Below are 144,179 nucleotides of genomic sequence, written 5' to 3'. Positions count from 1 at the left end.
CCAAGTGCTTTATTGACATTAATTAAAGATGTTTATAGTATCCTTTCGGGTAAGTCTGTATACATCCCCTTTTTAAAAGTAAGAAAACCAAGATTCAGGGGCTAGTTACTTGCTCCAAGTCTTTTTCATGTTTAACATGAATTATAATATATGTGGGGGTCTGTATCCTGAAAACATTATCAACCTTTATTTCTAACACTTCTCATCTAGTGAATTGGAATGAGAATTCCTAGCTCAGGAAAGCGATGCACTTGGAGGCAGTCACTTGGGATATTTGACTCTTCTAAAGAGGCTTGACTTTACTCTTGTGGATCTGGCAACTGTACCTTTGCTTCCGACAGTGTAACTCTTAGTCCCACTTTAATGATAAAGGCATGGTACCGTTTTACAACACCTCACTGAATAAGACAACTAAATTTTTGTATTTTTTAAAAAAATTATGCACAGAATATATTTTGGTTTAATTATGTGCATTTAAAAAATAATCACTCAGTATTATACAATTGAAAATAATGTTGAAAGAGTATAGGAAATGTAATATAAACTAGATGAATGAGAAGCTTGGAGAGAAAAAACAGATCACAAGTAGAAAGACAGTGAGCATTTTTTTAAAATTAATTTTTTTTTTTAAATTTATGTAGAGATGGAGTTTCACTCTGTTGCCTAGGCTGGTCTCAAATTCCTGGGCTCAAGTGACCTTCCTGCCTCAGCCTCCCAAAGTGCTGGGATTATAGGTGTGAGCCACTGTGCCCAGCCAGTCAGCATGCTATTAATTTTATATTTAGTTGATCAGCAATGTGCATGTTGGTTCCCATTTTATAAAGCACTGTCCTCTATATACTTCATTTGCCTTCACAACAGTTGGTATATTAGCTGGAAATGCTTTCATCTACAAGTAACAGAAAACCTGGTTTAAACAGATGGAGGTTGTTTTCCTCATTCAAAAGAGGCCTGGAGGTGGCATTCTGGGACTGGTGCGGGAGGACCAACAGTGTCTTCAAGGATCCAGGCCTCTTAGACCTTCCATGTCACCTCTCTTACCATGTTAGCCACTTACCCTCATGAATGTCACCTCATGGTTGCAGGACAGCTGCTCCAGGTGTTACACTTGTGTTCACGACTGAAAGAAGGAGGAAGGGAAGGAGCAGGCACCAGGGCATCTTTTATTAGAAGGCAAAAGCTTTCCCAACAGACTTTGTTTTTTTAATTTTTTTTTTTTAGAGACGGCTTCACTCTGTCACCCAGGCTGGTGTGGAGTGGTGTGATCATAGCTCACTGCAGCCTCGGACTCCTGAGCTCAAGTGATCCTCCCACCTCAGCCTCCTGAGTAGCTGGGACTTTAGAAACATGCCACCATGCCCAGCTAAATTAAAAAAAATTTGTTTTGTAGAGATGGGGTCTTGCTATATTGCCAAGGCTGGTCTCAAACTACTGGGCTCACGCAATCCTACTGCCTTGGCTTCCCAAAGTCCTGGGATTACAGGCATGAGCCACCACACCTGGCCCTCTCAACAGACCTTTCATTGGCCAGAACTGTGTCACCCGGCCATCCTTACTTTAAAGGAGAATGATAAAGCAATTATTTAGCATTTACAGCCCGTCTGTAGTGGAGGTAGGCAAGAGAGAAGCTCACCAATTTACAGATGAGAAAGCTAGTGTGCTTTCTCATTACTCAGCACAAACCCAAGTCCTAGGATTCCGGCACCTGTGTTATTTCACTATACTACTCAGCCTCTCTAAATTCTGCCACAGGAAAGTATATGTCAAAAAGAGGACAACTCTCAAAAATATATAGTAATGGGGGCTGGGGGCAGTGGTTCATGTGCCTGTAGTTCCAGCTACATGGGAGGCTGAGGCAGGAGGATCATTTGAGCCCAGGAGTTCAAGTTCGATGCTGCAGTGAGCTATGATCCGGCCACTGCACTCTAACTTGGGTTACAAAGTAAGACCCTGTCTCTGAAAAAAAAAAAAAAAAAAAGTATAGCAATGGGATACATTCTATTAAGAAATGGATCACTTTTTAAATTAATAATTTTATATTAATATATATCTCTATTGTTTAACAAAAATAATGATTCCATTTTTATAGATTAACACCTAAGTTTTAAAGAGATTGATTGAAGCATTATTATTGCAAAACACTGCAGGGAAACCCACAGGTGTTTGTTTGTTTGTTTGTTTGAGACAGAGTCTCACTCTGTCGCCTAGGCTGGAGTGCAGTGGTGGGATCATGGCTCATTGCAGCCTCGACATCCTGAGCTCAAGTGATCCTCCCACTTTAGCCTCTCAAGTAGTTGGGACTACAGGTGTGTGCCACCATACCCGGCTGATTTTGTTTTTTAAATTTTTAGTAGGGACAAGGTCTCTCTCTGTTGCCCAAACTGGTCTTGAACTCCTGAGCTCAAGCAATTCTTCCGCCTTTGCTTCCCAAAGTGCTGGGATTACAGATGTGACCCACTGAACCTAGCAACCCACAGTTTTCAACAACAGGGCATTGGTTGAAGAAACTGTAGCATACCCATATCCTATGAAATAAATAGATGTAAAATTTCAGAATAATATTGTTATTTACAATATTTTGTTAAATGAAATAAGTAAATTAAAAACTAGATATACAATGTCACCCTACACTTTTAAATATATATTATCTATATAAAAGCTAGATATAAATATAGCAAAATATTCATAGTGATTATATTTAGGTAATGAGAATATATGATATTTTGGCTTCCATCTTTGTATTTTTTGTAATATAATTTTTAGGAGTCAGGTTTATTGAAGGGTTATTTATGTGTAGTAAAATTCACCCATTTTAGGTGTATGTGTTTTGACCAATATCTACAATAATGTATCCACTACCATAATCAAAATACAGAATATTTCCTTTGCCCCTAAAAGTTCCTTTGTGCCTTTTCATAGCCAATTCCTTCCCCCTAGTTACTGGCCCTTGGCAACCACTGATCTTATTTTAGTCTTGACAGTTTTGCCTTTTCTGGAATGTCATATAAATAAAAACATATATAGACTGTAGCCTTTTGTTTCTGGCTTATATCAATTGGCATGAGTGCTTTTGAGAGTCAGCCAGCCATGTTGTTGCATTTACAAGTAGTTCGTTTCTTTGTATTAATGAGCCGTATTTCACAGCATGGATGTACCATAATATGTTATCCTTTCATCGGTTAGTGGATGGGTTGTCTTCAATTTTGGACTAATTATATCAGCTTGCTAGTGCTGCCATAACTAAGTACCACAAACTGGGTAGCTTAAACAACAGAAATATACTGTCAACAGTTCTAAAGGCTACAAGTCCAAAATCAAGGTTCCAGCAAGGTTTGTTCCTTTTTTTTTTTTTGTAGAATCTTTTTTATTCAGAAAAAATAAAACAATCCCCCCAAAAAACTTTTCCAACCACACAGAGGAGGAGTATGGGTAGGGGGAGGTGTCTGGCCATCAGCCCTGTACCGCAGCCCACGTGGTTCTGGCAGCAATAAGGGGTGTGGGGTAATGGCCCCCAAAATAAAATGGTGTATGGGGAGGGAAGGGGTACAAAGCTGTGGGAAGCGGTGAAGGGCAAGGGACAGACGAGGTCAGTACTGGGAACGCCAAAGGTGGGAGGCCATTTCATAACATTTCTTGTTGATCAAACCACCTTGGACACCTTCTTTGCGCATCAGCAGGAGTCTTGTCGGTCTTGGTGACAGTGACATTGGGTACTCTTGGTATACAAAGATCTATGCAAAATTCCCCATCCTGAAGCAGTGAGTCCTGGATCACCGAACGTTTCTGGCCCCCAAGTGTCAGCCCATTCACAAAAAAACTTGACCTGTCTTTGCCAACCAGGACACCAACCTCAGCTGGCGTGATGTTGGCAAAGGTTTTCCCGGGGACGGCGGCCCAGATGGAGGGCGAGTCCTTGTAGTCCACGATGGCCGCATCCTGACAGGTCCTGTCCGCCAGAAGGTTGTCGATGTCGGTGTCCACCCGGCCATGGTCATGACGTTGTCAATGTTGGCGTCCACCCGGCCATGGCGCTGCTGCTGGGGGGCCGCGGGCTGGGCTTGGCCTGCCTGGACTGGCGGGTGGTGGGAAGCGGAGAGCTCAAGGCACGCGCTGCCGTCCGGACCGCGGCTCTGCTCGCTGGGCAGTAGCCTTCCTACCACTACCGGTTTGTTCCTTTTGAGGGTCATGAGGGAAGGATCTCTTCCCGTTTTCTCTCTTTGGCTATCTTTATGTTTACATGGCATGCTCCCTGTATCTGTGCCTGTGTTCACATTTCTCCTCTTAAAAAAACTCCAGTTGCCGGGCACGGTGGCTCACGCCTGTAATCCCAGCACTTTGGGAGGCCGAGGCGGGCGGATTATGAGGTCAGGAGATCGAGACCATCCTGGCTAACACGGTGAAACCCCGTCTCTACTAAAAATACAAAAAATTAGCTGGGCGTGGTGGCAGACGCCTGTATCCCAGCTACTCGGGAGGCTGAATTAGGAGAATGGTGTGAACCCGGGAGGCGGAGCTTGCAGTGAGCAGAGATCGTGCCACTGCACTCCAGCCTGGGGGACAGAGCGAGACTCCTTCTCAAAAATAAAAAATAAAAACTAAAAAAAAAAGACTCCAGTCATACTGGATTAAAGGCCCACTCTACTCCAGTATGATTTCGTGTTAATTAATTATATCTGTAACCACCTTATTTCCAAATAAGGTCACATTCTGAGGTACTGGGGTTAGGACTTCAACATATTAATTGGGGGACAGGGGGCAATAAAACCCATAACAAATAGTAAAGCTGCTATAAGCATTTGTGTATAAGTCTTCGTATAGTCATATATTTTCATTTCTCTTGGGTAAATACATAGGAATAGAATTGCTGGATCATATGGTAATTGTATGTTTAACTTTATAAGAAACTGCCAAACTGTTTTCCAGGATGGCTGTACTATTTCATATTCCTACCAGAGGTCTATAAGAGTTCCTGTTGCTCTACATCCTTGTCAACATTTGGTGTTGTCAGGTTTTAAAAAATTGTAGTCATTCTGACAAGTGTGTGGTAGTATCTCCTTAAGGCTTTGATTTCACATCCTTAAAGACTAATGATGTTATTTATCATCCATATATTTTCACTGACAAAGTGAAACTTTCAACAAAGTGATACTGTACACATCTGTGCCCATTTTAAAAATTAGATTACTTTTTTTTTAGTGAGTCATGAGACTCACTACATATATATGTCTTATATATATTGTATATTCTGGATACGAGTCCTTTGGCAGACATGTGATTTGTAAATATTTTCACTCAGTCTGTAGCTTGTCTTTTCATTTTCTTTTTTTTCCTTTCTAAGAAAAATAGAGAAGAATCTTTTCATTTTCTTAAGAATGTCTTGAAAAGCAGAAAATTTTCATTTTGATAAAGTCCATTTTATCTTCTTTTAAAATTTTTTTTCATGCTTTTTGTGTCTTATCTAAGAAATTTGCCTAAGTCAACATCACAGAGATTTTTCTCCTGTCTTCTTCTAAACATTTTATGATTTTATGTTTTCACATTTAGACCTACGGTTCATTTTGTGTTAAGTTTTATATGTGGTATGGAGTATTTTTTCTTAAAATTTCAACAATATAACATTTTTGGTTCTGGAAAGATGACATGATATGATTTATCATCTGTATCTTTCTTTTCATAAAATGTCTGTACACATCCTTTGTATGTGTAGCACCAGATATACTAGATAAAATAAAACAAAAACTACTTTTAATGCAAAGCTTGGTTTATAAGAAAAACAAGGAAATTTCATGTGAAAAAAATGAGAAGGGATCTGAAAGCAGAATGTTGAGTATATGGACCAATACAGGTAGCTGCTGCCTGTATTTTTTCATGCGGGCAAGGATCGGGGTATAAAGTTTCTACTGACCTAAGGACTTGGGGTAAACAACCATGTGAGAACAGGAGAGGAGTCTTGGGTTCGCTTACGGTTGCTGGTTGTGGCTGAGACTCAATATAAAGTAGGAACCCCTGAGGGGGTACGCTTTCAGTGAAAGAGTGGCAGAAGGAAAACAATCATTTACCAACTTAAGAAAATGAAATGGAAGCTTGAGTCTCTCCTGAGAAGTCTCTTGAAAAACTGAAACTGCCTTGCACCTTGCACAGATTTGAGGATTGAGTTGATAATATCTGAGGGGTCCAGAAACCTCCATTGTTTAAAAGAAATAATCATTTAAAAACTGATACCTGGCCCAGGCATGGTGGCTCATGCCTGTAATCCCAGCCCTTTGGGAGGCCAAGGCGGGTGGATCACCTGAGGTGAGGAGTTCGAGACCAGCCTGGCCAACATGGTGAAACCCCATCTCTACTAAAAATACAAAATTAGAAGGGTGTGGTGGCAGATGCCTGTAGTCCCAGTTACTCAGGAGGCTGAGACAGGAGAATCACTTGAACCCCGGATGTGGAAACTGCAGTGAGCTGAGATTCGCACCACTGCACTCCAGCCTAGGCCAGACAGAGTGAGACTCTAGCTTAAAAAAAGTAAATAAATAAAAATTGATACCTGATAATCCCCTTTGAATGCTTGGCAGAATTTATGTAAAACAGGAGAACAATTTCTATTGAGATTCCCACAGGAAAAAACACTCCTGTTAAAGATAAGTTACTGATAAAAATGTATAAAACAAGGCAGAACCCATTAGGCACACCATAGATGTCTTCTTAGCTTGCGTGTTTCATGCAGCAAGGGCACATGGAGGATGATGAGAACAGAGCCCTTGCAGTGTGTATATGTTGTGGTGGCCCCAGAAACCATTTACCATCAGCAAGAACCAGCAGGCATTGCAACAGGGGGATTAGAGCCCAAGAACTTCATAATATTGCTGCAACAACAATATCAAAGAGAACTCAAAACAGACATTGAAAAATAATTGAAGACTTGACATAAATACTCGAAATCCTAAGAAAATAATATGACATTATATAAAAGAACAGGCAGATTTGAAATTTTTGAAAAAGATAAAATATGTTGTCAAGATTGCACCACAGAGAACTAAAGAGAGAAAATATGACAGAAAAGAAGGTGCTTGGGGGATGATTGACATGCTCTTTTAAGATGTGGCTCTTTAGCAGTTTTGTTTTTTCAATAGACTGAGGCTATTACAGGGCAAGAAGTTCTTTAGCTTTCTCTATTTTCTGAGCTAAAAAAGAAAATTGCACAAAGAAAAATCTTAAGGGATCTGGACTTTAGATATTATATATCAAGATAAAACCCCAAGAAAGGGTCTTTTATTGGATAATTAGAATTAATAGCAAGGTGACAAACTGCAGAATATAATTGTTAGGAAGGCAGACATGGTTGGAACAGACAGAACTGTTTAGGCATCTGATAAACTCCAAGTGGAAGAAGTTTTTAAACATCTTTATGGAAAAATGTGGGAAATAAGAATTAAATGGTGATACTTAATGCTTGAGTTTCATGGAAAAGGAGAGCCTAGATTGTATCTGGGGTGAATATATTTCTTCAAGTCTTTCTGAAAGTATTTATTTATATTAAGCAAAGTAGTTGTGGGGAAAGTTACATTCATATTTAAACTTCATTGTTAGATCATACTTCAGATTATTTCAATCACATCTGGAGTAAGTTTACAATTGGGGGCTGTTGCCAAATGCAGGGATCCAATATTTACTTGGTAATGTCATCTACAATCAAAAAGCAGAACGCCAAGAAGGAAATCATCAGTCTCTTCAGAGCTGACTTATACTTCCAATTAATACAGTACAGCAAGTATCTCATCAAAATTTCCTTTCAAATATAATATGAACTACTGGTGAATGGACAAAAGCAGGAAGCACTAAAGACTAGAGAGAGGAGAATGCCTTCAGCAAGAGACAATGTGTTTACAAAAACAGGCCTGGACTGCTTTAGAAAGTCATCACCAATGGCCTTCAGCCTTTCTTGTAATAAAATAAGGAAGGAAGAAATCACTTCAAATTTTAAAAGTAGATTAGTTAGAATTTTAGCTGCATACTTCTGGGAAAGTGATTTTTCTCTCCTTCTACCCTCTTCCATTAAGTAGGGCATACTGTTCAGAATTCAAAACCTGCTGGCCAAGTTTCTAGGGTAAACAAGACTTTGTGGCTCTAGAATGAGCCCTGTTTTGAAAGCTGAATGATTTTTTGGGAGAAGAGAGGGGAAGAGGAGTTCTTAAATAAAAGGAATATGGACTTTAAAAATAAACAGTGAAGTTAGAAATGCCTGAAGTTTGTTCCTGGCACCAGTATGTCTCCAGGCAACTTTAGGCACATATAATACTGAGCCAACTTGGCTGAGCCTAGAGCTGGCGGCGGACCTGAAAACAGCTCAGTGTGAAAGCCATCAAGAACTGGGATTTGGGCTGTGTTTACAGAGATTGGTCTTAGAAGACAACATAAGCTTTTGGGGAAAGCAGCATAACATAAACTTTTGGGGACAACAAGCTTTTTAGGAACGCTAGGAGGCAATGGACACTACTTGAAGGAAACACATAGTATGGGGAAAATGCTCCACTGAATAAATTAGATAGAAGAATATAAGGTTAAGTGTCAGAAACGAAAGAAAACTAAGTAAATGGTTGGCTTTTCATTGTTGTTGGCTGATCTTTGTCTGAAATAGAGGATTTTAAACTTTTGTTTTAAATCTACCTTGACAATGTTGAAGAAACCCCTTGACTCAAGACAGGAAATAAAAGTTTCACCTTACAGGATGATAAACAGGTTTAGTTTAAGGATCGCCAGCAAGATTGAAAGTTAAAGGGAAAAAGTTGCAAAACAATGACATTTTCCCAGTTTCCTTATAAAAGAAGCCATTGTTCACTGAGCTAGTAACATTTTTTTCATTAAGAAAATTATATTTTTATAAAGCTAACAGCCCTACTTTTTTGCTCTTCACTTTATGGAGATAAAAAGTGCTTTGACTTGTAGTTGTTTTATGTTTTTTGTTTGTTTGTTTGTTTGTTTTTTGAGACAGAGTTTCATTCTTTTGCCCAGGCTGGATTAAAGTGGCGCGATCTCAGCTCACTGCAACCTCTGTCCCCTGGGTTCAAGTGATTCTCCTGCCTTAGCCTCCCGAGTAGCTGGGATTACAGGCGTGAGCTACCATGCCTAGCCAGTAGACATGGTGGCAGTCTCTATAATCCCAGCACTTTGGGAGGCCGAGGTGGGCAGATCGCCTGAGGTCAGGAGTTCAAGAACAGCCTGGCAAACATGGTGAAACACCATCTCTACTAAAAATACAAAGAAGAGCCAGGTGTGGTGGTGCATGCCTGTGATCCCAGCTGCTCGGGAGGCTGAGGCAGCAGAATTGTTTAAACCCAGGAGGCGGAGGCCGCAGTGAGTTGAGACTGTGCCACTTCACCCTAGCCTGGGCAACAGAGTGAGACTTCTCAAAAAAAAAAAAAAAAGAAAGAAAAAAAAGAAATACAGTTCTCATGACTGCAGCAAGGTATGAAAATTGTTTTAAAAATTGTATTATTTGATGTAAAAGAGTTAATGGCAACCTAAGTTTTTCTTAGTAGTGCATTTTTTTCTAATCCCTATAAAAATTAGTTTATCTCAGGGTTTATCACCCTCAGCACTCTTAACATTTTGGGCCAGATATTTCTTTGAAGTCGGTGGCTGTTCTGTGCACTGAAGGATGTTTAGGGCCTCCCCTAACTAGAGCATCCCCTCTAGCTATGAGAACCAAAAATGTCTCCAGATAGTGACAGATGCTCTCTAAAGGGCAAAATCATCTCCAGTTGTGAACCACTGGTTTATTTTAATAGTGTTAAGATATGCTACTTAGGATTCACTTTCTAATTACAGTAGCAATAAATTAAGCTTGTTTAGTTAATATCCTCAACAATAGTGTGCTTGTGACAAAGTAATTGGAGTTGAGATAATGCATATAAAGAACCTAGACTGTGCCTGGCACCACTTCAGTACTTAAAAATATTGGTGATGATAATGATGGCTCTGAAGGCGATGGAAAGGGGGAAGGAAGGAGAGGAGGGACAGAGAAGAGGAGAAAGGAAATGAGTGAAAGGATGAGCACAGGCATATATTATACTCTCTTTGTTTGGAAATGTGTAACATCAGCTGATTCTGATTCTCACTTGGCACTAGGTCAGAGCTGGTGAGCAGGGAGGAGGCAGAGGAGAGGGGAGCAGTCAGGTGTCGGGGGTAAAAGAATTGGATGGGTTTGGCCAGGCACGGTGGCTCACTCCTGTAATTCCAGTACTTTGGGAGGCTGAGGCGGGTGGATCACCTGAGGTCAGGAGTTCAAGACCAGCCTGGCCAACATGGTGAAACTCCGTCTCTACTAAAAATACAAAAATTAGCCAGGCAAGGTAGCACATGCCTGTAATCTCAGGTACTTGGGAGGCTGAGGCAGGAGAATTGCTTGAACCTGGGAGGTGGAGGTTGCAGTGAGTCAAGATCACGCCACTGTAGTCCAGCCTGGGTGACAGAGCAAGACTCTGTCTCAAAAAAAAAAAAAAAAAAAAATTATAATTGGATGGGTTTTTCATTCAAAATACTGTTTTTTCTTGTTATAATTATCTCTAAGACTTAACTTCCTTACATACAAGGCATTTCCTAGTACAAATTAATATCAACTTGGCTTTAGAAAAATACACACCTTTTGGCCGGGCTCAGTGGCTCACGCCTGTAATCCCAGCACTTTGGGAGGCTGGGACGGGTGGATCACGAGGTCAGGAGATCGAGACCATCCTGGCTAACATGGTGAAACCCCGTCTGTAGTAAAAATACAAAAAATTAGCCGGGTGTGGTGGCAGGCACCTGTAGTCCCAGCTACTCGGGAGGCTGAGGCAGGAGAATGGCGTGAACCCGGGAGGCGGAGCTTGCAGTGAGCCGAGATCACACCATTGCACTCCAGCCTGGGCGACAGAGCAAGGCTCCGTCTCAAAAAAAAAAAAAAAAGAAAAATGCACACCCATGAAACAAGTAGGATTTATTTCCAGGGCAGATTAGAGAAAGTAGATGTTACATTACTTGATTCATTAAGGTGTTAAACTTCCTCATATTACATTTATATTTACTTAAGTTCACATTCATTTTGTGTATAGATCCCATAAATATTTAATGCCTGTGATGCACTAATAAATGCTAATTGCATGCACTGGTATTAACTTTACTGCAGTGAATACTAGCAAGGGTCTTGGGAGGTAGATGTTCTACACATTTGAAGGGAGGATACGAGACTCAGCAAAGATAAGTGGTCGCCCAGGATAACTCTCAAGTTATTCTGACACGTGAGCACAGGTCTTTCTTCCCTCAGGCCGTGGCCCTTTCTGCCATCCCACAGCTGCTCTTCACAAACTCATATGCCTACAACTGAACGCAGGCAAACCATGCCGCTCCTGAGAAATGGCAGATGGCTTATTTTCTTCTCCTCATACCTTTTTTCTCTTTCTTGTCTCTTTTCCTCCATCTCCCTCTTCCATTCCTTAGGCCTGTCAGTAACACCCTGCTGCTCGCTTATACTGCTAAAGGGAGCCAGAGTTAAAGACGTTGTTGTAGATGGCATTCCACTGGGGATCCGGCTGCTGCATTAAGAGGGACAACCATTCAGGTAGTTTGTTTGTTTGTTTTTGAGACAGAGTTTTGCTCTTGTCACCCAGGCTGGAGTGCAATGGCACAATCTCAGCTTACTGCAACCTCCGCCTCCTGGGTTCAAGCGATTCTCATGCCTCAGCCTCCTGAGTAACTGAGATTACAGGCACTCACAACCATACCCGGCTAAATTTTGTATTTTTGAAGTAGAGATGGGGTTTCACCATGTTGGTCAGGCTGGTCTTGAACTCCTGACCTCTGGTGATCCACCCACCTCGGCCTCCCAAAGTGCTGAGATTACAGGTGTGAGCCATCTTGTCCAGCCAAATAGTTCTAATAGAGATTTCTTATTGGTTTTGTACCATTGCAGAGAGCAAGAAGAACCCTCAGGGGTGTCAATAGAAGCCTGCTGTAGTGCCTGCCTGATATCAGACAGTGGGTATATGTGAGTACAGCTATACTAGTTTTGTTTGTTTGTTTGTTGAGACAGGGGTCTTGCTCTATTGCCCAAGCTAGAGTGCAGTGGTGTGATCGTGGCTCACTTCAGCCTTGACCTCCTATGCTCAAGTGATCCTCCTGCCTCAGCCTCCTGAGTAGTTGGGACTACAGGCGGGCTTTAGTGTCTGGCTAGTTATTTTTTGCACAGACAGGTCTCACTATGTTACCCAGGCTGGTCTTGAACTCCGGACTTCAAGTGATCCTCCTGCCTCAGCTTCTCAGAATTCTGGGATTATAGGAGTGAGCCACCATGCCCGGTCAGCTACACTAGTTTTAAATTATTGAACTACTTCTTTCTCTTTGGTAAACAGTTGCTTTCCTGAGCCCCTGAGTGCTCCTACCCCGAGCCCTGGGCCCAGCCCTCCCAACTCCTTGTTGTACAGTACCAATTTTAAAATATTTTGGGTATCACCCTGCTTTGGGCTAGTGCTTTTGATGCTTTTAGCTAATAACTAAGTTCTATAAAAAAACATATTTCATTGAGCTTGCAGGTCACACTAAGGAGGGTAGAATATTAAGAGGACAAATTTGCCAATCATAAGGAGTATATGGCTAGTAAAAATGGGAAGAAATTTAAGAGAAGTGGGATGAAAATATAGCAGCAATCTCTCTGCCCCTTGACATTGATGATAGTCATCAACATTCCTCATCTTTGATCTAAAGAGAAAGGTGAGAGAAATGAGAAAGAGGCCTGAAAGGGAAGGAGAGAGGGCCTGGCATGGTGTAGATGTACCAGAAATACTTGTAACTGAATAAATAATTGAATACATGACCGAATGACAGTAGAAGTGCCACCACAGAATATTTGCTTCTGAGCACTGAATAAGATAGTAAATGCAACAAGTGTAAAGCACCTGCTCTGTGTTAGGTTTGGGCTAGGATACAAAGTGGAATCCAACATGGGCTTACCAAAGACTATTAATTAATTTAGAAGAAAAATATAAGGTTAAGAAATGAGAAATGTATGCAGTAAGGAATTGATGAGCCAGAGAAAGTTCTGGTATTAAAAAGAAAAAGAAGTTAACATGATACTGGTATTAGCAGAAGTAAAATCACCAAGCTTTATGAGATCCTTCTCCCACTCTACCCAACCTTACTAAACTGACACTCAGTATGGGCCCCACCTTTTAAGACAATGTTGAGAATGTGTAAATGCTCCAAGAGAGTAGCCATAAGCAGGGCTGCCTTCATGGGCATACGACAAGTGCAGTCCCAGCAGGCCACTCTCAGAAGGGCACTGCACTTGGTGGTTAAAAGCTGTGTCATCTGAAATTCTGAACATTTTATCTTTGAACTTGTGTTCTGTGAGTGAAGTCCAATGGGACAGTGGAGCACGCGCGTGAGCAGAGGAAATATGTGCATGCTTGTTTCCCTCGTGCCTTGCGATCCATTTGCACATAACATTCATGATTGCTACCTAGCTTCCATGACACACAAGAAGTGTGTCTACTTGCTTGTACTTGCTTTGAGTCTTGCCCAACTCCTATGTATGTGGGTCCACCAGAATTCTGTGCTCATGTCTACACACCTCATATCAGCAGATGCTCATACTGGCATGTGCTCCACATGTATCAACATGTGCCCAGACCAACACGTCTACAATAGCAGAAGTGCTGATAGCCCCCAGAGGCCATCCTTTCCATTAGAACTAGAACTTATTTCCAATGCAGAAAGAAGGTAATGGTATTCAGAGAAATAAGAATGATCTAGGAACCCTATCATATATAGTTTTGTTTTTTTTTTTTTTGAGACAGAGTCTTGCTCTGTTACCCAGGCTTGAGTGCAGTGGCGTGATCTCGGATCACTGCAACCTCTGCCTTTCGGGTTTAAGCGATTCTCCCGCCTCAGCCTCCTGAGTAGCTGAGATTACAGGCATGTGCCACCATACCCAGCTAATTTTTGTATTTTTTAGTAGAGATGGGGTTTTGCCATGTTGGCCAGGCTGGTCTCGAACTCCTGGCCTCAGATGATCCACCCACCTCGGCCTCCCAAAGTGCTGGGGTTACAGGCATGAGCCACTGAGCCCGGCCTCTATCATATACATTTTTACTTGCATTATTTCCTGTATGACCCAATCACTTATGTTAAAAATGTTGACATAGAAGGAAAGGGGAAATAGGTCCATCCATAGTTGCCATATTATAAGGAATAAGTTATTTCTTTTTTTTTTTTTTTTTTCCCAGACAGAGTCTGTCTCTGTTGACCAGGCTGGAGTACAGTGGTATGATCTCGGCTCGCTGCAACCTCTGCCTCCCAGGTTCAAGCGATTCTCCTGCCTCAGCCTCACAAGTAGCTGGGACTACAGGTGTGTGCCACCAGGCCCAGCTAATTTTTGTATTTTTAGTAGAGATGGGGTTTTGCCATGTTGGCCAGGCTGGTCTCCAACTCCTGACCTCAGGTGATCTGCCCACCTTGACCTCTCAAAGTGCTGTGATTACAGGTGGGAGACACTGCACCCAGTCAGGAATAAGTTCTTTCTTATTCATCAGTGATCCAAAGGTAGAGAGTGTTGGTAGAATGTGAACATATCAAGAAATAAAATAAAAACAGTTTTATGCAGTATTGTTCTGATAAGAATGAAATAATTTATATTTATGAGTGGTAAAATGCAAATTGTGACATTTTAGTGATTTCACATATAAGATAAAAGCTTTTGTAATTTCTATTTAAAACTGGCATTGCATAAAATAAGATGAATGGTAAAATTCATTCTAATAATTAAATTTAAACTTTAAAATTTAGAATACTTCTATTACACTTAAAAAACATTATCTTTAAATGTGGTAAAATACATATAACATAAAGTTTACTATCTTAACCATTTTTAGGTGTACAGTTTGGTGACATTAAGTACATTCACACTGTTGTGCAATGATCACCACCATCTAACTCCAGAATTTTTTTATCTTGCAAAACTGAAATTCTGTACCTATTAAATATTAACTTCTCATTCTCCCCTCTCTCCAGCCCCTGCGAACCACCATTCTACTTTGACTACTGAATTTGACTACTCTAGATACCTCACAGAAGTGGAATCATAAAATATTTGTCCTTTTGTGACTGGCTTATTCTACTTTATATAATGTCCTCAAAATTCATCCATCTTGTAGCAAGTGTCAGAATTCCCTTCCTTTTTACAGCTGCATAATATTCCATTGTATATACATTCCAAATTTGGTTATCCATTCATCTGTCAGTGGACACTGGGTTGCTCCTACTCCCTGGTTATTGTGAATGATGCTGCTATGAACATGAGTATACAAATATCTGTTCGAGCCTCTGCTTTCAATTATTTTGGGTGTATACCCAGAAGTGGAATTGTGAGATCATTAGTTTTTTGAGGAACTGGCACACTGTTTTCCCTAAAGTCTATACCAATTTTCATTCCCAACAACAGTGCACAAGGGCTCCAATTTTCCCACATTCTCGCCAACACTTATGTTCCGTTTGTTTTTTTTTATAGTATCCATTCTAATAAGTGTGAGGTGGTCTTTCTTTTCTTTCTTTTCCAGAAGTTAGATGAATTGTATGGCACTTGGCATAAAGCTTCTTCCCCCAAGAGTAACTACAATCTTCCCATCCACAAGATGATCATTACAGATCTTAGCAAAATCTTAAAAAGCCCAGAGATCCAGAGAGCCCTTCGAGCTGGAAGGGCTGGAAAATTCTTTTCTTTCTTCCTCTCTCTCTCTCTGTCTTTCTTTTTTTTTTTTTTTTTTTCCTCAGTCTTACTCTGTTGCCAAGGCTGGAGTGCAGTGGCGTGATCTCGGCTCACTGCAACCTCTGCCTCCTGGGTTCAAGTGATTCTCCTGCCTCAGCCTCATGAGTAGCTGGGACTACAGGTGCGCACCCCTACACCTGGCTAATTTTTTGTATTTTTAGTAGAGATAGGGTTTCACCATGTTGGCAAGGCTGGTCTCCATCTCCTGACCTCAAGTGATCCACCCGCCTCAGCCTCCCAAAATGCTGGGATTACAGGCATGAGCCACCATGCCTGGCCTGAGGTAGTATTTCATTTTGATTTTGATTTTGATTTCCCTAATAATTATTGATGTTGACCCTATTAGGCTTTGTAATTAATAAAAATATTTTTAAAGGAAAATGTATTATATTTGGTACTTTAACATCATTTTTTCCGTGCTCTTTTTTTTCTCACTGCCTCTTTGATCAGGTCTTTATTCAAAAGAAGCTGTCCAAAATGATTTGACAATTATGGAATAATCAAATTTAAGAGTTTATGCAGCAGGCTTCTTTTCCTCTGTAGTAGGTTTCCTTTCTGCTGGCTTCTTTTCAGTGCCTGGTTTCTTGGTAGCTGCTGCCTTTTTTCCCACCAGAGGCTTCTTCTGCTTCTTAACACCAACAGCAGCCTTCTTTCCTTTCTTACCTACCACAGGCTTCTTGCCTGCAACCCCCTTCTCATCTGATTTGGCTTCTAGTGCTGCAGCTGCCGCTGCTGCCTTATCCACCTAGAGCTTGTGATTCCTGACCTGGCGAAGAATGGTGTTCCGACACATGGTCTTCGTGTATGGGTTTAGCTTCAACATGATTCTCAGGTTTCTCAGTGGGTTCTTCCTTAGGACTGTGTAATGAATCTTCTTACGTGGTGCTCAAAGGGCTTGCTGGATCTCTGGGCTTTTTAAGATTTTGCTAAGATCTGTATTGATCATCTTGTGGATGGGAAGATTGTAGTTACTCTTAGGGGAAGCAGCTTTATGCCAAGTGCCATGTAATTCATCTAACTTCTGGAAAGCACTTTTGGTCCAAATGCAGAAATGTCCCACATGCACACCAGGAGCAAGCTTCAAAATGTTCAGTTGGCTTACATTAAGGAGAGTAATTCCAGGGATGTTTCTGAAGGCCTTGATGATACCATTATCTTCATTATAGATGATGCAGGGGCCCCTGCACTGGATACGGTGACGGTTTCTCATTTTGCTGTTGCCAGGTCTCATTTGCTGAGAGGCGTAGTCCTTTCTGATGTCATTCCAGGCTTTAAATTTCTTAAGAAGCGAAACAGCCTCCTTGGTCTTCTTGTACCCTTCAACTTTATCTTCGACTACCAAAGGAAGTTCAGGAACTTCCTCAATACGATGACCTTTAGACATGACCAGTGCTGGTAAAGCTGAGGCAGCTAGAGCAGAACAGATGGCATATCGTTTTTGGGTTGTGTACTCTCTATGATCCTAACGGCATCAGGTTTTGGTTGGTGCAAACATTCAGCCTCCACAACACACGTTTCCAGAAGCACCCTGACCAGAACGGTGAGTCCCATAACACCTCGAACTCTGGGAATTTGAGCCACAGCTCTGCCAGTACCCCAAGACTCAACACTGGTCTGATGACCTGCTAATTCACTGACAGCATAGGGCTGTCTGTTGTTTTTGCGCAAGTTGGTGTGAACAAAGTTCACAATACCTGGTCAAATAGGAGCCTTGAATACAGCATGCAAAGTGACATTTTTGCCGGATGACTCCCCCTTTCAGAGTACGCTGATACTAGTGGGCGAGCACACGCCATGGTGGAGAGGAGACAGCCACGCTCCTCTCACCACCGCTGTTGCCACAGTAAAAGTTCTCTGTACTTTTAAAAATGTGCCCCACATTTTAATTTTGCACTGGGTCCTGGAAATTACGTAGCCAGCCTTACATATGGGAAAGAAGGTTAATGAAAAAAATGGACTAGGTAGTAACTTAATAATCTGAGTGTATGATACTTGTTTATCACCTGTTTCCCATCTCTATTGACTCAGTGAAAGTCTGAGAGATTTATTTAGAAAGGAAAACTGCCTTAGTGCCTGCAGCTTGCTGTAAAGAATCTGATCCTAGTTCTACTTTGGATTACAGCCTCGCCTCTGTCACACATCACCTGTGTAAGTGCTAGGCAAATCATTAAACCTCTCTCTTGAGCCTTGATTCCAGAGGGGTTATGGGTCTGGTGGCCAGGCAGGTAGTAGAGGGCAGATCCTGAGATGGGCCAGCATCCTCCTGGAAGTTACTTGTCTTGTTTTGAGGCTACTGAATAGCTTTCAAGCAAGCAAGAGTGAAGGGGGAAATGGGGTTTTATCTTTCAACAAGGGGGACTGGGCCACTTGTACAGGCCCAGGGAGTTCTGGGGAATCTGAGCATTCAAGATCCTCAAGTGGGCTGAGTGCAGTGACTCATGTCTGTAATCTCAGCACTTTGGGAAGCCAAGGCAGAAGGACTGTTTGAGCCCAGGAGTTTGAGATCAGCCTAAGTAACATAGCGAGACCTCATCTCAATAAATAACAAAACAATTAGCCGGGCATGGTGGCATGTGCCTGTAGACCTGACTACTCAGGAGGCTGAGGCAGGAGGATTGCTTGAGCACAGGATGTTGAGGCTGCAGTGAGCTGTGATTGTGCCACTGCATTCCAGCCTAGGCAACAGAGTGAAATCCTGTCTCAAAAAAAAAGATAAAAAAGACCCTCAGGGGCAAGTAACCCAGATATCCCATCCCAAGTCTCTAGGCCGTGTTCTTTCCCTAACAAGATCCTGACTTTGGCATAGGAAACTTGCTGAGGCTGAAAATTCATCCTTCTTTGAAATTCTGCCACCTTAAAATTAATTCTCGGCCTGGTCTTTAACTCTCTCTGCTCTTCAGCTTCAGGAAGTAAAGGTCTCTTTAAATACTTTCAATAGAGAATTAGAGATCTCTGATTCTCGTATCTTGCTTTAAATTCACAATGGATTGCCCTGCATCTGTCTCATCTGTCATTTTCTTTTTTCCAAGCTAAGAATGGAGTTTAGCAGCAGCTGCTCCATTTCAAAATCCTTAAAATGACTGTATCTCCTGTTCCTCTCAAATGCCAAGAGATGGCATGACTTTCACATTCCCCTCTACTTGTAACCCTCTCACTTCACCAGAGGTGAACATTTTAGCAATGAATGGCACTGCTGCTGCATGTCAGAGACTACTGATATCAGTACTTACCCCACCTACCACCAGTGATGTGATCCTTATTGCTCTCTCTTCAGTGGGTGATCTAATTCTAGAATCCCATCCTTAGAACCTGTTTTCTGGGACCAATACTGGGACTAACCCTCTTCAGTTGGGCTCTTTAGAAACAGTTGGCTACAGGGATTCAGGTGCATGTGATTTATTGAAGGAGTGTTCAACTATCTAAGAGACTAGAAGATGCAAGACAATGAAGGGAAAAGGCCAAGCAAAAATGGTCTCAGGTAAAGTCTAGCCTTGGCCAGATTCAAGGGTGTGTGTGGCATCTGAAGCATATATCACAACATGGAGTTGTCCCACCTTGAGATAAGGGGGTCAGCCTTTTGGACCCCAATATCAGTCTACCATTGGCTCCAAGGTACCCCCAGGAATGGGACATAATTCAGAGGTGAAGTGGCTCCCAATGGCTGACAGCAGTTCTCTAGAGAAGGGGGCAAATGTGAGCCATTGGCAGCCAACGTTAACAACATCCACAATAGCTGGGGAATGGAATCTGGGCATCAGATGCACTTTCTACCCTCCTTTCAGGATGGTGACTGGTGTGGCTTACACCGCTAGGATTCCTTGCCCTTTGTTTTTCAATGGGGTTCAAAAATAGGGGAGTCTGGCTGGGTGTGGTGGCTCATGCCTGTAATCCCAGCACTTTGGGAGGCCGAGGTGGGATCACTTGAGGTCAAGAGTTCGAGACCGGCCTGGACAACCAATATGGTGAAACCCCATCTCTACTAAAAATACAAAAATTAGCCTGGTGTGGTGGCACGTGCCTGTAATTCCAGCTACTCAGGAGGCTGAGGCAGGAGAATCGCTTGAACCTGGGAGGCGGAGTTTGCAGTGAGCCGAGATTGCACCACTGCACTCCAGCCTGAGCAACAGAGTGAGAAAAAAAAAAAAAAAAAAGAGTCCTAGCATCAGATCACAGGGAATAAAACAACAACTAGGCCAGGGTATTTATTCCCCTGGCATCCTCCCTGTAAGATCACCTTAGGCTGGCTGCATCCCTTGGCCAAAAGTCAAGGTAGCCCTCTCCATGTGACTTTGTTCTTCCAGGTTTTGGTAACCTCTGCCTTCCCTCAACCCTTCAAGGTGTACTATCCTTTGTAGCTTCTTTAAGCCCTACTACCTTTATAAATTTACCTTTATTAAATTCTCCTTGAATTGAGTGTGCTGTGACGTAAAACAGAATGCTACCCTGGCAGCAACTGATGAGATCAAGGAAGGTAAGCAGTTCAGTTTTCACTGTAAGTGCAATGAGACTTCATCAAAGGGTTTCAAGTGGAAGAATTATCTGTTTTTGAACTCTCAATTTTGATTTCTCTCTTAACTGCCTGTATAACATAAATTTTCCAGTAATTTTTTATCAAGAAAAGAGACAAGGATGTTCTGTTTTCTGAACTCTCACATTTTCAAGAATATTGTGTTTGTGGTTTGCATTTTTTTTCTTTTTAAAGACAGGGTCTTGCTCTGTCACCCAGGCTGGAATGCAGTGGTGCCATCATGGCTTACTGCAGCCTTGACCTCCAGAGCTCAAATGATTCTCCCACCTCAGCCTCCTGAGTAGCTGGGACTCCAGGCATGCGCCACCATGCTTGGCTAATTTTTTTAATTTTTGTAGAGACAGGGTCTCACTGTGTTGCCCAGGCTGATCTCAAACTCCTGGGCTCAAGTGATCCTCCTGCTTCAGCCTCCTAAAGTGTTGGAATTACAGGTGAGAGCCACTGAGCCCAGGCTGGTTTGAATTCTTTTTAAAAAATTTTCCAGTGGTCCATAGAATCCTCAATGGTTTTCATTCTTTTATTTTTTATTTTTGAGATGGAGTCTGGCTCTGTCGCCCAGGCTGGAGTGCAGTGGCACGATCTCGGCTCACTGCAAGCTCCGCCTCCCGGGTTCATGCCATTCTCCTGCCTCAGCCTCCTGAGTAGCTGGGACTACAGGCGCCCGCCACCACACCTGGCTAATTTTTTTTTTTTTGTATTTTTAGTAGAGATGGGGTTTCACCGTGTTAGCCAGGATGGTCTCGATCTCCTGACCTCGTGATCCGCCTGCCTCGGCCTCCCAAAGTGCTGGGATTACAGGCTTGAGTCACCGTGCCTGGCCTGGTTTTCATTCTTAAGTGACAACTGGTTTGGTATAAAAATCCTTGAGTCACAGCTGTATCCTCTCAAAAATCTACAGATGCTGTTTTAGTATTCTATAATTCAGTGGCAGAAAAGACGGAGGCAAGCTTAATTTTTGCTTCCTTGTAGGTAACACATTTTTCAGGTCTGAATGCTTATAGAATTTACCCCTTTAATCTTATTATTCATATACTCTACTACAAGGTAACTTACTGTGTCTTTTGATAATTTTTTTTTTCTCCTGAAGGGCTTTATTAAAGCTGAAGTATTCATCAAAGAATACATCAAAGAATAATGTTTCTGACGATTGCTCTGTTCCACTCTTTTTGGATTTCTTCCACAGGAACACTGTGTAATTCTTAGTAGTCTTTTTTTTTTTGGTCTCCTAGATCTAACATCACACTATCCATTTACAGTTTTGATGTTTTTCCTCCGTGTTCAGTGGCAGCTTCTTGAACCTCTCTTCTGCATTACTGATTTTCTTCAATCAATTCTACTCCTCACTGCTTCAGTGAAGGGCTTACTGTTTGTGTTGCAATTTGTTTCCTGGCAAATTATTTTAACTTGCTTCTCTTTTGGCTGACCTAATTGTCTACATAACACATTTAATTGAACATCTTTTCTTGCCTTTTCTCTCTTTATGACTTTCTGAAATCCAGAAGCAATGGTTTCATCCCGTTGCAGATGCTAGGTGCTCAAAATCAATTTAGTTCTTGTGGTACATCATTTTCAAAACTACCATCTTCCTTCACATCTTCAACATAATTAATACATTCAGTAATTATGTGAGCACTCACTATGACAATTGCTGTTGTAGTGAGTGGTTTGGGATATATCAGAGAAAATTCTGGAATGTTAGAATGTTCTGGAAAAACAGAGGGTAAAGGGATTGGATGGTGTACTCAGGGAGATTTTGAGAAAGTCATTCAAGAGAATGACTTTCATGCAGTAGTTGAGGAGGAAGGGCTTTTCTGGCAGGAGAAACAGCAAGTCCAAGGCCTATGGCAGGAGCACACCTGGTGTGTCTGAGGAACAGCAAAGAGGCTGGTGTAGCTGTAGCACAGCAAGGAAGGCAAAGACAAGGGCAGAGGTCAGCAAGGTGACTTGGGGATGCATCACGAGACCCTGTAGGCCACTGAAAGAATTTTGGCTTTCACTCCGAGGAAGATGGGATGCCACTGAAGAGTTTTGAGCAAAGTAATGGCATGATATGATTACATTTTGAAAGAGTTTTTCACCATTCTGTTGAGAACAGACTCTGGGGAGAGGGGGAATGGTAGAAGCCTGAGACCAGTTAGAAAGCTACTGCAGTATTCCAGGTGAGAGATGATGGTAGGAAAGGACCAGGTGGTCACGATGGCGGCAGTGTGAACCGGTCAGATTCTAAAGATATTTTAAAGGTAGCACCAGAGGATTTCCTGATGAATTAGAGGTGAGTTGAGAGAGAAGTTACGGAGTCAGTATGACTCCACAGTTTTTGGCCTAATTGGAAGGATTCAGTTGCCATCAACTGAGATGGGACAGAATGCATGTGGAGGAGGTCTGTGAAAGCAGACTGGAATGCGTTTGGGACTTGCTTAACTTGAAATAATGAAGATGTCAAAAAGAGAACCGGATGACTCCAAATTCAAGGGAAGTCAAGTGGGAGACAACAACTTGAGATTTGTTAGCACGAAGATGTGATTTCAAATGACAAGATTAGGTAAGATTTCTAAGGGAGTGTGTGTAAAGACTGGACCAAGAGCTGAATCCTGGATACTCCAATATTAAGAGTTGAGGAGAACAGGAGGAACAACCATAAGGGCAAGAAGAAACAAAGCCCTGGAAGCATGTATGAGAGAGAAGAGAGTAATCAACTGCATCAAATGCTGCTGTTGCACAGAGATCAGGACTGACAATGGACCACTGGATCTAGCAATACAGAGGTCACTGGTCCCCTCCCAAGATTAAGTCTGGTGGAGTGTGGAGGCAAAATCTTGACTGAAGTGTTGAGGAGAATAAACAAACAAACAAAAAAAACTGGAAATAGCAAGTATAGTGAAATCTTTCAAGGACTATTACTATAAAGAGAAGTAAAGATATGGAGTGGACCAGACGTGGTGGCATGCACCTGTAATCCTAGCTACAAGTGAGAGTGAGACAGGAGGATTGCTTGAGCCCAGGAGTTCAAGGCTGCAGTGAGCTATGATTGTGCCACTGTACTCCAGCTTGGGTGACAGAGTGAGACACTGTCTCAAAAACAAAACAAAAAATTCCCTGCAGCCAGGCATGGTAGTTTAATCCTGTAATCCCAGCACTTTGGGAGGCCAAGGTGGGAGGACCACTTGAGCCCAAGAGTTCAAGACCAGCCTGGGCAACATAGCGAGAACCCATCTCTAAAAACAAACAAAAACCCAGAGCCCATGATTTCAGCACCCATGTTATTTTTATTTTTATTTTTTTTGAGGCGGAGTCTTGCCCTGTCTCCCATGCTGGAGTGCAGTGGCGCAATCTCAGCTTAATGCAAGCTCCACCTCCTGGGTTACATCATTCTCCTGCCTCAGCCTCCAGAGTAGCTGGGACTACAGGCGCCCGCCACCATGCCCGGCTAATTTTTTGTATTTTTTAGTAGAGACGGAGTTTCACCATGTTAGCCAGGATGGTCTCGATCCCCTGACCTCATGATCCACCCACCTTGGCCTCCCAAAGTGCTGGGATTACAGATGTGAGCCACCATGCCCGGCACATCCATGTTATTTCTACTATACTATTCCGCCTCTCTAAATTCTGCCACACGAAAGTATACGTCAGGAAGAGGACAATTATCAAAAATGTATAGCAACGAGGGCTGGTCGTGTTGGCTCATGCCTGTAATCCCATCTACTCGGGAGGCTGAGGCAGGAGGATTGCTTGGGAGTTCAAGGCTGCAGTGGGCTATGATTGTGCCACTGCACCCTAGCTTACATGATGGAGCCAGACCTTGCCTCTAAAAAAAAAAAAAAAAAGTATGGATGTGTAGATGTGTGTGTATATATATATATACACACACCTATATATATACACATATTTTATGTATATATATAGTGGAATTTGGCGGGGGGGAAGTGGAGAAATGAGATGGAGTTTTTTAAGGAAGACAGAGTTAGTATGTTGCTGGGAATGATCAGGAGGATGTTCTCTTTTCTGTGTTTTTACAATGTTACTCATATAGGTCCATGTGCATCTTTTTAGACATCCTCAGATGAGATCTGGCCCAATTACTCAATAAATAGGGTAAGTGCACTACCACTGACTGCTCAGTTGTACCTTTGCTTACTAGTCAGAATCCCTTCTTATACTAACAGCTGAAAAGCAGGCCAATAGTCACTGCTCCACAGCAGTTTTTAGTGTTCGATGGGCACACACTAAGTATGACTCTGCTGGATTTAGGTAGTATCTGATCTTCCTGCCCGGTTCTCTCATCTGTTGAATGGTGGATTGTATTAAACACCATCATTCTCAGAGTGCCCTTACCAGGCTGCTTCCTGTCTCCATTTCTGACTACAGCACTTAATTTGTGGAGACTATCTCGGGGTACAACATGCCTCCAATGTCGTCTCCCCTCCCATGCCTTTTTGTAGTATTAAGACAATAAAGGCCTGGTATGGTGGCTCACACCTGTAATCGTAGCACTTTGGGACACTGAGGCAGAAGGACGGCATGAGTCTAAGAATTTGAGACCAGTCTGGGTAACATAGTGAGACCCTGTCTATAAAAAAAATTTAAAAATTAGCTGGGCATGGTGGCACATGCCTGTAGTCCCAGCCACTTGGGAGAACTGAGGTGTGAGGATTGCTCGAGCCCAGGAGTTCGAGGCTGCAGTGAGTTGTGATCGTGCCATTGCACTTCAGCCTGGGAGACAGAACAAGATCCTGTCTCAAAAACAAAAACAAAAAGACACAGTTTAGTGTGTGGGTGGAGGGAGGCTAGAGAGAATGAACATTACTCTGGTTGCCTAAAGCACCAGGCAGCTGAGGGACAGGAGCAGGTTTTCTGATTGGGACATGTTAAGTTTAAGAGAAAACTGCCTGCCTTCCGCTCCTGCAGACACTGTGGACTGAGGTAAAGACATTGCTTTAGTGAGTTAAAAATCACTAAGAAATTCTTCTTAGATTTCATCAGTATCAGGCATAATTTTTGGTGAAAGAATGCCTTTTCTTTTTCTTATTTTTCCTTCATGCACTTTATTGGGAAAATAGGATAGATTAAATCGGGGTGATTATCCAGATGTTATTGTTAAATAAGCTACGCTTTGAAGTTAAGGCAACAGGTAACACATATTGAATAAGCCAAAGTGCTTAATTTTTGTTTTCTATGAAATAGTTTATTTCACTGTTCACTATGGAGGGGCTAGAAATACATTTCTGATATTAACACAAAGGTCTAAACTTTGCAACACTGGTAAAAATGGTTATGAGGAATTGAGAAGCTAGGGAACAGGGCACACGACATTTACATTTGCTCATCTCCCACTATACATTTCAAAACATCGAAGGCACTTACCAAAGTGATTAAATAAGGGAGTATGGAATTTAAAATAATGACATATACCCAAGACACAAAATAAAGGGCTTGAATTTTCTTATAGTTTGATTTCTAACATTTTACTGACTAAAATCTCTGCTAATTATGTAATCTACTTTGTGGCTTTAAAATATTGGATACTTTGATTTTAAGTCTACTTTAAATGAAAAGAACCTAATGGAATACCATAAAGCCAGAGTTTTTCCACGCCCAATTACAGTAGAAGAGCACCCCTATATCCAGGCAAAAGCGAAAGGCCCCACTCTTCAGTCACTCATATTGCTTCTCCAGGGAGCACTGTGGAGTCACCTCTCACTGATATACTAACATGTGGCATCTTTGTGGCTTCATAGGCACATTCATTCAACACACATTTATCTAGCATCTGCCAAGGTTCACAGCACTGTGCTGGGTGCTGGGTGCTGGGGAGACAGAAACATGGTGTGGTGCTTACTTTAACAAGCTTACATTTTATCCCCTGTAATTGGGTTGGTCATGCTTTCTTTTCAATTCCTACTGATTTGTTCCAAGAAGCTTCTTGGAATAAAACAGGAGCCAGAATAAATGCATTTGTGTTCCCATCCCTAATTCTACTTGGTTTCCAGAAGAAAAAAAATCAGAATAAGACTAACTCAAAGTATTAAAGAGGACCTAAACCCTACATCAATCTAAGGCATGATGTCATTTGTCTATAACATGGAAAAAACAAGTCAAGAAGTAGAGCACATTTCAGCCCTTAGAAACCAGTGTCTTTCTACTGCTTTGTGGCAATCTCCTGCACAAATATAAGCATTACACTACATTCGAAAACAAACTTGTAAATACTTTCAAACTGACTTATGCTCTTACTCTCAACTCACAGAAAAATGGAGTCCAATCACATTTCCATGTGAAAACACAAAATTAGGTTAACAGAACAGTCATCCTTGACATAGTAACACTCTGACAATACAATTAAGGGGACATCTTCTAATGGCATTTGTTCTTAACATGGAAAAACAATTTCTTGCATATTTTCTAATCATAGTGTATATACAGATGTAAATACAGAGTCAATGTGGGCAATGATGCTGACAAGGCATCAAGCATGCTTTAAGAGTATACCAGCAATGAGAGATTTCAATTTCTTTATATACCTGCCTTCTCAGTCTGTACACATATTATCATTTACAGGATAGCCACATACTATACAGAATTGAAAGATGCCAATTTTTGCTATCAAAAGTGCTGAAGTTATAATTTCCTAATACAGAGTATTGAAATGCACAGAAAGACTACACTAGGCAATCTATAGGAGGGCTAACAAAGTATTTCTGTATCTCATGTGTATTAATTACCCTTCCTCCATCTTATATAATATTCCATCTTCAATAGTGAACTTTCATCTAATTAAGAAATCCCCCAGTTTATAAAATCTGAGGGCAATTTCCAGTGAACTTTGTCAGGATAGAGGAACCAAACGACCACAGGTATTACTGAGTTATAATAAGAAGGAATAACCAATTAATCAGTATTATAACAACAAAATTGCTGCAAGGCAATAGGCTTCTGTAATTAAACATAAATCACAAGGGTATGGATTCAGGCATCAAAATAGTGACGTGATTTCACTGAGTATCAACTAGTATTTGCAAAGCTACTTGAATTTTTCTGCTGATCTTCACTTGTTGTTAAATAATGATAGTTTTGATGGTGGTAAAACTTCATTTTTCAAGTGCAGGATGATCTGAGTTGAATGAGAAAAAAAGTAATTAAGGGAGGGAATGAAGGTAGGCTTGGCATCAGTTTGAACAATATATTTTTTTCTTCTGTTTTTGATCGTAAGAGGGCTTACATCTCCAAGGTTACCATAATAAAGTCATAACCATGCCAGCCATTTTAAGGATTTCAGGATTAATCAAGACCAAGAAAGATGAAATGATAAACTACAAACCAAGCCATCACTACTACAAAGTTCCATGAGTGGTAAGTCTGTTACCCATATCCCAGGCAGCAATATGTTTAAATTACAAAGACAGTGACATATATATTGTCAAAAAATTTTACTGTTATTTAAATTTAAAAATTTTATAATTTTACTTTTTGTAATTATTTATTTAAAAGTGGCATACTTTATTAAAAGAAACACTGGAAATATGGATACTTTCTGAGAAGTAATCTTCATCTTCACTTGTAAATATTATGGAGAAACCAGATTTCTACATCAACTAATGGAAAATTAACCGCTTATGAGCCTAGTTCCAATTCAAATAAAGGACATACATACAAATGTTAGGACTGATTCTGTCCATTCAGTTAAAATATTTCCTTTCCTGAATTATTAGCTACTGAAATTCTAAAAATGCTCATTTTTCTGGGTATCTTAAAAGATTTATTAGCAGTTCAGATGCTCCTTACATTGACATTTAAAAAGAGCATAGAGACCAGAGACAATACACTATAGTATGTAAGATCTTTATCTCCTTGTAAATGCTCTAAGCAAACTATAAAATTTAGTAATTCTATCTAGATCTTCTTAGATAACTTGCAGGTGTCTTGAGTGTCTCAGTCTGCTTTCTTTCTTCAAATTTCTTTCCATTCTAAACAGCATTTTTTTGCCTTCTAGTAATAATCCTGTAGAATTTTAAAAACAGACAAAAAACAAAACACCAAACCCAGATTCTATGCTTTATTCATTTTGCATTAAGATGACCAAAGAAATAAAACCTAAATAAACATGAAATCATTTTTCCCTATTTAAATACTGGTAATTTCTATTAACCCTATCTTTAATTTAGGGAGTTTTATATTCATATTCTCAAGATATCCAGTGCACAAGTTTCTGCAGAATCACTAATTTTATTATAAAGCTTCCTCTCCCCACACCTTAGGGGACAATGTATTTTCACTCTGACTTGTTTAAAAGACACAAGGAGGTTGGCATATTTTAAAGTTAACACATTTTTTCATTATAAAAACAGGCTTAGGTTAATGGTCACTCTCTAGCATTTGGTTACCGACTGACTGATTATCTCATATATATATCAATCATATATATATAAAGTATATATGTCATATATATATCATATATATATCATATATATATATATACACACACACATATATACCTAGTTTCCTGACTTTCTACTACTCATTACTGTTGGCTGATGCAAAATTTGATTGTGCAACATACGTCTCCTCAAGGATGAACAGGAAATGCAAAGGTATAAAATTGAAGTATTTATAATAGATGGTTTTGCTACTTTTCGTACTTTTGGTAAATGAGATAGTTGGAAGTTAGAGGCTATTAACTAAAATAAAATTAATTAAGGAGTAAGTTACCTGTAAATTTCATTTACTCACATTAGGACTGACTGGTCTCTCTTTATTGGAGTTTAACTGAAAACAGACTGGACCATGACTGGCAGCTATATACTGGTCATTTTCAAATACTTCAATGACACTCTTCAATAACTTTATTATCTCCAGTTTTATGGTGCCATACCATGTTTTTTCACACTGTTTAAAAATTTCCATTTCCATAATCCAAATGCCAAAAAAATTACTACACATTCTCTTACACAGTTAAAAATTATTTACTGGAATGTTTTTAGTTGTTATAGCTGAAGGCAACAACATTTACAACATTTAGCTTTTGTTACACCTATAAATGTGGAAATTGCTTGCAAAACAACTGTAATATGAAAGGAACTATATTTCTGCAAATACTGACAGAATGGTTATGCATCTCTTTCAGCATATAATTTGGTAGTCTATACAGGCTTCCTGACCCCCAGCATGACCCACTCCCTAATGCAATAATGCAAGTCCTTATGCCATTAAAATATTTATTAGTATGAAATATTATAATCAGTGTTTAACTATATACACAAATAATGAACTGGCAAGTATCTAGTTTCAAATTAGATCCTTGAAATATGGAAAAATAGAGGCTAGTTCTCTTTGCCTTAAACGTAATTATTAAAAGAACATTTTGTTAGAAGGGGAGAAGATAATTGGACATTCTCAACGTTCCAATTTGAAGTGATACTTGCCTCTTAGTTTCTTGAAAAAGAAGTTTTGAAAGTTATATACACATAGGTTTCATTTAAATTATGCAGCAATCTTTTATTACTGTCCCAGATCTTGTTTAATGAAGATCTCTGTCATCAAATCAAGTACGGTATTTCATGACTATAAGAACTGTAAGAGAAAACATGAAAAAAGCAATGTATCAACATCAGATATATATGCTATGTTCAAAGCAATATTCCTAAATGTAGTTGTGTCTACTTTTAGAAATGGGTAATGAGGATAGACTGAACTTTTATCTGAGGTAATAAATAATCAATGGGAAAGGAGAAGCAAAAAATATCATAAAACAATCTAAATGTCTAACATTGGCATCTAAAATAAATAATGGCATAGCCATAGCTTGTATCTGCTGTTAAAATATTACTAAAAATTTTGATAACCTGGGAAAATATTCACAATATATTTACTAGAAAGTACATATAACATAGTCTTAGTTTTTTAAAAAACATGCTTGTATATTAATAGGAAAAGAGAAGTATATATATAATAGTTATATTAGTAGTAGCTATCTCTGTTGTAAGATTATAGTTGATTTTTTCTTCTTTTTGTTATTAATATTGCACATTTTCCAATTGCCCACCATATATACATGATTGATTCTTGGTTTCTGAGGTAACTATTTTCTATAAGGTCACTACAAACACTAAATTAGTGAATATTGAACCACTACTTCTAGGGAAAATATAGGGTTAAGTTCCTGTGAGTCTCTGGCTACTACATTTTTGTCAATCAATACATAACCTTGTTTTATATGTGTTTGTTTCTGTTTAAAGACACTTTATTTAATACGTATTATTGATTCAGTAACACTGTGCTCAAGGCCAACAGCACTATAACTCATGCCTGAACAAAGTTTGCCTAATGTGTATTTTCTCCCTGAAGACACATCACAGCTCTCTTGTACTGAGCAACACTAGAGAGCACTTCAGCACCATGTGTGGGGACCATTTTAAACAGTGAAATCACCAACGAAAAGCACAACAATGCAGAAAATGTGGTACTAAATAGACTACAAACAGAAAGTTTATGTTATGAGTGCTGAAATAAAAAGGCAGAAATGGCTTTGTTTAACCTCAGCTAGGGCTGTGTGGGTTGGGGGACTTACAATTTTTTGTTACTCTGAACATGTCTGTAATGACTCTGAAAGCACCATGAGTACTGATTTTGGGGTTACAAATAAATTTTACCTGGTAACTGGATTTGCAAACACAGAATCTATGAATAGTGAGGATTGACTGTATTTCTTTGTAACAAAGCATTTTTTTTCTGTTTAAAAAGATAACAGCATAATATAATTTTTCAAATGATTATTTTTAGATACTTTCCAAAGTGTCATAAAACCTCTGTAAACATAGGTAGAGAGGCCTTGAAGAAAAAGAGATACTTAAAATGATCTGATTTTTAAAAGAACACTAAGGGAAAAAGGAAGGGAAGGAATCATGCTTTAATGATGGAAATTATGCTCAACTATAGAACAAAACAAAAACCAAACAAAAAAAAATCATCTGAAGAATGTATTTGGATTTATCCTTCCAAAACAATATTACAAAATGCAAACTGCTATTCCTGAGAGTTAATAATAAATAGAAAATGAGTATTTTAGACCTTAGTGTAATAGGAACCAGATTTGGCCTTGAACAAATCACTTAGCCCTGGATTTGGGGGTGAGAGTTGGGGGCAGAACAGGAGTTCCCTTTGAGAATCTGACAAAAGATATAGACCCTCTCTCCCTAAAAATGTACATATACATATTCACATAAAATTTTACATATTACTTAAGAGCATTTTCAGAGATCTATAGATTCTAAGAGCTCCTGAGACAGGTCAGAAGTCATTATTCAATCCGGACTTCAGACATACTAGGTCAACTGAAAATAAAAGGGAACTAAAATGAACTCCAAAACAAATGATACCCTAGGAAGTAATAATCCAATAATACTTACTGATAATCACTAGCAAAAGGATAGCAGCAACCAAAGCCATGATGGCTTTTATCTACAACACACAAAAGGGCATATAAAGATATTAATATTTGACTCATTAATAAAGTCAAGACTATTTATTCTTCTATTTACTGCATCACACTAAATCATCTCATCACCTTAAGGTTTCTTAACTACAAAACTGACACAGAATGCTCTTAGGCAAAGTTGCTTATTAAATGAGGCTACTCATAAAGAATCTAAAATATATTCCTCAAAATGGAGATAAAAATGCAAAGAAGAAAGTAAGGGGAGAAAAAACTAACAGAATTCTCATATACTTTGGAAAAAAGTGCTATAAACTGCTACCTTCTATGTATTGAACCATTTGAATTGCATGGCCTATGTTATTCATCATATCTTGACACTTGAACAGAGTTGCTAAAATACTGTATATTTTCTCTGGTCTCACATTAGTAATAAGCCCATCAAATCATAGAGGTTCAGTTTATATGATAAACTAAAGTACTTTAAGCTTTTTTTTATTAATCTGAAACATTTCTAAAATAATTTGGAATTTCTACAGTAGTTTTTCAACTTTACCTAAAATGTACATTAATTTGCCCTGTTAAATGTGTGTTTGGCTTTACTTAAGATTTGAATGAAAACATCAATATCAATTTTAAAACACCTCAATGAATAGAGTTTTCTTCCTTGGGTTTCTAACACTGGGCAGAAAATGTTTACAACTCCAAATGGCAGTATTGTATTCATGCAAGTCCAAAGCTCTCTTATTCCAAATAACATGAACAAAAATCTGTTTGTCATTAAACATATAAGAGCTTCACAGCCCCCAGATATATTAAGAGAGGTGTTAGCGATTCTCTTTCCCCACCCATGGATAATTTTATTAACTCATTTATTTTTAAAGCCAGGTATACTGAGATACACTTTACACAGAATAAAACTTATCTTCTTAAAATACTTTTGATAGGTTTTGACAAATATATCCAGCTGTTAATAAACATGACCACAATCAAACATAGGACATTTCCACCATCACCCTTAACAAGCTTCCTCATGACCTGTTGTCAGTCTCCAACCGCACGACATCCCCCTTAGCCACTGGCAACTCCTGATCTGTGTTCTGCCCTTATATCCTTTTTCTTAAAACCCTTCTGAAATTACCATTATGGAAGTCAATCTAGAAAACGGCAGGCACAGGGAGGCTGCCCCAGATGAACAGTAGCACAATGAAGTATTAATGGGGTACAGTAGAACTGAAGGAAGCTAAGCATTAGAAAATAATAAATGAAGAATACTCGCTACTGTAAATGGTGTTTGTTACATTATGAACAATGATTTTCATTACATGGCCGATGCTATTCACGGTCCCCAGAGGTCCTCAAGGTGATGACTATTTAAAAATATAACTCAATGTTTTTCCTCCTTAAAAGCACACTATTCCTCTGACCCAAACCCCATAAAGTACAAAGCAAACATTTTTAGAAATGGTTAAAAAAAAAGCTAGGCAAAATGTACATTATGACCATCTTTTTGTGGATACATGAATAGGGTACAGGAGTTTGGGGGAGAGAAGGGGTGAGTGGCTCGTGGACCTTCTGTTTTTCTAAATTAGCCCACAGAACAGAAAATTTCTATAGATATAGAAGCTTTAGGCAAGGCGTGGTGGCTCACGCCTGTAATCCAGCACTTTGGGAGGCTGAGGTGGGCAGACTGCTTGAGGCCAGAAGTTCAAGACCAGCCTGGCCAACATAGTGAAACCCCGTCTCTACTAAAAATACAAAAATTAGCCAGGTGTGGTGGCACATGCCTGTAATTCCAGCTACTTGGGAGGCTAAGGCAGGAGAATCGTTTGAACCTGGTCTACTTAGGAGGCTGAGGCATGAGAATCACTTGAACCTAGGAGGCAGAGGTTGCAGTGAGCCAAGATTGTGCCACTGCACTCCAGCCTCAGAGATACAGCAAGAGTGCCTCAAAAAAAAAAAAAAAAAAAAAAGAATTTAAAGAAAATAAATTTATTCTTTAAAGAATAAATAACTTAAAATAGAATAGAAAATTTAAATTCTGAACAAGGGGAGAAATGAAACATATTTCTTCCCTCAGTTCCACTTCTGAAAGTAGGACAATTCAATAGGTAGACAAATAAAAATAAATAAATCCAAGGTAACTCTTGGAAAAAATCCTTAGCATATGGCTAAGTCAGGTTTAGAAAGTTATTGCTGGCTGGTGCAGTGGCTCATGCCTGTAATCCCAGCACTTTGGGAGGCCAAGGCAGGCGGATCACCTGAGGTCGGGAGTTCAAGACCAGCCTGACCAACATGGAGAAACCCCGTCTCTACTGAAAAAAATAAAAAAATAAATAAATACAAAATTAGCCGGGCATGGTGGCACATGCCTGTAATCCCAGCTATTTAGGAGGCTGAGGCAGAAGAATCGCTGGAACCCTGGGGGCAGAGGTTGCGGTAATGTTGTGGTGAGCCGAGATCAAGCCATTGCACTCCAGCCTGGGCAACAAGAGCAGAACTGCATCTCAAAAAAAAAGGAGAGTTATTGCTAAACTTGAAAATCAGAGACTAAAAACAGTGAGTTCATATCTAAATTTTTAACAAAGCCAAAAATTATACCTAGAATCAGGAGTAAAAAAGAAAAGATTTGCTCATATAACATGAAAAACATTTTCTGTTAATGATTAGTAGCCACAGTTGATTTAAGAAGTAAATGTATTTCTATACAATGTTCTGCAGGAGTATATATTAGTATGTAGTGACTCTCAATGTTTTCCTTATTAAAAATGTTAAAAATTTCTTTTACTTTTTATTTTTCTGGAATAATGAGGGAAGTGGAGTTTTTTCTTAACTCCATTTGCCTTAACAGATTCGGATATGTAAGCTTTTACTTTTTACCCTTTCAACCGAAAGTCATATTTTTCTCTAGCTCCTACTTTTGATATCTCTACATAATGCTATAGAGGTTGCTCCAAAAAAAGTATTAATAGTACATTTCAAGAAAAAAACATATATTTGTTATAAGTTAATAAGTCTAGAGGTAGTCAAATATTAATAAAATGTGGATTACTTTCATTAAAAAATCTATAAAAACATCCTTTTAGGCATACTGAGTTATTTAGTTATCCCTATCCCAAAAGCAATTAAGTTAACAAGTATTTACTGAATTTCTACCATGTCTCAGGACAGTTATAGGCCCTGTTCTCACAGAGATTATGCTCTAGAGGCCCTTTTTTCTTCATGTGTTTGAATACCACTTAAGATGCTGACCAGTCTATCCAGTAGCTTCTGATTTACTTACTTTGCATCCACGCCACCACATTTGCCTTCGAAGTTGTTTGGATCTGTTGCTAAAAGCTGTTGCATTATCCGATAAGCTTTCTATATCACATAGAGGATGGAGAGAAGGATTAAACGACATAACAGGATTCTTTTATCTAGTCACACAAAGATAAGAAAATATTAATTTCTACTTCTGCAAATTTATTCCCTTTTAAGCATGAAAACAGCATTCTCCCTTTTTTCCACCCACAAACTCTGGCATTCTACGTTATTAAAAAAACGAAAACAGAAAGCAAAAAACAGCTTGCAGATCAGTTTGCTCACTTCTTTTTTATTACAAAATTAAGAAAAGTCTTTTTAGGGCCTTAATGCTTATAAATAAACTTAGGAATTCTAGTAAGAAAATACTCTTTAAAAATTCAAATACTTGGCACACCTCTAGAAAAAAAATTACATGTTGAGAAGTTAGCTTCTTAGAAGATATCAAAAGTGACTGATTTTAAAGGAAAACAATATACATTTTAAATGCGACTAAGCAAGGTTTTTTTTTTTTAAAGGCTGTCAAAGATTAATCAGGTATTCAGCCATTCACCATTCAAACAATATTTGAGTGGCAAGTACGTGCCAGGTATAGGTATAGGTATAGGTATAGGTTATAGGTGTAATGACTGAAAGTAAAGAAAGGTGACTAAGTTACCAAATAAAACATAAAAATAGCAGATAAGTTTGAAACAAGTGTTGAAAAGTGAGTAGGTCTTTAGGCCCTGAGATGATGAGAAACACAAAGTTCATCAATATCACAGGGCAAAAGAAAAAACAGCTCTACTCTTCACTCTTCAATAATGAAAATTTAAATTCTTCATTCTCCACTGAACAATTAAAAAATAATGAAACAATAAGATGACTCAAAGTAAAGGAGCTAAAATTAAACCATTAAAATCATATACTTAAGAACCAAACGCCAATTTCCTAAGCCAAGATTTGTAAACGCTGGCTAGACAAGTAGAAAACAAAAACTAGCAAACAGATTAGTAATATCAAGAAATACATGAAGATCTGTACCTGATTTGTCCTGTAGTTCATCTAGTCTCTCCCCTCTCTCAATTACCTTTGTAATATTTTCTTGCATGACATCAATAACTTCATCCACTTGATTCTGAACACTAGTTTAAAAAAGATACACAATTATTTATCCTTCTTTTGAGAATGCTTACAATTTTTAAAACTTTCATTAGACATACAAAGAATAGCAAATTCTCGGAGAATTATTCAACTATAAAATTTAAACTTAAGACTTTGTAGCAATGTTCTTCCATTTGTGGGCTTCAGTACTCAGATAATGAAAGACAATATGATATAAATTAAAGTAATATTTAAAGATAGCTTACTTTTAGCCCTGCTTCTGACTTGTAACCCATAAGCAAGTTAACTGTACTGTCAGCATGCTCATTAAGTACAGAATTTAGTTAAACAGCTTCACTAAAAATAATCAGTTTTTCTTTTCAACAGGCTATTGAGGCAGCACATAGACACCGCTGTAGCCTACTTTTGCTATATATTTCATACATGAAGGCTATCAAAGGAGGTACGTTAACATACTTTTTAACATACCTTTTGCTCAGGTAAGGTAAAGGCTTATGAAACATATCTAGTTTCCAAAATGGAAATGTAGGGCATATTCTAAGAGATACTGATGCTCAATGGGAAGAATTCTTCACTGCTCATCAGATTTTTCTTAAACAGGGTATAAGACAACTGGGGACACCTGGGAATATTTTGAAGTACCCACCAGGAAGCAAAAAGGAAAAAATTGTTTTCTGTTTTTCGATTGTTTGTTCATCCTTTATATTAGATGATGGGGGCCTGTTTTAACCAAATTTCAGGCTGTTCAATAAAGACTTAACCTAAACTTAAAATTGTAATAACTGTCCTCAGCTATCTACTCTCATTCAGGAGTTACCTCCAGAGTACACAAACATGGACATGTTTAATTATTTTAAGTGTCTTATTCTCCTCTGTTGCTCTAACCACAAAAATTATTTTAAATTACTTTATGAAATAAGTCACAAGAATGAAATATTTAAAAGGAGAAATAAAGCAAATCCATGGTCCTCATACTAAACACTGTTTAAAGTGCATTGGATTACTAGCGACTGCAGACAGGTGCTGCATAACATTTTGGTTAATGACAAAGCACTTTTACAACACTGGTACCATAAGTTATAATACCATATTTTTACTGCATGTTTTCTACGTTTAAATATGTTTAGACATACAGATTTTTACCATTGTGTTATAATTACCTACAGTATTCAGTGCAGTCACATGCTGTATGGGTTTGTAGCTTAGGAACTAAAAGCCATACCATATAGCCTAGGTGTGTAGCAGACTACACCATGTAGGTTTGTGTAAGTATACTACTCTATGATGTTCACACAGTGAAACTGCCTAATGATGCATTTCTCCAAACATAGCCTGTCATTAAGGGTCCATGATGGTTATAAACATTAAATGTATATATATTTAAATAAATGTAGACATGCAATTGTGTTTCTAGTTGGAAAAGGAAGAAGTGTGTAGGGGGCTTTAACAATTTTTTACAATACACAAATATGGTCTCCGCCCTCTACCCCACACAAGTCCCCAAACTAATGTAGGAAGTGAGGGGTGAGGCACAGTCATGTTTAATTTTGAAAGAGTTCTATCCTTTCCGATCACTGAGCTAGTTCTTCAAAAAGTTTGCTATAAAAACAAAATGAAGTCCCACTTAGACATAGGTGGATTCAGAAGTACTCAGATTCAAGTAGCAATTACTAAGCTGGATGACAGTCACTTCCCTCCCATGTTAAAAGCATTATGTACACCTGCTGATTATCCACACACAAACTTCAAGATTTTTCACAGCATCCCAGAGTTCTGTGCTTCCCACACATTATTCCACTGGAGGATATAAGACTGAAGCTCAATGAAGTTGGGCATGCAGAATTCTCTTCTGCCCAAACAGATCTGAAAGAATCCCTAAATCTCTAAGACATCTTATTGCAACTCCCAATCCCCTAAGTAGAGAGTTCAAGGTGTTCATCCTATTTAAGAACAATGGCACAAATACACAACTAATCAATTTATTCAACAAATAATGAGGACCTACTATGTACTGTTTTAGGTACTGAGGAAATAACATTGAACAAAACAGACAATAATCCCAGCCCTTATGGAACATATGTTCGAATGTATGTTGAATGCACTGTATTAACCTTATAGCTGTGAAACAGCATGCTCTACCCCATTACTCTATTTTATTTATAGCATGTAAGCAAATATAAAGTAATGGTAATTGTACCTATTTACTTATTTACATGCTTATTTTCTACCTCTCCCCACTAGAAGGTAAGCTCAATGAATGCAGTGACCTTGCCTATTTTGTTCACTTTTGTAAGTCCAGTACCTATAGTGGTGCATGGGGCAGAGTGGCCATTCAATAAATAAATGAACAATTTGAGTATAACTCCTATAAAACATATCCAGCTACTTGAGGAGGAGATATAAAGCAGTGAGTGTAGAGCCCTCCATTTAACTACAAACAAAAGCAAAGCTACTGTTCATCAAGGATCAATTTTGAAATTCCCAGCCAGTTTTTTTTTGTCATATGCAAGTGACGATAATTAATGGCTTAAAGTAGGGTGCTATAGCAGGATGGGAATGAATGAAATATACTAAGGCTCCTACACACGATCAGATTATAGTTATTATGGATATTAATATATGTATACTATATGTACTTTTAGACAAGATCGGGTGCATTCAGGGTGGTATGGCCGTAGACATTATATATACTTTTAAAATGAAAACAAAAAGCTAATAAAATAGTTATGGTCCCAGAATCTCTTTAAAGGCCAGGCCTGGTGGTTCATGCCTGTAATCTCAACACTTTGGGAGGCCAAGGTGGAAGGATCCCCTGAGCCCGGAAGTTTGAGACCAGGCTAAGCAACAGAGTGAGCCCTTGTCTTTACAAAAAAATTTAAAAATAAGCTGGTTATGGTGGCATGTGCCTGTGGTCCCAGCCACTTGGGAGGCTGCGGTGGGAGATTTCCTTGAGCCCAGGAGGTTAAGGTGCCAGTCAACTGTGATTGCACCACTGCACTTCAGCCTGAGCAACAGAGATCTGTCTCAAAGGAAAAAAAGCAAAACCCTTTAAGGATAAGATTCCATGGATATAGGCAGATTAATTGGGATAGAACTGATAAAATTCTAGATTCTTACTAGAGTATTATAAACCTACAAGTATTCCCTCAACAACATGGCACACATGTAATAAATCACTATTGATAATGGAAACCGCAAATATTTTAATTTTTCTGCTAAACGATTAGTGAGTTATTGCTGCTTTGTCCTTCACATATTAATTATCTGCTGGTGTAACACTCTGAATCCAGCTACTGTGTAACCTTCACTCAGTGATGAAAAATCTCATGACTGTTTTTGTGTTTCAGGATGTTTCCCTACCCAGAACACAATTTTTGTAGAAGAAAGAAAATGATCTGCTTATTTACTTTAATATGGAGATAGTTTGGTTTACAAAGCAAGTGATAACATATTTCCCCATGATCTTTTACATTTTCACAATAGTTATAGTCCTTTGATTTCTATTTGTATTTCACATTGGTCTTGTCCCCATTGTTTTACTATAAATGCCTTAAAAACAGAGACTAACTCACTTATCCTTTTATTTCCCAGGTCATGTGAAATGTGGCTGGTACAAAGTAAGCATTTAACAAATATTTTCAAATCTGAATTAAATATTCATTCAAAAAACATTTATTAAAAAGTTATGGCTAGGTGTGGTGGCTCAGGGCCGTAATCCCAGCACTTGGGAGGCTGAGGCAGGAGGATCGCTTGAGCCCAGGAGTTTGAGACCAGCCTCGCCAACATGGCAAAACCCTGTCTCTACAAAAAATACAAAAATTAGCCGAGCATGATGGTGTGCACCTGTAGTCTCAGCTACTCAGGAGCTGAGGGGGAAGGATCCTCCTCCAGGAGGTGGAGGCTGCAGTGAGCCAAGATTGTACCACTGCACTCCAGCCTGGGTGACAAGAGTGAGAACCTGTGTCTAAGAAAAAAAAAAGTTATTATTATGCTATTCATCAAGGTTATCATCATGAAGGTTATGAGCCTGGTATTTAGAAAGATTATACTCCAGTGGGGAAAACTGATATCCATATACTACCATGTGTTAAGGGATATAACAGAAGGAAGCCCATAATATCAGTCATGTAGCCTAGATGAATTCAGCCTGGACCAGAGATGACATCAAGACCCCTATGCTGAGTTTTGAGGAGTCAAGAGTTAATTAAGCAGAGTAAAAGAGGCAGTGGATGGTGAGAAAGTTCTAGGATAAGGAAATATATGTAAGAGGAGGTAATATTTTAAGAACTAGGAGATTAACTGGATGTGGGTGAAGGAATTGGCAAAAGCGAAGAGTAGACAACTCCTAGATTTATAATTTGAGCAATTAAGTGGTAGTAGACGATGGCTATTAACTAAAATAAAAAATTAAGAATGCAAAGGAAAAGCTAGTTTGTGAAGGAAGGGTGGAGATTTTTATATCATGGCCAGTTAAAGGCAATTCATATAAGATAATAAAAGACATGAGAGAGAACACAGTGAGGAAAAGACATTTTCAAAACTGTTTTAAATCCTCTTAGAGTCTGAAGGCACCTGTGTTTCCGAAATGGCTCTATTCTAATTACCAACAGAGAAGCTGTATGGTATAGTGTAGAGCCCCTGGGTTCTGTATTCAGACAAACCTGGGTTTGCAATACAACTTTATCCCTTACTACGTATGTGACTTTGGAATTCATCTTGGAAGCCTGTTTTAGCCTAACATTTTCTCACCTTTAAAATGCAGCTGATAATCTCTACTTTATTTGTGAGAATTAAATGACATAGTGTTATTCAAACACTTAGCATAGTGCCTAACACATAGCACATACTTGATAAACGTCAGCGCTCTTCGATTAAGAAACTAATTCACGCTCTGCAATACGCACCCCTTATTTTATAAAGAAAACACTGGCCAGGTGCAGTGGCTCACGCCTGCAATCCCAGCATTCTGGGAGACTGAAGTGGGAGCATCCCTTGAGCCCAGGAGTTCGAGACCGGTCTAGGCAACATAGGGAAACCCCGTCTCTATAAAAAATTAGCCAAGCACAGTGGCACGTGCCTGAAGTTTCCAGTTACTCAGGAGCTGAGGTGGAAGGATCAACTGAGCCCAGGATTTTGAGGCTGCAGTGAGCTGTGACTGTGCCACTGCACTCTAGCCTGGGTGATGGAGCAAAATCCTGTTTCAAAAAACAAACAAAGCAAAAATCCCTGAAAGAAAATATTTATTTTCATAGTTAATATCCCCATCTTCTGGTCTTTTAAGGTACTGCTGACAAAAGAAGTTTTAAAGTTAAGCTGTATTTTTGCAACTACACATATATTGCTGTTACACCATGGAACACTCCCTGGGGTGTGGGGGAGGGAATCTTATAAAAGTTAAGCTGGTCTGACCAAGACTATAATTGGGAGATTCCCTACCCCTAACACAGAATGTCTAGAATAATGTCACAGAATTCACTAGAGTGGCATTTATAATGCTATTGTTTAATTTAAAGGCAAAGGAAATGTAATCCTGCTAAAAGTTCCTGTCTGCTTATATAAATGAAACCTTAACTTCTCTACTCTGGAATGCTGACTCCATTCCTTTGGAGCTGGTATTTCCAGGTGGTCCATCCTCATACTTTATGCTTGAACAAACTCTCTTTAAAAACAAAACAAAATTTAAAAAGCAAAGGAAACATTCCAAAGAGAAGCATAAATTTTATGTAGACATGTGAATATTTAAAAATTGTCCTCAAAAAGAGTCTTTCCTAAGAAGTGATGTCAAGTATTTTTTTGTAGGATTAATCTGTTATCAACACTAATAAATGTGGCTAATCAAGTTCAAAGAAAGCAACGATGTTGCTAATCTATGCAGTAGGAAACACTCTGTATTGAAATGTTATAAATTAAGTGGTCATAACAGCTTAAGTAAAGAAACTGACCAGTTCTAGCAATTTTGTGTACTAAAATAATGCCAGGGATTTGTCCTTGGGTAAGTTGTGTGGCAAGTTGTGCTCCTCCATCTTGGGCACACTGGTGAGTCATGCCCTGCTTAGATAAGCATTAATCAAGGTTTAATGCATGCTTGATGAATGACCGTATTCTAACTAAATCCAGCAAGTTTTCAGCTCTAGAGTAAAAAACACTATACTTAACAATCCCTTACTATTCTAAAATTCTGTGATCACCAAAGTTATTGTGATATTAATAGTGTAATACATAAATATACAAATTCATGTATGTATGTTTGGCATTTACTAACATAGAGATATATTCTTTAATGCCTACTCTATACAACTGGTGGTGGTTTGGGGATTCAGCTGGAAAATCATACTCAAAAGATCCCAATTGGCAACACTCCTTACTAGGTTCACTCTTCAGAAGGATATCAGACAGGAAACAGAGCATACTGGCAGGACAAAAAATAGGTGTGTCATCAGTGGAGCCCTCTTCTCCAGTGGCAGCTTAGGTAAAAGAGAACATGTGAGTGGATACAGAAGTCACTCTGGCTCAGTGCAGGAGGATGGCTCAGACATTACACATTGGCATCCACATATGCCATACAGGCTTGAACTACAGCTAATTTGAGTCCTGGTAGAATGCTTGTGATCTCCCTGGAACATGAGAGAATGAGTGGCTCATGAGGTCTTCTTCCATCCACCTCCCTGTTTCCCTTACGAGACTATCATAAGGCAGTTTCTTATCACCTCCCAGGTTCTGATGAGGTATAAACTTTCTGCAGGCTGTATGTGCAGACTATAAAAACCACAGTCTAGAAATAGCTCCTTTGCAATAGAGTATCTCACAATTTGTACTGCAGCCATTGACCCCCCCCCTTTTTTTTTTTTAAGAGAAGTGGGTTTCACTTTGTTGCTCAGGCTGGTCTCAAAACTTTTGGCTTCAAGCAATCCTCCTTTGAAGGAGAATCCCAAAGTGCTGGGATTACAGGCGTGAAACACTGCACCCAACTGTATCATTATTTTTGGTGTGCAGGACAATGACCCTGAGAGCTACTAACTTTGGCTACTCTTCCTTTTACTACATAAGTAATAAATTGCATCTAAAAGTGGCTTGTTGTATCTTTAGTCAAATCAGAGACTTGAAACAGTACCTATTCTCTCTTCTACTGGCCTCGAAGAAGCACCATGAAATCTACAGCTGCAGAAAATAAATTCTGATAACTACCTGAGTTGGTCATACCTGGTGATACCCTGATTGCCATCTTGTTAAACCTGAGCAAAAGGCTCACTGAAGAAGTGCCTGAACTCCTGACCCAAGGAAACTGTGAGATGATAAATGTGTGTTGTTTTAAGCTGCTAAATTTATGGTAATTTGTTACATGGCAATAGAAAACTAATACACCCAGTCTAGTACCTGTAATCATTTGTTGGTTCTTTGTTTCCATATCTCAAAATCCATTAGTTAGAATTAGGCTAAGTATGGAAATATTTCTTCACACCAACAGCTACCTGAGTAAAGCCCAAGTGTCTGACCAATAACTAGATACTCCATTATAGAACCCTTCCTACAATGTGCCATCTATACCCAGGCTTAGAGTAGTGACTATTATCCCTCCTTAGGTCTTGAACCTGGGCCATGCAGTTCACATTCCACAGTTAGTCTTTATAGCTTGGTCAGTTTCCAGAGCCTTCCCTCAAGTGACTCACTGCTCTGTCTGTTCCTTCTCCCCTCCAGTCAGGACTCATATCTTTCCAATATTAGACACATTGATTACAGCATATTATCCTCATCTATCACCAAATAATATATACCTCAAAGGTTTTAAACCACAAATTAGCCATAAAACTTAGTCCAATATATGGGTTACGATGAATAAGACATATGAAAAAATTCTGGAAGTAGATAAAAACATGCAGTACATCAACAAATTAAAGCTATTATATTACCTTTGTTATCATTCCGAAAATAGGAATCAAGCTATGGATTTAAAACCAAAATAGACCTTCAGACTATGCTAAATAAATGGATTTGACATAAGGTAATCAAGTAATAAAAAAACCAACAATCCTGCATTTCCTTAGCTATAATTCTGAGAAAATAAAATGAATTAGGTTTTTATAACCCAGCAGTTATATTTAGTCTTCATCAGGGGTCAACAACTTTTTCTGTAAAGGACCAGCCATTCAGCAGATATTTTAGATTTTGTGGGCCATAAACTTTGCCATTGTAGCTTGAAAGTACCTATCGATAATATGAAAACAAATGGGCATGGCTATGTTCCAACAAAACTTTATTTACAAAAACAGGCTGCAGCCAGATTTGGCTCACAGGCTGCAGTTTGCCAATCTCTAGTCTACACAGAAATATGATTATCATTTAAACAAATGAACAAAACTTACTGCTTAATTTTATCATTTCTAGGTCCAAATCTTGGTCCAGATGGTCCCCTTCTGAAAACAAGTACATACCAAGTACATATTAGTGGTGACAGGATTAAAACAAAACAAAGATAGAAAGTATACACAAATACAAACAATCAAGCTGAACTCTAAACATGGATCAGTTATTTATCATAAGGGACCACATTTTACTGATACTGGTGAAACTGAATAATAGGTAATCATGTCTTTACTTCATTGGAACTTACTAGCCACAATTAAGCTAATTCTTCTGTTAAAACTTTCAGAGAAATTAGGGTTTATGTTATCTTATATAACAAACTTACACAGAATTTGTTCTGATCATTAAACTCTGAAATATCCTAACTACTTAACTGCTAGTGAATATTAATATCTTTATGGTCAACTGTAGAACTAAAAGCGCAATTCATCTTGAATTTAGACTATAATGATGAGGAAACTACAAAGTGAAATGCTGATTGACAAAGATGGATATAGAGAAAAATTCACTGAAAACACTAACAATTTTAAGTATGTTTTTGATTACTCATCTTGAACTTATCAACATAGCAAAAGGGAAATGCAAGATATTAAGAAAATTTTAACATTACTCAGATTATTATCTCCTTATTGTAGTTGAGTGTATATCACGCCTTAACCAATCCATTTTAATATTCTTGAAAACATTCGGTTATTTAAAGTAATTATGATTCTTCTGGAGATAGAGAATAAATAAGACATAAACTACAAAACTCAAAAGAAACCAGGTTCTCAGATTTCTAGACATGGCAATTTCTAAAGGAGGTGAAAAAATACAGCAATTGATTAAAAATTTTTGAAAAAAAAACTGTGTACTGAAACTTATTTAACATAATGTATAAGTGTGAATATATCATCTTGCGTTAGTTCCTCTAAGCTTTTTTCTTAAAGTCTTTTAAGCTCCAACTAAACCTCAGAATACTGGAACAGTATTCCATTCCAAAATGATGTTAAACGTTGAATTTCATAGAGAAAACTAATATTCTGAACCAGAAGGCATTCCTAAAAACTAGGCAAGAACTTACAAGAGCTGGTCAACCGAAAAACAAAGAAAAGCAGTCATTAAATGAGTAAACTATAAAGTGAAATAGAATCTGAAAAGTATTGAATTAAAATTATCCCCACTACAGGTTAAAAAAAAAAGCAGCAGTATGTCTGCTTCATCTATCAAGTAACGTGAGACTTCAAAATACTTATAGAAAAACACAAAATCAAAAGCTGGTTCTTTGAAAATTAAAACTTGATAAACTTCTAGCCAGACTGATAGGAAAAAAAGAGAGAAGGCATAAATTAGTAACAGGAATGGAAGAGTGAACATCACTACAGACAAACGTACCATGGTTATATAAGATTTATTAACAGAAGCTAAGTGAAGGGTAGATAGGAACTCTCTATACTATCTATGCAACTCTTCTGTGGGTCTAAAATTATTTTTTAAAAATCCCCCAAAGAAAATTCCAGGACTAGATTTGTTCAGTCGTCAATTCTACCAAACATATAATGAAGAAAAAATAAGAATTCTATGCAAACTCTTCTGGAAAACTAAAAAAGACAGAACTTTCCTAACTCATTATCCAGGGCCAGTATGAATCTACCACAAAAACCAGATAAAGACACAACAAGAAAAAGACCTAACTATCAACCAACCAATACCTCTAATGAACATAGATGCAAATATTCTTAACAAACTCTTAACAAATTGATTCTAACAATGTTTTAAAAGAATAATACATGATGACCAAGTAGGGTTCATATCAGGAATGCAACGATGGTTTAAAATTTCAAAATCAACATAATTCACCACATTCACAGACAAAAATAAATGATCATCTCAATAGATACAAAATAAATGCTTGACAAAATCCAGCATCAGCTAATGATAAAAACTCTTCACAAACTGGGAATAGAAGGAAACTTCCTCAACCTGATAAATCTACAAACAATAACAACATGCAATGAAAATGAAACATAATATGAAAGATGAATGCTTCCCCTAAAGGAGATTAGGAACAAAGCAAGGATATTCCCTCTCACCACCTCTACTCAATATTGTGCTGGATGTTCTAATCAGAGCAATAAGGTAATGAAAAATAAAAGGCAAACATAGACGAGGAGGAAATAAAACTGTCTTTATTTGCAGAAAGCATAATTGTTCTATGTTGAAAATCCAAAAGGATCTACAAAAACACTACTAAAACTACTAAGTGGGTTTGGCAAGATTGTAGAATACAAGGTTAATTTACAAAAATGATATTTATACTAGCAATGAGTACGACATTTTAAAATTTTGAAACACCATCTGAAATGTCATTTTTAGTAGCATCAGAAATTATGAAAATCAATGTGCAAAAATCACCACCATTCCTATACACCAATAACAGACAAACAGAAAACCAAATCATGAGTGAACTCCCATTCACAATTGCTTCAAAGAGAATAAAATACCTAGGAATCCAACTTACAAGGGATGTGAAGGACCTCTTCAAGGACAACTACAAACCACTGCTCAACAAAATAAAAGAGGACATAAACAAATGGAAGAACATTCCATGCTCATGGATAGGAAGAATCAATATTGTGAAAATGGCCATACTGCCCAAGATAATTTACAGATTCAATGCCATCCCCATCAAACTACCAATGACTTTCTTCACAGAATTGGAAAAAACCACTTTAAAGTTCATATGGAACCAAAAAAGAGCCTGCATTGCCAAGACAATCCTAAGCCAAAAGAACAAAGCTGGAGGGATCACGCTACCTGACTTCAAACTATACTACAAGGCTACAGTAACCAAAACAGCATGGTACTGGTACCAAAACAGAGATATAGACCAATGGAACAGAATAATGCCCTCGAAAATAACACCAGACATCTACAACCATCTCATCTTTGACAAACCTGACAAAAACAAGAAATAGGGAAAGGATTCCCTATTTAATAAATGGTGCTGGGAAAACTGGCTAGCCATATCTAGAAAGCTGAAACTGGATCCCTTCCTTACACCTTATACAAAAATTAATTCGAGATGGATTAAAGACTTACATGTTAGACCTAAAACCATAAAAACCCTAGAAGAAAACCTAGGCAATACCATTCAGGACATAGGCATGGGCAAGGACTTCATGTCTAAAACACCAAAAGCAATGGCAACAAAAGCCAAAATTGACAAATGGGATCTAATTAAACTAAAGAGCTTCTGCACAGCAAAAGAAACTACCATCGGAGTGAACAAGCAACCTACAGAATGGGAGAAAATGTTTACAATCTACCCATCTGACAAAGGGCTAATATCCAGAGTCTACAAAGAACTTACACAAATTTACAAGAAAAAATCAAACAACCCCATCAAAAAGTGGGCAAAGGATATGAACAGACATTTCTCAAAAGAAGACATTTATGCAGCCAACAGACACACGAAAAAATGCTCATCATCACTGGCCATCAGAGAAATGCAAATCAAAACCACAATGAGATACCATCTCACACCAGTTAGAATGGCCATCATTCAAAAGTCAGGAAACAACAGGTGCTGGAGAGGATGTGGAGAAAGAGGAACGCTTTTACACTGTTGGTGGGAGTGTAAACTAGTTCAACCACTGTGGAAGTCAGTGTGGTGATTTCCTCAGGGATCTAGAACTAGAAATACCATTTGACTCAGCCATCCCATTACTGGGCATATACCCAAAGGATTATGTCAAGGGAACCACCCCCGATAATTCAACGTAGGACCTCTTCTATTTTCCCTAAGTGTTGGCCGGTCTAAGAAATAAAGGGAAAGAGTACAAAAGAGAGAAATTTTAAAGCTGTGTGTACAGGGGAGACATCACGTGTCAGCAGGTTCTGTGATGCCCCCCACGCCGCAAAACCAGCAAGTTTTTATTAGTGATTTTCAAAGGGGAGGGAGTGTATGAATAGGGTGTGGGTTACAGAGCTCACATGCTTCACAAGGCAATAAAATATCACAAGGCAAATGGGGGCAGAGCAAGATCACATGACCGGGGCAAAATTAAAATTGCTAATGAAGTTTCTGGCACGCATTGTCATTGATAACATCTTATCAGGAGACAGGGTTTGAGAGCAGACAACCGGTCTGACTAAAATTTACTGGGCGGGAATTTCCTCGTCCTAATAGGCCTGGGAGACCAGGGCTTATTTCATCCCTTATCTTCAACCGTGTAAGACAGACATTCCCAGAGCGGCCATTTTAGAAACCTCCCCCTAGGAACGCATTCTCTTTCTCAGGGCTGTTCCTTGCTGAGAAAAAGAATTCAGTGATATTTCTCCTATTTGCTTTTGTAAGAAGAGAAATATGGCTCTGTTCTGCCCATATCTCAGGCAGTCATACCTAATGGTTATCTCCCTTGTTCCCTGAACATCGCTGTTATCCTGTTCTTTTTTCAAGGTGCCCAGATTTCATATTGTTTAAACACACATGCTTTACAAACAATTTGTGCAGTTGACGCAATCATCACAGGGTCCTGAGGTGACATACATCCTCAGCTTATGAAGATGATGGGATTAAGAGATTAAAGTAAAGACAGGCACAGGAAATCACAAGAGTATTGATTGGGGAAGTGATAAATGTCCACGAAATCTTCACAATTTATGTTCAGAGATTGCAATAAAGACAGGCATAAGAAATTATAAAAGTATTAATTTGGGGAACTAATAAATGTCCATGAAATCTTCACAATTTATGTTCTTCTGCCATGGCTTCAGCCAGTCCCTCCATTCGGGGTCCCTGACTTCCTGCAACAGGATTATAAATCATGCTGCTATAAAGACACATGCACACATATGCTTATTGTGGCACTATTCACAATAGCAAAGACTTGGAACCAACCCAAATGTCCATCAATGATAGACTGGATTAAGCAAATGTGGTTCATATACACCATGGAATACTATGCAGCCATAAAAAAGGATGAGTTCATGTCCTTTGTAAGGACATGGATGAAGCTGGAAACCATCATTCTGAGCAAACTATCACCAGGACAGAAAACCAAACACCACATGTTCTCACTCATAGGTAGGAACTGAACAATGAGAACACTTGGACACGGTTGGGGAACATCACACACCGGGTCCTGTCAAGGGGTGGGGGGAGGGGGGAGGGATAGCATTAGGAGATATACCTAATGCTAAATGACGAGTTAATGGGTGCAGTACACCAACATGGCACATGTATACATACGTAACAAACTTGCATATTGTGCACATGTACCCTAGAACTTAAAGTATAATAATAAAAACTAAAAAAGAAAATATTTAAGGATCAATTTGACAAAGAAAAAAACACAACATCTGGACACTGAAAACTACAAAACACTGCTGAGAGAAATTAAGTACCCAAATAAATAAAAAGATATACCATGTTCATGGGTCAGAAAACCAAATATTGTTAAGATGTTAATTATCCCCAAATTGATCTATAGGTTCAATACAATCTCAACCAAAATTCCAGCAGGCTTGCTGGAAACTGACAAGATGATTCTAAAATTTATATGAAAATGCTTAGAGCCTCCACTAGCCAAAAGAACTCTGAAAAGGCAGTGCAAAGTTGAAGGATATACACTACACTACCTCACAACTTACTATAAAATCGTAGTACTCAGGATAGTGATTACTATGGTATTGATGTAAGAAAGACATATAGAGTCCAGAAATAGAGCCACACATATATGGTCAATAAATTTTTATTGTGGTAAATATATATAACATATATTTACTATTTTAACCATTTTTAAGCATACAGTTCTGTGGCATTAAGTAATTCACTTAATGAACTATCATCACCATTCATCTCTAGAACCTTTTCATCTTGCAAAACTGAAACTCTGTCCCCTAACTTGCCATGCCCTTCTCCTCAAAGGTCCTGGCAAACACCATTCTATTTTGTGTTTCTATGAAAGTGACTACTCTAGGTACCTCATATAAGTGGAATCATGCAATATTTTTCCTTTTATGACTGGCTTCTTTTACTTACCATAAAGTCTTCAAGGTTCATCCATGTTTTAGCATATGTCAGAATTTCCTTCCAAACTTTTTAAGGCTGAATAAATTCCATTTATGTATTCAATATTGAGTTCCTGGGTGTAGAGGCTTGTGCTATTAATTCTAGCTACTCTGGTAGGGGACCTGAGGCAGGAGAATCACTTGAGGTCAGGAGTTCAAGACCATCCTGGCCAACATAATGAGACCCTGTCTCAGTCAGTCAATCAATCAATCAGCAAACAATTTAAAAAACTAAGTTCCTTTTTGAGGGGTAGCTATTGCTCTAGTCTAAGGCTTTTCACCACAAGTAGCATTGTAGGCAATTCGCTTTGTGACTCTATAGAAATCTTGTCACCCATAGAAAATTATCTCCCCACATTATCTGACATTCTGCCAAAAATGATACTATTTTCTGTTACTGGGTTTGCTGCTATCTATCCTGTAAGCTCTTTCTTCACTGCTTCTCGGGTTTCCATTAATTTTTTTTTTTTTTTTTTTTTTTTTAGATGGAGTCTTTCTCTGTCGCCCAGGCTGGAGTGCAGTGGCACGATCTTGGCTCACTGCAACCTCTGCCTCCCAGGTTCAAGCGATTCTCCTGCCTTAGCCCCCTGAGTTGCTGGGATTACAGGCACACACCACCAGGCCTGGCTAATTTTTATATTTTTAGCAGAGACGTTTCACTGTGTTGGCCAGGCTGGTCTCGAACTCCTGACCTCAGGTGATCCACCTGCCTCGGTCTCTCAAAGTGCTGGGATTACACGCATGAGCCACTGTGCCTGGCTAATTTCTATATTTTTAGCAGAGACGTTTCACTGTGTTGGCCAGGCTGGTCTTGAACTCCTGACCTCAGGTGATCCACCTGCCTCGGTCTCTCAAAGTGCTGGGATTACAGGCATGAGCCACTGTGCCTGGCCAGGTTTCCATTAATTTTTATAAAATGTTTTCACTTGGAAAAAAAACCCAGCCTCAACAAAAGAAAGTCACAATTTTTTTTTTTTTTTTTTTGAGATGAAGTATCACTCTGTTGCCCAAGCTGGAACGCAGTGGTGCAATCTCGGCTCACTGCAACCTCCAACTCCTGGGTTTAAGCAATTCTCCTGCCTCAGTCTCCCAATTAGCTGGGACTATAGGCACGTGCCACCATGCCTGGCTAATTTTTGTATTTTTAGTAGAGACGGGGTTTCACTATGTTGGCCAGGCTGGTCTAGAACTCCTGACCTTGTGATCCGCCCGCCTCGGCCTCCCAAAGAGGTGGGATTACAGGCATGAGCCACTGCGCCCAGCCAAGTCACAATATTTTAACAAGGTAAGAGGTAAATGTTTCCTCTCAGGCATATATCCCTCTACATCAATCCCCAGAGAAAACTCTCACAACAATGTTGTCCTTCCTGACTTGCCAAATATAAACCTAGACCTGTCTGAGAGCTCTTTCTAATCGTAACTAGAAAGGATTGATCAGGTCAACTAATTTTTTATGAGATACCAAGGTAATTCAGTGGGGAAAGGATGATCTTTTTATCAAATTACAATGAAACAGTTGGATGGCCATATTCCCCCAGTTTCATCCTTACCTCAAATATATACAAAAATTAACTTAAAAGGGATTGTAGGCCTAAATGTAAAAGTCAAAACTATAAAACTCTTAGAAGAAAGTACAGGTAAAAATCTTAGTGACCTTGAATTTGGGAAAGATTTCTTTTTTTTTTGAGACGGAGTCTCGCTCTGTCGCCCAGGTTGGGGTGCAGTGGCGCAATCTCGGCTCACTGCAAGCTCCGCCTCCCGGGTTCACGCCATTCTCCTGCCTCAGCCTCTCCGAGTAGCTGGGACTACAGGCGCCCGCCACCACGCCCGGCTAACTTTTTGTATTCTTAATAGAGACGGGGTTTCACCGTGGTCTCGATCTCCTGACCTCGTGATCTGCCCGCCTCGGCCTCCCAAAGTGCTGGGATTACAAGCGTGAGCCACCACGCCCGGCCAAGATTTCTTATATATGAAAAAAATAGCAAAAACAATAGGAAAAAAATTCAATAAACTGATGCCATCAAAATCAAAATTTTAATCTTCAAAAGATACTATTACAAAATGAAAGGGTTAAGTTACAGATTTGTAGTAATTATTTACAGAACACATATCTGACAGAAAACTTGTATCTTGAATATATAAAAACTCTTGGCCAGGCAGTGGCTCATCCCTGTAATCCCAGCACTTTGGGAGGCTGAGGTGGGAGGATCAGTTGAGGCCAGGAGTTTGAGACCAGCCTGGGAAACAAAGTGAGACCTCATCTCTGCAAAATATAAATAAATATAATAATTAGTTGGGTGTGATGGCACACATCCGTAGTCCCAGCTACTTGGGAGGCTGAGGTGAGAAGATCATTTGAGCCCAGGAGTTTGAAGCTGTGGTGAGCCAAGACTGCACCAGGACACTCTACCAACCTGCGCAAGAGTAATACCTTGTCTCGAAAAAAAAAAAAAGCAAAAAAAAACACAAATCAGTGAGAAAAATTTTAAAATGGGCAAGATTTGAACACATACTGCACCAAAGAAGGTATGAGGATGAAAAATAAGCACACTAATAGATGTTCAACATCATATGTCATTAAGGAAATGCAAATTAAAACCACAACAAGATACCACTACACATCCACTAGAATGGCTAGAACGAAAGAGGCTAAAAAAGACTGACCATATGTAGTGTTGATGAGGATATGGAGCAACTGGAATTCTCATACAATGCTGGTGACAATACAAAATGGTGCAACCAGTTTGGAAAACAATTGTAAACTTACATCAGCCATTCCACTCCTAGGTATTTTTATTTCCAAGAGAAATAATAGCATATATCCACACAAAAACCTGCACACAAATGTTTATAACAGCTTATATGTAAAAGCCAAAAAGTAGAAACAACCCAAAAATCCACACACAAGTGAATGCATAAACGAAGTGCAGCATCATACAATGGAATACTACTCAGAAAATTAAAAAACCCAACTATCAATACATGGATGAATCTCAAAATCCATGCTGAATAAAGCCAGGTTTTAAAAAGGGGGCATACTGCATGATTTCATTTATAAAAAATTTTAGAAATACAAACTACAGTGACAGAAAGCAGAGCACTGGTTGCCTAGGGACTGGGAGAGCAATGGATTATCAAGGGTTATGAGGAAACTTGCAGGGTGACAGATGGTTCATTACTTGATTTTGGTGATGATGTCACAGTTATACAGTATAGTAAGCTCTCTCTCATCCATGGTTTTGCTTTCCACAGTTTCAGTTACCCATGGTCAACTGCGGTCTAAAAATATTAAATGGAAAATTCCAGAAATAAACAATTGATAAGTTAAATTGTGCACCATTCTGAGTAGCATGATGAAACCTCACATTGCCCCGCTTTGTCCCACCTGAAATGTGAATCACCCCTTTGTCCTGCATATCCACATTGTATATACTACCCATTCCTTTAGTTATCAACATCTTCTTGGCTTTATGATCCAAGGTCACCTGAAATAGATGATTCTCCTTCTGACATATCATCAGAGGTCAATAGTACCTAACGTTATGTCACAATGTCTATATCCTTCACCTCACTTCATCTCATCATGTAGGCATTTTATTATTGTACATCATCACAAGAAGAAGGGTGAGTATAGTATGATATTTCGAGAGAGACAGGGAGAGACCATATTCACAAAAGTTTTTCATAGTATATTGTTATAAGTGTTCTATTATTAGCTATTGCTATTAATCTCTTACAGTGCCTAATTTATAAATTAAACTTTATGATAGGTATGTATGTATAGGAAAAAATCATATATATATATATATATATACGGTTTGCTACTCTCTGTGTTTTCACATATCCACTGGGGGATCTTGGAATGCATCTCTGCATCTCTCATGTATAAGGGAGACTACTGCATGTCTGTCAAAATGTACACAGTATATTTTAGATACATGCATGTATTGTATGTCAATTACACCCTAATAAAGCTGTAAAAAAAACTTACAGAAAAAAGTCCTCTTCTTCATCTGAATCATCTTCCAAAAGATTTCTCTGTCAAAAAAAGAAAAAGACTTGAGTTTTCAGATTCAGAGGGCTTATAAAATGTCACAGAGGAGTAATGAAATAAGTCCTATACTAGTGAAATTTCTTAACTCCAAGTGTCCATAAAGAGGGAAAAGTAATTACATATCCTTCACTGGAAGCTAAAAGATGTGGGACAACATTTATAGACATTGCAAAGAAAATGCTCATATTATAGAATCCTATAACTGACTAAAAAACGTAGAAAAGTCACTGAAGCTGGTATGGGAGTGAGGAACTGCAGGTAGTCAGGAGGGGGCAAGTCCCCTCTGCTTCCTTCTGACTGCCAGTGTCTGTCTATTGGCAGAACTTAGGGAGCCAGGTGGAAAGAAGAAATACAGTTTGTGGATTCCAACTGCAGCATCAGAGAAGACTATAGAGGGAGTTTGGAGCTGAGAACAAGGGCTTAAAAATGGGCATGTTCTACTTTTTAGCTACTCTACCCACAAACAGCCCCCTAAACAAATTTGAACTTCCAACAAAAGCAACCTTAGACTTTTATAACATACAACAATTTTCCTTAAAATGAGGACAGTCTCACCTTCTCCCCAAAAGGGGTGGGTATAAAGTCCAAAAGGTGACTAAAGAAGAGCAAAACCCAGACCTTTTCAGACACACAGGAACTCAAATAGTATACAAGTTAAGAATCCCTTATCCTAAATGCTTGGGACCAGAAGTATTTCAAATTTTGGATCTTAGAATATTTGCATATATATAAGGAAACATCTTGGGGATGGGACCGAAGTCTCAACACAAAATTCATTATGCTTCATAAGACCTTGAGTTTCAAATATAGCTTATATACATGGCCTAAGGGTAATTTCACACAATATTTTTTAATACCTTTGTGCATGAAACAATGTTTTGACTGCGTTTTGACTGCAACCCATCACATTAGGTTAGGTGTGGAATTTTCCATTGTGGCATCACGCTGGTACTTAAAAAGTTTCAGATTTGGGAGCATTTTGGATTTTCAGATTAGGGATGCTCAAACTGTTCCACTTGCTATAGGCAGAATAATAGCTCCCCAAAGATGTTCATTTCCTAATCATAAAAACCTGTTTTTTTGTTTTATTTTGTTTGGTTTGAGATGGAGTCTTGCTCTGTCACACAGGCTGGAATGCAGTGGCGCAATCTCGGCTCACTGCAACCTCCACCTCCCGGGTTCAAGTGATTCTCCTGCCTTAGCCTCCCAAGTAGCTGGGACTACAGGCGCATGCTACCATGCCTGGCTGATATAGTCACCAAAACCTGTGAATGTGTTACCTTGCATGGTAAAAGGGACTTTGCAGATGTGATTACGGATCTTGAGAAGAAAAGATCATTATGAATTATTCATATGGGCCCAATGCAGAGGGGGGAGAGACAGAGAGAGTGAGACAGACAGACAGACAGACAGACAGACATTACACTAATGGTTTTGAAGACACAGGAAGGGGCATGAGCCTAAAAAGGGAAACAGCCCCTAGAAGCTAGGAAAAGCAAGAAAACGGTTTCTTCCCTAAAGCCTCCAGAAAGAACACAGCCCTACTGGCACCTTGATTTTGGCCCTATAAGCTCATTTTAGACTTCTGGTCACCAGAACCATAAGACAATAAATTTGTGTTTTAAGTGTGTGGTAATTTGTAGCAGTAGCAATGGGAAACTAATACACTACCCATGTACTTTTTCTGAGGAAATTCCTCAAGGAATTACACCAGCCAAAAAGAAAATGAAATCAAAACAAAGACCTTAAGACTGAGATGGATGATACAATCAATGAATCTAATACAATGTGTGGTCAAATCCAAATAGTTGATGATAATGTGACTGTAAACGATAAGTTAAAGCTTTTGAAAAAAATACATATTATATAGAAAAGCTTAAAAAGAATCTAAAACTTTTCCAACAAAGCCCAGAAGCTGGGAGTGGGAGAGTGAAGTGAAGAAGTGAAAGCATTGCCAATATGCTCATCTCGATGAGGAGTGGAATGGAGGAAAGGGGAACAGGACTAGAATTAAAACGTAAAACAATGGAAGGGGCTTAGTTTTTGGTATGTTGACAGAGAACACAGATTAACACTACCATTAAAATATAAAGTTAGTAACAAAAGAGAGAGGGAAGGAGGGGGAAAGGGAATAAAGTATCTAAACTGTGGTTTAGCTATGGTGGTTCTGGGGGCAAGGAGGGAGATGAGTAAAAATAATCAATCTAGCATAAGGGAAGGCATAAGGGAATCTACCATAAGAAAAGGCATAACGGAAAAGGAAAATATAAGAAATACAATGATTATCACTATATCTATGTATAATATATGACATATACTAAGGAGTAAAAAAATGAAAGAAGGATGTATTTGGCCAGGCGTGGTGGCTCACACCTGTAATCCCAGCACTTTGGGAGGCCGAGTGGATCACGAGGTCAGGAGATTGAGACCATCTTGGCTACCATGGTGAAACTCTGTCTCTACTAAAAATGCAAAAAAAAAAAAAAGAAAGATGTATCCAATATTCATTTAACAAGTATTTTTGGGTATCTTTTACGTGCTTCTATGTGCACTGGTCTAAGTACTAAGCACCGGTTTTGAGCAAAACAAAGTCTGAGCTCTCATAGAAAAACAGGATTGCAATTGAACAATGAGAACACATGGACACAGGAAGGGGAACATCACACACCGGGGCCCATTGTGGAGTGAGGGGAAGGGGGAGGGATAGCATTAGGAGATATACCTAATGTTAAATGACGAGTTAATAGGTGCACCACACCAACATGGCACATGTAAACGTATGTAACTAACCTGCACGTTGTGCACATGTACCCTAAAACTTAAAGTATAATAAAAAACAAAACAAAACAGGATTGCGACAAATGCTATGCAGAGAATTAAAACAGTGATGGGACAGAAAGTGATGGGGTGACTACATGAGATTAGGCTGTCATAAAAAATCACTCTGAAGAGGTGAAATTTAAGCTGAGATCCAAATAACAAAAGAGCCAGCCAAAGATCAGGGTGAAGAGCATTCATTGCTGCAGGACTAGATGGCCGGCACAGAAAAAGTCCAAGTGTATTAGTTATTCACAATAAATGTGACTGGTTTGAACGTCCCTATTTAATAACAAAAACTATATGTGATTAGGGTTCAAAAAAATTCTAGCCAATATCTGTTTGCAAGAAATTCACCTAAAACAAATACCAAATAAAGGATGGGGAAAAGCAGGGGTAGAAAAGATACATCAGCAAATTCTAACAAAAAGAATGTTACAGTTAGCAATTTAAAGAGGAATTTTAGGACAAAGTACTAAACAATCAAATAAGATGATTTTACAATAATAAAATATACAATCCATCAAGAAGACTTAATAGCAACAAATGTTTAAATACCTAATAATATAGCTTAAAGTATCTAAAACAAAAGCTGCGCAAATTATGAGAAACAGTTACATCAAAATCACAGGGAGGATTTAACATACTCTTCAGAGATGGAGAAGCCAAACACACACAAAAAATCTAGAACTTTGAAACTAAACAGCAAATTTTATTTTATTTTCCTTTATGGGTAACCCATTAAGGACATTTAATAAATTCCAAAAAATAGAAATTACACGAGTCATATTCTCTGACCATAATGCGATAGAAAAAGGAAGTTTTAAAATACTCTTCTCAGCTGGGTGCAGTGGCTCACACCTGTAATCCCAGTACTTTGGGAGGCCAAAGTGGGGGGATCGCTTGAGCCCAGGAGTTCAAGACCAGCATGGGCAACATAGCAAGACTGTGTCTCTATGAAAAAAAAAAAAAAAAAAAAATTAGCCAGGCATGGTGGCTCATGCCTGTAGTCCTAGCTATTCAGTAGGCTGAGATGGGAGGATCTTTTAAGCCCAGGAATTTGAGGTTAGAGTGAGCTATGATTATGCCACTGCACTCCAACCTGGGTGACAAAAGGAGACCCTGTAGCAAAAAACCTCACAAAAAACAAAAAACACTCTCTCATGAACTCTTATGTTAAAATGTAAATAAAGGTGATTAGACTATTTTGAAATGAAAGACACTGGGAAGATCACAGGTCAAAATCTGCAGAGTATGGCCACAGCAGTACTTAAAGGAAAATGGGACCTTAGATATATTTTCTTATGAAATCACAAAGATAGAAAATATATAAAATAAATAGTTAACTCTTAAGATGGGTAAGTTATCCCTAAACAATACACAACTCCAGAAATCTGAAAGAAAAAGATTAACATATTTGATTATATAAAAATTTAAAACTTGAACATAAGACATCAAAAACAAGGTTAAAAAACAAGCAACAGACTGGGAAAAAACATCTGCAATATACTTTAAGACAAAAGACCTGATGTCTGTATTATATAAAAAGCTTTGACAAACTAGTAAGAAAAAGAGACATTACAGAAAAACAAAGAATAGAAATAGATAATTCCTAATAGAAGAAATGGCCAATGACCACATGAAATGTTCAAAACCAATTAATACTCAAGGAAATGCATTAGGTCATTTTTTAAATAAGTATTTCTTGAGTAATATTCTAGCTAACAAGTAACAGACAAGCATTACATTTATAATATAATGTATTTGGTTTATGGCCGGGCATGGTGGCTCACGCCTGTAATCCCAGCACTTTGGGAAGATGAGGAGGGAGTATCACTTGAGCCACGGAGTTCGAAACCAGCCTGGGCAATATGGTGAAACCCCATCTCTACAAAAAAAAAAAAAAAAATTAGGCATGGTGGTGTATGCCTGTAGTACCAGCTACTCTGGAGGCTACTTGGGGGGATTGCTTGAGCCCAGGAGGAGGCTGCAGTGAACCATGATCGTGCCACTGCATTCCAGCCTGGGTGACAGAGCCAGACCCTGTCTCAAAATAATAATGATAATAGTAATAATAATAATTTATTTGGTTTAGAGGATAATGATACTAAAGATATGTTTACTATAATTGTACACTGAGAAACACACATGAAAACCAATGCCTTTTCATACATTCATTGAATAAACACAAGTGCTAGGGATACAGTGTCAAAAAAGAATAATAGGACACAATGAGATAATATTTCATACCCACTAGGCAGATAATAATAAGTGTTGGTGAGGATGTGGAGAAATTGGAACCGTCATACATTGCTGGTGAGAATGTAAAAATTGTACAACCACTTTGGAAAACAGCTGGGCAGTTCTTCAGAAGGCTGAACAGAGAGTTACTACAATACTCAGCAATTCTACCTTTAGGTATATACCCAAGAGAAATAAACACATGCTCAAACAAAAACTTGTATGCTAATGTTCATAGCAGCAGTATTCAAAATAGCCAAAAGTAGGAAAAAACCCAAATATCTATGAACTGATAAATGGGCAAACCAAATGTGTTATATCAATATAAGGGAATATGATTTAGAAATAAAAAGGAATGAAGGCCTCCCAGCACTTTGGGAGGCCGAGGTGGGCGAATCACCTGAGGTCAGGAGTTCAAGACTAGCCTGGCCAACATGTTGGAACCCCATCTCTACTAAAAATACAAAAATTAGCTGGGTGTGGTGGTGCATGCCTGTAATCCCAGCTACTTGGGAGGCTGAGGCAGGAAAATCACTTGAACCCAGGAGGTGGAGGTTGCAGTGAGCCGAGATCGCACCATTGGACTCCAGCCTGGGCAACAGAGGGAGACTCCATCTCAAAAAAAAAGAATGAAGCGCTGATATGCACTACAACATTGATGACTCTTAAAAACATTATGCTAAGTCAAAGAAGCCAGTCACAAAAGGCTACATGTTATATGATTCCATTTATAGAAAACGTCCAGAATAGACAAATCTATAGGAGTGCAGTTGCTTAGAGGCTGAGGGGATAAAGAAAATGGGAGATGACTGCAAAAGGGCACAGCATTTCTTTTTGGGCTAATGAAAATATCCTAAAATTGATTGTGGGGATTGTTGCACAACTCTGTGAATATAATAAAACTCACTGAATTGTACACTTTAAGTGGGTGAATTGTATGGTATGTGACTTTTATCTCAATAAAGCTATTACCAAAGAAGTATAATAAGAAAGAGGAACAAAACTTTAAAAAGGTTTTAAAAGTAATTTATATATTATGCGAACCAATCAGTTATCAAACTTCATAATATAATAAACATCAAAAAGGAGTTCTCTTTAAACAGTCAATTTTATTCAGTTCTGGTGTCTAATATACTAGTAATCAACGAAGAATGTAAGGAGAAAGTGATACAATTACAGTCTCAGCAGTGGAATTTATTGAGACAGTACATTTTAAATTTAAAAATGTATTCATAAAGCTTATTTATATTATTTTTTAATTTACGGTTTACTATTGTTTTTCTTGAAGTAATTTTTCCTGGCCTTGTTATTAGGGTGGGCTTTACGTACTATTTAATATGATTTCCACACATATTATTAAACTGGTATTTAATATCTACAAATAATAATTTTGTCCATATTTTCTCAGGATTATGACCAACATGCCATGAGACTGTGATACTGGTATATCACGCGTGGACTTGATTTTTAAAAAGCAATCGTATTCAAGTGACTATGTCTTTAACAGTGATTCCATTAAGTGAACAACAAATTTACGTTCAGCAGTGATTGTGAGAAAAAAACACAGGGGAACTTAGGAAATATAAACAGTTTAAGTTCAAAATCATGTAAAAATAAAACTATAAAATTAATGAGATTTGCACCAATTAAAAATTATTAAATAATATACTCTTGCATACTATACATTGAATTTGGCTACAATCTTCACTGCTTTACATACATTTTTCAAAATTGACATAGATTGTATGAATTACAAAAAAGTTCCGAGAGGTGATTTTACTACATACATTTCCATACTTCAGTCTTCATTTTACACAAAGGCAGATGTGACTTAGGGGCTCTCTGTCCAGGACTGAGGTATTTACCTGACATATCTCAGATATCAGTCAATCAACTGTCAGCATTTATTGATCATCTTCCAGGATATTAATGCTTTGCAAGCATCTCTGGGTAAGTGACTAAAAATTTCCTCGGGGCAATAAGAAAGAGGCTCAGATTCTTCTAACCAATGATTTAAAAAATATTTCAACATGCTTTGTGCACGCTGATCACTGAATATTCATCAGGAGCTTTCAGTCAGCTTGTACTGGATGCACATCAAGTCTGTGTTGTTTTACACTGGGTTCCTTTACAGGTTCACAATTGGTATCATTTACTTAAACAAATTGACATTTATTCTCTGAACGGGTTTAGTATTTCTCCAAACCTTCTGCTTTGTAAAGACATGCTTTTTTTTTCTTTTTGCGGTGGAATTTCACTCTGTCGCCCAAGCTGGAGTGCAACGGCAGAATCTCGGCTCACTGCAACCTCTGCCTCCCAGATTCAAGCGATTCTCCTGCCTCAGCCTCCCGGGTAGCTGGGATTACAGGTGTGCACCACTGCACCCGGCTAATTTTTGTATTTTTGCTAGAGATGGGGTTTCACTATGTTGGCCAGACTGGTCTTGAACTCCTGACCTCAAGCGATCTGCCTGCCTTGGCCTCCCAAAGTGTTGGGATTACAGGTGTGAGCCACCATGCCCAGCCAAGACATGCTTTTGATAGTAAATCTTCAGAGTATGGAATTCCAGCACAGGTATTTCAAATTTTCTGAATCACTTTTTCTTGGAGGTTTATCTTGAAAGATATTACATTAAAGAAAGAGACCCTGGATTATCCCTGAGTGATTTCTCAATCCCTGATCATCCTCTGCCTTCTCTCGCCCAGAGCCTTTCCGGTTCACCCAGACTTGGTATATTTCCTCAAGCATTTCTCAATTCCCTGCATGGGGAAATAGCTCAAGCTGACACTGAGTTTCACCATGGCATGGAGGAAAAGATAGGTGACCAAAATTGTTGAAACTGCACCAAATGCTGGTAAGCAGTTGAAATTATGGCAAAGAAGGAATAATTGGATTTGGCAACATGGAAATCATTGGTGACTCCTTAAAGTTTATTAGTAAAAGCTTGCTAGCAGTTAGTCTATTGGTGGATTCTATTTCCCCATTAACAAAACAAAACAAAACAAAACAGGCCAAGCGCAGTGTCAAATGTCTGTAATCTCAGCACTTTGGGAGGCCAAGGCAGGTGGATTACTTGAGCTCAGGATTTTGAGACCAGCCTGGGCAACACGGCAAAACCCCATCTCTATGAGAAAAACAAAAACTAGCCAGGCATGGTATCATGCACCTGTAGTCCTTGCTACTCAGGAGGCTGGGGTGGAGGATAGCTTGAGCCCAAAAGGTGGAGGCTGCAGTGAGCTGTGATTGCACCACTGCACTTCAGCCTCAATGACAGAGTGAGACCCTGGTCTCAAAAAATAAAAACAAACCATCAGAAACACACAAAACCCCAAAAGCTGTACAAAGGGTTAGAATAAGGGGAGGAAAATGTTTCCTTTGTTGTACTAAAAGGAACTTATGACTAAAAGTCATAAGATAGTGGATAGAGTGGATAATATGAAGTTCTGAGGTTGTCCAAAAAGAGCATGTAAAACAAAGCAGACTAAAAGCTTTGCAAGGGCACAGACTATGTCTTCCAATTTTTAGCCCAGTGCCTAGCACGTAGTAGGTGGTCAATACATATTTGTTGAATGAAATGAATCAAGACAAGGAGGAAAGGAAGGAGGGCTTCAGAATGGTGCATTAAAAAAATAAGAATGTGAATTATTTCTCCCAATAAATGTGTTGAGTACTTATTCTAAAAGTAATCTGCCTACAGCGTTCATATAAAATGTTGTCTTTTAAACGCGGCATAATTTCTAGATTTATATATATTTGCATAGAATGTTCTGGAATAAACTAGAAATTCAAGCATTATATAAAAGATACTCTGGAACATAAGATAATTACAGGTCTGGAGACCTTTATTTGCAATTCCAAAATCTAAAAGCTTCTGAAAATCAAAAAGTTTTGGAGGAAAATTTGACCTGAACTGATGTTAGCTAGTTTATTTACACACTTTATTTACATAGTTAGTTAGATATAACTAAATACAGACTTCACTGAGAAATATTCATATTTTTGGAGGCACTGGTCCAGGCCCCAAAAATGCTGTTACATAATATGTTCTTAACTTTCTAAAATCTGAAAAATTCCAAATACATTCAAAGTTCTTAATAAGATATTGTGTATTTGTATAAAACTCCCTTTCAAAAACTAGAAAGAAGCTATGAGAATAATGATTTGATCAATAATGGAAGTAGAATTCAGTTGTCACCAATCTAAGTAACATGTTTTTAAATACATTTGCTACGAACAATTAGGATTAGAATATAGTCATAAGCTTTTGATTTTTCTGTTATTATTATTAATTAATTAATTTTTGAGACAGAATCTTGCTCTGTTGCTCAGGTTGGAGTGCAGATCACAGTTCACCACAGCCTTCATCTCCCAGGCTCAGGTGATCCTCCTGCCTTAGCCTCTTGAATAGCTGGAACCACAGGCATGTGCTACCATGCCCCACTAATTTTTTAAAAATTATTTGTAGAGACAGGGTCTCCTTAGGTTGTCCAAGATGGTCTTGAACTTCTGGGCTCAAGCTATTCTGCTTCAGCATCCCAAGTGCTGCAATTGCAGGCATGAGCAACCATGCCCGGATGATTTTTTTCTATTATTTACAAAGGGAATGAAAACATATTTTGAATCTTTTGTTTTTAAAGCTTAAGATTCCGAACTTACCCTTTCACTTTTCACAGAACCCGTGACATCATCATCATTGAGGTGGCGCTTAAACTTGGGAGGCATATTTTTTACTTGCGAAGTATTTTCTGCTTCTCAACAGGATAGTCACCGCCTTAAAGAGAAAATAAATTTCACCAGATTTGAGACTCTGGGGTATAAGCTAATGTATTTAAAACAGTATACACAAAACCCTGTATGACGGGGACTCCCTCATTTTTCTGATTTCAATTCCCGCCCTCTCACTTGTGAGCCACTCCAGTGACTGGGGCCTCCATGCTAGACCTCAACACCTACGAAATAGTTAAAATTATGAGAAAATGGATGTAATTGCCCTAAGAGAACATGTGTAGGATATAAGTGACTTAAGATTTTTATAAAATGAAAGAGCAGAGAGTAGAGGGAGGACATCTCACTAAGACATTAAATGCTTTACAATTTAAAGTTGGAGTCCGAAGACAGGAGAACATGTCTATTTCTCTCACTTTTAGTTGGTTGCTTAAGCAATGATTCAGTTTCCTCAGGTGTAAAATAGTGATTTTCGGGCTTCTGCAGAGTTGGGATGGTCAAATTGGATAATACATGTAAAAATATTCTGCAAACTATAATGTCCCATTGGTACTCCATGAAAAGGGGTAAGTTTGGTAAGTACTGGTGTGATATCGTGATTTATAAAATAGACACATTTGGTCTTAATCCCCATTTCCTGACATATCCTTGGAATCGCTGCAGTGATGTGTCTTGTGTATGCTAATAAGATGACTGGTAGCTTAGTCCCCAGATAGATTCCAGATGGAGACAGGTCACAGAAAAACCTAGGCATGATTAGAAGACTGGGACTTTTCAGCCCCACCCCCTAGCTTTCTGGGAGGGGAGGAGGGCTCAAGGTTGAACTGATTTCCAACGGCCAATGATGTAATCAGTCATGCCTACTAATGAAGACTCCATAAAACCCAAAAAGAACAGAGTTCAGAGAGCTTCCCGAAAGCTGAACAAGTAGAGGGTTCCTGGATGGTGGCACACCTGGAGAGGGCACAGAAGCTCTGTATCCCTTGCCCTATGCACCTCTTCCATCTGGCTGTTGATCTCTATCCTTTATAATAAACCAGTAAACAAAGTGTTTCTCTGAATTCTGTGAGCCACTCTAGCAAATAAATTGAACACAAGGAAGGGATTGTGGGAACTCTGATTTATAGCCAGTCAGTTGGAAGCACAGGTAAAACAACCTGGAACTTGTGATTGGCACCTGAAGTGGGGGGGAATCTTGTAGGATTAAGCCCTCAACCTACAGGATCTGGTGCTATCTCTAGGTATACAGTATCAGAATTGAATTAGAGGACACCCAGCTGGAGAATCTGCTGCAGAATTGCCTGCTTGCTAGTGAGGAGAAATCTTTTTGGGGTCACAGGAGTATTCTGTGTTGAGAGAGAATAGGAGAAACTCAAGTTTTTTTTCTATCAAAACAAGTGGATTAAACAAAGCTAGTTTTCTTTGCTACAGAATGACTCACATCCTGTTATATGCTAATATGCATTGTGACTTTCCAGGAAAATGCTTGTGTGTGCAACATATTAAAAAATTTTTTGAGAAAAAGTTCTTCTATGCAAATAATGAATTTTCAGTATTTTTGACTAGATGGTAGATGAATACCCAGCAATTCAGGATAGCTCAGAAATACTGAATGTTTTACTATGTGCTAGGCACTGTGCTCAGTGATACACATGCATTTTCTTTTACTCTTTACAACGCTTCTTTAAAGTAGGCACCAAGAAACTAGGAGAAAACTAAAGTTTAGTAACGATAAGTTAGTCACTACATTCATTGAAACAGCAGAGATACAGGCCTAAATTAATCAATGGCTGTGCATTATCAGTTTTAATTATTTGTTCAATTAGTTGCCCATCAGGTTTACAGAATTCTGTTCTAGAAAGACCCACTTCCTGGTAACAACCCAATAGTCCTGCTTCCTTTTCCACAAGAAGAAACACTTAGACCTTTAAATTAGGTATAGTTAGACATCAGTTTGTTGGTTAATGATATACACTTAAAAAAGAATAATCCCAGGATCTGGTTTCACGAACCAAATAAAAGTAATATTTTAAGTCAGCTGCTTGTTAAAACAAACGGACACACTTTTCTTTGATAAGAAATGTTTCCAAATCAGAAATTATTCACTTGTAACAAAAACTAAACTCTTGCTGCCTGAGTAACAACTCTTGAGTTCTTGGTTCCACAATATTTCTGTCACATACATCTGGCCCTTTTATTCCTCATACTTTGATTTCAGAATACTTCATTCATGCAGAAATGTAACAGAATGCATGGAAAAACAGATGACAAGGCAAATTACTGAAGAACTTGTGCTTTTAACTATTATCTGTATTTAGATTTTAACCCCTGCAAAGAGGCTGCCTCAACATCCCAAAGCAAACAACAGGCAGATTTATATACGCCTTTATGAGACATACAGTAAAACTACAATCTTAAGGATGAGCAAACCCCATATTCAGGTCTCTTAATCCCAAAAAACCATGTGCAACAAATAGAAAGCCCATCAGCAAAGCAGTAGGCAGATTAATTAGCTACCTTGATGAACTTTTATGTTATTTGCAACTGATGATTATTAGTAACTGATGATATGTGTATGAAACAACTAGTAGAAATAAATCATGCTCAGAAAGTAGACTAGGATATAGTCTGCCTAAGATTTCTCCAACAAAAAACGACATGTCAATTCAGTTGTTTGTGACTAGGTATACATGTAAATAAGAGAGCCATCATGTACTTCCACACTGAGGATAGACCACCACTATACAATTCACTTAAAAAAGTCACATCACCGTATGCTTCTTATACATCAGCATATACTTAAATGTCTGCGTATGCATTTTTGTCAGTACGTTATCTAGTCAATAGCTTTGAATCTGGGCAAATGCTCTCCTTTCCCCAGCCTCCATTCCCTTTCTGACTGTCTTGTCTGTCATTAGCCGTCTTGCTTGATGCAGTTTCACAGAAATAAAGTGACTTGGATGGACACAGACCGGAGATATTATTTGCAAAACCTGTCAAGTGTAACGATTCACACCCACCTTCCGGTCATTATAAACACAGCAGGGTTGGCGCTCTTTCTCCCGAGCCCTTTAAATGCACAATTCCAGGCAGCTCCGTTCACCCCCCCACACCCAATCTGTCGCACCAGGCCACGTCCCTCGATATATCTGCTCCTAACGCTGGCCCTTCCTGCCCCATGGTACCCCCGGCATTCCTCACTACATCCCACTCTTAACAAATCTTCCCCATCCACGGCACTGTTTTCTTCCCATCACCCCAGGGTACCCCTCAATTGCAATTCTTCTCTCCCTCAACTGCTCCCCGTCCGCACACCCCTGTCCTCGTCTTCCTTCCTCACCGCACCCCCGGCCCCAGCCTTTTCCCACTCCGGGGTCCCTTCCTAGATCCCCGAGGCCGGCCGACCAGCCTGGCTAGGACGTCGGGGGGCGGCAAGGCAGGGCGTCTTCTTCGTTTCCTTCCTCCTCACACCAGCCCCTCCCGCTGGGAACAGGCCAGCGCCAGTACCTGAGGCTCCCGGGGAACTCCCGGCAGCTCTCCCGGGCTGGCGGTGCTGGGCGGGCGGGGGAAGGAGTGGGAAGCCGAGGTAAAAAGCTGGGAGTGGGAGACAGCTGGTGCGAACCCGGCGTCGGCCGCAGCGCAGCAACAGCGCCTCCGCTCATCGAGCCGATCGGCGCTCGGCGGCCTGGCGCCAGGCGGAGGGGGCGGATCCAGGCCACGGAGATAATCGAGGAAGTCGATCCGCCGAGCGCTCTTCATCTAAAAGAGCCCGGACCCACACGCAGTTTAGATGCAGCTCTCCAAATTTATGCTGTGCTTTAGGGGAGGAACAACCACTGGTTCTCCACGTTCCGGTCGCGATCCGGCGTGCGTGGAGGGCGATTAGGGGAGGAGTGGGAAACTTCCGAGAACCGCTCGGGACGGGGCGCCGCGCCTGAGTGCGTGGCTGGGGTGATGAGGCGTTTAGAAAGAAGGTGGTTCTTTGTGCCACATCCGTCCCTCTGGCTGACTACGTTGAGTGGCAAGTGGAGGGTGGCTCGCAGCTCGAGGACCTGCTTCGGGTTCGTCCGGGGCCTTTTCTGAAGAAAGGAGATCTGTTTGATCCCCTGTTTACAGAATTAGAGCTAGACTTGGAAAGAGATGTTAAGGCCAGGCTCCTCCCTTTAGATAGGAGGAATATCTGGTTCAGAGAGGAGATTGACTTAAAGTTACACGGCTAGTTTAGATAGATACGGGACGAGGGCTCGGTGTTCTTTTCGCGGTATCCCTTAGTTGTAACCTGTAAGCCTTCAGGAAATCGCCCTCGCCAGGCCATTCCGCCACTCTGCCCATTCCTCCCTCACTCCCTCCCCCTCCGACCAATTTGGTATCATGTTTAGATCACGCCCTCAGTAGCTGGCTACCAGAAACAATTCCTAATTTTGTTTTTCCGTTCTCTTATTTGTTTTTATTATCCATTCCTCCCACGCCCCAGTTTGATTATTTTACTCATTGAATCATATTCACTACACGTCTTTTAAAATTAATACAGTATCTATGGGTCCTTTGTCGATACAGTATTTTAACTGTCTGAAGTACTGTGCCAGGCACTTTCTAAAGATATAAAAATAAGAGGGGGTGTTCAAGAACAAGAGTAGACAAGAAAACAGCAGGAGGAAAGATCTGCGGACACTAAAGGAAAGGATAGACAACCTCTTACCAAAAAGTTGTTCTTCTTTTGTTTGATGTTTATTTTTATGTAGAAATGTACTAACGAATTTGAAAAATGCCATGACTAAGGCAATGATGCTCCACTCTGATTCACTTGGAGTTGAATCACTTGGAAAGCTTTTAAAACTACATAGGTGCCTACGTGCTACCTAGATTCTGATTTAAACGGTCTGAGATTTAGAAACAGCCGTTGAGTTGTCAGTTGAAGGTTCTGAAAGCTTAATGCTAAACTCAGTTGCCTGTGTTTATTCAGTCCAAGTTGCTGACTTGGACTGAAACGGCCCACTTAGAAGAGAAGCCTCTCATGGTTTGTATCCCTATCTAGGTGTGATAGTGGGTCTACCCCCAGACTCCACAGGTAACCCCGACATTATTTTTTCTTCTACAGCTGATTTTTTTTTTTTTTGAGATGAGGTCTCACTTCTTCCCCCAGGCTGGAGTGCAGTGACACAATCATACCTCACAGCAGCTCTGAACTCCTGGGCTAAAGTGATCTTCCTGCCTCTGCCTCCCAAGTAACTGGGATTACAGGCACGAGCAGCTGTGCCTAGCACTTACAGTTGATTTTATGTCTGTATATTTGCATGTTATGGGGTATTTTCTGACTTTGGTGCCTTGACCAATTAGAGCTTTAGCTAGTTATAGCTTCATCTCTTATACATAGACAACTTAAGATGTGGTCAGTGAGCTCTAACAGGCATGTCATTGCATAGTTTTTATAGATAATCCATTCTTTGGGTTTTTTTGTTTTTTAACCATAATTCTTTAGTCCTGCCAGTCATTTTGGAATGATCACTTAGGAGAGGGGTAATGCAAGCCCCACCCTTTAATCACCTGAACAAAGTCCCTTTGACTATCCCCAATATTTGTGAAACTTAGAAAATGTCATTTTACAGTTAACATGAATCAAATATACCAGTAAGCCTAAAAGATTATAATAGCACTGAGCTTAGAGTCAGAACTCCAAGCAACTTGAGTTACTTATTTCCTCCATTTTCTTTTTTAGTGAGCTTCAGTTATTCAGATATTAGTCCTCTAATTTTCTTTTCCCCTTTTTCAACATGACACCTTCATCCTTAAGAGGGCCTGCTGTCCTCCTAGCTAGAGAATCAGCTTTTTGCTGTCTTCCAAGACTAAATCTCTGGTCTTTTGATAGGATAGCAAAGGGAATCTGAGCATCTGATTCATTCTTAAACAGACTTCCTACCATTCCGCCTATATTTATAGCTCACATCATGCTCTCTTCAGCTTTACCTGCCGCTTCCAATTCCTGAGCCTCATGCGGGGTTTCACTGTGTGTATCAGGTTGCTTCATGGCCTGCTTGGGATTCCTACTTTTCAAGTCTGCTAATGCAATTGCCTCTTGATTCATCTCCCTTCTAGCTTTCAACATTTTGTTGCTAAATGTTCAACATTACTTAAAATGTAAAAGTAAACAAGGAAATACCATTTTTCATCTATCAGTGACTGAGAAAGAAGGAGTTAAGCAGAAGATCTGCAATCCAGTCTCTCCCTTCATTGAGAAATACTCTCAGGAAAGCAAGCAAGCAAACAAGCATGTGATTTTTATAAGCTATAAAGTATATAGTAATTACAGGCCTCCTGGCAAACAAACTAATGGAATTTGCTAGCAGGAGAGTCCATATTTACAGAATTCCTCTAGCAAGATGTCCCAGGGCTGGGATTGTTTATGGTAAACACATTAAGAATCGATGTGGTAATTCCAGTGCTTTGGGAGGCTGAGGCAGGCGGATCACTTGAGGTCAGGAGTTACCAGCCTGGCCAACATGGCAAAACCCCGTCTCTACCAAAACTACAAAAATTAGCTGGGTGTGGTGGCATACGCTTGTAATACCAGCTACTCGAGAGGCTGAGGCAGGAGAATCGCTTGCACTGGAGAGGCAGAGGTTGCAGTGAGCAGAGATCGCGCCACTGCCCTCCATCCTGGTCAACAGAATGAGACTCCCTCTCACAAAACAAAAAAGAATCAGTGTGGATTTCAGGGGTATGATTAACTGGAAAATACCGCGGAAGTTATGTAACGTAGCATGAAATGGAAGTGTTTTGTAACTGAGTTGGCTGCTTCTGTGTAAGTGGGGTGACTGTACACTTGATTTAGAAACCACATCTACTATCCTGGGCCAGGATGCATCCAAAGCAAGAATAAAGGACCTGGGGATTACTGGTATCCTTGAAACTATTAGTAAAGCTTGATACTGAGTAAAATCTCTGATTTGAGCCTGATTTGACAGTTTGATCCTTTGTGTTAGCTCAATAGCAAAAATAAAAAAAATTTGATACTACAGTATTGGGCGTGTGTATGTGTGGTATGGGAGCAGGGTGGGAGGAACAAGCATTCTTAAACACTTAGTAAGAGTATAAAAATTGGTGCAGTTTTAAAAAGTTCGTGGTAATTATATGTATCAAAATTTTATATGAAGGTCTTTTTGATCTAACAATCTTCTAAAATTTATCCCATGGGTATACAGGTTGTATATTAAAGTATTCTATAAAAATATCTGTTACAGGATTTTTGTAACAGTGAAAAAAAACTCTAACTGTTCAGCAATAGGAAATTGCTGAAATAAGTCATAGTGTAGCCATTCAATAGAATAGTATGCAGCCATTAAAATGAACTAGATACATCTGTATGTGCTGACATGGAATACCTCTGTGATGCTATAAGGTGAGAAAAGTAAGGTGCAAAATAATGTGTAGACTCTTCCATTTGAGCATCACACACACACACACACACACACACACACACACACACACACCAGGAGGACTGTGAATCTGGCATGGAAAGTGTTACGGACTGAATTATGTCCCCTCAAAATTCGCATGTTGAAGTCTAACTTCCAGTGTGACTAGATTTGGAGATAGGGCCTTTAGGATAATAATTAAGGTTAAAAAGTCAAAAAGGCAAAACCCTAATCCTGTAGGGCTAGTGTATAAGTGCGTGGGCACAGAGAAGAGGCCATATGAGAACACAGAAGATGGCCGTTTGCCGTCCAGAAAGAGAGGCCACACCATAAGGCAACCCTGATGGCCCCTTGATCCTGGACTTTTAGCCTCTAGGACTGTGAGAAAATAAATTTCTGTAGTTAAGCCACCTAGTCCATGGTATTTCATTATAGCAGCCCTAGAAGACTAATACAGAAGGGAAACTTTCTTGATGTGTAGTGTTTTGTACTATTCGAATATCTTTACCATGTGTATCAGTTTTTCAATTAAAACAATGTTAGAGGCACTCTCTTCCCCTAAAATTGGGACTACTTGATCAGTTAATTTAAAAAGTCAGTTATAGTGGTACATATTTAAAAATGGCAAATATATACTTTAGTCATTTTATTTTGACTCAAATGTATATGTTCACTCACCAGTCTTGGTAGTAGGCCCAAGACCTTTTATCTGAGCATGAATTTGCTGGTTGGAACACCTGCTTTGTCTTTGTTACAAGTTGCATTGTTTACAGTTTACAGTTTCATTTTCTTCAAAGTGGAATAAGAAGTTAAAGGCACCTTTCAAGCAATTTGAATGCCCAGTCAGTCTAGATTTTTGTACAATTTTTTCTCCAAAGTTTTACAGAGTTGTCTTACCTGTGCCTAGTTCTATAGTAATTTTTGTTTGTTGTTCATGTTTATCAATTTAGTTTTTATAGAAAATAACTTTCTATTTGTATTTCATTAGTTTACATATTTAAATAGATTCTCTAAGTATAATAGGCATAAATACTTTGGAGTACAAATGCAAATTGACTCTTCTAAGCATGTAACTCACTTAGTTTGGAGAGGAAGTATACAGGTATCATGTAGTTAACCATTAGCTTTTCATGCTTAGAGTGCCTTGGTGTTATATAAATATGATATTAGTTTATTTTAGTTTTGATTTTGAATGCTTTTAAATCCTTTATCCGGATTCATTAATAACACTTTTCTAATGCTGACCTCAACTCCTAAATGGATTTCATGACAGTGTGAATAAAACCAAAATAGTTCAGTCCTCTTTTTGTCTCCAAGCAGGTGAAGAAACAGAGTGCCAGAGAGTTTATGTGGTTTGTTAACATTTCACTGTTTGCTTTATTACTTCTCTTTAAATATGTATCTCCCCCCGGCATGCATTATTTGAGAATTAGTTATAGCTATCATGCCTCTTTACCCCTAAATACTTCAGTAGGTATCTCCTAAGAACAAGAACATTGACTTCATAACTGTAATTCAGTTGTCAAATTCAGAAAATTTAACATTGATACAATATTATTTTCTATCAAAGCATCCATATCAAAGTTTGCCAGCCGTCTCAGTTATGTCCTTTGCAATGTGAGTATAGTCTACAGAGAGAATGGAGAGTTAATGAGTAACAAAGCAAGTGGAATTTAGTTTTTAAAGATAAGTTCAACTATAGTTTAATTATGTTTAATATATATAATAATATGGGAAATGCCCTGATGCCTTCCTCATGAAACTTTAGATGTGACATTATAAGATGGACTCAGGGAGGTGCTTTGTTTCTCTTCTAATTGTTCTTGTTTATTGATGTAGTGACATGTTGCAAGAATTTTATCTTGGAGAAATTACCTCCCACAAAGATGGCAACATTAGAAGAACCTGCATAATAATATGCTCTAATTGTGTTATGAATTTATTTTACTACTTCTCTAAAAGTTAAAAATGGTTACCATTTATTTTCTAGGTTACATGCCTATTAAGAACTATGCTTAATGATTAGCATATGTTTCTGCACAAATCCTCTCTGATATCAAGTGTCATTTTCCTCATTTTATCATTTAGACCTCAAGGTTCTGAGATGATGTGTGATTTGTCCAAGGTTAGAGAATGGTACAACTGAAAACACTAGAAAATATTGCAAAGCAATAAGCTTAAATTGAGATAAATATTTTCTCTACATGAATCACATGCTTTTCACTTATAATAGAGATTAGGTGATTGGGTGCGGTGGGTCATGCCTGTAATCCCAGCACTTTGGGAGGCCGAGGCAGGCGGATTGCCTGAGGTCAGGAGTTCAAGACCAGCCTGGCTAACACGGTGAAACTCCGTCTCTACTAAAAATATAAAAAAATTAGCCTGGCGTGGTGGCACACACCTGTAGTCCCAGCTACTCGGGAGGCTGAGGCAGGAGAATCGCCTCAACCCGAGAGGTGGAGGTTGCAATGAGCCAAAATCGTGACACTGCACCTGAGCGACAGAGGGAGACTCCGTCTGTAGACGGAGAATCCATCAAGCATAATGTCTTGTTATGATCTCACTTGATTCAAGAGGTTTTAGTCTGCTCAAGGTAAAATAAAACTGTAATTTCTTGCTGAAGATGGTAATATTTATCTTGAGTGAAGACTGTACTTTCAGGGTACAACAAACTATAACAGAACTATGTTATAGTTCTATAACAAACTACAGAAATGATCTATAGTTTGTTAATCTTGGGTGCCATATCAAAGTGAATCAATTTGTCCATCAGATATGTGTGACAGGTATTCTGTTAAAGTCTGGGGACACAAAAATGGCAAACAGTGTTTACTGTCCTCTTAAAAACTTACAATCCTGCACAGAAAAACAAGACTAGGCAACTACAGCCATGTGCCACAGAACAACGTTTCAGTCAGCGAAGGACTGTATATATATAAGATTATAATTGACCTGAAAAATTCCACCTAGCGATGTTGTTGCTGTTGTAGTGCAATGGATTACTCATGAGTTTGTGGTGATGTTGGTGTGAACAAACCTGCACTGCCAATCTTATAAAAGTATAGTATACACAATTATGTACAGTCTGTGATCTGTGATACTTGATTATAAATGACTCTTACCAGTTTGTTTATTATATTATATATCATTATTTTAGAGTATATTCCTTCTACTTATACAAAAAGTTTACTGTCAAACAGCCTCAGGCAAGTTCTTCGGGAAGTATTCCAGAAGAAAACATTGTTAAATTAGTGTGTGTTAAAATAGTGTGTGTTATTGTTCCTGAAGACCTTCCAGTGGGACAAGATGTGGAGGAAAACAGCAATATTGGTGATCCTGACCCTGTGTAGACCTAGACTAATGGGTGTGACTGTGCCTTAGTTTTTAACAAAAAAGTTTAGAAAGTAAAAATATATACAATAAAAAAGTTTAAAAATAGTAAAAAATGGTCCGGGTGTGGTGGCTTATGCCTGTAATCACAGCACTTTGGGAGGCCGAGGTAAGTGGATTGCTTGAGCCCAGGAGTTTGAGACTAGCCTGGGGTACAGTGAGACCCCATCTCTACAAAAAATTTAAAAAGTAGCCAGCCATGGTGGCACACACCTGTAGTTCCAGCTACTCAGGAGGCTGAGGTAGGAGGATCACTTGATCCTGGGAGGTTGAGTCTGCAGTGGGCCCTGATTGTGCTGCTGCCCTCCAGCCTGGTGGCAGAGCGAGACTCTGTCTCAAAAAAAAAAGTAAAGCTTATAGAGTGAAAATAGAAAATATTTTTGTACAGCTATACAATGTATTTGTATTTTAAGCTAAGTGTTATTATGAGTCAAAAAGTTTAAAAGTTTATAGAGTAAAAAATTACAGTAAGCTAAGGTTAATTTATTGAAGAAAAAGTTTTAAAAAATATATTTAGTGTAGCCTAAGTATACAGTGTTTATCAAGTATATAGTGGTGTACAGTAACGTGCTAGGTCTTCAGGTTCACTCACCACTCACTCACTGACTTACCAGAGCAACTTCCGGTCCTGCAAACTTCAGTCATGAAGTGCCCTATACAAGTGTATCATCTTTAAACCTTTTATACCATATTTTTATTGTGCCTTTTCTATGTGTTTCTAAACAAATACTTATTATTTACAATTGCCTACATTATTCAATCAGTAACATGCTAGACAGGCTTGTAGCCTAGGAGCAATAGGCTATACCATATAGCCTAGATGTGTAGTAGGCTATACCATCTAGGCCTGTGTGCATACACTCTATGATGTTTACATAAGGACTAAATCACCTAACAACCCATTTCACAAGACATATGCCTGTTGTCAAGTGACACATGGCTGTATCGAAAACTGAAGTAAATTACAGAGTCAAATAAACAATGGAATATATATATAATTTATACATACACACAGGTACATGAATACCTTAGCAAATAAAATTGTCTAAGGTGATCTGTAATATTAAATTGTTGTTTAACAATAAATTAAGATCACAAATGGAAACAAATAGGGATGCTGCTATACTTTAGGAATAGCAATAGGAGGAAGCCATGACTATTCATAGGCATAAACAGTCACAAGAAGGGTCAATAGAACAAGGCAAGAGCCATAGTTGTAGAAGATGGGCTGTCCAACAGAGGAATGCAGACATTGCTAACCCAGTCCTGACCTATTTCTCTTCCGAGAAATCTGACCTCCAGGTTTATCCATGTTGTTACAAATGGCAAATGACAGGATTCCATCTTTTTTTTTTTTTTTTTTTGAGACAGAGTTTCACTCTGTTGCCCGGGCTAGAGTGCAGTGGTGTAATCTTGGCTCACTGCATCCTCTGTGCACTGGCCCCACCCCCCGATTTCAAGCAATTCTTCTGCCTCAGCCTCCTGAGTAGCTGGGGCTACAGGCATCAATCACCATGCCTGACTAACTTTGTATTTCAAAATTTTGTATTTCATCATGTTGGCCGGGCTGGTCTCAAACTCCTGACCTCAGATGGTCTGCCTGCCTCTGCCTCCCAAAGTGCTGGGACTACAGGCACCTGCCACCATGACCGGCTAATTTTGTATTTTTAGTAGAGATGGGGTTTCACCATGTTGGATGGGCTGGTCTCAAACTCCTGACCTCAAGTGTTCCACCCGCCTTGGCCTCCCAAAGTGCTGGGATTACAGGCATGAGCCACCACACCCAGTCGATTTCATTATTTTTAATGGCCGAATAGTATTTCCTTTTTTTTTTTGAGACCGAGTCTCGCTCTGTCACCAGGCTGGAGTGCAATGGCGCAGTCTTGGCTCACTGCAACCTCTGCCTCCCAGGTTCAAGTGATTCTCCTTCCTCAGCCTCCCAAGTAGCTGGGACTACAGGTGCACACCACCACGCCCAGCTAATTTTTTGTATTTTTAGTAGAGTCAGGGTTTCACCATGTTAGCTAGGATGGTCTCGATCTCTTGACCTCGTGATCCACCTGCCTTGGCCTCCCAAAGTGGTGGCATTACAGACGTGAGCCACCGCCCCCAACCTTCTTTCCTTTTCTTTTTGAAATGAACATGCTTTAACATTTACTTATGAGTCATGGCTCACATATGTAGCAAGAAAGGGTTTGGTGAACAGGGAAATTCTCAGAATAGGATGAATACAAAATGGACCACAATGATGAAGTACAGGCAGCACACTCCATCTCAGAACAGTCACCAGCCACCAAGGAATTCCCTCATCGTCTGAATGGGACTGAAAACAATCCAGTGATTCCCCAGAGCCTCCTGCTCATTGACTCTTTTGTAGTAGATGACATGCAGAAAAATAGCTAAAAATGGAGGCCAAAAGTAACTTGCCATCGACCCTGCGTCATGGAAGAGTGACCCATTTGGAGATATCTGTACCAATGAAACCCAAACAATGTGGTTGAGAGTTATGAGGATGGTAACCTTTAGGCCTAGGTGCCCAGTCTATCCCACTCAATGTAGGAACTGTGAAGCAGGGGGGATTCCATGTGAAGGGGAGAATAGCAGAGCTTCTGTTTCTCTCTTGGCCAATTGGGAAGGCTGTACAAATCAGGGCTGATCATCCCTGGCCTCCCCCTGAGAAACATGGGCAGCAGCTTCAGGTGGCCACAGAGGATGCAGGCAGCCTTCTTAAAAGACTTCTCCATGCTTGATAGGCAGTGCTGGGCAATAACACAGTACCAAAATTACTTCATCCTGTCTTTTCTGCATGTAAATTGATTTGTTCCCCTGTACTGTTCTGAGGAGCCCAGCACAGGTGATACAGCACACCTACTCAGTTACAGATTTCCCAGTTTTTGTTTCTGCTTATAACAGTTTTGGTATTTTCGTGCAAAATTCTAAAAATACACTTAAAACTTTTCCTTTGGGACTTGCAATTTCAAAAAAATGAAATTTTTGGTTCATTACAAAATCATTTTACTCGTCTGTGCTACCCAACTCTTATTTCTCATTATTATTTTCAGTTTGTCTAGTGGTTACATTTGTAACTTTTAAAGTGCTTTCTCAAGCTCTATTTCTGGGTCTGTCATGTTTATGTATCTATGTACTTAATATTCACAAAGTCCCATAACAATTGGAATCCGTACGTGTTTTTTACACAACCCACTCCCAAATTCTGTCAACTCTAACTTTTTTTTTCTTTTTTTTTTTTTTTTGAGTCTCGCTCTCTCATCCAGGCTGGAGTGCAGTGGTATGATCTCGGCTCACTGCAACCTTCGCCTCCTGGGTTCAAGTGATTCTCCTGCCTCAGCCTCCCAAGTAGCTGGGACTACAGGTGCATGCCACCACTCCCGGCTAATTTTGGTACTTTTTAATAGAGATGAGATTTTGCCACGTTGGCCAGGCTGGTCTCAAACTCTTCACCTCAGGTGATCCACCTGCCTTGGTCTCCCAAAGTGCTGGGATTACAGGCATGAGCCATCACACCTAGCCAACTCTAACATTGTTTTTAAGCGGCTATTTTTCATAGAGTTTAAATGGTTCTCTGTAATTGTAATTAAGTTGTCCATACTTAGTTTCTATGTTGATTTAACAGAATTTTTGCAATTAAGATTGTGTAAATTTCTTTCTCCATAGATCCAAGACATAGATGTGAATGACCACAATGAATAAAAATCACACCTGGGAAGTTCCAGGGTAATATTTTGGGTATCATTTTTTTAAATAAATACTATTTTTTTTTTTGAGACAGGGTTTCTCTCTGTTGCCCAGGTTAAGTGCAGTGGTGCGATCCTGACTCACTGCATCCTCGACCTCCTGCACTCAAGTAAGTGATCCTGCCACCTTGGCCTCCCGACGTGCTGGGATTACAGTGTGAGCCACCATGCCTGGCCAAGTATCATTTTTTAATGTTTATAATCTCTTATATTCTCAAAGTAATGTTCATCATAATTAACTTTATACTTAGCCCCTGTTTTATTGCACAATTTATTGGTTTTTTTAGAATTTGTAATTGCCTTTTAAAATTTGTTGTTGATATAACATACAATTTTTTTTGAAATTTTTAAAATTTTTTCTCTTAAAAATTTTTTTTTGTATTTTATTTTCTTTTTTTCTTTTTCTTCAGGGTAACAGTTATTAATAACATACAATTTCACCTTCTCACTAACATTGCTAATAATAGGTTCTAAAGTTTCTTAATCATCACATTTCTTCTACTAAATCCACTTTTATTTTTTAAAAAGGGAAAGCACTCTTTCAGGGCTTCTTGAAATTCTTTTGTAACTTGAATCGGGTACTATTTATTTCTGCTAAAAATCTGTCATGATACTTCTCTTTACTGGACTGCTGGACTAGGTCCATAATGGTATTCATGACCTTCTCTAAATTAACTACTGCTACTTTAAGTCAGTTTTTAAAGTTCACAGATCATAGTGTATTTTTTAAGAGCATTGGGAATTATTTATTTCCAAAATTCATGATTGCAGACACTGTGTGGTCAGCAAATGGTCGCAAAGGAAGTACACTGTATAAATTCTACCTGGAAGGAAAAACACTGATAGGACAGTGAATTCTTTGGCTTTCTCATCCAGGCCATGCATGTCAGTGCTTCTATCCCTTTGTTGGCCAGTAGCTCAGTGTCTAGGCAGATGAAGTTCTTAAGAAGGGTGCTGGTCAGCCAGAGATCACAGATGTGCAAAAGTTGGCTTTAAAAAAAATTCAGCGTCCCATAATTGGATTCTCCACTGCTGCAAACTCTGTGTGCCACTGTCTGCTATTTGCCTATGCCTGTCCTAGGCTGCTCTTCTAAATTTCCCTTGGCAATAGCTCTAGGTCCCTGTCCCACTCAACACGGGGCTTCCTTGATTTGTGAGTGGAATTTGCAAGTGTAAAGGTGTCCTGTACTGTTTGCTCCTGAGGCATGGTTTCAAGTAAAATGGCAATTTACAGCCTGCATTAATGGGAAATTACTTTCTATTAGAATTCTGAATAATGTGCACATAATGTTTATAAAGTGAAGGAAAGATGTCAAGCATTTCACTAACAAATGAAAGCAAAGCTCACAAGACTCCGCCAGAAGTGAATTCCAAGAACACTTTCTTCATCATTTCTCCTTTCAGCTCACAAATCTGTAGGTTGGTGATTCAGCCTGGGCAGCTCTTCAGGTCTCAGCTAGGCTCACTCACCGGACTGGGGAACAGCTGTCTATCAGCTGGTACCTCCCAGGTCTGGAGGTTGGCTGGGGTGACTTAGTTCTACTCCACATGTCTCCCTCCAGCAGGCTAGCCCTGGCATGTTCTCACAGTGAAGGCAGAGCTTCCATTGGAGTACTTGTCTCTGGGTACTCTTTTCCCCCAAGCTCCCAACATAGGCTTCTTTAGTGTGTTCCCAAGTCAACTTCACAATTTCTCCACAAGATTCTAGTCATTTTACATGAAGTAGAGAGACAGTCTTGCAGAGCTTCTTCTTGGCCATAGGAAGTCACCAGAGTAAGGAAGGGAAGAGGCGAGGAAGACAACAGGGCCAACTCCTCTTGGTAAAGCACAAACAGTATCTGGAAAGTACCAACCACAGAGAAGGCAGGAGAACAACTTCAGGGTGAACATCCCAGGCTCTAGAGAAAAGCAGATGCTGATTTCAATCCTAGCTTCTCCACTCACCATGGGCAAGTTATTTATCCCCCAGCCTCAGATTCTTTGGAGGTGAAATGGGATAATGCTACTAACTAGTAGTTCGTGAAGATCAAATACAAACATGGATCTTGGCACAGCAGCTGTTGCACGTAAACTCAAGGAAATGATGGTTATACTAGGACTTCGGTGGGGGAATACTGTGGGCTTTAAAAGGAATCCCTAGCCTGTGGCTTATACTGCTGGCATTAGGACAAGGACAGAGATAAACATTTCCCCTGACTTCTTTTCACTTTCAGAAGTCCACAGGCAACTTGCCCAGTCTCCTGTCCCCAACACCACTACCCCACCTCAAATCCTGGACCTGGGCACTATATTATACCCACAGCTGTGGAGCTCTTAGTTCCCCAGGCTGGTTCATACAAGGGGGCACCAGGGACCCAGCCAAGAGGTGCCCCTGCTAGATCAAACGTCTGTGGCCCCTGGGCAGTGAGTGCTCTGGAGTCCACTGGTCCTTGCCTGGGGCTTGTGCTGGGAGGCAGAGGTATCAATGATCCCGGCTACTGGCCTGGCGGCCAGCCTGGGGCAAGGAGCGTTCCAGCCAAGTGTTACCATCACCATCGTTCTGAGTGGCCTGGGCCGGCCCCACAGATGGCCTCTTAGCTCCTCTCCTGGTGCCCTGGGCTCAGGCAAAGAGCATGGTGCCCAAGCACGTAGTCTCATAGTGAATTAATGAAACAGCGACAAAGCAGATAAATTGTCCCACTGGTCCTTTACATAGGTTCTTTCCAACAGCTTTGGAGAGTGAGGGTGTCTCCTCATCCTCATCAGCACAAGATGTCATTCATGTTGAACAGTTTTGACAGTAGGTACAACAGGAGTGGGTTTAGTGAGCAGAGAGATTCCCAGGATAGCTAGGATGGATAAAAGAATGAAAAAAACAAAAATGGCAAAGCTCAGATAGTGCACTCCACTTATTTATTTAGGACAGTCACCAAACATCAAGCAGTTTTCTGTTCTATAGGTAAACTCTGTGATCCTATGAATAAGGCTGACCACAAGTTCAGTGAGACCCTGGAGCCTGCTGTTGATTGACTTTTTTACAGTAGATGGCAAGGAGGACTCTAATCTATAATTAGAGTCTCAAGGTAATGAGCAATTTATTCTATGTAACAGAAGAGTGGCCCATTTGGAGTTATCTGTACTAATGGGACCCATATGATGCAATGAGAGTTATCAGGATGAGAAATAACTTTTTAGCTATAAGGAGCTCCATCTCTCTCTCTCATTCTGATGTCTGCTCTACACCTCTACACCAAGGTCCCCACTGAAGAGGATGCTGGTGATGTGAAGGTGGTCAGGGAGCAGGAGAGTCCTCCTCATCACTTATCCTCTTCAGAATCCACTTACTTTCCCCTGAAGTTGATGATATATTGCCAGCATCTTCTTTTCAGATCTGTAGAATGTGCAGAATGAGGTCATTGTGCACATGGTCCTTACGGGAAGCTGAAGCATCATCCTCATCACTGCTGAGATTCTCCAGAATCCACTCAAGATTACATGAAGTTGACACATGGGAACCAAAGGTTACGTGAAGTTGACGTATGGGAACCATCTTCTTCCTTAACCATTGATTTGCCAGATGTTATGCTGAGATCTTTCAGGAGCAGCTGAAGAGTCTTCATCCTTATAGCTACCTTCATAAATGATGTCCAGAGGAAAATTGTATTCCATGTTCTTGAGGCTGCCTTGGTCTTCCATGGAACCTTCTCCCATGCCCTGTAACAAGGGAGCTGCTTCAGAATGTCCTTGACAGAAAGATTTTCATTTGCTTTTGAGTCCACGTTGACCACAGATGAGGCCTCCTTCTCTGACCTGTCACTTGGAAAATCCCCAACAGGTCTTCAGCAGAAGCTTCAATGAATTGCTCCCCAGTGTGTACTCTGTTATGTGGCCAGATGGTTTTGACCCACTGCTTGGGGCAGGCAGCGTATCTTCTGGACCACTGAAGATATGTTTCTCACAGTTGCGACTATCTGCCGCTGGTGTCACAGGAAGTAGAGGAATTTACCAAGACAGTTGTAGGTAAAGAAAGGCAGGTTTGTTAAATAAAGTATGAAAATATGTTGCAAGATTGCAATGGGCAGCATAGCAGAGAAGGGGCTGTCTGCAAAGAGGCAGAGGCAGAAGGGAAGTTTTATAGGGTCATACTGGACGGGGTTATGTGCAGAACAAGGTCCTTGTGTGGAATGAGGTCCTCTCTCAGAACAATTATTTATTATTCTTCCCCACCTGGAGCCCTTCCCCACCTGAGGCCCCTTCCTCATTTTTGCTTACTTATCAGGAATCCACATTCCCCCCATGACAGAATAGCAATGACAAATCTTTGGCATTGGGGTAGAGGTCTCATCTTCCAACTGCTTCCTGCTGACTAGGGGCGTAGAGTTGACCCAACCTATGGTTGTTGGTCTGTCAGGAGACCCTGTGAGCCATTGTCCTGGGTTGTAGGACCTAGGATATTGGATCATGCTGAAGGAAAGCATTCATCAGAGAAGGGGAGCATGTCTAGGCAAAACTGGCCTCCAGCTGAATGGGAGACTCCTAAAGGTAGCAGGCATCACTGAGGAGATACCAATATCCTGTTCATCGCACCATTTGAAGGTGAAACTACTGAATTCTAGAAGATAAAATTTTGTTTCTTGAGCCAGTTACCAAAAAGGCAAAGAAAACCCTTTTGTAGTGTGACTATTTTTCCTTATTGGAAGCCCATTTAGATAACCTAGAAGTTGCACTTGATGAAAAAGTGTTTGAATTTAATTCAACACAGAATAGGGAGCCAATTTTAGAGAGACTATTATATCTTAATTACATATAGTATTCCTTTTATGAATTTCACAAATTTTCTCATGATTTACACAGACCATCTATGATGTGCCCAGACTTTCTGACCTGTCCTAAGCATCCCTCTTTCTTAAACAAGCAGTCATTTTACTTTAGGACAAGAATTTACTGTACAAAATCCTTTCTCATGTAAAATCTTCATAACCTTCATTACCAAAAATACCTCTTTACCTTTATAACTTTCTTTATGTTTCTCTTATTTCCTGGTTCCTTTTATCTTGTTTTATGTATAACCATTGTCCTTTGAATTAGATAAAAGTTGTTTTCCTTTTTTTAGGAGTTTATGGTTTATACTATGTGTTGCTGTGTGAGTTCTGTGGAAGGGAAGCAAATGAGGAGGTTATTTACATATTGTTGAAGTTGTTCCATCAAGAGATTACTCAGTTAGCTTTCTTTCTAGGGCTTGTCTGAATACGTATGGGCTATTTTAAACCCCTGAGATAAGACTATCTAGGTTGAAGTTATTTGTTAAAGATTTAGGTAGCTTTTCCAGGAGAAATGGGGCTACTAGAGGAAAGATGAATTCAGGCGTTGGGCAAATATTAAGCAGGCACGCATCTTGGAAAGTATGTTTTTGCCCCAAAGGAGTGTGGGGTGTTTAGATATTACCAGGGCATGGAGGGAAAATGATCCCTTACATAGTATAAAGGGGTGTGAATTTTTCTTTTGGAGGGAGAGGGTGCCACTTGTTCCCGTTACCCAACAGGATTTGGAGGAGAGTTGTTTAAAGAAGGAGATTAGTACAGAGTCACTATAAGTCATTTAGCCAAAATGATAAGTCCAAAATTTTTAAAAGGCAAAAATCTTTACTCGCTGATAGAGGGGAGACTCAACTTTCAAAACAGGCTGCAATAAAGACAGCATGAGGACAACTGAATCTATCTCCTTTTTCTGTCATTAATTTAAAAGGAAAACAAAATTCTTTCATTTTTGTTTATGTTACATGAAAATCTTGTTTAAAAGAGAAAGCCAAATTGCATCTTTGTACTAGTGTTCTATTAATGTTAAATCCAATTCTTAAAAAAACCTTATAAACAAATCTGTCCAATCTTTATTAGCTTGACCGTAGGGTAAGATTTCCATAAACCTCTTATAACCCTTTATCGTTTTCTGTTAAACAGCAGATTAATTATCTAAGAAAACTATTATTCAGACACATGGGCCCAGATTCTGGATCTGCATTAGTGTGCTTTTATTTCAATTTTCAACCTATGGGAAAACTAAATAATTCCCTTCAAATCTTAGCCAGCTTTTTTATACCCACAGAACTTTTTACAAGATCAGCCCTCCACAACTTACTTTTTAACTTGCTTAAACCTTCAGTTTTATTCCATTACTTCTGTAGGTTAGGCTAATCCTTAAAACCTCTGAGCAAGACAAAATTACATTCCCTTCAACAAAAGCCATATTTCCATGCCTTTTTTTTTTTTTTGATGGAGTCTTGCTCTGTCACCCAGGCTGGAGTGCAGTGGCGTGATCTCGGCTCACTGCAAGCTCCGCCTCGCAGGTTCACGCCATTCTCCTGCCTCAGCCTCCCAAGTAGCTGGGACTACAGGCGCCTGCCACCACGCCTGGCTAATTTTTTGTATCTTTAATAGAGATGGGGTTTTGCCATGTTAGCCAGGATGGTCTCGATCTCCTGACCATGTGATCCACCCGCCTTGGCCTCCCAAAGTGCTGGGATTATAGGCGTGAGCCACCGTGCCCAGCCTATTTCCATGCCTTCTTATAACCTCCCACCAAAAACATATTCTGCTTTCCTTTTATACTTTGCATGTAAACTGTTTCTCCGGCAGTCTCAAGTACATGTTACAATGTTGACTCTCAGCAACTTTTATTTTTGGTGAAAAATATGATGAGTAATTTTTTTTTTTTTTTGAGACAGAGTCTAGCTCTGTCATCCAGGCTGGAGTGCAATGGCACAATATTGGCTTACTGCAACCTCCACCTCCCAGGTTCAAGCAATTCTCCTGCCTTGGCCCCCCAAGTAGCTGGGATTACAGGTGCCCGCCACCATGCCCAGTTAATTTTTGTATTTTTAGTAGAGACAGGGTTTCACCGTGTTGACCAGGCTGGTCTCGAACTCCTACCCTCGTGATCTGCCCGCCTTGGCCTCCCAAAGTGCTGGGATTACAAGCATGAGCCACCGTGCCTGGCCCTGATGAGTAATTTTAACAATATATAAGATTGCAGAGCTCAAGACAAGCTGCAGGTAATGTCTGACTCTTTCCAGATTAGCCAGGGGACCAGGCTAACTCCATATGTCCCCAGGCCTTACCTAGAATCTAATGGCTATAAAACAAACAAGTCAATTATTAAAAGTCATAGAAACAGTTTATGGCCTTAAAGCATCTGAAAAACAGTATCTGACTGCCTAATTTAGTTTAAATGTGTGAACTTTGAAGACATCTTTTATTTTACTTTACCAATAATCTTTAAACTGTCTTTTTAAGAGATTCGTATTAGAGTCATGTGACCTAAAAGGCATTAGTTTTTATTTTTCTGACAATATGTTTAAGTACTTATTTTTCTTAAAGCCAATTAGAATTCTTTTATATAAACACATATAAATATACAGATAGAAATGGAGAATTAAGACAAAATTCCATCAACTGAGAAGTTTTTAGAGAGAAAGCAGGGGCTTTAAAAACAAATATCTGTACACATGCAGACCAAATATAAGCTTTAAGTTGATTTCTAACTACAGAGCTTTTAAAAGAACAATCTTTTAAAAATCTTCTATTACCAGATTTCAGTCAGGACAAACGGCTAGTATTTCTGGCTTTTGAATCTTTTGATAAAGGTAATTTAGTAAGCCTTAACTAAGAAGAAGACTTAAACACAGACACATGAGCTGTCTCCAAAGAGATGGTCAGTGATTTACAAGATCTAGAATTGCCCCAAAGGTAATTCAGAGAAAAGAAAATTTCAAGACAGGAAATCAGAAGCTGTTCATGGAGGGGAAAAGAATCAATAAAGGGCAAAAATACCACAAGTATTAAACCACAAAGGACTCACTTTGAAAGACAAGAATTGAACGCATTGTGAGAGGGCAAAGCCTTAGCCACTTATCTACAGCACAAGGTGACTGCTGTTTTTTCCAGAAGGAGTTTAAAGCATTTTCAAGCTTGCAAAGGATTTTAACTGCTCAAGATAACTTTCTAAGACTAGCCATGTTGTTATTATGCATCCTTCTTTTAATTTAACCTTTTTCTTTTATTGGTCTACCCAGTTCCAATAGTGACCCAATCTAAAAGGCTGTTAACATCCAGATAGTAATTTTCCAGGTTTTTACCATATAAGCAAAAAGGTTATTTCCAGAAAGGGGTAGAGGAGGTGTCTCCATGACAGACAGCTTTTGAACTCAAAGGGAAATTTATAATTTTACTTGCCACCTCCAGAGTTGCCCTTGGCTTTGTTTTATTGATAATGATGTTTGATTTGGAAGCCAGCTGGAGCAGAGACCCCCCTACCCCAGCAGAAGGCCATCAGGGGTGTCTGATGGGATTCTGTCCTGGGGGACCTTCAGCCCTTAGAGCAGTCCCATTTCCAGTGGCCAAGCTTGTGGCCGAGGGGACAAACTGTGTAAGGCTTTTCCCCATTTGTCCCATTGGGACAGTTTGCCTTTCAGTGGCCTGGCCTTCTGCACTGATGGCAGTTACCTGGAGGATACTCTGAGGGCAACCCAGACAGGGCTGGGGGCTCATAAAGCAGCCGTGAGTTGAGCCTGCCTTTTCTCCTTGTGTTTTCTGTGTTTTTCTTTCCTGTTAGCCCTGTCCTTTTTATTCTGCTCTCAGTTATAAAAGACTGAGGAGGCTAATTTGAGAACTTCCTGCACAGGGGCCATGCTATTAATATATTACACAAGAAAATTAGATGTGCCCTATTTTCTCGGCACCTCTGAGCTCACTGTCTGTCTGGCTTTTTTAATTTTTAATTTCCAGGACTTGAACTTGCTGCCATGTGCACTAAAGAAGGAAAGCTCTTCGTGGGAGGGCTCAACTTTAACACCGATGAGCAGGTGCTGGAAGACCACTTCAGCAGCTTCGGGCCTGCCTCTGATGTGGTCACTGTCAAGGAGACACAGCGGTCCAGGGGTTTTGGTTTCATCACCATCACCAACCCAGAGCATGCCTCAGATGCCACAAGAGCCATGAACAGAGAGTCCCTGGATGGTCACCAGATCCGCGCGGATCATGCAGGCAAGTCTGCTGGGGAACCAGAGGAGGTGCCTTTGGGGCCCATGGGCGTGGTCGCAGCTACTCCAGAGGTGGTGGGAACCAGGACTAAGGGAGTGGCAGGTATGACAGTTGACCTGGAGGGTATAGATATGGATATGGATAGTCCAGAGACTATAATGTCAGAAGCCAGAGTGGTTATGACTGCTACTCAGAAGGAAATTACAGAGGCAATTATGACAACTGAAATGAGACATGTGCACATAATATACACAAGGAATAGCTCTTCTGATCCAGGATCGTCCTTCCAAATGGCTGTATTTATAAAGGTTTTTGGAGCTGTACTGAAACATCTTATTTTATAGTATATCAACCTCTTGTTTCTAAATTGAGCTCCCAAGGTAGCTAGTTAAAGATCTTTTAGACAGCTCCATCTTTGTTTAAATTTTTTCCTCGTATTTAAAGACAAATTATGGAACATTTATAGGGTCTGAGTATTTTTCTTTTTACCAGTTTTTTAGTTTGAGCTCTCAGGATTATTGGATCTAGCAATAATTGGTTCTCGCATTTGACCAGACTGGTTTTTGAAAATTAATGTGTATCCAGGGACATTTTAAAAACGTGTACGCAGTGTTTATTGTGGTTAGGAAGCAATTTCCAAATGTACCTATAAGAAATCTGCATCAAGAGCATGCTGATCTAGGGGTTTTCTCTAATTCAGATAACCAAACTGATTATATAGAAGAGCCGCTTCAAAATGTTTGCAAATGTCTTTTTATAACACTGCAAGAAAAAATATTGTTTTGTCTCATATAGTACTTAGGATGTCCTTCACAGAGCTTATTAGAAAGTTGAAACCTGAAAAAAAAATTAGATGTTTCTTTTTGAGAGTCTGAGAGTTAAATTTGTCTTAATGTTTCAGAATGTAGCCCAGAGGTGAGTCTGAAGAAATAGATGGGGTTTGTCCCATGTTGGAACTGGAAAACAATGAGCCACTGGGGGGTAATGTCTGCTGGGGACATGAACCACACTTTCTTTAGGGGCATCCTGCTGAGGAAAAGGGTTCCACTTACATTGCAGAGGGATACAAGCACACTTTCTAAAGGGGCGTCCCACCCCCATTAGAAAGGACCTTTCAGCGCTGGCACCTTATGCTGGGTGATCAGCCCAGGCATGAGGAAAAAGGGTAAAGAGAGAAAGACAGCCTGCTGCCAGCCCTGGAGAAGGGACAGGAATGGGGACACTCACTGCTGTGAGGCCACTTGAGATCACCTGATTTGGGAATATCCAGAGCAGGATGTCTGGCTGTCTTCATGGGAGAATTTAGAATTTAGAGTGAGAAAGAGGGAGTCTGAGTTCCCCAAAACATGTGTGCCAACTGTGTCACACAAAGGGATTGGGGACTTTTAACCAGAAAGGATAGGAGAGGGTCTTCCTCCCTTCTGGGCAAGGCAGCCAAAGTTGTTCACCCTCTGGCCTTCAGGCTACACCAAGGTGTGGGCCTGGCCAGTTGCGATCAATTACCAGAGGGATGCTAGAGTTTGTCTGCTAGAAGGCAGGAAAGGAAAGCAAACTCTGGACTCTCACCTGATCAGGCAGTGGTGGTCAGACATCTTTTAACAGGGACCTTCTGGTCTGCTGAGGAGTGGCTGGGGACCTTCAGCTGTCTCTGTGCTTGGATGCTGTCACCAAGAGGTCGGAGTTGGAGGACAGGAAAGGGGGTGAGTAGGGGGAGAGGTCCTCAAACAGTCCCTGTACGGGCCACCAAAACATCACAGGTGTGACTATCTGGGGCTGGGCTGGTGTCGCAGGTAGTAAAGGAATTTACCAAGATAGTTGTAGGTAAAGAAGAGCAGATTTATTAGAGAAAATATGAAAATACATCACAAGATTGCAGTGGGCAGCACAGCAGAGAAGGGGCTGTCTGCAAAAAAGGAGGGGCTGGAGGAAAGTTTTATAGGGTTGTGCTAGAGGAGGCTGCACATAGAGGTCATCTCTCAGAACAGTTATTCATTGTTCTTCCCCACCTGGGGCCCTTCCCCACCTGAGGCCCCTTCCTCATTGTCGCTTACTTAACAGGACTCCAAACATTCTCATATTCTTGAGGCAAGATTCTGTCCACAAAGAGAAGAAGGGATAAAGAAAATGCAGTATATATACACAATGGAATGCTCTTCAGCCTTAAAAATTCATGAAATCATGTCATTACAGCAACATGTATGGAAGAGGTAGGAAAAATGCCCCAGAGAATCCACACCAAAGTTTCCTCCTCAGCAGCTGTGCCCACAGACAGGAGCTTTTTCTTCCCCAGGATGGTGCCCCAGGTCCTCCTGAAGCTGCCATGGTGCCCCCTCAGGAGGGTCCTGAAGGAACTGGAGCTCTTCTCCTCCTCACAGGCTGAATAGGATTTCTTTGTGTATAAGTACTACATTTCATTTCATTTGGATTTCATTTCATTTGGATATATACCCAGTAGTGGATTTGTGGCAACATGGATGAACCTGGGGGACACTATGCTAAGTGGAATAAGCCAGATACAGAAAGACAAACATGATTTCAATCATGTATGGAATCTAAAAAAGTTTATCTCACAGAAGTAGAGAATAGAATAGTGGTTACCAGAGGCTGGGGAGGGGAAAGGGAATGGGGGCATAGGAAGCAATTGGTCAAAAAGTACAAAGCGACAGTTAGAAGGAGTAAGTTCTGGTGTTCTAGTCACAGTAGGGTGACAATGGTTAACAATATTGTATATTTCAAAAAAGCTAGAAGAGAGGATTTTGAATGTTCTCACCACAAAGAAATGATAAATGTGGCGGGGCGCGGTGGCTCACGCCTATAATCCCAGCACTTTGGGAGGCTAAAGCGGGCAGATCACTTGAGGTCAGGAGTTCAAGACCAGCCTGGTCAACATGGTGAAACCCCGTCTCTACTAAAACTACAAAAATTAGTCGTGGTGGTGGGTGCCTGTAATCCCAGCTACTTGGGAGGCTGAGGCATGATAATCACTTGAACCTGGAGGCAGCGGTTGCAGTGAGCTGAGATCGCGCCACTGCACTCCAGCCTGGGCAACAAATGAGACTCCATCTCAAAAAAAAAAAAAAAAAAAAGAGAGAAAAGAAAGAAAGAAATGACAAATGAGGTGAAGGGTATGCTAATATCCTGATTTGATTTGTTGATTTTTACACAATGTATACATTTATAGAAACATCACACTGTGCCCCATAAATATGTAAAATTATTATGTGGCAATTAAAAACATTTCTAAATGTCTGCTGTTTATTTTTTAAATTCTATATAATACATACATGTATGTATATGTAATTCATATATATAAAACTATAACATATATATATTTCAATAGCTTTTGGGATACAAGTGGTTTTTTGTTATATGGATGAATTATATAGTGGTGAAATCTGAGATTTTAGTGCACCTGTCACCAGAGTAGTATACATTGTACTCAATATGTAGATTTTTTTATTCCTCACTCCCCTTCCACCCTCCCTGCTTCTGAGTCTCCAATGTCCATTATACCACTCTGTATGCCTTTGTGTACCCATAGCTTAGTTTCCACTTATAAGTGAGAATATACTGCCCTTTTCTTTACATGTACTTTCTTTGGAGAGATTGTTGGAATTCTCAGAGCAAGAGAATCCTCAGCTTCAGTTATCATCTCTATGAAGAGGAATCTAAGAAAGAGTATATGTAAGGAAAAAGGCAAAAACTAGAGGAATGTCTGTATTTAGCAGTGGGAAGATGAAGAGAAGTCAATGGGAAATGGTCAGAGTGGTAGAGAGAAAAACAATGAAGATAAGGCAGTATAAAAGAAGATGAAGAAAGAGTAGTCATTGCATCAAAAACTTCAGAGAAACTGGGAAGGGTGAGAACAAAGACTAGAAAAAGCCATTAGATTTATTGACTCACATGCTTTTATTTTTCTTCACGAAGTATTTCGGTAACATTATGGAAGCAAAAGCCATATTATAAAAGTTTATTTGTTAGTGAAATTACAGATTACAGATTCCTTTTTCAAGAAATTTAATTGTAAGGGAAAAGACACAGTACATTGCAGCTTGAAGTGGTACTGGGGGCAGGTACCATCAGAAATATATCAGAAATAACCAACTTATATTTACTAATGGAGAAGAAGAGGCCACTGGGAGAGTAGGATTGAAAACTTGCAAATTGAGGAAGAAATAATGGTGGGGTGATACCCCTGCAAATGTGGGACAATCAGTATTTGAGACTATAGGAGATGAGTTCTAGCAAGATGATTAGAGGATCCTTTCTTGGGGGAAAGAGGGAAGGAAGTAAAAGAGATTTTGAAAATAGAGAAGTTAAGAAAACTCCTAAGGTAGCTTCAAAATATTCAGTAAAAAAGGCAAGCAAGGCCGGGTGTGGTGGCTCACGCCTGTAATCCCAGCACTTTGGGAGGCCAAGGAGGGTGCATTACCTGAGGTCAAGAGTTCCAGGCCAGCCTGGCCAACATGACAAAACCCCATCTCTACTAAGAATATAAAATTAGCTGGGCGTGGTGGCAGGCACCTGTAATCCCAGCTACTCGGGAGGCTGAGGCAGGAGAATTGCTTGAACCCCAGAGGCGGAGGTTGCAGTGAGCCAAGATTGCACCATTGCACTCCAGCCTGGGAGACAGAGCAAGACTCCATCTAAAAGAAAAAAAAGGCAAGCAAGATCAAGAGACAAAGGAGCAGTGTTGAAGTTGGGAGCTCTAAGAAAAAGGAGTTTTGGAACAGTTATCTTAGCAGATAAATATGTGTGGTAAATGGTAAACAAATGAGCAGCTGAGCAGCTGTGAGGATCCAGACTAGAATAGTGATTTTTAACTACTTTAAATCAAGGACTGTCTTAGACTGTTTTTTGTCCTGCATGATACTTTGTATTGAACAAGCACACACTAAATATTGTTGAATTGATTCTAATTTTTTAAAGTTTGCTTTTGAATGAGAGGAAAAGACAAGAGAAAAAAATAAAACAAGGAAAGTGAAAGCAAGAGAGTGTTTCAGCTTTCCCAGGGGATGGGAATCTCAGAAGCACTTTGCTTGTTTAATGACCTTTACCAAGTCACCTTTTCAATATTGGCTTCATTTCCCAGGCAGCAAAACAGGGGAAATAATCTCTGCCTCCTTATTGTCTTCCAAGAGTATCATAAGCTCTTAGTAAAATAATATTTGCATACTCTTTTGGTTGCCTTATAGACAAGAAAATATTTAATTTCCTCACTTTTATAGATTTGCTTCTCTTCTCTGGGCTGTTTATTATTATAGATTGGTTAGCAATAGTTTGGCCTGTTGACATTGATTTCAAGACAATAGAAGGGGAAATAAGAATATGAGCAATGAAAATTTGTGACAAAAATAAAATGGAGAAATGAAATGAAAGGAGAGGATGTTTGTTACTTTCAACCTTACCAGTCAATATCATTGTCTTTAAATATCTCTTGGAATTTCATGCAAGTATTCTACCTCATCAGTACACTTGAAGTTGCATTTTAATTTCATGATCAATTTCCAGGAGACAGTTTCTCTTTGTATTTTACTCATAAAGTATAAATAAGAAAAATGATTCTTTTTAAAAGTTAACCAAACAACAGCTTTACAGCTTTCTAAATATCATCCATGGCTTGCCAAATCACCTATCCCAGTTTCCCTATGCTGAGGTAGATCACATATCTGTTTTTGATCATTAGTGATAAGCCACCCCTTTTCTCCTCAGCCAAGGCTGGAGGCCAAGATCAGCCTTCAAGGATCATCATCAGGACTGCCTTGAGCTGAGCTGCCTTGTTTTCCTGCCGCAAACATGTGAAAAGAAAGAAAAAAGAAATAATAATAATAATAATACTAAAGCAGTTTTCCTTCTGGCTCTGGGTTTGTTGTTATTTTGTGTAAGACCAATCCCTCCCTGCTTTTAAAGGGAATTATTTAACCAAAAAACTCCCTAGCATCTTTTCTGTGACTCTGAATTCATAATATTGGTTATAATGTATGCTTTAAGGTTAGGCAGGTCCAAGTCTGAAATATGGATTATAAAATTAACTGTAGGAAATCTGGCTGCAGCCCCAGTGATACTCACTATGTTAGTTTGTTCTCACATTGCTATAAGGAACTACCTGAGACTGGGTAATTTATAAAGAAAAGAGGTTTAATTGGCTCATGGTTCCACAGGCTGTACAGAAAGCATGGCTTGGAGGCCTCAGGAAACTTACAATCATGGCAGAAGGGCAAAGGGAAAGCAAACATGTCTTCAGGAGGAAAAGAGTGAAGTGGGGAGTGCCACACACTTTTAAACCATCGGATCCTGTGAGAACTCACTGCCATGAGAACAGCAAGAGGAAAATCTGCTCTCAAGATCCAGTCACCTCCCACCAGGTCCCTCCCCCAACACTGGGAATTACAATTCAATATGGGATTTGGAAGGGACACAGAGCCAAACCGTATCAGCCACCCTTATGCAATAATTTTAAAGAAAGCTTTTTGGCAATTGCTGTGCCATCATTTTTTCCCTAATCCTTTATAAATAGAGCAATAGCTAATTGTCCAAGTATTTTTTAAAATGTCATGATAGAAAATTTTAAAATGTACTTGGGTTTAGAATCATTTTGACATTTTTTGGGTGGGGGGGCAGGGAGACTGGATCTTACTCCATCACCCAGGTTGGATGCAGTGGCGTGATCATGGCTCACTGTAGCCTCGGACCCCTGGGCTCAAGGCATCCTCCCGTCTCAGCCTCCTGAGCAGCTGGGACCACAGGCATGTGCTTCTTGAAGAATTGCTCTTGACAGAGAACTTTATTTTGGCACCTATTAACTGCAATGCAGTACTAGGAGGATACTCTTGAATATAAACGTCAGAGTTTACATTTTTAAAGTTTTCTTTTTTAAAATGGGTGCACAAGTTTTTTGAGTCTGCATTAGATTTCAGGGTTCCAACCTGACACAGGGCTCCAGAGATGCAGCTGAAGCATGTGCTGAGTCAGCGTCAGCATCCATGTGCATAATGATATTTCCCCATCTGCTCTGTGGTTGCTGTTGCCATATGCCCTTGATTTTCCTGGCTCCTCTTAATTTCAGTTATTGTAAATTTTTTTGGTTCCATAATTTACGTTAAAAATAGATTCTAATTCTCTGGTGAATTTTTATATCTTTTTGTCTATTTTCTTGAACATTTTAGTCAGTCCTTGTTTGCTAATCTAATACACGGATTACCTGTGGGTTACTTTCTATTGTCTATTTTTTCTTGGCTTTTGATCATACGACTCTGTCTTTTAGCCTAATAAGTTTGGATATTTCTTCAGTATTAAATACTGAATATAAAATATTGGGTATAAAATAATTCAGCATTAGTTTGAGTATTCAGCATTGCAGTTTCCCTTTATTAGAGTTGAGAATGTTTTTATGTTTTCAATTTTTACTCTTTTATAAGCAGAGGAGATTCTACATCCTCTGCTGACATTCATGTGAAACATTAAAACAAAATCCATGAAAAGTTGGTCTCAGAGTCATAGTTTTGCTTCACTGAGTTAAAATGACATCACAAATCACAAAGGCTCCATTATATTTCCTTGCCTTAGGTGCTATAGTCACCAGTGGTATATGAGCAGTTATTTAGAAGGAATGGAATGATGTCAGCAAAATACCTTAAACAGATACATTTCAGACTTTCTTCACACGATGAAAAATTGAAGAGAAACAACAAGTCTTTTGCTAACAAGATTTAAAAAAAAAAATAGTTTCCCTAAGAACCAAACTGGCCTTTCTAATTTATTCTTTACATGATTACAGAGTCAAGGTAGAACACAAAGTATGAGAATATAAATTCTTATGATCATGAAGAATCATTCATGGATCTTCTATTGTGTGACAAGAATTGTGTAATGTGATGGGTCCTCAGATATCTTGTTGTTGTTGTTGTTTTGAAATGGAGTCTTGTTCTGTCGCCCAGGCTGGAGTGCAGTGGCGTGACCTTGGCTCACTGCAACCTCTGCCTCCCAGGTTCAGGCGATTCTATTGTCTCAGTCTCTCAAGTACCTGGGACTACAGGCATGAACTATCACACTTGGCTAATTTTTATATTTTAAGTAGAGATGGGGTTTCACTATGTTGGCTTGGCTGGTTTCAGACTCCTGATCTCAAGTGATCTGCCTGCCTCAGCCTCCCAAAGTGTTGGGATTACAGGCGTGAGCCACCATGACCAGCCAGGTCCTCAGGTTATTTAAGGGTATATGTCTACTGTCTGGACCCTGAAGCCTGGGTGGTGAGCCACGGCTATGGTGCCCAGCCAAGAAGCAGGTATTCCTGAGAACCTACCAAGAAAAAGTCTCATTGCTCAAATGCAGTAGGCAAAGAGCCAGAAAATTAGCTTAGAAGGAGCTTAAAGACAGGTGGTAGTTGTGAATCTCTAGAGTTCTTCTGTGACCATCCAGGAGTGCCCTGCATGTAAGTCCTAATAAACTCATCTACTTGTCGAGCTGGACGTCTGAGTCATTCTTTGTTCTCTCGGCACCTTCCTAATTTGAATGGGGAGCGGGGTGGCAGGGCTTATAGTCCCAAGTTTTTCTCATAACAGGCTCTGTGCATAATTAACATATAAATGTACCAAGAACCCTTTTGGCAATCTGGTGAAATTAATGGACCACTTAGAATGTTTCCAGATATATCAAAATAAAATACACAGAATTACAGAGTAATCCCATGATATTGAAATAATGTTATCACACATTTTAAAGGTAAATTGTGAAATATTAATATCTATGCTTTTTAACTTATTAAATAACAAAATCTAACGGCAGGCCTAATGTTTGTCATAATTTTGAATTAGTAATGAGCATAAACTATTTCAAGACAGTTACGATTGTAAGGTAGGACAATCTTAGTGATTTGTATTGGTAACAAAATCGCAGGTACAGCTAGTACTACTGAGGATTTTGATTTTTTGAGGAGGGCAACATTTATAATAAAAGAAATACTGACTTTCTGTTAGAGGTCAATGGAAATAAAGATGTCATTTGTTCCCCATCCAAGTTCACAGACCTTCTGAATTCTCTCCATGATTCCTCAAGGCTCCCTAGGTTTGGAACTCCTACTTTAAGTATTTCATCCTTTTCCACAAGGTGTGGACAACTTTGAGAATACTGGGAAGTTCTGAGCAAAGAACAATGACTTCTGCACTTGCAGGGCCCAGGCATGAAAGATCTTACTTGTTGGCAGGGTTGCACTTCCTGACTAGAATGCAGGTGTTCTGCTTGCTAGTCTGCGTATAGCCCTGCCTTGCCCAGTACCCTTGCACCATTCCTGAGAACGTTGGGGTTGGATTGACATTTAAAAATCAGCTGGTACAATCAACATATCCTTCCCCGAAAAAAATGGTTGAGTTTTTACCATGAGGCAGGCCCTGAGCTATACATGTTACTGCACCTGACTGTCACAGCAACTCCATGAGGTAGATGTTATTCTTCCCAGTTTACATAAACTTATTTGTTCATTCGGAAAGAAAAATATATTAGTCATCTATTGTGTATCCATTACTAAGGTAGATGTGTGGTTTAAAATTCAGACATAGGCCAGTCACGATGGCTCACGTCTGTAATCTTAGTGCTTTGAGAGGCTGAGGTGGGCAGATTGCTTGAGCCCAAGAGTTCGACACCAGTGTGGACAACATGGTGAAACTCCATCTTTCCAAAAAAAACCCCTAAAAACACAAAAATTAGCCAGGCATGGTGGCATGTGTCTGTAGTCCTGGCTACTCAGGAGGCTGCGGCAGAAGGATCACTGGAGCCTGGGAGGTCAAGGCTACAAGTAAGCTGAGACCACGCCACTGCACTCCAGCCTAGCTGATAGAGTGAGAGCATATTTCAATAATAATAATAATAATAATAACAATAATAAAGAATAAAATACAGACATAGTTGCTGTCCTAATAGACTTTATATTCTAGTAGGACAGACAAAAATATATAAATTATATAATTACAAATTGTGATAAGTCTTTTAAAAAGAACAAACAAGCTGTTGAGACTGAGACTCATTGGGGACCTATTTAACAGAATAGGATTGTCAAGGGAGATATCTCTGAGGAAGTAACATTTACGCTGAAACTAGAAGTATGAAAAGAAACCAATCATGCAAAACGCAAGTGTCCCAGGCAGAAAGGACAGCAAGAGCAAAGGCTGTTAGGCAGGAAAGAGTTTGGCATTTAAAAAAAATGTATTATTTTAAGAAGTGTGGTAAAAAACATCACAAACAATTTACCATCTTAAGCCGGGCTCAGTGGTACACACCTGTAATCCCAGCACTTTGGGAGGCTGAGGAGAGATGATAGCTTGAGGCCAGGAGTTGAAGACCAACCTGGCCAACATGGTGAAACCCCGTCTCTACCAAAACAATACAAAAAATTAGCTGGGCGTGGTGGCACACCCCTGTAATCCCAGCTACTTGGGAGGCTGAAGCACGAGAATTGCTTGAACCCAGGAGGTGGAGGTTTCAGTGAGCCAAGATTGCACCACTGCACTCCAGCCTGGGCGACAGAGTGAGACTCCAGCTCAAACAAAACAAAATAAAAAAACCAATTTACCATCTTAACCATTTCTAAGTGTACAGTTCAGTGGTGTTAACTACATTCACATTGTTGTGCAATAGATGTCTAGAACTTCCTTGTCTTACAATTCTGAAATCTATACCTATTGAAAAACAATTCCTCATTCCTGGCCCCCAAGCCCTTGGCAACTACAATTCTACTTTCTGCTTCTATCATTTGACTACTTTAGATACCTCAAGTAAGTGGAGTCATTCAGTATTTATCTTTTCTGTGACTGGCTTATGTCACCTAGCATAATGTCCTCAAGGTTTACCCATATTGTATCATGTGACTGGATTTCTCTCTTTTTTAAGCAGAATAATATTCCACTGCATGTATATACCACATTGTTTATCTGTTCATCCATCAATGGACATTTGGGTTGCTTCTAGCTCTTGGCTATTGTGAATAATGCTGCAATGAACATGGGTATGTGAATATCTTTTCAAGAGTCTGCTTTAAATTATTTTGAATATATACCCAGTGGTGGGTTTGCCAGATCATGTGGTAATTCTCTTTTTAAATTTTGAGGAACTTCCATACTGTTTTCCACAGCGACTGCATTATTTTATATTCCTACCAATAGTTCACAGGGTTCCAGTTTCTCCACATCGTGGAGATACTGGATACAGTATCTTTTGCATACAGATATCCAGTTTTCCCAACACCAAGGGAATTGGCATTTTTGAGAAGGAAGGGGCAGGTTAGTATGTCTGGAGCTTGGTAAACAAGGAGAATGATAGAAGATAAAGTTGGATCATGAAAGGGTATGCTAAGATTCTAGATTTATTTCTCAATGCATTGGGAAGCCACCGGAGAGTGACATGGACAGATTTATACTTTTAAATGATCATTGTGTTCCTCAAAAAGTTAAACATAAAATTACTATGTGATCCAGCAGTTCTACTCCTATATATTCTAAATAACTAAAAACACATTTTTCACACAAATTCTTATACATTAATGTTCATAGCAAGATTATTCATAATAGCCAAATAGTAGAAACAACCCAAACTCCCTCTATGGATAAATAGATATACCATATTTATCTACACAATGGAATATTATCAGTCATAAAATGGAATATATATATATACTGTTATATGCTATGACAAAGATGAACCTTGAAAACATTATACTAAGTGGAAGAAGTCAGACACAAAAGACTACATAATATATAATTCTATTTATGTGAAACATCCAGAATAGGCACATCTATTAAAGACAGAAAATAGGTAAGTGGTTTTGAGAGGAAGGAGGGGAAAATAGGACTAATTGCTAAGAGGTAGGGATGATGGAAATATTCTGGAATTAGACAGTGGTAATGATTGCACAGCATTGTGAATGTACTAAAAAACACGAAAGTGTATACTTTTTTATGTTTTATGTTTTGAGACAGGGTCTCACTCTGTCACCCAGGCTGGTGTGTAGCGATACAATCACAGCTCACTGCAGTTTTGACCCACTCCCACCCCCAACCCCGCCAGCCCCAGGCTCTGGTGATTCTCCCACCTCAACCTCCCAAGTAGCTGGGATCATATGCATACACCATCATGCCCTGCTAATTTTTAAATTGTTTTGTAGAGACAGGGTCTCCCTATGTTGCCCAGGCTGGTTTTGAACTCCTGGCTTCAAGTAATCCTCCTGCTTCAGCCTCCCAAAGTTCTGGGATTACAGGTGTGAGCCACCATGCCTGCCCAGTGTACACTTTTAAATGGTGAATTTTATGTGAAGCATATCTCAGTTCAAAAAATCCTATTAAAAAAAAATCAGCCTAGCATGGTGGCTCACGTCTAGATCATTCTGATTCCAAATCCCAACCTTAACTTCTGCGCTGTATAGTTTCTAGCTAAGGGTTCCCTCTTCTGTCAGCTGTCTTCAGAAATATACCATATTCTCTGGGGACATTTCTCTTTTGAGTCTTCAAACACCAGAGCTTACATGATGAACTGTTTAAATTTTTTTTTGTAAATTAACAAATGAAAAACATCAGAACTGCTGCTTGGATGAAATTTTGACATATGTGGAAATTTTTTTTTCTACTGTATGTCAGCAGTGAGGATGAAGATATATTATTCAAAGATGAGATGAATTAAGAACAGTAAAATGTTTTGGCACTATAATTTGTTATTCTTCTCAGGAAAAGGTCATTCTTACAGCCCCATGGCAAGAAAACAGTTTTAGTTTTAGGGAAGTATTACATACTATAACTTTTTTGTTGGACTAAAGGGAATTTTGTTCTTCTGGTTTCTTTGAGGACTCTGAATCTGAACGTTAAAAAATCCTCTGGGTGGAGTACTCAAGTGAATGTTATTTATTAAATGCTGCTTTAAAATCTATTCCCTTAGTGGTAGAAAAATATTGTTATGGGCTGAGGAGAGAAATCATCTATAAAAATGGGATACATGAGATGGTCATGGGTTAGAGTGCTAGAGTGTAGGAGAAAAACAAAATGTTTTTCAAGTTTTTCTTTTCCTGCAAAGAAACTGAAGTTTGGAATAAAATTATGAAGAAAACAGTCTAATAGCTTACCCTTGTGGTTTTTCCCAGTATCCAGGCTGTAGAAAACAAAGACAGTCAAAAGGATGCTTTGTGAGCCCCCTCATATAGGGGTCAAATGTATTCATACACAGCCTGTTAACCTTGGCATCATTCCTTCATCTCCCCAGTCTTCCAGCTTTCAAAATGTTATTGCCTACTGGCCCCAAAGGCAAACAACTTGCAATGTATAATATGCCCTATATTAATGCCTTGCAGTCCATGCATATGAGGAAACCAATCCATCAACAGACATCCTTAGGGACAGAGTAGGAAACTACTGTATAAAGAAAATCCTGGGAATCAAATACAATACCCAGATGCAGTCATGGCTGAATTCGCTCAGTCATATATAACTTTTTTTTCACTTATTTTTAATCAGTTGGAATTTTGCCTTAATTATATATGTATAGGTATATATACACATATATGTTTAAGAAAGCAGTGTGTAATCATCTATGTTGAAACTAATTTGTTAATCTTGTACAAGGCTGGCACATTCTCCCAAAGGGATTCTCTGCCAATGTGAAATTTAACTCTGTAGCTCTGAACCTCCTTCCCATGGATTCAATGTACGAGAAAAATTCTTGGCCAATCACAAATGCTATACAAACTAAAAAATACTATTGTGCACTGGGCATGGTGGCTTACACCTGTAATCCTACCACTTTGAGAGACTGAGGTGGGAGGATCCCTTGAAGCCGGCAGTTTGAGACCAGCCTGGGCAACATAGGGAGACCCTGTCTCTACAAAAATATATATATTTTTAAATTAGCCAGGCATGGAGGCTCGTACCTGTAGTCCCAGCTACTTGGGAGACTGAGATGGAAGGATCACTTGAACCCAGGAAGTCGAGGCTGCAGTAAGCTGTGATTGCACCACTGCACTCCAGCCTGGGTGACAGAGTGACACCCTGTCTTAAATAAATAAATAAATAAGTAGCTATTATCATCAACCCAATCTTAGGAATCCAATATCAGCTTGATAGTCACTTTTCAGGTCAACAATATTGTCAAGAAAAGTGTTGATGCTCAGCTAATAAAATGGCAGAATGTTACCCTAGGATGTTATTGTGTCTGCCTTCTATTATCCCAAGACACAGGAGAACATTCATTTTTAAACTTCTCAAATGTGGAAAACAAACCCATTTGCTAAGATGATTTACAATTTGAAATAGTTTCCAGCATTATATGAGCCACTCCCTGTACACCAAAGAGACATTCCCTTTACTCAGTTTTATATACCATTCATGAAACATTTTCATGTCTTGGACCTACCAACTCCAACTGGATACCACTGACAGGAAGTGAGAAGGGTATGAGCCCTGGGGTAGGCATGCAGGGTGGGGAGACTGGCTTTTAGCTCTGGCTCTGGTTTTTACTGGAGTGATAACCTCTAAATTCTTTTCAAGTAACAGTTCTACAAATAATACCCCTTTCTCCTTCCCCGTTTCTTTCTACAGACTATTTCTTCAGTCATCCAGAGGCCAATGTAGGAGTCATTTATGAGTCCCTCAGTCTTTTATTCCCCCTATTCAATCAGTCTTCAAGCGCCTCAGTCTTTCCTGAGAACATCTCTCAGATCAAGTCTTTCTGTCATGACCCTGGTTCTCTGTTGACTTCCTGTGGCCCGACAGGCTGAAGCTAAATATGTGGAATACAAGACTCCTCAAAACCTGCCCTTTACCTCAGCCTCTAGTTGTATCTTCTGCTGCTTTCTCCCCACTGTGACCTTCTGCCCCAACCACACATACTCTCTCTCTTTCTCTCCTCTGTTTATGTTCTGTATTAGTTTCCTATCACTACTGTAACAAATTACCAAAAACTAGTACCATATGCAATACAAATTTATTATCTTACAGCAGATCAGTCAGAAGTCTGACAAGTCTCAATAAATTAAAATCAAGGTGTCAGCAGGGCCGTATTTCTTCTGGAGGCTCTACAGGAGAATCCATTTCTTTTCCTTTTCCAGGTTCTAGAGGTCACCACCTTTCCTTGGTTCATGGCTGCTTTCCTTCATCTTCAAAGCCAGAAACATCGGGCCAAGCCCTTCTGTCTCTCCCTCTTCCACTTTAAAGGAGCCTTGTGGCCCAGCCTGGCCAACATGGTGAGACTACTAAAAAAAAAATTAGCTGGGTGTGTGCACTCCTGTAATCCCCAGCTACTCAAGAGGCTGAGGCAGGAGAATTGCTTGAACCTGGGAGGCGGAGGTTGCAGTGAGCCAAGATCATGCCACTGCACTCCAGACTGGGCAACAGAGTAAGACTCCGTCTCAAAAAAAAAAAAAAAAAAACAAACAGAAAATGAAAAAGGACCCTTGTGATTACATTGAGCTCAGTTAGATAATCTTGCTACGTCAGCTGATTAGCGTCCTTAATTGCATCTACAACCTTAATTCTTCTTTGCCTTGTAATCTGTTACCTTCACAGTTTCAGTTCAGGGGATTAGGAGGTAGACATCTTTGGGGGAGCATTATTTTGCCTCTCTCATCCTCTGCCTACCAAATTGTCAGAGATGCTTTTTATTTCCTCTTTCTTATTTTACAATTAATCGTAGTAACAATCAATTGAATATTATTACCACAATTATGAGTATGTTTCAATTAAGTAAGTTTGACTGTAAATTATATATCCAGAGGTCTGGATTTATATTTTTAGGAAAAAACTCCACAATTCTGAATGGCTTTATCTAAATTTAGCTTGCATTTTAAATCATATTTTTAACCACTCTGGGGATCCTAATAAAACACAAAGCATTTTAGCATCTTATTGGCTTAAATTAACTAAGTATACTAATGATAACACATACCTATCAAATATATTTCATAGTTAAATCTTGAGAGAAATAAGCTTCAAATAAGTATTTTGAAATGTTAACCTAGGGTCTAATGTTACAATGTATCTAAAATATTTCTGTGTTAATCTTACAATTTTAGAAAATCTCTAGTATGTTTTAGCTTAAAATGTTCTGGTTGTTATCACTTTTTTAGGCTCACAGAAGGGAGGCAGGCACAGATGGAAAAAGGTAAGTTACTTACCTTCTTGGTCTGAAAAACACTGCAAACTGTAATCATACTTTTAGAGCATCAAATACCGGGCTGGAGCTTGGGCTGTGATAGAAATAACTTCCTCTTTTCTAATAACGTGACCTTAACAGAACAGACAATGGAGACAGAGGGAAAAGCAGCAGCCAAAAGTTGTTGTAAAGGTTCCAGAGGGTGAACCATGCTTTTTGGTTTTTCACCTATGTCATGCTGATATTAAGCAGTCAGATTATATAGCATTTTTGTCCCTTCCTCAGGGAAGCCTTCTCTGGTCACCCCCTAGATCAGTAGAGGTCACAAAGATATACTATCATGGAATGGTATGGTTCTCCTTCACAGCACTTATAACCCCCATTACAGACTATTTTTGTAATTGTTTAATGTGCCCTCCACGTGATTACCATGCTTACCACTGCATCCTTAGCTTCTACCACAGTGATTGGCCCCTATTAGACAATTAAAATATTTGTTGAATTGAATTGAATAAAGCTTTGGGGGGCACAGAGCAGCTGCTATGGTTTTTGTTTGTTTTTGTTGTTGTAGTTTTTGAGAGGGAGTCTCCCTCTGTTGGCCAGGATGGAGTGCGGTGGCGCAATCTCTTGGCTCACTGCAACCTCCGCCTCCGGGGTTCAAGTGATTCTCCTGTCTCAGCCTCCTGAGTAGCTGGGACTACAGGCACACACAACCACGCCCGGCTAATTTTTGTATTTGTATTAGAGACATGGTTTCACCATGTTGGCCAGGCTGATCTCAAACTCCTGATCTCAAGTGATCCGCCCGCCTCGGCCTACCAAAGTGGTAGGATTACAGGCGGAGCCACCGCGCGTGGCTGCTATGGTGTTTTGCTTCTTTGGTATCGTGTAGCACATTCAGTACAAGTGAATGTCCTCCACTCTCAATAAGTGCTTCCTAAAGAACCCACATTTCACCCACTCAGAACCTTGCATGGTGTAGTAGCTGAAGCTACTACTTCAAGGACTCCTTCTCTTTATCTTGGGTAGAGAGGAACAATGTGAACTCAGCAAAGGGAGCATGAAAACGGATTTTCTCTTGTTACTTGTAGAAAGCTTTTAGATTTATCATTGAAAATTGCGAATTTGGAACCATATCCATTTTGACTTACCTCTTAATTGTATTTTAAAACAGTGGTTCTCAAAAAAGTGTGGTTCCGGGACCAACATCATCAGCATCGTGGGAACTTGTTAGAAACACAAATCCTTGGGCCTCACCACTGAACTAATGACTTAGAACAGGGGTGGGACTGGGGGAATTCTGTGTTTTAACAAGTCCTCCAGGTGATTCTGACGCATGCTAGTTTGAGAATCACTTTTTTAAACCAATGTTTAAGTCCAATCTAATCTACTTAACTATTAACAGTCTACCTGGCTATCTACCTGTGCTAGTGTAGTATGTAACAGCCCACAGCACATATGCTCAATTCCAAGCCTATCTGCTCTCCTCAATCTGTATATTCCTCCTGCAATTTATCATGGTATGAAAGGCCCAGTGATACACATATTTGGTCATTTTCAAATAGTGCCTGCCGGCATAGTGGCTCACACCAGTCATCCCAGCACTTTGGTAGGGTGAGGCGAGATAACCACTTGAGCTCAGGAGTTTGAGACCAGCCCGGACAACATGGTGAAACCCCATTTCTACAAAAAAAAAAAAAAAAAAAAAATAGCCAGCGGTAGTGGCGTGCTACTCGGGAGGCTGAGGTGGGAGGATCCCCTGACCCCTGGGAGGTGGAGACTGCAGTGAGCCATGACTGCACCACTGCAGTCCAGTCTGGGCGACAGAGAGACCCTGTCTGAAAAAAAAGTGTCCTTCACAGAAGCTTCCTCAGGGTATTAGCATGAGCATGTGAAACTACAGTATGTTTATCAAACACATAAAATAAGCAGTTATACATAACGTCAGAATAACACAAGGAGGCCAATTGTCAAAATGAAAGGCTAGTTTTGCATGCTGTGCTTTGAGGAGAGAAGGAAGAGGGAGAAGAGTCACCTCTGAATGCCTAGTTGTTACTGTTTCCTCCTGAATTTTCGCGTTATTACACTTTTGATAGCAGAATCCTGCATTTTGGTGCAGAGGTGGCAAAATAACGCGGGGGGTGGTGGTGCGCAGAAGCTGACAGGGTTGGAATGTGCAGCGTTTTTACGACGGACTGGCTTTACTCATTTCCTGCCTCACTTCTCTCCTATCTGTATAGGTTTTTCTTTTCGTCCTCCTCTACCAGTACGCTCCCGCCTGCCGCGCTCCGCCCCTGTGTGGCGCACGATCGGAGTCAGTGATTAAGCCGGCTCCAAGACGAAGCGGCCGCCGAGCCCGGGAAGCAAGCGCGCTCTCCGCCCCGCCTGGAGGGAGGGCCCAACCACAGCACAGCCGCGCTCACTCGGCACCCGGACGTGACCGAGTTCTCACAGAGGGCCGGCCTCTTCCGCCACAACTGCGGCCCGCGGTCCCGCCCCGTCCAGTGAATGGTCGGCCGGCCTCAGGTCAAAAAGGCGTTTAGGTGCCTGCGACGGAGCCTCCGGAAAAAGGCGAGCACGTCGCAGGCAATGAGGTGATAGAAACGCAAAGCAGCGACCAATGACTAGCTGGGGTGGGCTGGGCCGGCCGACGAATCACGAGGCCTCGCACCCGGATATGGTTGCTGGGCTCGGAAATCTAGCTCGGGAAAAGTGTGAGGGGCTCTTCACGTGGGGAAGGGACAGCAGGCGCGGAGGAGGGGGCGAGCGTGTGTGAGATTCAGTGGCCCGTGCCTGCGTTTGTCGTGTAAGGGTCATTCCTGGGATTTGGAGTGGGGGAACAAATGAATGTGGCTGTTTTTCCGTGGAAAGAATTCCCACTGCAGTGTCCCGGAGCCTGCGTGTGGTGGGCAAGCTCCTCAGATGGTACCTCACAGGGAGTAGGGGGATCTTGAAAACGCAACTCCGGCAGTAGGAACATGAACCTCTTACCTAAAAGTTCCAAGGAGTTTGGCTCCGTTGACTATTGGGAGAAGTTCTTCCAGCAGCGAGGAAAGAAAGCTTTCGAGTGGTATGGAACCTACCTGGAACTGTGCGGGGTGCTACACAAATATATCAAGCCCAGGGAAAAGGTGAGGAGCGCAGCCTGGCAGCCCTTCGTACGTGCTCCGGAAGGTGGGAACTGGTAACAGGAATCTTGCACTTGGTGGACAGTGACAGGCGGGAGGATCCTAGTTGGACGCATATTTCAGCATTTCCTGCATTGTTCCTGCTAAAAGACAAACTAAAATACTCTTTCAGGCCGGGCGCGGAGGCTCACACCTGTAATCCCAACACTGGGAGACCGAGGTGGGAGGATCGCTTGAGCCCAGGAGTTAAAGACCAGCCTGGGGAACATGAGACCTCGTCTCTACAAAAAATGAAAAAAATAGCCGGGCGTGGTGGCGCGCATCTGTATTTCCAGCTACTCGGGAGGCTTAGGCGGGAGGATCGCTTGAGCCCAGGAGGTCGAGGCTGCAGTGAGCCATGATCACGCCACTGCACTCCAGCCTGGGTGACAGAGTGAGACCCTGTCTCAAAAAAAAAAAAAAAAAATTTTTTTTTAAAGGTTTTCAGATAATAGACCTCCCACCCCAGCTCATTCTTGGATTAATAACCCTACTTGAAGGGTGACTTCCCATCTTGAAAGTATGTTCTTCTGTCACTGTGCATTCCTGTGCAACCTGCAGCAGGTGTGACTTTGTGTGTGAATTTGTTTTTCAAATAGTTGTTGAGTGCGCCCCAAATTTCAGGCACTGTGCTCAGTCCTTAAGCTATAAGAGCATTAAGACATAAACCCTGCACATGTTCCAGAAGTGAAACGTGATAAGTTCAATAATGGGTTTGGTATAGGTGAGATTGTACTGGAGGTAGGGAAGGAGGAAAGGTAGAAAACTAACATTTGTGGGGAAGCTTTATGTGCCAAGCCTTACGTTGAGTGCTGTGTATGTGCATGTGCAATCTTTGAATTCTCATCGTAAACTCAGGTGAGTGGCCATGCATACATTTTACAGATGAGGAAACAGGCCCCGAGAGCCACTTTTTTTTTTTGCCCAAGATCATGCCCAAGTGGTCATGTGGGGATTTAAACTCAGGCCTGTCTGGCTCCAGAGCATATGCACATCTCTTTGTACCATGCTTTTCCAAAGATGGCAATATCAGAATTTCTAAGTTAGAATGGGAGATTGCTCCCTGGAGAGGGAGACAACAATCTGAATTTTAAGTTTGGCTTCAGAAGATAGCCGAATATCATGAGATGGAATCTGTGATGGAAGTAAGATTCGAATCCTCACAAAGTGTACTATATTGTCTAATGGAGCCAAAGGCATGAGTAGATTGAGGATATAGGGTTATTCCTGGCCTAGGATTTCAACTGTAACTCTATATTTGGATTCTCTGACTTCCTATTAATTCCTAATAAGTGCATGTTTTAGAGAAAACAATTATGATTAATTTGTTCGTGCAACACAAAGCCCATTCTTATATAACCTGTATTGTAGCTGAATGTGGTTTTCACTAGCAAGTATATGTGGTGTTTCAAGATAGAGTCTAGAATCAACTCTACAATGTTGCTCTTTCTCTGGCAGTAGCATCTCCACCTTCTGAAAATGCGACTCAGCCAAGGTGAGACTTGATTCCTTGAAGTACCTGAAGTACAGTCCTTTGCTTTGATTACCTCGCTCTTGTCTGTGAATTTTTTCTCCAGGTGCTGGTGATTGGGTGTGGCAACTCAGAACTGAGTGAGCAACTGTATGATGTGGGCTATCGGGATATAGTGAACATCGACATCAGTGAGGTTGTCATCAAGCAAATGAAGGAATGTAATGCCACCCGACGGCCCCAGATGAGCTTCTTGAAGATGGACATGACGCAGATGGAGTTTCCTGATGCCTCGTTCCAGGTGGTGTTGGACAAGGGCACCCTGGATGCTGTCCTGACAGATGAGGAAGAGAAGACCTTGCAACAGGTGGACAGGATGCTGGCTGAGGTTGGCCGTGTCCTGCAGGTGGGCGGTCGCTATCTCTGCATCTCCCTGGCTCAGGCTCACATCCTGAAGAAAGCAGTGGGCCACTTCTCCCGGGAGGGGTGGATGGTGAGGGTGCACCAAGTGGCCAACAGCCAGGACCAGGTGTTGGAAGCAGAGCCTCAGTTCTCCTTGCCGGTCTTTGCCTTCATCATGACCAAGTTCAGGCCAGTCCCTGGCTCTGCCCTTCAGATTTTTGAGCTGTGTGCTCAGGAGCAGGGCAAGCCTGTGCGGCTGGAGAGTGCCGAGCAGCTGGCCGAGGCGGTGCGGGAGCGGCAGCAGTATGCCTGGCTGTGCAGCCAGCTGCGCCGCAAGGCCAGGCTGGGGAGTGTGTCTCTGGACTTGTGCGATGGGGACATGGGGGAGCCACGCTACACCCTCCACGTGGTGGACAGCCCCACTGTGAAACCATCGCGGGACAATCATTTTGCGATTTTCATCAGTGAGTTGGGATTGCTCCCTCTCTTCCCTGGAGGGGCTGGCTTACAGGGGCTGGGGCTTGGGCTGGGGCTTGGGCTGGGGCTGGGGCTGAGGCTGGGCTGGGGCTTTGGTGGGATTCTGGACTGTTTTTATCTTGCAGGGGTTTGTACTTCCAGAGGATTAGACTACCCAAGGCATGATGAAAGGAGAGTAATAGCTCTCTAGCAACCTACTTCGAGTTGAGACCTGTTCCTTTTCATCTGCCATTGCAAAGGCTTGATGAAGTGTGAGAATGGGGTTAGTAGGGAAGAGAGAGAATAGAGATAAATTTAGGAGGTCACATATGACATAGAGATGCTAGTTACTTTGTAGCATGGATTAATGGAAGTAATGCTGGACTAGCAAGTCTAAGACATAGGTTCTAGTCCCAGCTGTAGCCTGTGAGCTGCAGGACCTGGGGAAGTTGCTGTGCTTCTCTGCAAAATTTAGAGAGGCAGCATAGGGTAGCAGCTAAAAAAGTGAACTCTGGAACCAGACTGTTTGGGTTTCAGTTTTGGCTCAGTCATTTCCTGATGGTGTGACATTAGACAGGTTACTTTTCTTTCTCTGTCTCGATGGGATTGTAACTCTGGTGTAGTTGTGAGAGGTATAAAAGCTCTTAGAAATGGTACCTGGCCTTGGAAGTGCCGTGTAAATGTTAGCCATTATTACTAAAAGCAGTAAGTTATATCAGATTTATCTTAATAAGGATAAAAAAGATAGTAGGAGGAAATGCTTTCAAAAGTAGAACATTGTAGACAAATGCAAAGTGTTTATGGTCTTGGTGTTATGGTAATTTGTTTCCTGGTGACTGAGCCAGTTTTTCAAGTATTCTATAATTCTATCTGTCTGTGTGTGGAAATAAATAGTGCAGTGAATACAAGCGTGGGTAGAGTCTGGGGCTAGACTGCCTGGGTTTGAGTCCCAGCTTCACCATTTACTTACCATGTGAAGTTGGGCAAATAGTGTAACTTCTGTTTCTCAGTTTCCTCATATGTAAAAATGGGAATAATACTACTACTTGCATCTTGAACTGTTGGAGGATTCCATTAATATATATTTGTCAACAGCTTGGAGTCACGCCTGGCATGGCTTATTTGTGTTGGCATTATTGCTGTTTTTCTTGTGGTAGGTGCCTGCCTCCTTCCCCTACAGACATGCCCACACTTCTTCTCCACCCTTGGTCCTGCCTCATGTCTGATGGGCAGCTTTGCCCTAGGTGTTGTGAACTAGAGAATTGTTAGCTCCTCAGTGGGTCACAGGTGGGGAAGATGCTGGTCTTGGACAGGGACTGGCTCTCTGCCATTTGGGCCATATTGGTTGTGGGCTTGAACACTTTCCAGGACTCCCTGTAACCAAGTTCTTTTTTCTAGTCCCTCAGGGCCGGGAGACCGAGTGGCTCTTTGGCATGGATGAGGGCCGGAAACAGCTGGCGGCCAGTGCTGGCTTCAGGAGGTTGATTACAGTGGCCCTTCACCGAGGTCAGCAGTATGAAAGCATGGACCACATCCAAGCTGAGTTGTCGGCTAGAGTCATGGAGCTGGCCCCAGCTGGGATGCCCACCCAGCAGCAGGTAACAAAGCTTTCGTATGGCTTTCATGGGTCTCTGAAGTCATGTTAGCAGCCAGGGAGGCAGAGGGAACCTTGGCAGGAGCTAGGACTAGAGTCTGTGACTCTCATCTAATCCTGGAGGGGTATCAGCAGCTCAGGGTTAAATGGCAGGGAAACACTGTTCTTTGCCCCAGGCAATGAGAGGAAAGTGAGCACAGTAGTGTCTGTGTCTGGGGGAGCCTCTCAGACTCCATAGACATGGCAGGCCGGAAATGCTCTACACATGGCGGGCTCCAGTTCTTCCTAATTTTAGTTGCTCTGACTGTGGGTTTCTCCTTCCACACTGGACTTTCTTGGTCATTTTGCTTCTTAGAACTATCATTATCTGAGGGTATAAATGGGAGAGGACCAAAACAGCTCAGCACAGTTATCCAGGTATTCGCATTGCTGGTCAGGTGTTTTACTGGGAAGGAAACCGAAGGTTTTTGCCTAAGTGATGATACGGTATTATCAGTTAACACCAACTGTCTTGTGCTATCCTGGTCACCATGGGTAACGAACAAGTGATTTTACTGCAAGAACTTCATGATGAGGAGTTGATCCTTTTTTTCTCTTTTTTGAGATAGGGTCTTGCTCTGTTGCCCAGGCTGGACTGGAGTTCAGTGGCGTGATCATGGCTCACTGCAGCCTCAGCCTCAACCTCCTGGGTTCAAACCATCCTCCCACCTCAGCCTCTGGTAGTAGCTGGGACTATAGGTGCAAGCCACCATACCTGGCTAGTTTTTTTTTACATTTTTTTGTAGAGACAGGGTCTCCCTATGTTGCCCAAGCTTTGATCCTTCTTGATAGGTGGGAAAGCAAAGGTATCTAAAGGCTTGGTGCAAATAGTAACAGATCTGAAAAAAAAGAATCCAGGCTCTTGGGTTCCTGGCCTGTGGTTTTGCCCACTAGGCTGACTCGTGTTTACAGATGAATGTATGTTTGATTCTTCCTGGCCAACTTTGGGGTTGGTGACCCCTATTTCAAGGAAGCCCAGATCCTCTGGGAAGCTTCATTTGTGACCTCTCACCAGTGCCTGAGTCTGCAGGGTCAGGAGATACTGGTGATTATTAAATAGTCTTACAGGTCTTTAAAAAAAGAAATAAAGATAGGAGGAAGGAGTGGGAAAGTTTAGGGGGAAAGTATATTTTTCTCCTAAGGTTCAGAAAAATGGGGGAAAAATAGATGAGAATAATTAGGGGAAAGGAAAATTTCTCTAGATTTGGAGTGGTTGTTTCTCCCATGGATTTTGTTATCTTTATTCTTGTGTAGATTCCTTCTCATAATCACAGCACCTTCCTGAGGGTTCCCTCTAGCTTTTGTTATCCTGGACTATTGAGAGTTCTTTTAGGGGTTACTGATGAGAAAAACCCCTAAAAGAACTTGGGGAGAATCAGCTGCATCTCACTAGTTGTTTGGGAGATCTTTATGTGTTCAGTTGATTTTCAAAAGATGAATTAAACCTTTGAGATTGGTTCAAAGGCCCCAGAAAAGTACTTTAATAGAACGGCAAATCTGTGGAGTAGTTGTTGTCTAGAACCGTGGTATGGGGATATATACACACAAAAGGGAAGGGGTTATAATTTCTCTTGTTTCCTAAATGAGCTGCTGTTTTGACCACATCTCTGGTTGTACCTTCAGGTGCCCTTTCTGTCTGTGGGTGGGGACATTGGGGTCCGGACTGTTCAGCACCAAGACTGCAGCCCCTTGAGCGGTGACTATGTCATCGAGGACGTGCAAGGGGATGACAAGCGATACTTCCGTCGACTGATCTTCCTTAGCAACAGGAACGTGGTGCAGTCCGAAGCCAGGTTGCTGAAGGATGTGTCTCACAAAGGTGAGGTGTCATAGGCACGGTGATGGGACCCAAGTGGCCGTGGCATGGACTAGATTTCCTGGGAGCTTGGCCGAGATGTAGGACGGACCTGGGTGTCTGTGGGTTCTTAACCATCTGGACTCTTAGGGTGTGAGTAGCGATAAGCAGAGTATATTCTGTTCTTGAGCAGAGCCTGGCTCTGAAGTGATAATGGGCATGGGTAGTGAAACCAAATATATGAGATAATCACATTAATGTCTTCAGTTTAAAGGCATCTGTTTTGCAGGTGCTCCATGTACATCTGTGTATTGTTTCAATAGGCCTCTGTGAGGTGAGCCAGAACCATGGAAGTTTCAGGTGTGCCCTGCCCTCCATGGTGTGACTCACCTGTTTGAGAGGGTTTTGGATTGGCGGGTGACTTAGAAGCCATCTAGTATAGCACTGTTCAGTAAAACTGCCTGTGATGAAGGAGATGTTTAGTCCCTGAGTTTCTAATGTGGTCGTGACTAGCCATATGTAGTGCTGAGCGTTTGGAATGTGGCTAGTGTAATGAGGAACTGAATTTTAATTTTCTTTAATTCTAATTAATTTACATTTATATTTCAACAGCCACAGGGGGCTAGTGGCTAGTATTGGACAGTGTAGATCTAAACCATCTCTTCTAGGATCCCTTTAAGTGGTCTCCCAGCTGTCACTCAGCAACTCGCCCTGATGGGGAATCAATAGTTTGTTATACGTGTGTTAGTTTGTATTTTAAAAGTGATTCTTGCTCATTGAAATCACTTCAAAAGTCAAATATAGACAGTGAAAAGTGAATGCCCCTCACCTCTCCGTCTCCAGTGCGTCTTCCCTGTCCAAGGCGCAGAGATTCAAGGATGGAAGCTGAAATGGCTCTCCTGATTCCCAGTTGTTCCCTTTGCCTAACTGGCCTGCCCTCATAGCAAGGCCATCTGGGAGGAGGGTGGAGACAGAGAATTGAGACGCTTGAGGTCATAGACTGGCTCTGAGCCTACAATCAAGTTACCCAGCGAAATGGTATTTTTCTTTAGGGGTTTTCCCTGGCCAAGAGCACCCAAGATTGTTGAGTTTCTGCCCTATTGTTTGGTCACTCTGGCTGCAGGTTGGTCCAGTTTCATCTCACTAAAATCTCAGTAAAATTGCTTAGAAGAACATTTTGCCCCTTTCAGTTTGGGTTTCAGGTTTTTTCACCATTGCCATGTTCCTTGACTTCTTGGTAGCACTTTGTTCTCATGGAAAGAACGTTCTCCTTCATGGTGTATTGGTGAGCAAGAAGGAGAGCATATTAAAAAGTTATTTAATATATCTGAAAAGCACCCCGACTCCACTCATCCGCACCTTTTACTGCTGGGGAATGCAGCTGATCCCTATGAAGACACAGCCATCTGTTTAGTATGATACTCTGGAGCAGTGAAGGGAGTGGTGAGAGGGAAAGTGGAGTGGCTTTTTAGGATTTATTTCCTTTTTTGAATACTTGTGGTTTCCTTCTTCAGCAGAGGTTGGTAGTGCTACCTGTGTGGCATAGCAGAAAGATGATAGGTGATGGAGACAGGCAGTCCGAGGATCAACTCCTATCTCTACCATCTGCTGATTCCCTATTTACTTAACACTTCAGTGGCTCAGTGTGTTCATGTGCCAAGAATTGGAATGATAAGGTTGTTAGAAGAGCTAAAAAAATAAAAGTTACGGTATAGTAATTGGCACATAGGGGGTGAATAGTAACTTTACCTTTCTTTAAAAGACTTTATGAGTAATCTTTTCTCTTGTAAGTGACCTTATATTTCTTAGAGGGGAGGTACCAGGGCCCCTCAGTTGAATTTTTCCAGGTTTTTGAGTGTGCATTTGCCATTTCGTTTTCCAGCTTCCTTGTGTCCATTGTATATGTTAAATGTTTAACGACTATCTCTTTGTGGGGTGGGGTGGGGGGGGCACATCCTGATTTATAGTGTTTATCAGTTCTCTAGTATAAATACCACCACTGTATTTGTTTGTTTTACGTTGCTTATAAAGGAATATCTGAGACTGGGTAATTTATAAAGAAAAGAAGTTTATTTTGGCTTATGGTTCTGCAGACTGTACAAGAAGCATGGTACCAACTTCTGCTTCTGGTGAGGCTTCAGGAAGCTTACAATTATCACAGAAGGTGAAGGGAGAGCAGGTACATCACATAGCAAGAGAGGGAGCAAGAGAGATGCCAGGCTTTTTTCAACAACAGCTGTAGAGTGAGGACTCACACAATACCATGGGGAAGGCACCCAGCCATTCATGAGGGATCTGCCCCCGTGACCAGCATGGTGGCTCCGACATTGGGGGTCACATTTCAACATGAGATTTGTAGGGGACAAACATCCAAATGATTTCACTACGGCCAGTTTCAAGCTATCAACATGATGTCAACCAGTTTGCAAAATTTTAACGATTGGGTCTTTTGAGTGTTCAAGCCATCCGGAGCACATTGCTGCCGGTAACCCTTGCTTCCTGAGGACTAGTGTACTGAGCATAGGACTTCATATCTCTTGTTTAGCCGAGAAGAAGCGGAAAAAGGACAGGAAGAAGCAGCGGCCTGCTGATGCGGAGGACCTCCCTGCAGCCCCGGGGCAGTCCATTGATAAGAGTTACCTGTGTTGTGAACACCACAAAGCCATGATCGCTGGCCTTGCCCTGCTGAGAAACCCAGAGCTACTCCTAGGTGAGAGAGATGCCACTGCCTTCCACAGAAGGGAGCATAAAGATTACAGACCTAAACAATTGGTGTCACTTGCGTTGTAGTTGAAGAACAGCGATTACAAACTGCCAATGTATCTTTCTTCATCTCAACCATGTTATAAGTTAATGACCATTCTAATTAACTGTTGCCTCAAACTCAACCTGTTATATTGAAATTGTATTGAAATATGTTAGAGTCTAAGTGGTATTTTTTCTGTTCATTTCTTTTTAAAATTAAGGTATATCATGTATTCAATGAGATATGTAAAAATACACAGATTTTAATTGTTCAGTTTTTCTGTAATGCATTATTTGAACAAAAGATGCAATTCTATCTTGAATTTCTACTTTCTGAAAAGATTCATATTATAGTTAATGCAGTCATAGCCTTATTGCTAATAGCAGGTTTGGATCTGACTGCATTAGTAAAAATGTTCATGTTTCTGTCTGTGATTGTAACCGTTTTCACCTGAAGTCCCTGAATGTGCCTTCTTGGAATACCCTATACTTTGTCCTATCTTAGTGTTGATGTATGTCACTAGAATCTTAGTTCTTAGATTTAATTCTCAGGGTCTGTCTCCTTCGGGTGACTTTTGTTGTCTTCCTTGGATCCCCCTGTGGTGGCCGTGCTCTGTGCTTAGGAGTAGGAGTTGGGCCTTTGTTTTCCTGTGATTTGTGGAACTTGAATGGCTTACCCTTACTTGGTGAGGGTGTCTGAGAAGACAGTGTGGCCTTTTGAGTCAAGGGCAAGGGGCATTGTACCCTGCTGCCTTGTAATCATGAGCAAGATTGCTTGGCCACTCTTCTTCCCTTTCCTAGAGAGGGTCTAATAATTCTTATAGTGAGGAAGTCTTTTTTTTTGAGACAGGGATTCACTCTTGCCCAGGCTGGAGTGCAGTGGTATGATCGCAGCTTACTACAGCCTTGACCTTCTCAGGCTCCCACCTCAGCTTACCGTGTAGCTGGTACCACAGGTGTGTGTCACCATGCCCAGTTAATTTTTCTACTTTCTGTAGACAGGATTTCGCCATGTTGCCCAGGCTGGTCTCGAACTCCTGAGCTCAAGGAATCTGCCCACCTCGGCCTCCCAAAGTGCTGGGATTACAGGTGTGAGCCACTGCCCCTGGCCACTTTGAGATCTTTAAGAGACAATAATAATAACACACTAGTTCATCTTCTGGATCTAGTCATCATGAATCCAGGATTGAGTTATCAGATGTCAAACTGACTCCTAGATTTCTGAAATGAGACAGGGAGACCTCTAAATCTTGTATCCCCTGAGTGGAGACAGTGAGCTGACTTTCCCTTTTGCCTTCCCTGAGGCTGGTACAGAATTTTGCAGTGGACAGGTGGCAATGTGATGCTCTATTCTTTTCTTACAGAGATCCCACTGGCATTGTTGGTGGTAGGCCTGGGCGGGGGCAGCCTCCCCCTCTTTGTCCACGATCATTTTCCAAAGTCCTGCATCGATGCTGTGGAGATCGACCCCTCCATGTTGGAAGTGGCCACCCAGTGGTTTGGCTTCTCCCAGAGTGACCGAATGAAGGTCCACATTGCAGATGGCCTGGACTATATCACCAGCCGGGCAGGAGAAGGAGAAGGTACTGCTCTTGGAGCATTTGAAGGGGTGTTGAGGGATGATTGATCCGACATTGTCAGGCCCGCAAGGGCCTCTACGGTTTGTCTCTAAGAGAGTGGCATGAGTATCGTTCCAGTCTTCAGCCTGTTCATTTGTTGATATACTTATGCACTAGAGTACCAGCTATATGCTTAGCACTGTGTTAGGTGTGAATGTATAGCAATAAGTAAAACAGGCCATTCCTGCCCTTATGGTGCTAACAGACCAGTGGGCTTTTTTCTGACCTGTAACCTCGTCATTTCCTCACCTGTAACCTCGTCATTTCCTCACCATCTTAAGAAACCTGAAGTCTAACTGGGCAAAGAAACAGAGAAGAAAGGGTGGAATGTGTGTTGGAAGGTGTTTCTTGTAAATATTTCAACGGGAGGTAAAGCCAGAAATAGAGCAAAACAGTATTCATGTAAGATCAGTGGTATACAACCTCAGGGTCCGACATTTGGTAATGTATGGAGACAATTTTTCGTTGTCACAAATCGGGGTGGGGGATGTTGCTACTGACATCTAACCGGTAGAGGTCTAGGATGCTAGTAGACATCTTACAATGTTCAGGACGGGCACTGATGACAGAATTATCTGGCCCAGAATTTCCACGGTGCTGAGGTGGAGAAACCTTGATGCAGATGCTATTCTGTGGGAATTTTGATAGGCCTTCTGCAACTAGAATTAAGGTTCCATTTGCTCTAGTAATTTGCATCCCAGATTTAGGACAAAAACCATAAGCATAATAATTTTCTGCAAAATACTAGGGACAGTAACTCTGCTTATTATACAGATAGGCTCTGGTGAGTTTAGTACTTTCTGGAGCTCGAGTCCTTCGGGGAGAAGGCAGTTAGGTTGGTTCAGTTCTGTTCAGGACTGCCGGTCTGCTCATTCCATAACAGATACTCTGGTCTCACTAGATTAGAATATTTTCCAGTAAGGGTGTGGCAAACTAGGATGCCTGGGAAAAGTATTGAACAGACGCTATCTTAATTTTAATTGCAAACTGAATTGAATTGTAACAGTTTCATAGGTTCCCTCTCTGAGGCTAGGGTTAGTTTAGGTGCCAAAGCTCAGATAGCTAATATGGTGAAGTATTTACAACAGTGCCATGCACATGGTAAGTACTTAATCCACGATGTTACTGCTGTTGTTATCTATAGATTAGTTTTCAATGGCTCTGCCCATCTTCTGTAACACCAAAATGTTTCAGATTACTGGAGGGCTCAAGGCTGCAAATGCAGGCTATTGTTTTCCTTGGACTTTGATGAGCCAACATGTTCTCTTTGTAAGAAACCAAAATCAGATCTGTGCTATGAACAATGATAAGCATGCAGCAGTCCTAATTAAATACTTATTAATTATTGAATAATTATGACCACAGTCTCAAAATTTTCTAAAAACCTGTCAGTGGCATTGCAGACCTACCCCTTATAAAAACAATTTAACATTATAGTAAGGAGCAGATCCAATTCTTCATCAGTTCTTTCTCACCCATTTAGCAAAATCATTTCTTTCTTGAGTCAGCTGTTGTGCGTGGAGCTGCAAAGATAACACTAACTGAAATTTCAGAACATTTTCTCCTATGAGGCAAAATGTGCTGTTTTCAGAGTTAAAAGTTACCATTTGCTGGGTCAGCCCTTAAAGGCTTGGTCAGCTGCTTTGTCTAGATCAGTGGTTCTCAACTCTGACTGTATTTAGAATTACCTGGAAAGCTCAAGAAAAATACCAGAGGCTTCCCATCTCTCCTCCCATCTGCCCCCTACCACCCCAGGATATTTTATTCTGTTGGTTGGAGTGTAGTCCACATTAGAAGCTTCCCAAGGTGATTGTAATGTTCTGCCACAGTCAAAAGCCACTGGTGTTGATAGATTCTTAACCAAGAAATATTCATGCTAAACTGGACCCCATTAATGTTTTTGCCTTTGGAAGGTGCTTTTAAATGTGGAAGAAAGTTCCATCTTTACTATGAGACGCTCTGAACCCTGATGACAAGGACTCCCCTGGGCCACCATGTCAGTGCCCTTACAGGCAAACCACATCCTCTGTGTCATCCTTCTAACTTAGTCACCGTGCCCACCACTGGTAAAGAGGAGGTATAGTGTAGGAATGTAAATGGTATTATTTTATCCAGCAAAGACAAGGACTTGTTTCCTTCTTTTTCCCAGCACGGCCTTGCTACGATGTCATAATGTTTGATGTTGACAGTAAGGACCCAACACTGGGAATGAGTTGTCCACCCCCAGCATTTGTGGAGGAATCTTTTCTACAGAAGGTTAAAAGCATCTTGACTCCTGAAGGTATGGAGAACAAAAGGTTGGAGAGGGAGGAGGGAAGGGACTATTAAAAAAAATTATCTTTTTAATGAAAAATGCGCAGAAGTGCGAGCTTGATCAGTTTTTCCAAATTTAATATGCCCATTTACTAGCAGTAGACACAGAAAATTTCCAGCTTGCCAGAAAGTCGTATCTCTTATCCCCTTTCAGTAACTTGTCCTTGCAAGAGTAATCACTATCTTAACATCTGTCCGCCCAGCTTAATTTTGCCTGTTCTTGTTCTTTACATAAATGGAATCATATGGAATGTTGAAATGTTCTCTTTTTTTTTTTTTTGAGACAGGTTTTGCTTTGTTTCCCAGGCTGGAGTTCAGTGGCATGATCATGGCTCACTGTAGCCTCAAACTCCTGGTCTCAAGGAATCCTCCCACCTCAGTCACCTGAGTAGCTGGGACTACAGGTGGATGCCACCATGCCTGGCTCATTTTTTTATTTTTATTTTTTGTAGAGACAGGATCTCACTATGTTGCCCAGGCTGGTCTCAAACTCCTACCCTCAAGTGATCCTCCTACCTTGGCCTCCCAAAGTGCTGGGATTACAGGCATGAGCCACAGAACTTGGCTGAATGTACTCTTTAAGTGTCCATTTTCTTTCACTCAACATGATGTTTGTGAGACTCATTCACAGTGTTGTGTTTACATGGCTTATTTTTATTGCTGTGTTGTATCATGAAACTTAACACAATTCGCTTATTCATTCTACTGTTCGTATTTGGTTTGTTTCCTGTGTGGGTCTATTATAAGTAGTGCTGCCATTAACATTCTAGTATATGCCTTTTGATGAATTATGTTTTCAGATCTCTTGGGTATATACACAGGATTGTAATTGCTGGATCACAGGTTATGGGTATGTTTGGCTTTTGTAGATGCTACCACACAGTTTTGCAAAGTGGTTGTAGCAGTTCACACTCCCACCAGTATGGTGATGCTAGCTACTACATGATGCTTCCTCCACGTGCTCTACTAGGCAGTGTGTTATTTAATCTTCATAGCAGTCCATTTTTGGATGAGGAAGCTGAGGTTGAAGATTTGCCAAGGTGACGCAAGGTAACAGTTGGGGCTCGAACCCAGTGCCTTGCCACCTCAAAACTGGAGCCTTTAATCCCTGTGTTAACAACTCTCTCGGTGTTTTTGATTTGGTGTAAGGCACTGTGGTAACTGGCTTGATTTGGAATCTTGATTGTCAGAAGTCAAGATAACCTTGGCCCTCTCACTGGTTAATAAATACTCTATGGTGTGTATGTCAAGAATATAATATCCCTGTGGAGTTGGTAAATTTTTCTTTCGTAGGGAATCACTTTCTGTTGATCGATTGAGACAAAGTCTCATTCTGTCACCCAGGCTGGATTTTGGCTCACTGCAACCTCTGCCTCCTGGGTTCAAGAGATTCTCCTGCCTCAGCCCCCCTAGCAGCTCCTGCCTCAGCCTCCCTAGCAGCTGGGATTACAGGTGTCCACCACCATGCCCAGCTAATTTTTATATTTTTAGTAGAGCCAGGGTTTCACCATTTTGGCCAGGCTGGTCTCAAACTCCTGACTTCAAGTGATCTGTCTGCCTCGGCCACCCACAGTGATGGGATCATAGACATGAGCCACCATGCCCGGCTGGGAATCACTTCTTTCTCAAAGCAATTCTTGGGGAAACTGAGGCGTGGAGAATGGTAAAATAACATGTGAGCAGCACAGAAGAGCAAGAAATAAGGCTGAAGTTTGTTTATGGCTCACATGCTCCCCATGCTTTTCTCCATCTACCTTTCTATGCTGTGTATTCTCTGCAAACTCACCACCACCATAAGTGTGTTTTAGTCCACTAGTCTCCCTGGGACAGGAATTGGTATTTTCCTCAAAGCCGATCTTTGTCTCTGATATGTCTCCTGATGTGAGGTCATTCTGACTTTTCTTCCTACCCTATAGGTGTTTTTATTCTCAACCTCGTGTGCCGAGACTTGGGGCTAAAGGACTCAGTGCTGGCTGGGCTCAAGGCAGTGTTCCCCCTCCTATATGTCCGGCGAATTGAGGGTGAAGTGAACGAGATCCTGTTCTGTCAGCTGCACCCTGAGCAAAAACTTGCCACACCAGAGCTCCTAGAAACAGCCCAGGCTTTGGAGCAGACCCTGAGGAAGCCTGGGAGGGGTTGGGATGACACATATGTCTTGTCAGATATGCTCAAGATGGTAAAGATTGTGTGATTGCTTAGGCCAAGCAGCCCTCTTGCCTAGACTGACCTTGGACTCCCAGCCTGCCACAGACTGAAGAAATACAACGCACAGTTACTTTTTAAGCTTCGTATTTTTCTTGGTTTCACACTCAGCTACATGTGACCTCCAGCTTGGTGAGGTTGCCTGAAGATTAGGGAAAATAAAAATGTCCTTCCCGTCTTGTCCTCTTCAGTACCACTTGGGTTGGTTTGTCTTTGCTTCCTACACCATGTCCTTGAGTAGAATTCCCTGCTGAAGCCCCTGGCACACACTGCATGCCTTAACAAGTATGTGCAAGCCCCTCAGGACTCAAGACAGCCAAATTTTATTGCGTCTCTACTTATACTGGTTTGCTTTTGATTTATTCCTCTATTAGTTCTATAGGAGTGATCTCAAGTGAGACAGCAGAGCAAGATGCCAAAAGACTATAAACAGAGTAAGGTTTCTATAGATGTGAGACAGATTTGAGAGAGCATTTACTCTGTCTCCCTGTAGATGAAACTGCTGCTGAAATGGTTCCAATTTTTAGGAATCTGCTAACCCACTTGATTATTTGACAGCTTTCCTTGATGACCCAAACCTTGTAGCCTAAGCCATTTGTTTTTTGCTCAGTGGAGGGAGTGTATGGGCCTGGCCCCCTGGCTTTGCATGTCAGAGACCTGGCAGACCAAAGTCTCTAGTGTTTGTTTACTTACATTCGTTGAGTGACAGCTATGTGCCAGACTCTGCGTAAAGAGTGGTGGCAGAAGTGAAGATGTTTAAGAACGACCAAAAACATTAGTAATGAAAGTTAATGTGTTCTGGCATTCTTCTAAGTGGTTTACATGCAGTGTCTCATTTAATCTGAGATAAAGGATAGTTAAGCCCAAACTATATCTAAACCCAAATCTCACTTGGCTGGAAACATCAATCTTAATCATTTATTGAGAACCATTAAACCAATGATTCCAAGACTGGCTTGAATTTTGTCTTTCCTAATTATACCAAGGTTGACTTAATGAGCAGTGCCATGGAAAATAGGCATTGTCATCATTCACCACCTGGCTCATCTTTCCACAGGCCCTTTAAAAATGGACCCTGACCTTTCAGGTGAAGCATACAGATGCTCTTCAGCCTACGATGGGGTTATACCCTGATAAATCCATCATAAGTAGAAAATGCATTTAATACCCTGATAACCCATTGTAAACTTGAAAAATTGTAAGTCAGAGACTGTCTGTATTTCAGTTAGGTTGTCATCCTTAGAAAATAGTGTCAGTCCATTAAGGAGAGGAGGGAGTGCAGAGAAGCGTTTTTAGATCTTATCCATTAGAAATACTTGGTTCCCTTTCTTTAGGAGGGGATCTTCCCCTGGAACCCTGTAATGGGAAGATTATCCCTCATGTCAGGTCTATGTACCCCGGAGGACCTTTTGGCAAGTCCTTTCTTTTTTCTTCTTTTTTTTTTTGGAGATAAGGTCTCTCTGTCACCCAGGCTGGAGCGCATTGGCGCCATCACGGCTCACTGCAGCCTTGAGCTTTTGGGCTCAGATGATCCTCCCAACTCTCAGCCTCCCAGGTAGCTGGGACTACAGTATGTACCACCATACCTGGCTCATTTTTTGTAGAGACATCCATCTGCCTTGGCCTCCCAAAGTGTTGAGATTACAGGTGTGAGCCACTGCGCCTGGCCACTCTTTTTTTTTTTTTTTTTATCTCTGAGCTTGTGCAGTGTCAGGATGGGTTATAGAGAGCCAGGGTCTGAGTCAGAGGAGCTCGTCTGCCTGTCCTTGGTCAGATCACCCTCATGCTGTGCAGAGTTTGGAGCAGCACATTTGAGTGGCATGGCCAAGCTCTAGGCATTATCAGAACGATAAGGTCTCAATTACATCTTAGGGGGAATGGTCCACAGAGGCACGGATTTACATGTCGCTTCCCACATTTGGAGGTGGGAAGAGGCACTCATGGGTGGTGATTATCAAGACTTAAGTATAAAAGAAGAACGAAATTGGTTATGTGCTGAAGGCTGGAGAAAGACCAGGGGACAGAGGTGAGGCAGTTTTCGGCTTAATTTCCTACAAAGGAAATTTGTACCAACGGAGACCAGTATGTTCACCAGAACACTTGGTGGCTGCAGCCTGCTTACTCAAACCCTAGTCTGACTCCCCTCTGGAGCTTGCTGGATTGTGAGGAAAGTTGTGTATATACAGACAGCCATTGGCCTGAATCCCATCTTTTCCACTGCAGAGCTTTTCACTTTTGCTTTAATGACAAGCAAATGGTTCCTTATGGGAATTTTGCCTAACTTTAGGGGTGCGCGCTCTAGAGGAGGGGAGAGGGTTAGAAGCTTCAATGCCTACCAGACCAAGCAAGTAACAAAGATCTGGAGCGAGTGAGCCAGGTGTAAAACAAAAAGGCTAGGATGAGACCTGTGGCAAACCAGAGAATAAATATCCCCTCTAAAGGCAGCGGCTGTCCCAGCTGAGCTGTCTTGCAGGAGCACTGTCTTAGCATAGCTAGGTCTTTAAGAGAAGCCAGAAATCTCGTGTGTGTGTGTGTGTGTGTGTGTGTGTGTGTGTGTGTGTGTGTGTTGTTAAAATGTTGGCCAATCAGTATACATTTTCAAGTTATAATCTATTTTGCATAGAGACAGATTATAGGGGAGATAGCCTACAGAATTCCTGAGAATCTGGCATGCACCCAGCTTCTGAGTAGAAAACAAGGAGCAAGCTGATAGCAATGAGTTACAAAAGTCTGGAAAAGTCTTATCTATGACCTCAATTTTCTTTAATGGCTACAGCTGAGTGGGGATGGTCCCATCATCCTTGGGAGAGTGTACAATTTAGCTTCCCAGGACTATCAGAGAACTGAATGAGAATAAATCACGTGACAGTTTGCGCCCTCGCCTGCCCCCATCCTAAACAAGTTCTGTGACAATGTAAAATTGGTAAGTCTGCCTATTGCCCTTCTCTGCCTTTTTGCCCTTGTCCCCCACCAATTTTTCAGTGTATGCCTCCAGTCTTCTGTCATGGCTGCCTGCTAACTGGGCCTCTTCTCTTAAGTCTGTCTTCTTATGGATTGGGTAGACCAGTAGTTATTCTTTTTTTTTGAGACAGGTTCTCACTCTGTTGTCCAGACTGGAGTGAAGTGGCGTGATTTTGGCTCACTGCCACCTCTGCCTCCCAGGCTCAAGCAGTCCTCTTGCCTCAGCCTCCTGAATAGTTGGGACTATAGGCGCACACCACCATGCCCAGCTCATTTTTGTGTTTTTGGTAGAGACAGGGTTTCACCATGTTGTCCAGGCTGCTCTCGAACTCCTGGGCTCAAGCAATCTGCCTGCCTTGGCCTCCCAAAGTGCTAGGATTACAGATACGAGCCACGGTGCCTGGCAGAACCAGCAGTTATTCTCAGCTGCACGTTGGAGTCATCAGATACGGTAAGCAGAATAATGTTCTCCCAAAGATGTCCATGTCCTAATCCTTGCAACCTATGAATGTTACATTACACTACACAACAAAGGGAAATTAATGTAGCAGATGGATTTGGTGTTGCTAATGAGCTGTCTTCAAAATAGGGAGATTATTTTGAGTAATTAGATACAGACACTGGGTGGACTCCACATAATCTCAAGGGTCTTAAAATGTGGAAGAAAGAGGCAGAAGAGTTAGTGTCAGAGTGAAGCAATGTGAGGAAGACTCACCAGTCATTGCTGGCTTTGAAGACCATAGGCCACTAGCTAAGGAACGTGGGCAGCCTCCAGAAGCTGGAGAAGGTAAGAAAACTAGAGCTTCCCTAGAGCTTCCAGCAGGGAATGCAACTCTATCAATACCTTGAGTGTAGCTCAGTGAGACCCATTTTGGACTTCTGATATGGAACTATAAGATAAGAATTTGTGTTGTTTTAAGCCCCAAAATTTGTAGTAACTTTACAGCAGCCATAGAAATTGAATATATCTGGGAAGCTTTAAAAAAAATGCCTAGGCCTGGCCCCACCCCCACAGACTCTGATTTAATTGGTCTGGGGTGCAGCCTGTGCATCAGAATTTTAAAAAAGCTTTCCAGGTGATGGATGCTGTTTTGCAGCCAAAATTGAGGACCCCTGGAGTAGAGGTTCTGTGGATGGATATGTTACAAGGTAAGGAGGAAGGAATTGCTAGTCGCATTAATGACTGCTGGCTTAGCTCTGAAATGTAAATATCAGCAGTCACTTGGTAATTGGAACATACTCCCCTCCCACCTTCACATTAGCCCACACCTTAGCTCTTTGCCCTTTGAGTGGATAGCAGTAGTGTGAGGAGTCAGCTTGTTGCATTGGACGATTTCCTCCATGGGGCACAGCAGCCTCACTGCCTGCTATAATTGGGCCCTGAGTGTACCTCCTAAGGACTGCTTAATAAAGCTCAAAGTCTAGTAAACCATAAGTCATGCAGTTTCCCTCTTGTGGCTTGTCTTGCCATTTGGTTCCTGCAGATTTGTTAACAGCTAAATGGTCGATAATAAAAACCATTAAGTTGGATTTTTCTTTTTTATATACCCAATTGGCATTTTTTTGGAGAGGTTGTTCTGTGCCAGACACTGTGCTTGTGTTGATAAAAAGAGGAAAGACAGCTTCTGCTCACCAACTAGCTGGGGAGCACAAATTACACAGCACGTGGTTGAGTTCAGCAACCACCTGTGCATAAAGTGTAAGGGCAGCATACAAGATGGTCAGATGTTTGCTAAGAGTCTTCTTAGATCCTCTCGCTAGGCAGACAAAAAAATCCAGCCTCAATAAAAACTGCCCCCTTAAAGTGACTGAAGGCTGGACTCATGGTTTTGTTTTTCTAGCCCATGTCTCACTTGGTTCCTGTGCTTCCCACTAGATGGCACTAGAAATCACATTTAAGTGCTTGGGTGGCTGTAAAAAATTCTCTTGGGAACCTGGCACTTCCAGGGGCTCTTTCACCTGAGCCATATTTCCTGTGTCTTTCTCTGGTCAATGAAGACAGACTTCTACTTTACCTGTTGTTCTCTTGCTTCACCTAGTACCCTGTGCCCTCTGCTCTTCCACCATCACCTGTTTTCCTGCCCATGCACATGGAGACAGCACCATTTTCTCCAATGGTGGAAGCCTGTATAAGGCAGAGATCCTTTTACCCCTACATGCCTGATTTTAGAAGTAATGGCAGGAAATACAGCAATGGAATAATGCTAGTAAGACATGAAGCTAGTGGCATATAAGAAGAAAAAAAATGTAACAACATGCATCTAGGCCTGAGCTGGCATGTCTTCAAGTTTTCTGCCAAGATGTAAGTCATTTTTATCATAGTAGTAAATTGGTAGATAAATGTTAGTAGAAGTAAAATTTGATTGAAATAATGGATTTTTTTATGCAAACCTATCTGTAGTGGGTTGAATAGTGGCTCTAAAAAGACATATCCAAGTCTTAAACCCCAGAACCTATGAATGTGAGCTTATTTGGAAAAAGGGCCTTTGCAGATGTAATTAAGAATCTCAAGCTGAGATTATGTTGGATTGGAGTGGACCTTAAATCCAATGATAAGGACTTAGAATGGAAGGGGAAATGAGACAAGGGAGACAGGGGAGAAGGACATATGAAGACAGAGGCAGATTGGCGAGACATCCCCACAAGCCAAAGAACAGCAACGATTACTAGCAGCTACCAGAAGCTAGGAAAGAGGCAAGGAATGATTCTCCCTCAGAGCCTCCAGAGGGACCCACCTCCTGACACTTTGCAGACTTCTGGCCTTTACATTTGTGAGAGAATAAATGTCAGTGGTCTTAAGCCATCAAGTTTGTGGTAATTTGTTTCAGCAGCCTTGGGGAATGAATATATAGCCTAAAAGGGCTTTGTTTGTGCCACCCCACAGAACCAGAGAACCATTAATGCTAGTCTCATTAATGACTGCTGGCTTAGCTGTGAAATGCAAACATCAGCAGTCACTTGGTAATTGGAATATATTCCCCTCCTACCTTCACACTAGCCCACACCTTAGCCCCCTTGCCCTTTGAGTGGATGGCAGTAGTGTGAGGAGTTTGGCCTCCCAAAGTGCATGGGCTCTGGGCCACATGTTACCCCAGATGTGTTTAGCCTTCACCAGACATTTTAAATAAAATCTATCGATTAGAAAATCATTTTATACAAAAATCTATAAAATTTCTGGATTCTTTTGAGATTTTAGAAGCTCCTGTGATGACAGGCCCATGTTCATACTTGGCTGGAACTGGCAAGCATCTTTGCCTTGTGGATGGGTGGTGTTTGCCACAGTCCCCACTGCTCTCATCTGTGTTTTTCCTGCATTTATGTTACATGCCTGGTCCTGCAGGCATTTGAGTTTGTAGCTCCTACATATTTAGCAGGACAGGTAGGCTGGGAGACACAGTCCCTTCTTTAGAACAAGGGGAAAAGAGTCCCTGGTTTTGTAGTCAGTAGTTCTGGGCGTTTTTTGTTATATAGCAGCACAGCTTAGAAGGTGGTTTCAAAATCCGGTTGCACAACAAAACCATCTGGGGTCCATTTCCTATATACTGATTCTGGACCATATCCCAGACCTACTGTGTCAGAATCTTAGGGGGGTGTGTGTGTGGGGGGGGGGGGGGGGGGGGGGGGTGATGGAGTAGGACAGAGGTAGAGCCAAGGAATCTGCATTTTTAAAACTCTCAAGCAATTCTGATAATAAACAGGCCTAGAAATAGCTGCCATAGGATATTATCTTTTAGCACTGAAAAGGGAGGCAGTTTGGGTTTTCTATTTCACTGGAGATCTTTGAGGCATGTTGTTTTAAAAAAAAGTCAAGATGGCAGAAGTGGAGCAGAAAAAGCAGTGAAGCAGAAGAAGCAGACCTTGTGCAAGTTCACCTCCTGTGGCGTGCACCCCGACCCGCTGCTGGACTTGTCGTGAGAGCAGTGAATGAAGCTGCACTGTGGCCTGTGGCAGAAGCAGCACTCGCTGCTGAAGCGCCTGCACAAGGGCAAGAAGTGGGCACTGCCTATGCAGAAGCCAGAGGTGGTGAACGCACATCTGCAGGACATGATCATCCTGCCCGAGATGGGAGACAAGACGGTGGGTAGCATGGTGGGCGTCTACAATGGCAAGGCATTCAACCAAGTGGAGGGCAAGCCCGAGAGGATTGGCCATTACCTCGATCACCTACAAGCTCGTGAAGCACTGCCCGGCCAGGCATCAGAGCCACCCACTCTTCCTGCTTCACCACCCTCAAGGATTCTGCTCAGCCAATAAAGGCACACACGTTTCTTAAATAAATAAATAAATAACAAAATGTCTTTTCTCATGGAAATGTGAATGATTGCAATATTTTGTGGAGCTAAGGGTTTGAATTAATCAGGTTTGTTCTATTTAGGAAACCAAGAAGCTTGGTTTCTATCTACAAACCAAGAGTGGCAAAACAAGATTGGTTCTTCAATAAAGGCATAAAACAAACACCTAATCAATATAGTGATATCTTTCATTTATCTAGGCAAGATGGTACAATACTCTGCACGGCCCCTTCAGCACATCAACAAGTCCTATAGCCCATCTTCTCTGTTTATTTTCATAAAAGCTGGAAATAATTATTTCAGAGTTGTAGATTAAATCTCAGCTGAACCAGTACTATGCCTACAAGATGGTACAGTACTCTGCAGGGCCCCTTCAGCAGGTCAACAAGTCCTATAGCCCACCTAGGTTCTGTTGAGGTTTAATCTATAACTCTGAAAAAAGCTGGAAATAATGATTTCCAGCTTTTATTCTCAAAAATAAGGCTTGGATCTCTACCAGTCTTCTGAGGATGCTAATAGACTACCCAGGAAGGAAGAAGGAAATTGTGAGGGTATTTAAAGAAGTTGTTAGGGGAAATGAAGTTGCTGCTATTTTGGTTAAGGAAGGTTACAATACATTTAATACTACAAAGCGTTGCATACAGATTCAACTCATAAGGACTTTATTAAATGATTCTTTTATTCAATAAACATTTGTTGGAGGGCCTACTATGTATCAGGCACTTTTCTATTGCACTAGGAGTACTGTAATGAATAAAAGTAATAAAAGTCCTTGTTCATAAGCCTTATACTTAATGAAGAAAAATGAAAGGATATCTTCATTAATGTGTGGCAGGTGCTTTTCATAGGAAGTATGACTGTTTTGTAGACTATATTAATTTATTAATTTTTAAGGCTCCCAGATTAGCATGTCCTGTAGAGAAACAAGGCTGAGCCCCCATTGAATGCTATTAATTTGCAGAAGCCTATAGGTGCAATTTTCAAGTTAAATTTCAGGGGTACCGCCGACTGAATGTTTGCATACCTAGCGCTCTCCTTACCAGAAGAGCTATTTTCTCATGGCTACCACAGCATCTACTTCCCTATAGGAGAATAAATATGCCCCAGGCCATTTGAAAAACGGACCACAGAAAAATTTCCTACAAAGGGCCCTCTGGATGGGCTAGACCACTCAACCCATTTTCTAGTTATCACGTGGCAGATCTAGGACTTACCCCCAACCCAAGGCTGGTAATGTGACTCTTAAACATTTTGCCTCCCCTGGAATAGCACAGTTATGGTAAGGAAGGCTGGCCAATGAGTTACAAGTATAGACTGGGTTGATTCAGGTCATTCATTGGTGAGAGGGCAGGGCCAGGACTAGCTACATGTCTCTAGGTTTCCAGTTCAGTGCTTGCCACTATGATAACCATCTTGTCTCTTTGAACGCAAAAGTTGAGAACCCTAGCAACATGAAGATGTTAAAATGTAATCTGTTTTGCTATCCAATCAAGATCTATGGACTGAGGATGGTTGTGCTGTCCTAGCAGAGTGCTCAGTAGACCCAGTAAGTGAAGTAGTTGTGGAAAGGCATTGGTGTGAAAGCTGTGGGTGTTATCAAGATCCAGAGCTGCAGTGGTCTGGCGCCTCAGCCAGAGCAGAGAATTTCCTTTATTGAGACTTAGCTGAGACCTGCACTACACGAAGACCTGGAGGTCACCATGCAGGCACACAGGCACAGGGATGGAAGCTTTACTCTTTTCTTTCACTCGTTCTCTCTTTGATCCTTTGTTAAGCTCTAGCCACACACCAAACACTATGCTGGGGCAATGGGGGTACAAATATCAAGAACCTTGGGTTTTGATAAGCCATTAAATTGGGTTATGTTGCCAAAGTGATGGCTCTGAGGAGTGAAGGTGGAGAGAAGGAAAGCTAGGCTGACCTCACTGACTTTGCCTGGCTCTTTGGGGGCGTTGCTGATACAGAGAGCTGCCAGCCTTAGTAAAACCGAAAGCAAAGATGACCAAACAGTTCAGCCTTTCAAAAATAGTTCCTACACTTTTCTGGTGAGAAAAAGAGTTCCCTAGTCAGGAATTATGATCCTATTAGTTCCTAGTTGTAAAATGTAGTGTTAAAAGAAAGAGAACTAACATTTATTAAGGACTTACTATGTTAGAGGTACCGTAGAAATATCAGGAAATTTTAAAAGCAGCTTTATTGAGGTGTGATTGACATATAACAAACTGCACATGTTTAAATCATACCACTTAATAAGTCTTCACATTTGTATATGCCCATGAAACCATCACCACAATCATGATAATGATTAGCCAGGCATGGTGGCACATACCTGTAGTCCCAGCTGCTTGGTAAGCTGAGGTGGGAGGATCATTTGAGCCACTGGAGTTTAGGCTGCAGTGAGCCATGATCGTGCCACTGCACTCCAGCCTGGGTGACAGAGAGACTCTGCCTCTAAAATATATATATATATATATATGATGAATATATATATATATATGATATGTATATACATGTCCATCACTCCACAAAGTTACCTTATACTCCTTGTAATTCCTTCATCCCACTTTTCCCATCCCAAGTCTTGTCGTTAGACAACCAGTGGTTGGCTTCCTGTCACTGCAAATTTGTTTACATTTTCTAGAATTTTACATTAATGAAATCGTATAGTATATACTCTTTTGCTTGACTACTTTCCCTCCCTCCCTCCCTCCCTCCCTCCATTCCTTCCTTCCTTCCTTTCTCTTTTTCTTCTTTCTTTCCTTTCTCCCCTTCCCTTCCCTTCCTTTCTCCCCTTCCCTTCCCTTCCCTTCCCTTCCTTTCTCTTTCTCTCTCTCTCTCTCTCTCCCTCCCTCCCTCTTTCTTCTTTCTTTCTTTCTTTCTTTCTTTCTTTCTTTCTTTCTTTCTTTCTTTCTTTCTTTCTTTCTTTTTTCTTTCCTTCCTTCCTTCCTTCCTTCCTTCCTTCCTTCCTTCCTTCCTTTCTTTCTTCCTTTCTTAAAGGCAGAGATTGGTAGGTCTCTCTGGACTTTCAGCTGTGTCTTTACAACTCATGGAGTCTACTAAGGCTGTATGTCAGTTTCCACTCTCTGGGCCATGACCTGGAAACTCTCTCAAGGCAGGAACTTGTCTCAATCATAGGGCTTATCTCATTTGTTTCCCTTCTCTCAGGGATTATTGTTTTTTATTGCCTGATGTCTAGTGTCTTGAAAACCATTGTTTCAGGCTGGACGTGGTGGCTCATGCCTGTAATCCCAGCAATTTGGGAGACTGAGGCAGGCAGATCACTTGAGGTCAGGAGTTCGAGACCAGCCTGGCCAACATGGTGAAACACTGTCTCTACTAAAAATACAAAAATTAGCCGGATGTGGTGGCACGTGTCTGTAATCCCAGCTACTTGGGAGGCTGAGGCAGAGAATCACTTGAACCTGGGAGGCAGAGGTTGCAGTGAGCAGTGATGGCACCACTGCACTCCAGGCTGGCCTACAGAATGAGACTCTGTCTCAGAAAAAAAAAAAAAAACCATTGTTTCATGTATTTTGTCTTGTATCAACTGGGAAAGAAAATCTGGACTCTACTACTCCATCTTTCTTGTAGCAGAAATCACAGCATGTATTTTAATCCTATAGTAACCTCATTTTACAATGAGTATTTTTTATCACTGTTTTTTACATGAGATACTATAGCTCAGAGAGGTTTAGTTCTAAAGTAACTGAAGGTAAAAGCAGGGTTTAAATCAAGGTGTTTTTCTTTCTGAGGTCTGAGTTCTTTTCACTGTACTAGGTTCATGGGGTCATCTGAAAGGCACTCAGGCTGAGTTTTAGGCCAATCTCTGACTTTAAAGATCTGTATGATCTTAGTTAAGTCATGTAAATTTTCTATGCCACAGAACCCAAGAGAACTTTCAATTGCTCTGCCCCAGGGCTACTCTTTAGGCCATGGCTGTCTTTTCTTCCTCTTTTTACAGGCCCCATAATTTTAGCCTGGTTTCCCGTTCTCTTTCAAAAGATAACCCTATTCTATAAAGTTGTTCTCCTTTAAAACTTCTTTCTCCCCCAAGTACTTATTGCAGTGCCGGGCATGCAAAAAGTTCTTAATAAATGACAGGTGAAAGAATAAATAAATGAGTGCATACATAATTGATTACAGAGTAAGTAAGGTGCAGTCGCCTTCTCCCAGTGACCACAGAAGGAGTTCTCAGGCCTCTGCAATCCCTGCATGCCAGTGAAATCCCATTAGCATCAGTGGTCCCTTGTCTGGCCCCACTAGCTCAACCAGGATCTCTAGCTTTCTTGAGACTCCTTCCCTTATGCCCTAACAATATTTCTGAGTCTATAAGAATTCACAAAGGAAGAACTACCAAGTACATTGAACAGTTGAGGGGAAAAAGGCACTAATTACAGCTACGTGAATTGAAGGCAGTACTTTCTTTGTTCTTTTCCTCAAGTCAGAAACCTAAGTCTGAAATTCAGATTGTACTTGTTTTGGACTGTAAATGTTAGCAAGAGAGCCATGAAATCAATAAAAGGACACTTTTCTTTCTAAGACATTTCTGGCATAAATACCTCCTGCTGACCAGGTGATGAGATGATTCAAAGCCTCTGTTTCTGGCATGCCCAGCCATTGCAAAGAAAGCTGAGCACATTCTACCTAGGAGGTCCTTTGTAGCCCAGTGGGCTATGGAACAGAGGGGAGGGACCAGATTGAAAAGTTCTGTCCCAATCCCACACATGTGTCTGTATCTTATAGGCATGGTTGCATCTCCATCCATTGCTTGATTCCACAAAATGGTAAGTCTTGGAGGCTGCCCTTTAGGAAATCCAGGACCCTTTGGAATTCAGTTCAATTTACTCTCTATTTATGAAGCATTTGCCATGCACTCAGCTTGGTGCTCTTATAGAAGTGGTCTTTGGCTTCCTGTTGGGTGGAGGTCCCACTCCTTAACTCCTCAGTCTGAGGCCAGAACACTCAGAGCTAATATGTGGGGGCCTAGAAGGGTCAGCTTTGGAGGGAGATTGATAACCCTGATAGCTTAAGAGCTCCTGTTAGTTTTAGAATTGCCAAAAAGGTTATCTAGCCTTTCTAACTAACATCTACCTAGGTCCTGAAGATGCTATGGTGGTTATTTAATGGAATGTGATTAGGTAAATCCAGTGAAATATATAAGTACTTTAATTTGTATTTTTATTTTATTAAAATTCACATGTAAAAGTGGGTGTTTAATGTTTTAGTTATATCTGTATGTTTATCATTTAATCTTTATTATAGTTATTTGAAAGAGATGCTAGCATTTTCTCCATTTACCTCAGATAAGGCAACTGAAAGTCAAGGGAGGACTTATCAAATACACTAGAAATGAAAAGTTAATTACAAATTTGGCCTGCTGATTCTAGTTCCAGTGCTCTTCTCACTATACCCCTTTCTCTCAACAGGCTCTTTATGGACCAATAACATTTGTTTTAGCTCTTGGATTTACCTGTCAGTAGTAAGCAGCAAGGTAGCAGAAAAAGCACCAACTTTAGCATCAGATAAAGCTTACTTTGAATTCTGGATTTATCACTTAAAAGACTTGTGACTTTGGGCAAACTACTTAACCTCTCTGACCTTCAATTTCTTTACCTATTAAGTGAGGACTCCTGGGTTGTTGCTTTGGGGATTCTGAGTGATTATGAGTAAATGTGCCTGGTACACTAAATACACTGGGGGATCTATGAGTAGCCATAAGGTCCTCATTTCTTTCATGATGCATCCTCTCATTTTAGCTGAAGCTTTTCCTCCATAAAATCTCTATTATTTCAGACCTCATGAATCTACCTTTTCTCTGAACTACTTCAGCATCTATGGTCTCTTCTGTCCAATTTAAAGTTAATTATGTATTATTTTATATTCTTAGTCTCAGTCCCTGACTAGATTGGAAGCTTTTGGGGGCCATTAGACTAGGTCTTAGATCACAGTATATTCTATGGTGTTGAATATATTGTAGGTATACAATAAATATTTAATGGAGTGAGATGGCTTAGATTCTTTTGGAGGTAATTCTAGTGGTCATGGTAGACAGCAGAAGCCAGGTTATTCCAGTGCCATTGGCTTGTACCAGCATGTCTAGCTCCTATCATAGAGACAGTGAGAGGATAGAGGGCAGCCTTCCCTATGTCCCAGCACACCTGTATCTAGAATGATAGGAAATGTTGGTAATGTATCTCCTCCACAGTTGCTCAACATATAGTGACTCAACTCCCTTTGGGTCCTTGGGCGGGTGTTGTCAGCTCTCTGAATCTGTTTTCTCATCTTCAAAATGGGAATAATAGTCCTTCACAACGCTATTGTAAAGTTAAAATGAGATGTATTAAGTGGGAGTGTTTAATAAATGATCATGTATTGTAAGATGTTTTCAAAAATTATTTTTATTAAGAAAGATTTGGGGAGCCAGGAGTGGTGGTGCATGCCTATAGTCCCAGCTGTTTGAGCGGCTGAGGTGAGATGATCTCTTGAGCCCAGGAATATGAGGCTGTATTGTGTGCCATGATCATGTCTGTGAATACTTACTACCCTCCAGTCTGGGCAACAAAATGAGACCCCGTCTCTTAAAAAAAATAAGAAGAAGGATAGAAGGATACAGGATTTAGGTGCTTGTTACTACTATTTGAAAAAGACAAAGAGTAAAGGGAAGGAAATGAAAAGAGAGTTAACTTGGGGGCATCCAAATTGTGCTGGTTCGTCATCAAGAAAGGTGGATGAGACAATTTCTGGGAAGGGAACCTGGGAATTACTATCAAGTCTATGAGCCAGGTGCAAAGAAGGAGCCCAGTTAGAAAAAGGGTTTCCTTTTCCATAGGTCTGTAGTACTGAGGGAGCTACATATGGCTTGGGCATGTGGGGTGAATTGTTTTTTTTTTTCTTAGACAGGGTCTTACTCTGTTATTCAGGCTGGAGTGCAGAGGTGAAATCACAGCTCAATGCAGCCTCAACCTTCTGGGCTAAAGGGATTCTCCCTCCTCAGCCTACTGGGTAGCTGGGACTACAGGCAGGCACCACTGTGCCCAGCTAATTAAACATTTTTTTGTTCATTTTTTGTAAAGACAGGGTCTTGCTATGTTACTCAGGCTGGTCCCAAACTCCTGGCCTCAAGCGATTCTCCAGCCTTGTCTTCTCAAAGTGCTGGGATTACAGGCATGAGCCACTGCACCTGGCCTAGGAATTATCTTGAAGGTCAGGGCTAGGGAAAGAGCCTGCAAAAGGAGAAGAACCTGTGCCAAACTCATGGGCTAAGTAGAACGATATTGACAATGATAGGCTGATACTTACCAAGCACTATATGTACCAGACATTGTGGTAAGTGTTTTACAGGCTGTATCTCATTTAATCTGCACAACAATATTTAAGGTGGTGATATTGCTATGCCCGCTTCACTGACGAGGAACCAGGAGCTTAGAGAAGTTAAGTCATCATAAGATCAGATCTTGTCCTGCCTAGCTGGAGATCTTAGCTTTCAATCACTTGAAACTTGTGAACTTACATCTCCACTTAGTTTGTTTCCTCCATTTACTTTGGAGTAAAAACTACTTTGCATGTGAGCACACCAGAGGATGCAGTGATTGTGGTCTTGGAAGAGAAGGTGTGGGAAGGGCCATAATCCCAGAGAGAAAATTGTTTGAAAACACACACACACACACACACACACGTGCACATGCATGTGCATCATTTTCCTTGATTCCCTGTGTTATAGTGGAAAATTTACCAAGCAGTGATGGAAACTCAGATTGGTAGAGACCAGGAAAAGAGTGGTGAATTTTGGGTTGGGGTCTTCCCTCCAGGAGTCCCATTTCTTCTCAGTGGTGTGTGAGTCCAGATCACAAGCTGTTCTCTAAAGCACATTCACTTCTTCCTGATCAGAGCTTATTTCCAGAGCACTGCGGGGCCTCTTATACATCCTGACCAGCTCCTGGGATGTGACCCTAATATTTCACTCTTCATATTGCTTATTAACTGAACATGACAGTGCAGTTGAATGGAATGGGCCTGGGAGAGAAAAAAGAGGTGTTTTTTTTTTTTTAAGTGGTTAGAAGAGAATCATTTAATCTCAGTATTAAAAAAAGATTTCTCCATTTATTCCTTGAATCTTTTCCTGAGTCACCTCTTTATGACAACTGTACTGGGTACAGAGATGAATAAATAACAGCCCCTGGTCCTAAGATGCCAGTGTAAAAATCTAAATATGATACATTGTGATTTTTACTAGAATAGAAATGCCAACAATTAAAGCCTCTCACAAGTAGAAGAGATTTCAGAGTGAAGTCATAAGCTTTCCCATCCTAGGAGTTTCGAGCAGATGCTGGATGATCTCTTGGTCATGATAGAGTATACTGGATCCTAGCATTAGATGGGGATATGGACTACATGACTTGAAAAGATTCTCTTTCTGGGATGCTAAGACTGTATTAGTTTCTGTAGTAGCTACAATGTTGTGGTAGTTTTGGGGTTAAGACAGAAGTAATGTGGCAGATATTCCTGGTTGCATCCACTAAATTCGATCTCTGCTTCTTAATTAGGAGAAATCCAATTTTGTCCCAACTATGCCCAGCTTAAAGTACACAGCTTGTACACAGCTTGCGGCTACAGGTGGCTTTGTGGCACAATTCTGGCCAATGAGATTCAAGATCAAGTTACCAGGTGGGGCTCCTGGGAAAGCTTATTAAATGGGGCTGAGTAAGGGCCTTTTAACTTTTATCTTTTGTCTTTTGTCCTTTCTCCCATTTTTATCTTCTTGTAGGAATAGAGCTGTGATGCCTGGAGGTAGAAATATCTATTTTGTGACAAAAACTACTTACTAAAGATGGTAGGACAGAGAGAAAAAACCTCTGTCCCTGGTGCTATTATAGAACCTCTTTACCAGCCTGGATTCCATACATGGGGACTTTTTGTTACAGAAAAAAATAAACCACTATCTAGTTAAATCATTGTAACTAAATTTCTGTTCCCTTGCAGCTAAATACACTCTTAACTGACATATACAAAATATAGTGGAAAATATTAGAAACCTGGATTCAAATTCCTTTTTCATTATTTGTTATCTATGAGACATTAGGCAACCTACATGGATCTCACTGAATTTCAGTCTCCAAATATGTAATTGTTATTAATATTACCTATCTTGCAGGGTTACAAGGTGGATTACATGAGATAATATGGAGTAAAATGGTCTAGCACAGTCCCTGATACACAGAAGAACATCAACAGATTAAAAAAAAACTGTGTAGTTGGACATGTCTCTAAATGAGGCCCTTGAGACCATTAAAATAGATGTTGATTTTATTGAGGGGCAGCCTTGCTCTTGGGATACACATTGATACATACTTGGGATGATCTGTTGATGGGTGGAAAGATAATATTAAAAATTCTATTTAGATTTATCTTCATTTTATCTTTTAAATATTTTAATTCTGAGGATGTTCTATGTATAGGTACAGAAACAGAGTACAATTTATGACTAAAAATTAGATATATGTCGTGTATAATAAAAAAAAAGCTTTGGATACCACTTTAAGCATTGTTTACATTATTATCACTTGGGTTGCTTGTTGGAAAAAAAACTTCCAGGCCCCCCTGAATCAGTGCCTCTATGATGGGACCTTGAAAACTTAAAAACCTGCTGAGATGATTCTTACGTTAACCCAAGTTTTAGAATCAATTATTAGAAGAATTTCTCTTTCTATTCTTAAGAGTCATGGTGCTAATTTTTATAGAATTCTGAGCCCTTAATATTTAGTGTCTTTCCTAGCCGCATGTAGTAGCATAACACTGATAAACTCATGACTAGTATTCAAGGTTATTAAGCCTGAACCTCAAATACATCTGACTGACTCTAGACCTGCCAAAAGTAAAATTAGAAAGTAGGTAAGATTTATCTTTTTGATCTTTGTTTCCTTGTTTCAGGGTCACCAGATCCTCCTCCTCCTGCAGGCTCACCATGGCTTCAAAATAACTCAGGGTTCTGCAAGACTCTTCATTCCTACTACTGCTCTCTATTGAGATTGGATCATGTACCCATAATCCAAGAGATGTCCTTCAAATCTGTGTACCAGGTAAAACCACTCCTGTGGTAATAATGAACTACCGAGGGAGACAGTCTGGGTAATGAATGAAAAGAGCCTGGGTTTTGGAATTATTCATATAACAAACACTTAAAAATACATACTGAAGCCTTTTTATGTGACAGGCACCACCTTAGGCACTGTGAATCTAAAATTAGAAGTGGCTGGTGCAGGCCGGGTGTGGTGGCTCACACCTGTAATTCCAACATTTTGGGAGGCTGAGGCAGGAGGATTCCTTGAGGTCAGGAGTTCGAGACCTGCCTGGCCAACATGGTGAAACCCCATCTCTACTAAAAATACAAAAATTAGTAGTGGTGGTGTGCACCTGTAATCCCAGCTATTTGGGATGCTGAGGCAGGAGAATCACTTGAACCTGAAAGGTGGAGGTTGCAGTGAGCTGAGATTGCGCCACTGCACTCCAGCCTGGGCGACAGAGTGAGACTCCATCTAAAAAAAAAAAAAAAAAAAAAAAAGTGGCTGATGTAGTGGTGCAATGCAGTGGTGTTTACAACCAATTGATCACAACCAGTAACAGATTTCTTTGTTCCTTCTCTGTTCCCACTACTTCATTTGACTAAATTAAAAATAAAATAAAATAAAATTAGAAGTAAATTACCGTTGTTCTTAGTTTGAAAGAATATGAAGATTAATGTGGAGAAACACACAAAAACCATTCATGACCGCAAAGTGACTGCTTTCGTATAGGTATGAACAAAAACACAGGCAAAGACTGTGCCACTCTGCTTAGGGGATACATGGATGGCTTCCAGAAAAGATACTGCATGAGCTGAAGGATGGGGAGTTTGCCAAGGGAGAGAAGAGTGGTTTAGGCAGGACTTGGCTGGGCAAAGACCCAGAACAGAAGACATCTGGAGGATTCTAGAAACTTGAAGTGGTTTGGTTTTTGTGAAGCATTAGGTTTGTGGTGGGAATGTCAGGAAATGTGAGTAGGGCTCAACTATGCCATGCAAAGAAGTTAGGTTTCATACTCTTAGCAACTGGGAGCCTTGGAAGGATTTTGAGGCAGAGAGATACCGTCAGATTTATGTGTTATAAAGATCACTCCAGCAGCAGAATGGAGGCTACATTGGAGGCAACATCAGTCTAGAGACAGAAAGACCAGTCAGAAATCTAGGTCTTGACCAGGTGAGAGACAATGATGGAGTGGAGAGGAGGGAATGGATTTGAAAGATAATAACAGGCTCAGATCAATAGGACTTGGTGGTTGACCTCATGTGAGCTGAGAAGGACTCAGGTTTCTGGCTCTAGTGATTAGGTGAATGGTAGGGCCATTTCTCTGAAATAGGATTCTGGAGGAGGGGGCACCACCTCCCTCCGCTGACCCCAGTTCTGCCACTCACTAGCTGTCTGCACCTGACAAGTTACTTGACTTTTCTTTTTTTGGAGACGGAGTCTCGCTCTGTCGCCCAGGCTGGAGTGCAGTGGTGCGATCTCGGCTCACTGCAAGCTCCGCCTCCCGGGTTCACGCCATTCTCCTGCCTCAGCCTCCCCAGGAGCTGGGACTACAGGCGCCTGCCACTACGCCCAGCTAATTTTTTTTGTATTTTTAGTAGAGACGGGGTTTCACCGTGTTAGCCAGGCGCGGTGGCTCACGCCTGTAATCCCAGCACTTTGGGAGGCCGAGACGGGCAGATCACGAGGTCAGGAGATCGAGACCATCCTGGCTAACACGGTTACTTGACTTTTCTAAGTCTCATTTCTCTTCATCTATAAAATGAAGTTGTGACCTTAGCTGTAATGGTATGTAGGGGCACTCCATCCATGAAGACTACCAACAATAACAATCCAAGAAAATCATTATTTTGAACGTTAAAATATGTATTTTACTTTCTTCAAGTAATACTATGCTTTAGCATAGTAAAAAACGCATATGCCTTCAGAAAGTCTTGAATTATGTGCATATATATAGTCGTATTGACTTGTATTTGCATAAAGAAGCAGTGGAAAGACATACAAAGGACTATTTCATAATAGTTACTTAAGGGATGGGGACAGGTGTATGGGTTGGGGAGGATGGGGAGGACGAAGATAGGCACAGTAACAAGGTTTTTCAGTAGGTTCTCTTTCACATTGTTTTAATTTTTGAGCCATGGTTGTATCACCTATTTAAAAATATGAAAATAAGGTTGATGGGTGCAGCAAACCACCATGGCACATGTATACCTATGTAACAAACCTACACGCTCAGCACGAGTATCCCAGAACTTAAAGTAAAATTATTAAATAAATAAAATAAAATATATAAAAATTAAAACATAAAATTTGGGGTGACTTTAATGGTGTGAATTTCAGGCAAGTGTTCAATGGTTCTCACCAAAAGGCCTGGGGTTCTTTTACCCCCATTTTGTTTTTTGCTTAACCCGTGTGCTTTCCGGAGTTTTCCTCCCAACTTTTTCTCTTGGCTAACTCCCATTTCACCTCAGGTCTTGGCTCAAATATCACTTTCTTCCCTTATCCTCACTTTCTCTGCCATCCTGTGTTCATTAGATTCTCCTCTCCTGTTTTCTCATGGGGTGTTATGAGAAATGCTGCTATGATTTTTCTCACTTTGGGCTGTAATTGTTGATTAACTTGTCCTTCTACCCATTTGACTATGAACCCTTTGCCTCTATTCATAGCTTATAATAAATGTTCAAGAAATTTTTGTTGAATGAATCCTGCCATGTAGGTGTAGGGACCTTATACCATGGAATTCTGGAGACGGCTTTGATTTCAAGCATTTGTTCCTTTGTTTCCTTAAGCACTAATCAGGCCAATGTACTGATTCTTCCTTTTCTCCCTTCCCTTCCCTTCCCTTCTCTCCCCTCCCCTCCCCTCCCTTCCCCTTTCCCTTCCCTTCCCCTCCTCCATCCCTCCTTCCCTCCTTCCCTCCTTTTTTTTCTTTCTTTTTTCTTTCTTCCTTTTTCTAAAATACACATAAACGTGATAATCTATTCTGGTCTTAATTGTAGTTGCTGAGTAAGAAGTAGAAATCTTTCAGCTATGATGTTGACACAAAGGCAAAAAATTATTTTTATATAATCCCAGGGCTGAAGGGAAACCAGGGAACTTAAAAGAAATTTAGAAGCTGTGTCTCTACATAGACTGTGAGCTCTTTCAAAGCAGAGATGGCATCTTTTTTTTTTTTTTTTTTTTTTATTCTAAGTGAAGTAACACAGGAGTGGAAAACCAAAAACCATATGTTCTCACTTATAAGTGGGAACTAAGCTATGAGCAAGCAAAGGCATACAGACTGATGTAATGGACTTTGGAGACTCAGAAGGGGGAGGTTGGGAGGGAGCTAGGGATAAAAAACCACACATTAGGTACAATGTACACTACTTGGGTGATGGCTGCACTAAAATCTCAGAATTCACAGCTACATAATTCATCCATGTAACAAAAAAACTACTTGTACCCCAAAAGCTATTGACATTTTTTAAATAACATAAAAATGTGATTTACCATATAAATAGAACTAAAAACAAAAGCTATATAATGATCTCAATAGATGCAGAAAAAAACCTTGACAAACTGTGTTGAGTAGAGGAGGTGGGGGTGAGCATCCTTGTCTTGTTCTGGTTCTCGGGGGGAGATGGCATCTTTTCCACCTTTTTGCCTCTGGTATATTGCACATGGCCTGGTACCTAGTATGTGCTCAATAAATGAGTGCTAAACTTAATTACAAAAATTAACATGGCATATTTTGCCTTCTCTTGAGGATTTTTGTCTGAAGTTGAAGAACTCTGTATTTTGAAAATTAAATTAAATCTATACAGAAGTAGGATAATGGTAAAGAGTATGGAATTGAGGGATAGATAGACCTGGATTCAAATTCATATTCTTTTTTCATCATTAACTGTAACTGCATGGCCATAGCTAAATCACTTAACTAATCTGAGCCTGTCCTCATTTGTAAAACACACACACACACACATACACACACACAGTCTCCCATGGTTATTAAAATAATTAAATCGGATAACCTAAGTAAAGGCCTTAGTACATGCTGAACACTTGGTACTTGCTTGCTGTTATTTCATTGAACATGTTATGCTCAACAAGTTATCTAGCTAATATATGCAGAGTTTTGCAAGGCCATGCCAAAGGCACAGGTCTTAAAATTATAAAAGTTGAAGGAGCTACAACCAAGAGAGGAAATAATTAGGGAAGAGAGACTGGATCAGAAGCCAGTAAGCTAAGGGTACTTGCTTTTCAAATTGTGTTCTTTTGTTAAGACTAAAATTGGAAGACAGGAGAAGCAGGGCTTTTGGAATTGTGGATACCAAGCACCACTAAATGATTAAAGCAAAGTGCAATGCTGGCTGGTGGCCGTGTGCTTGTTATCTTGGAAGTGCAGCCCTTGTGTCCTCTTTCTGATTCATTTTCAACAATTTTTTTTTTTTTTTTTTTTTTGTGGGTGGGGAAGAAAGAGGAGGGATGACAGAGAAAGGCTGGAAGATACACAGGAGAGATATTTGAGGGGAGGAGCAAATAGACTAATATTCTCAGTGCTTTTTAACTCATTGATTGCCAGGAGCCTGGGTGAGGCAAAGTGTTGGTTTATTCAGCTTTTATTCAGCTCAGTGCCCTGTTGACAACACAATGTGTCTGAGTCACAGGAGGTCAAGTGACTGTAGCTTCTCTGATGAGTCACTGTCTTGCTTCCACTAATGTCTCTGTGGCTGGGGCCAATTTGTTTACTGAGAGAAAGCTACAGCTGTCTGCAGGTACAGACATTTGTACTCCAGAACTTACTAGCAGAGCCGAGCAGTGTGGATGTGAGGAGCTTTTGCACTCCTGGAAGGTCCTCACGGGTAACAGGCAGTGGGAGCTGCTTGATGTGATGTGATGTGACGATGCTCTTTCCTTTGATTTGGTATCAAGAGAAGCAACTGTTTAGAATTAGAGCCCAGAGGATTGAGCAAGAGTTAGAAGGTGGGAACAGG

At 40.6% G+C, this 144,179-nt stretch overlaps 2 protein-coding genes, 1 non-coding gene and 4 pseudogenes across 6 annotated transcripts; 4 read left to right on the top strand and 3 right to left on the bottom strand.

Annotated features, from left to right (window-relative positions):
* Positions 1-3,487: 3,487 nt before the first annotated feature.
* On the bottom strand, positions 3,488-4,027 carry LOC116472298 (profilin-1-like; annotated as a pseudogene).
* Positions 4,028-16,301: 12,274 nt separating this feature from the next.
* LOC116472297 (large ribosomal subunit protein uL4-like) lies at positions 16,302-17,583 on the bottom strand (annotated as a pseudogene).
* A 7,786-nt stretch (positions 17,584-25,369) lies between these two features.
* VAMP4 (vesicle associated membrane protein 4) lies at positions 25,370-68,125 on the bottom strand. 2 transcript variants are annotated; one of them, XM_032160986.2, is made up of 8 exons: positions 67,907-68,125; positions 64,331-64,445; positions 54,554-54,600; positions 44,508-44,558; positions 36,067-36,167; positions 35,024-35,103; positions 31,715-31,766; positions 25,370-29,879 (listed from the first exon to the last, which is right to left on the bottom strand). In XM_032160986.2, exons 2-8 carry the CDS (start codon positions 64,394-64,396, stop codon positions 29,851-29,853), a joined length of 426 nt encoding a protein of 141 aa, XP_032016877.1. In that variant the 5' UTR covers positions 64,397-64,445; positions 67,907-68,125; the 3' UTR covers positions 25,370-29,850. The 2 variants fall into 2 exon arrangements, with proteins under 2 accessions (XP_032016877.1, XP_032016878.1); XM_032160987.2 differs by lacking the exon at positions 67,907-68,125 and adding an exon at positions 67,420-67,521.
* A 1,286-nt stretch (positions 68,126-69,411) lies between these two features.
* Positions 69,412-88,196, top strand: LOC131384122 (RNA-binding protein 3-like; annotated as a pseudogene).
* Positions 88,197-93,640: 5,444 nt separating this feature from the next.
* On the top strand, positions 93,641-93,770 carry LOC116474029 (small Cajal body-specific RNA 20). The gene has a single exon (XR_004249570.1). It is a non-coding gene; the product is annotated as a small Cajal body-specific RNA 20 (non-coding RNA).
* Positions 93,771-106,500: 12,730 nt separating this feature from the next.
* On the top strand, positions 106,501-122,846 carry METTL13 (methyltransferase 13, eEF1A N-terminus and K55). Of its 3 annotated transcripts, none has more exons than XM_032160982.2 (8): positions 106,501-107,220; positions 108,834-109,593; positions 110,984-111,183; positions 112,842-113,037; positions 115,559-115,723; positions 117,123-117,341; positions 119,527-119,658; positions 121,607-122,846. In XM_032160982.2, the coding sequence occupies exons 1-8, from the start codon at positions 107,068-107,070 to the stop codon at positions 121,879-121,881; spliced, it is 2,100 nt and encodes a 699-aa protein (XP_032016873.1). In that variant the 5' UTR covers positions 106,501-107,067; the 3' UTR covers positions 121,882-122,846. The 3 variants fall into 3 exon arrangements, with proteins under 3 accessions (XP_032016873.1, XP_058298969.1, XP_032016874.1); XM_058442986.1 differs by having other exon boundaries at positions 106,537-107,220; positions 108,834-109,133; positions 110,992-111,183; XM_032160983.2 differs by having other exon boundaries at positions 107,074-107,820.
* A 5,638-nt stretch (positions 122,847-128,484) lies between these two features.
* LOC116473237 (small ribosomal subunit protein uS19-like) lies at positions 128,485-129,248 on the top strand (annotated as a pseudogene).
* Positions 129,249-144,179: the final 14,931 nt, after the last annotated feature.

The sequence above is a fragment of the Hylobates moloch genome, unplaced genomic scaffold (assembly GCF_009828535.3).
Source record: "Hylobates moloch isolate HMO894 unplaced genomic scaffold, HMol_V3 SCAFFOLD_8, whole genome shotgun sequence".
Classification (NCBI taxonomy): Eukaryota; Metazoa; Chordata; class Mammalia; order Primates; family Hylobatidae; genus Hylobates; species Hylobates moloch.
This window is presented reverse-complemented; position numbering and strand designations above follow the sequence as displayed.

Excerpts from the sequence above, each read along its gene's own strand:
- VAMP4 (XM_032160986.2), bottom strand. The coding sequence starts at position 64,396 with ATGCCTCCCAAGTTTAAGCGCCACCTCAATGATGATGATGTCACGGGT. Across the intron at positions 54,601-64,330 it reads GTTCTGTGAAAAGTGAAAGG|AGAAATCTTTTGGAAGATGA; the intron begins GTAAGTTCGGAA and ends TTTTTTTGACAG. Across the intron at positions 44,559-54,553 it reads GAAGAAGAGGACTTTTTTCT|AAGGGGACCATCTGGACCAA; the intron begins GTAAGTTTTTTT and ends ACTTGTTTTCAG.
- METTL13 (XM_032160982.2), top strand. The coding sequence starts at position 107,068 with ATGAACCTCTTACCTAAAAGTTCCAAGGAGTTTGGCTCCGTTGACTAT. Across the intron at positions 113,038-115,558 it reads GAAGGATGTGTCTCACAAAG|CCGAGAAGAAGCGGAAAAAG; the intron begins GTGAGGTGTCAT and ends TCTCTTGTTTAG. Across the intron at positions 119,659-121,606 it reads AAGCATCTTGACTCCTGAAG|GTGTTTTTATTCTCAACCTC; the intron begins GTATGGAGAACA and ends CCTACCCTATAG.